The 121896-nt window shown below is 50.2% G+C and overlaps 5 protein-coding genes and 1 non-coding gene across 14 annotated transcripts; 2 read left to right on the top strand and 4 right to left on the bottom strand.

Annotated features, from left to right (window-relative positions):
• Window positions 1-1103: 1103 nt before the first annotated feature.
• On the top strand, window positions 1104-28311 carry C16H1orf167 (chromosome 16 C1orf167 homolog). Of its 4 annotated transcripts, none has more exons than XM_024976558.2 (21): window positions 1104-1274; window positions 5517-5649; window positions 6705-7972; window positions 8176-8219; window positions 8661-8868; window positions 9957-10093; window positions 12669-12784; window positions 13327-13513; window positions 17419-17594; window positions 18072-18258; window positions 19909-20059; window positions 20144-20298; window positions 20990-21198; window positions 22081-22225; window positions 23571-23954; window positions 24494-24770; window positions 26133-26226; window positions 26607-26757; window positions 26978-27113; window positions 27451-27561; window positions 28018-28311. In XM_024976558.2, the coding sequence occupies exons 2-21, from the start codon at window positions 5580-5582 to the stop codon at window positions 28192-28194; spliced, it is 4383 nt and encodes a 1460-aa protein (XP_024832326.2). In that variant the 5' UTR covers window positions 1104-1274; window positions 5517-5579; the 3' UTR covers window positions 28195-28311. The 4 variants fall into 4 exon arrangements, with proteins under 4 accessions (XP_024832326.2, XP_059731691.1, XP_059731693.1 ...); XM_059875708.1 differs by having other exon boundaries at window positions 5498-5649; XM_059875709.1 differs by having other exon boundaries at window positions 1105-1206; window positions 5498-5649.
• A 298-nt stretch (window positions 28312-28609) lies between these two features.
• MTHFR (methylenetetrahydrofolate reductase) lies at window positions 28610-43650 on the bottom strand. 3 transcript variants are annotated; one of them, NM_001011685.2, is made up of 13 exons: window positions 43625-43650; window positions 43117-43278; window positions 40608-40853; window positions 38981-39219; window positions 38053-38163; window positions 34640-34833; window positions 33448-33698; window positions 33039-33173; window positions 32713-32893; window positions 32274-32456; window positions 31077-31178; window positions 30133-30252; window positions 28610-29612 (listed from the first exon to the last, which is right to left on the bottom strand). In NM_001011685.2, exons 3-13 carry the CDS (start codon window positions 40838-40840, stop codon window positions 29394-29396), a joined length of 1968 nt encoding a protein of 655 aa, NP_001011685.2. In that variant the 5' UTR covers window positions 40841-40853; window positions 43117-43278; window positions 43625-43650; the 3' UTR covers window positions 28610-29393. The 3 variants fall into 3 exon arrangements, with proteins under 3 accessions (NP_001011685.2, XP_005216989.1, XP_024831848.1); XM_005216932.5 differs by lacking the exons at window positions 43117-43278; window positions 43625-43650 and adding an exon at window positions 41122-41314; XM_024976080.2 differs by lacking the exons at window positions 33448-33698; window positions 43117-43278; window positions 43625-43650 and adding an exon at window positions 41122-41314 and having other exon boundaries at window positions 32713-32832.
• Window positions 38287-38346, bottom strand: MIR12050 (microRNA mir-12050). Its single transcript, NR_162422.1, has one exon. It is a non-coding gene; the product is annotated as a microRNA mir-12050 (primary transcript).
• Window positions 43651-43977: 327 nt separating the features above from the next.
• CLCN6 (chloride voltage-gated channel 6) lies at window positions 43978-74793 on the top strand. 4 transcript variants are annotated; one of them, NM_001205870.1, is made up of 23 exons: window positions 44010-44096; window positions 44884-44943; window positions 50931-50996; window positions 51675-51740; window positions 54363-54429; window positions 56472-56578; window positions 57600-57726; window positions 58916-58983; window positions 60263-60321; window positions 61167-61299; window positions 62320-62433; window positions 62681-62847; window positions 63386-63512; window positions 65814-65940; window positions 66213-66366; window positions 66707-66866; window positions 66956-67062; window positions 68051-68237; window positions 69177-69334; window positions 69451-69607; window positions 71189-71296; window positions 71440-71565; window positions 74659-74793. In NM_001205870.1, exons 1-23 carry the CDS (start codon window positions 44010-44012, stop codon window positions 74737-74739), a joined length of 2613 nt encoding a protein of 870 aa, NP_001192799.1. In that variant the 3' UTR covers window positions 74740-74793. The 4 variants fall into 4 exon arrangements, 3 of the variants coding, with proteins under 3 accessions (XP_059731380.1, XP_059731381.1, NP_001192799.1); XR_001502066.3 differs by lacking the exons at window positions 71440-71565; window positions 74659-74793 and having other exon boundaries at window positions 43978-44096; window positions 69485-69607; window positions 71189-71278; XM_059875397.1 differs by lacking the exons at window positions 71440-71565; window positions 74659-74793 and having other exon boundaries at window positions 43978-44096; window positions 70970-71220.
• Window positions 74794-80941: 6148 nt separating this feature from the next.
• On the bottom strand, window positions 80942-82022 carry NPPA (natriuretic peptide A). Its single transcript, NM_174124.1, has 3 exons — window positions 81903-82022; window positions 81480-81806; window positions 80942-80953 (listed from the first exon to the last, which is right to left on the bottom strand). Exons 1-3 carry the CDS (start codon window positions 82020-82022, stop codon window positions 80942-80944), a joined length of 459 nt encoding a protein of 152 aa, NP_776549.1.
• A 10341-nt stretch (window positions 82023-92363) lies between these two features.
• Window positions 92364-93751, bottom strand: NPPB (natriuretic peptide B). The gene is made up of 3 exons (NM_001166570.1): window positions 93608-93751; window positions 93087-93333; window positions 92364-92555 (listed from the first exon to the last, which is right to left on the bottom strand). Exons 1-3 carry the CDS (start codon window positions 93731-93733, stop codon window positions 92539-92541), a joined length of 390 nt encoding a protein of 129 aa, NP_001160042.1. The 5' UTR covers window positions 93734-93751; the 3' UTR covers window positions 92364-92538.
• Window positions 93752-121896: the final 28145 nt, after the last annotated feature.

Genomic DNA, 121896 nt, shown 5'->3' with positions numbered 1-121896 from the left:
TGCTGATTTCAGCCATGAAATTAAAAGACGCTTACTCCTTGGAAGGAAAGTTATGACCAACCTAGATAGCATATTCAAAAGCAGAGACATTACTTTGCCAACAAAGGTCCGTCTAGTCAAGGCTATGGTTTTACCAGTGGTCATGTATGGATGTGAGAGTTGGACTGTGAAGAAAGCTGAGTGCCGAAGAATTGATGCTTTTTGAACTGTGGTGCTGGAGAAGACTCTTGAGAGTCCCTTGGATTGCAAGGAGATAACCAGTCCATCCTAAAGGAGATCAGTCCTGGGTGTTCATTGGAAGGACTGATGCTAAAGCTGAAACTCCAATACTTTGGCCACCTCATACGAAGAGTTGACTCATTGGAAAAGACCCTGATGCTGGGAGGGATTGGGGGAAGGAGAAGGGGACGACAGAGGATGAGATGGCTGGATGGCATCACTGACTCGATGGACGTGAGTCTGAGTGAACTCCGGGAGTTGGTGATGGACAGGGAGGCCTAGCGTGCTGCGATTCATGGGGTCGCAAAGAGTCGGACACGACTGAGCGACTGAACTGAACTGAACTGAAAGGCTCTTTGGCATCACCTTGCTAAACAGCTAACTCTCACATCAAACCCGTGAAACAGTCGAGTAAATCTCATCACTCCTCTTTTACAGATGAGGAATGAGCCTGCGGTTCAGAGAAGTTAGAGACTTGCCTAAGGTCAGACAGCAGCGGAATCAATATTGATCACAAGTCTTCTGACTCCCGCTCCGTGCTCTCCGTGTTTACAAAAGAGAAAATGGGAAACAGCAGGGCAGGGCTAGGTGAGGAACAGCACATAGGCAAAGAGGCTTGGCAGGAAGAAAATGCCTGGAAAAAAGTAAGACTGCGCCGAATCTGGGCCGACACACCGCGGAGGGGAGTGGGTAGAGTGGATTCCAGCCAGTTTTGAAGGGATCCAAAGCTTTGTGCAAGAAGTTTGCACAAACCCACCTACCTTGCCAGTACCCTATCGCGGAGGACCGTCCCTTCTAGCGCCCTCGAGCCCGCGCACGCGCAGACACCCGCCGTGGGACTCCTACGCAGGCGCCGCGTGCACCCTCCACAGGCAGCAGCTGAACGCTGGGCAGGCGCGCTCTCTGACGTCTCCCAACACGCATCCCACTTACCTGGGTCGTTAGCCGTCCGGCCTGAGACCCGCCTTCCGTGAAGGTGGACAGAAGGTGAAGGTGGACCAGAGGAAGACAGACACGCGGGAGGGCAGGTCCAGGAAGTCAGGAAAACAGTTCTGGTAGGAAGAGAAGAGATGCTCTGATCACCTTAATCGGCCAAGGACGGAGTGCCTGTGGGGTAGGGGGCAGACAGGGTCGGGTATGAGGAGAAGGTAGATGGGCAGGTGAGTCCAGGCACGGGACCAGGGGAGTTGGAGGTAGGAAAGGATATTGTGGATTGAGCTGTCTCAACTCTCCTTTTAAAAGAGGTAGGGGTCGAGGTGGTCCTGGTTAGAAGTATGCACTGTGGAGTTGGACCCCCCGCATAGCCCTTCTGCAGCTGCTGATCTACTTTAACCTTTGGGCTGGGCAGGCTTTAAACTCACATCGAAAACAAGGAACTACTTCTTAGGGCTGCAGAGCAGATTAAATGACAGGAAGCATCCTAAAGGCTACATGATGCTGAGTACCAGCCAGTCACTCCTTTAACACAATGTACAGGCCCCTGCTATGTGCCAGATACTGTTTATTCTATGTGCTGTGAATACAGCAGGAGAAGAGACAGTGGCTTCAGTCCACTGAAGGGAGAAGAGCAATTTCTTCAGTCTGTTAGGTGGAGAAAAGTCATAGAGAAAAATCAGGCAGGGTGAAAAGAGGGAGTAGGGAGGGTACTGTGGAAAGGGGCGGGGGAGTGGTCAGGGAAGGGCTCCCTGTGAAGTCTGAGCAAGATTTGAAAGAATGAGGGAGGGTAGGAGGGAGGGAGATAGTTCTGAGCAGAAGGGACAGCAAGTGCAAAGGCCCTGAGGTGGGAACATGCACAGCATTTTGGAAGAACATGGAGGAGGCTGATGTGTTCAGAGCAGAGAGAACAAGGGTAGGGAGTGGGGGTTGGGGGAGGTGGGGTAAGCTAAGGGTGGGGAGCAGATAGCGTAGGGCAGGGGTCAGAGAGTAAACATATGCAGCCATAGACAAGCATAACCAAAGAGTGGGATTGTGTTCCATCGTCACTTTGTACATAAAAAACAAGGTCCCTGAGGTAGGGCTTCAAAGCCTTGGTTGAGGACTGAGTAGGTTGGGGAAACTTTGGCAGTCTTTGAGTTGAGTCAGGGCACACTTGGATCTCAGTGTTCACAGGTCACTCTGCCCTCCATGGGAAGGAGGCTCTTGGGTGTGGGGACAAGGGCAGAAGTGGGGAGACAAGTTAGGAGGCAAGAAGAGAGGGTGACTTGACCCAGGGAGGTGAGGATGGAGGCGGGGAGCAGTGGCAGATTCTGAGTGTCTTTGAAAGGTAGGACAGATGGGGTTAGCTGATGGATTGCATGTGAGGTGAGGGAGTAAGGAGTCAGGATGTCCCGATGGAGCCGTCCTTCTGGAAGAAGAGCGGGGTGGGAGTCTGGGTGAGAAATGTCTGAGGCTAAGGTCACCTGGGGTTACGAGCATCAGGGGAGTGGGAGTGGGGGCTGGGATTGAACATGGAGAGGAGGAGGAACCAGCAGAAGAGAATGGAAAACAGGCAGGAGGGAGGGAGGAAAACTGAGAGGGGCAACCTGGAGTCAGGGAGACAGGGACTCTGAGGAGACTGAGTAACAGTGTCCTGCCTTCAGAAAACAGAGGGCTGGGAATTCCCTGGTGGTCTGGTGGCTAGAATTCCACACTTTGACTGGGTTTGATGCTCCTTGGAAGGAAAGCTATGACAAACCTCGACAGCATATTAAAAAGCAGAGACATTACTTTGTCAACAAAGGTCCATATAGTTAAAGCAATGGTTTTTTCAGTAATCATGTAAAGATATGAGAGTTGGGCCATTAAAAAAGTAGAGCACCAAAGAATTGATGCCTTCAAACTGTGGTGTTGGAGAAGATTCTTGAGAGTTCCTTGGACAGCAAGGAGATCCAACCAGTCAATCCTAAAGGAAATCAGTCCTGATATTCATTGGAAGGACTGATGCTGAAGCTGAAACTCCAATACTTTGGCCTCCTGATGTGAAGAACTGACTCATTGGAAAAGACCCTGATGTTGGGAAAGATTGAAGGCAGGAGGAGAAGGGGACAACAGAGGATGAGATGACATCACTGACTTGATAGACATGAGTTTGAGCAAGCTCTGGGAGTTGGTGATGGACAGGGAAGCCTGGCATGCTGCAGTACATGGGGTTGCAAAGAGTCGGACATTACTTAGCGACTAAACAACAGGAAGCTAAGATCCTGCAAGCTGGGGGCTGAGAACCGGCCAGGGGTGTAGCATCCCAGAGGTCACCTAGAGGAAAGGATCTTTGGGGTGAGAGGAGCCTGAGTGCAGTGAGGTCAGCAGAGGTGAAGGTGGGGAAGGAATTGGGATTTGGGGGTGATGAGAAGGGAAGACATGGCCTGGGTCCTTCCTGGAGGCTCAAAAGGAGAATGTTGTTGTTGTTTGGTGTTTTTGTTTTTAAAGATGGAAAAAAATAACCACCGTTTAAGTGCTGATGGGAATGAATCAGTCAAGAAAGGGGAAGTGTTGATGGTGGGGGAAGTGACTTAAGGAGCGGGGACAAGGCCCTGACACACCATAGCCTGTGTCCTGCACCCCAGCTCTGTGTCCTGGTGGGGGTGGGGGGCTGAATCAGCTGTGGGGCTATAGGGATCGAAGGTGCTCTTTCTGAGTCACAGGATGGGACCTCAGAGGCCAGTGGTGGCCCCAGGTGCTGGCTTTGGGCAGGGCAGACAGGATGGCCTCTGGAGCACAGAGGAGGGTCAGGCTGGGGGTGGGACCACACAGGATGGCGGAGGGGCTGGGAGAGACTATGGATACAAAGGTGACAAGTGGGGACACTTAACAGCATTTCTCTTTATACATATATATTTATTTATTTTTGTTTATTTATTGGTTGGCTGCACTGTGTCTTAGTTGCAGCACGCGGGACCTTTAATTGCAGCTTTTGTTGTTGTTCAGCCACCAAGTCATGTCTGTCACTTTGTGACCCCATGGATTGTATCATGCCAGCTTCCTCTGTCCTCCACTATCCCCTGGCGTTTACTCAAAATTCATGTCCATTGAGTCGGTGATGCCACCCAACCATCTCATCCTCTGCTCATCCTCACTCAATCCAACCTTTCATTCTCCTTTGCCTTCAATCTTTCCCAGCATCCAGACCTTCAGGTGGGATCTAGTTCCCTGACCAGGGACAGAACCCAGGCCCCTGCACTGGGGCATGGAGCCTTAGCCTCTGGACTGCTAGGAAGTGCCAGCATTTCTCTTCTGATGTCCCTATTTGATGGATAAAATAGGAACAAGTTCTGCTGTAGGGGGTGAGCAGAGAAGTGGTGGCAGAGGCCTGAGAACAGCAGAGAAAGTGTGAGTTAGCATCGGGGAGGGCTGGGAGGAGGGGACCAGAGTCTGATTCTCCAGCAGCCTTGGGGCCCCGCTTGAGGCTGAGGTGGTACTTTCTGAGCAAGGCCACCAGTGCAGTTGTAGGGTTTCCTTTAGTCACTTTAACCTGTGTTGTCATTTTTCTGAGTGAGTGGCAGAGAGGAGGAGCTGGGAGTGCACAGAGGGGATGGTTAGGACACTGGATGGCTAAGCTGCAGGAGGCAGGAGAGAGACATCTAGGATCAAAGGACAAAGGGTGATGAGAAGAGAGGACCAGGTCTCATGCAAGGTCCAGAGGAGGGAGCTGGAAAGATGGGTGTGGGCTCTGAAACAGAAATTAGGGAGGGGTGCAGTTATTGAGGATGACAGAGTCTGGGGGGACCCTGGGCACCGGTGGCTGAGGTTGGGTGAAGGACAAGATGGTGGGAGGCAAGAAGGTCAAGGACTTGCAGACCAGGAATTAGAGGGCTCGTCCACATGGAGGGTAAAACCACCCAGAACTTAGGTGTGTGTTGGACAAAGTGACAGTGAGCCGAAGCTGACATCTTCAAGAAATAAATTATTAGAACTTCGTTGCTGGCTCGCCTGGAGCTTAGAACCAGAACATTCTAGAGAAGACAGAGGGAGAATGGTTGGGAAGTGGCCACAGGAATCAAAGAGGGGCACTCAATCCTGCCTGGAGTTCTGAAAGAAAGAGCCCCTACCTGACAGGGCTGCTGGGGATGCGCAGTCCACAGGAATCTGTCATCAGTGTTAGAAGGAGTGGGTGCCGGAAGACACGAGAAAATGACAAGGGAAAAGGGTGGTAGGGGGCTGGGGAGAGGAGACCCAAAGGGGCCCTGAACAGGACAGCCAGGCTGGACCTCAGGTCAGCCAGGGATGCTGGTGATGGGTGGGGTTGGGGACCAGGGATGCGCATGGCTGGGTAAGAGCTGGGTACTCTGTCCTTACCCCTCAGAGCCCCTCTAATCAAATAGGACCGCCAGCTGTGGTGTGGAACAAGATCACTGCCCCCTGCCCCCAGCTTTGCCCTGGAGCACATGGAGCTGAGACCTGATGCCAGCTACAAGGAGAATGTGCCCCCCAGGCCGGCAACCTCCCTGAGGCCAGGCAAGAGTTTCAGTGGGTCTGGGTCAGAGGTGGCAAGAGCAGGGCCCCCTTGGGTAGCCGCCCAGAGCCCCTTTTGCAGACAGGCCAGCCCAGGGCCTTGTTAATTCCTGAGATTAGCTGTTTGAGGCCAACTGGACCAGGACAAAGTCTTCCAGCCCAGGCCCCAAGGGAGGATCAGGAAGTCAGGACGTGAGGTGAGAAAGGGGGAAACAGGAGCCCCAGAGCTAGGTCTCTGCAGTGGTGGGCTGGGGAACCCTCCTGCTCAGGTGCCTGGGGATTCCAGAAGGCTACAGAGCTGTGCAGCCAAGAGTGGGAGCAACCCAAGAACTAGTTCAGATTCCAAGTCACACGCCAGTTTCTCTGTGTTCTAGCTGTGTGACCATAGGGCAAGGCACTTAACCTCTCTGAACTTTAGTTCCAGTCTGCAAACTTCCATGGCCCATTCTACCTGCCAGGCCCTCCCAGGCATCTCACCAGCACCCAAGAGGCCAGGTGGAAGGGAGGCGGGCTGGGGAGACTGGTGGCAGTGGAGAGGGGTGGTGGGGGTGGTGGCTGCGTAGGGGAGGGCTCTAAGCCCCATGCCCTTGGTCCCCAGAGCAGCTCCCTTTTCACTTTAATGTGTTGGGTCTTGCTCTCACTCCAGCTGTGAGCCACCCCCTCACCCAGCACCTCTGCTCAAGCTGGACACCAGGGAGTTGTCCTTGATGCTTCTTTCCCCTTCACCCTCTTTTACGCCTTCACCTTCTCAGCAGATCTGATCTGCTTCCTCTCCACCCTACTGCCCCCATCCCAGCCCCATCACCTGTCACCTGGGACACCCCTCAGCCACCTCCCCACTCTCTCCCTGCTTCTTGCTGCCCTCCTCCGAGCCCCTGCCCCATCCCCACGTTGATTCCCTGCATTGATGCCAGGTTGCTGCTCTTGGGGTGCATCCATCGGTCCACCCGGGACAATAGCTGACACAGACCTCTGGACTCTGGGCTCCCTCCCTTGTCCCTCCCGAGCACTGACCACAGAGTCCTCCCCCAGCACATAACTGTCTGTCCTTTCTTTAGAGCCATGGAGACTCCGGAAGAGCCTGGGTGTCAGCCTGGGCAGTAGACACGGCCGGTGGGTGCCCATGGGCCCGGCTGAGAGGGCAGGACCTGCTGCCACACCGTGCCTGGGGACAGCACTGTGCCAGGAACCTTGCCAAGTCCAGAGCAACCTGACCAGCCGCAGCCCCAGCCCCAGCCTGGGCCTCAGCCTGAGGGACACGACCGGCCGGCTGACCAACTCAAGTTTCCGGCAGCAGGTCAACCTGCAGTCCTTGGTTGGGAGACCCCAAGGGACAGCCAAAGACTTTGCGATCCAGCAAAGTAATTTATGCGCCAGGGAGACCCACACAGCTGAGTGTGGACATCTCACCAGTCCCCAACTCTGGTCAGAGCCTCAGGAGAGCTTCTCGCCCCACCTGATGCCCCAGGGAAGCCCCCTACCACGAGGGCCACTGGCTCATCCATCCTCCAATCTGAGGCGGTCCTGGCTGCTGGCCACAGATACCTCTTGCCCAGACATCAAGCTTACTACGGGGCTGGCCCCACTCAAAGGGCCCACATGGTCAGACCCCAGATCCCAGTGTGGCCTGGGGGGCTGGACCTCCAGGCTCGTGGGGGAACCCCTGACCCTGAAAGACCTGGCTGTCCCTGCCCAGATCGCGTCTCAGGCCCCATCCCAAGCTGCCATTCACCAGCTGCTGGTCTGCGTGCAACGCCTGGAGTGCGAGGCAGTGAGGCTCAGGTGCCAGGCATCCCGGGAACCCCCAGGCCCTGTGCGGCAGGAGCTCTGGACCAGAGCTGGCCAGACACTCCCTGTCTGCTCCCGGCCCTGCCAGCCTGTTCTTGATTCCTGGGATGAGAGGAGGAGACACTCCCGAGGCCTCAGGGGAAATTCCGGTTTCCCAGAGACACAGGGGGCCCAGGAGCGTCTCTCAGACTCTCAGGCAAGCAGCAAGCATGCATCACTGAGGACCACTCTGGAGATGCTGCCTGGGGATGCCCTTGACCCTGAGCAGGTGGTCCTTTCTGCCTGCCCCCTAAGGCAAGGAGAGCAGTGCTCCCCAGGGACTACACACGGCTGGGGGCAGAGGGGGGACCCCCTGCTCCCTCCAGGGGCGGCCAGCAGGGAGGCCAGACTCTGCTTTTCAACCTCATCCAGTTCAGCCTGGGGCATCCTCCCTGGGCAGGAAGGAGGGAACAGGGCCCCAAGGGAGCGGATAAGCAGGGAGAAAGAAAGGTCAACTTCCGGGCCGCCAGACATAGCCTCCACGAGGAGTGCCCTGCAGGTAGGGGCCAGAGGAGTCTGGGAGTTAGGGGACTCTGGGTTGGGGGCTGCCCTCCCTCCCAGGAATTCTCACTCCAAGATGGCTGTCACTACCCTGTCACCCTCCCTCGAAAGGGAGGCCTTGGGCAGGCAGGCTTAGCAGGGGGTATCTAGTCCTGCTTGCTTCTCGGCCTGAGAGTGTGTTGTGTTCTTTTATTTTCCAAGAACAAACCCAGAAACACTGTGAACCTGGAGCCTGAGTTAGGCCGGTGAGGATATGTGCTGTGGTGTGGGGACCGAGGCCACGCTCTGGAAACAGCTCCTGTCCCACTTGCCTGCAGATTCGGGCCTGATGGCCATAAGGCCCAGCTGACAGATCCTTGCAGAATTTAAGGGGGAGGGAACCTCCCAGGCCCCTAAGGACAGGAACGTGGGGGCTGCTGCTTCCTGGGATCTGAAACTTGTCAGGCTGCCCTGCACTCTTGGCAGTCAAACAGGGCATTCCCCCGCCTCCAGGAGCCCTTTTTTATGGGATTTCCAAGGCTAGCCCTCTGCAGAGGAAAGTCCTCCCAGTGTCCCGCCAGCCCTCCTGCCTTGGGGTGGAGCATCACCCTCCATGCTGGAAAGGCAATGTGGGTGGTGCTGAGCCTCCAGCTGCTCTCTGGGGCTGGGGGCCAGGCCCACCCCTGGTCAGCTTCGTCTGTCCCCAGCTGGCAGTGGCTGTCCAGATGTTTCAGAGGATGGTGGCGCTGGGCACAGCGGCAGCGGGCAGTGGCGGCGGCCGTGGCGCTGGGCCGGCGGCAGCTGTTACGCAGGGGTCTGCGAGCACTGCGGTGGGGACTGTGGCTCCGGGAGGCCCAGCTGGATGCGGCATGGGAGCGACACACGCAGGCTCTGCTGGCCCGGACCTTCCAGAAGGTTAGGAACCTCCAGATTGGGGCATGAGGAGGTGATGAAACACCTGTGTGTCTGGGGAGGAGGTTCTCTTGGGGAACAGATTGTTCCCCCTGAGTGATTAGCAGGAGAGCGGGCAGGCATCAGCCCAGACAGGTGACTGAACTCTGCTCAAGTTCAAATCCTATTTCCACTACTTTCCTTTCCTCCACATTTTCTCACTGTGTGATCTTGGGGAGGTTACTTGACCTCTCTGTGCCTTAGTCTCTTTAGCTCTGAAATGCACTCACAATAGTACATACCTCTCAAGGTTGTTGTGAGGTTGTGCTGTGCTTATTAGCTCAGTCGTGTCTGACTCTCTGCGATCCCTCGGTCCATGGGAACTCTCCAGGCAAGAATACTGGAGTGGGTTGCTATGCCCTCCTCCAGTGGATCTTCCCATCCCAGGGATGGAACCCAGGCCTCCCGCATTGCAAGTGGATTCTTTACCAGCTGAGCTACCAGGGAAGCCCTGTTGTGAGGTTAAATTAATAAATATAAGGAACTCAGAATCCTGCCTAGCACATAGCAAGCAAATAGCAAACTGCTATTTAAGTGGTTGCTTTTTTTTTTTTTTAAACTAGGGGCTTCCCTGGTGGCTCAGCAGTAAAGAATCTGCCCCTCAATGCAGGAGATGCAGTTTCAGTCCCTGGGTCAGGAAGATCTCTTGGAGAAGGAAATGGCAACCCACTCCAATATTTTTGCCTGGGAAATCCCATGGACAGAGGAACCTGGTGGGCTACAGTCCATGCTGTCAAAAGAGTTGGACGCAACTTAGCGATTAAACAATTTTTTACTAGAGGTTTGCTAGCCAGGACTGGGAGGGCATTTCAGTGTTTGTCCCTCCTTAGGAAAAGTGCTTTGGGAGGGTCTAGCTCCAGGTTTTGTCTCCCAAGGAAAACCCTGCCTCTTGGGCTCCATTTCTCCATCCATCCATCCATCCATTCATTCCCAAAGAGGCAGGGCATCTAATTGGTTAAGACCACAGTGTCTGACTTTGTCTCTGCCCTTCCCGCTCAGAGCACATTTGAGGCATCAGCCAACGTCCCTCTTCCCCTTCTCTCTTGACCTAGTGGAGACACTTGATTCAGCAGCACAAACAAGGGCAGCCTCACGTCCAGGCTGGGCCAAGACCTCTGTCCTCCGGGGGAGACCAGGACCAAGGCCCCTCAGGAAGGAAGCCTGTGGTGGATGGTGCCTGGAGAAGCAGGTAGTCTGGGACACCCCAGGTTGGTCAGTGTGACCTGGACAGTGCTTGTGGCCTTCCCTTCTTGTCCCCTACTTCCCCTCAAATGTGGACAAGGATTTGTGCAAAAGGATGTCCATCGTGGCATTATTTATACCTATGAAAACTTCACTATCCAACATCAAGTGAGAAAATTGTTATTTAACCATGTGATAAACATTTGGCAACTGTTCAATATGACGTTTATCAAGATTTTAAAAATTCCTCCCCATTCTTTTTTTATTTTTTGTTTCCATATCTTTATTGGTGTTTTTTCCTATTATAATAATCATAATAGGAATGCATGCTTGATTTGAAAAAACATTGAAGATAGTTGCAAGTATTTCAGTTAATTCAAAAGTTTCATCTCCCTCCTTATATATCTTATCCTCCTTTCTAGAAGTAGCTTTATGGGTATTTGCATATGGGTATTTTTAATGCTGGGAGAAAAAAAAAAGAGGGTTAAAAAACAGTACCTAATGGGCTTCCCTGGTGGCTCAGTGGTGAAGAACCTACCTGCCAATGCAGGAGACATGGGTTCAATCCCTGATCTGGGAAGATGCCACCTGTTGCAGAGCAACTAAGCCTGTGTGCCACAGGTACTGAGCCTCTTCTCTAGAGCCCAGGGAATCGCAACTACTGAGCCCATATGCCACAACATCGAAGCCTGTGTGCTCTACAGCCCGTGCTCCACAACAAGAGAAGCCACTGCCATGAGAAGCCCGCTCAAATGCAACTAGAGGGTAGTTGCATTTAGTTGCAACTAGAACTTGCCAGAACTAGAAAAGAGCCCATGCAGCAATGAAGACCCAGCACAGCTCCCCCACATCAAAATAGTACCTAAGAAGGAATTCCCCGGCAGTCCAGTGGTTAGGATTCTGTGCTTTAAAAAAAAAAAAAAATTTTTTTTCTATTTATTTTTAATTGGAGGATAATTGCTTTACAATAGTGTGCCAGTTTCTGCCCTACGTCAACATGAATCAGCCATAGGTATACATATGTTTCCTCCCTCTTGAGCCTCCCTCCCCATCCCACCCCTCTAGGTTGTCACAGAGTACCGGGTCTGAGCTCCCTGCATCATATAGCAAACTGAGACATAAGCATTACTGTATGTAAAATAGACAGCCAGTGGGAATTTGCTGCAGGACTCTGTGCTTTCACCGCCAAGGGCCTGGGTTCAGTCCCTGGTTGGGGAGATTCCACAAACTGTGTGGCAACAAAAAGAAAAAATAGTACCCAAATGGGCTTCCCTGATAGTAAAGAATCCACCTGCAATGCAGGAGACCCTGGTTTGATTCCTAGGTTGGGAAGATCTGCTGGAGAAGGGATAGGCTACCCACTCCAGTATTCTTGGGCTTCCCTTGTGGCTCAGCTGGTAAAGAATCCACCTGCAATGCGGGAGACCTGGGTTTGATCGCTGGGTTGGGAAGATTCCCTGGAGAAAGGAAAGGCTACCCACTCCAGTAATTCTGGCCTGGAGAATTCCGTGGACTGTATAGTCCATGGGGTTGCAAAGAATCGGACACAACTGAGTGACTTTCACTTCACTTCAGTACCCAAGATATTGTTTTCTATGAATGAAAAATAGTGCATAGAAAAAAGACCAGAAGGAAAAATATTAAAATGTTGCATAACAGTGTGAATTAGTTAACACCACTGAACTGTTCACTTAAAATGGTTATTGTGTTTTAAATATTTATTTTAAAACAATCGTGTTTAGAATATTTACTTAAAATGGTTAAGATGGTAAATTTTATGTGTATTTTAATTACCACTGTTAAAAATAAGTAAGTAAATCTCATTTTCCCCTGTCCCCCCAAAAAAGGTCAAATGGAAATAGTGGTCATTTCTGGGGCAGTGAGGTTTAAGATGCTTATTTTCAGTTCCTCAGTTTTCTGTTCCAACGATGTATTGTTTTTGTTCTTTTTTTCATTTTTAAGATTTTATTTATTTATTTTGGGCTCTGCTGGGTCTTTGTTGCTGTTTGCAGGCTGTCGCTGGTTGCAGGAAGTGGCGGCTACACTTTGTGTGGCGCTCAGGCCTCTCACTGTGGTGGCTTCTCTTGTGGAGCGCAGGCTCTAGGCTCATGGGCTTTAGTAGCTGCGGCTCTCGGGCTCTAGAGCACAGGTTTAGTAGTCGTGTGCACAGGCTTAGTTGCCCCAAGGCACATGGGAGCTTCCCAGACCAGGGATTGATCCCATGTTCCCTGTTGGCAGGTGGATTCTTAACCACTGGATGGACCATCAGGGAAGTCCCATTCTTATTTTTAAACAATTGTGTTTAAAATATTTATTTAAGTAATATTTATTTTAATGCATGTTTGTTGTAAAAAAATCCAAATAGTATTAAAGAGATTACAGCAAAAGCAGAACCCTCCCCACAAATTACTCACATATCAGGAACAGAATGTACTGTCTGGAATAGAACAGGGGGGTGGCTCAGCGCACCTTCGCTCCTGCCAGCAAATGGTCCTTCAGGACTGGGGTGGATGGGTTGGGACTGGGTGCCCTCCCTAGGCCAGGGAGGGCATCAGTTTCTACCTGGGCAACTTCACTCTCAGTCCAGGGAGTTTGAGAGAGGAGGCGGGAGCCCAGCCGATTCTGTTGCGTTCTGGGCTGAGGCCAGATGGAGGAGAGAGGGGAGTCCCGATCCTGCAGGCTCTGCAACATCTGGCTGGTGAGACGTGGGGTTCTGGGGAAAGGGGGAGATGGATCCAGGCAGGGCAGGGCCCGAGTCCCTACACTGGGCACATGGAGCCAGGCAGGGTAGGCCCAGGCCCCCACACTGGGCAGGGCAGGGGGGTTAAGGGCTCCTCAGTGAGTAAGTGAGTGCTTACTGAGTATCTACCCTGGCAACTTCCCAGACAAGATCTCATTTAAGTTTCATGGTGACCTTGGCAAGGCATTGTGCCCATTTCACTGACGGGGAACTGAGGCACAGGGAAATTAAGTGCCCAGCTCAAGGACACATAGTAGGAGAGGGGCACATCCCGCATTTGTGTGCCATGGAAGATGGACACAGGCCAGACAGAAGCTTGTATGTTAGAACTGGGAAGTCCTTAGACATGACTCACTCATGGGGAAACTGAGGCCCAGAGATGGAGAGTGACTGACTGGTCCCAGGCCACTCAGCCTGGCATCCCAGAATTCAGTGGTCCCTCCTGGCCCTGTTGCTCCCCTCCACTCACTCTCTCTTCCCGCCTTCTTCCCTCCCTTTAGTCTTCCTCCTGTGGTGCCATCAGAAGGAATGGGCCAGGCAGGAGAAGGGGGTCCAGGGAGAGGCCTCCCAGGCCACGCTGAGGACTCAGAGGATGGGGAGGCCCCCCCACACCTGGCGTTCTCCTGCTGCAGGTGCAGCCTGGGTGGCCCCACTGGACCCTCAGCATCGGAGAGCCTGGCTCTGCAGGTAGGGGGAAGAGAGGATGGGGACCACCTTCCCTGAGGCAGAGGGTGGGATGCAGCTGGGAGAGGCCTTTTAAGTCCATTTTTTACAAAATATCTATTTATTTGGTTTCACTGGGTGTTAGTCGAGGCAAGCAGGATCTTTAGTTGCAGCATGTGGGATCTAGTTCACTGATCAGGGATCAAACCCTGGGCCCCAGCACGGGAGTGTGGAGTCTTAACCACTGGACCACCAGGGAAGCCCCTGAAGTCAATTCTTGACTCCTGGTGTTGAGAGACCAATGAAAATAAGAAGTGAATACATCCACCATTTAGTGAGACACTAAGAGCTGCCAGACACCACCCAGGGGCTGGGATTTATTTATGCATGCGTGCGCGGTTGCTAAGTCCTGTCTGATTCTTTGTGACCCCATGAACTACAGTTCATCAGGCTCCTCTGTCCATGGGATTTTCCAGGCAAGTGGAGTGGGTTGCCATTTCCTCCTCCAGGGGATCTTCCTGACTCAGGGATCAAAACACATCTCCTGTGTCTCCTGCATTGGGAGGTGGATTCTTTTTTTTTTAATTGGAGGATAATTACTTTATAATACTGTGATGGTTTTTGCCATACATCAATATGAATCGGCCACAAGTATACATGTGTTCCCCTCATTCTACCCGCCCCGCTCCCTCCTCACCCCATCTCTCCAGGTTGTCCCAGAGCACCAGCTTTGGGTACCCTGCTTCATGCATCAAACTTGCCCTGGTCATCTATTTTATGTATGGCAATGTACATGTTTCAATGCTATCCTCTCAAATCATTCCACCCTTGTCTTCTCCCACTGAGTCCAAAAGTCTGTTCTTTACATCTGTGTCTCCTTTGCTGCCCTGCATGTAGGATCATCAGTACTATCTTTCTAAATTCCATATATATGCATTAATATACAGCATTTGTCTTTCTCTTTCTGACATACTTCATTCTGTATAATAGGCTCCAGGTTCATCCACCTCATTAGAACTGACCCAAATGCATCCCTTTTTATAGCTGAGTAATATTCCATTGTGTATATGTACCATGGATTCTTTACCACTGAGCCACCTGGGAAGCCAGGGATTCAATTATAAGCAGAGCTTAAGGCCCATGGAACCCATGACTCAGTGCAGGGACAGATAGGAAGGAAATTAACAATCACAAAGGATGTGTGTGTGTGTGAATACCACCCAAGTTAAGTGTTGTGAAGGGAACGAACACAGAGCTACATGAAGATTTTTTTCCCTGTTAACTATTTTATTATGGGACATTTTTATCTTACATAAAAGTAGGAAAACAGAATAAACAGCTTCAATGTACCCATCAAGAAAATCACCTCCTGAGAAAACTTGTTTCATCTGTACCCTAGCTACTTCCCCCACAAAAACCCCAGGCATCCTGTCATTTCATATGTAAATACCTCCGCAGCATCTCTAAAACAGAGTCTTTTAAACAACAGAACCACCATACCATGGGCTTCCCAGGTGGTGCTAGTGGTGAAGAACCCTCCTGCCAATGCAGGAGACACAAGAGACACCGGTTCAATCCCTGCGTTGGGAAGATCCCCTGGAGGAGGAAATGGCAACTCACTCCAGTACTCTTGCCTGGAGAATCCCATGGACAGAGGAGCCTGGTGGGCTGCAGTCCATGGGGTCAGACAGGACTGAAGCAACTGAGCACGCGCGTACCACCATACCATGATCACACCTGAAATATGAATAATTCCTTAACACCAAGAAATAGCTGGTCAACAGTAAAATTTCCACTTCTACTATGTGTTGTTATCATTCATTTGAATCGGGATCTAAATAAGGCCCATGTGCTGCCATTGGTTGAGGAATCGTCAAAAGTCTTTTTAGTCTATGGCGTTCCCTCTGAGTTTTTTGTTGTTTTCTTCCTGTCAGTGATCTGTTGAAGAAATCAGGTTGTTTGTCTGATAGTTTCCCACTGTCTGCATTTTGCTGATTGCATCCCCTGATAGAGTTTTCCGTGAGAACTTTTTTTTGGCTGCATGAGTCTTCATTGCTGCGAGGGCTTTCTCTAGTTGTGGTGAGTGGGGGCTACCCTCCAGTTGCAGTGTGCAGGTTTCTCACACCAGTGGCTTCTCTTGTTGCAGAGCACTGACTCTAGAGGTCACAGACTCAGTAGTTGTGTTGCACAGGTTTAGTTGCCTCATGGCATGTGGGATCTTCCCAGACCAGGGATTGAACCCATGTCCCTGGCATAGGCAGGTGGATTCTTAACCACTGGACCACTAGGGAATTTCTCTGTGAGACCGTCTAACAAAGGGAGCTGACCTCGACCGGAGTTCAGCAGAGATGGGAAGGATGCATGGTTGACTGGTAGAGGGAGAGCAGACAAGAGCTTCAGGCAGAGGGAACAATATGTTCAAAGGCCTCTGACAGGGGAACATGGAAAATTCAAAGAAGGACGGTCAAGTTGGAACCCTGTTAGTACAGAGTTGGAGGCCAGGGTGGTCTGAGATGAAGTTGGAAAGGTGTGCAATGGTGTTGGGGGGCAGATCATCAGAGAGGGCCTTGTTGGCAGTGGGGACCAGTTGAAATTTTCATCAGAGCAAGGAGACTACTGCTGGAGGATTTTAGCAAGAGAATAAGATGCCTGCAATGCAGAAGACCCAGGTTCCATACCTCGGTCGGGAAGATTTCTGGAGAAGGGAATGGCTACCCACATCAGTATTCTTGCCTGGGAAATCCCATGAACAGGGGAGCCTGATGGGATATAGTCTATCAGGGTCACAAAGAGTCAGATACAATAGAGCGACTAACACTTGAAAAATATTTCTCTAGATGTTGAGGTCCTTTAATGGACCGGAACCTGGTGGTCCGGAGTCGATCAATAAGAAAGTAAAGGAGAGAGAAAGAGGCTGATATTCCTTGGTTTACACAGAAAGCCAATAAAGCCCCTGGCACAGGGCTTGCTCTGTTCAAGGAGGCCTCAGGCACCCTCTCAATGGGGTGAAGGCGCAGAGCGCCTTCTCGAGAGGGTCTTAGAAGCCTGGGCAGAAAAGTGAACTCAGAGAGCCTCTGAGCTCTTGGAAAAGAGAGAGAGGGAGACAGAGAGAGAAAGCAAGACACGGGGACCAAAGCTCTGATGGAACAAAGGTGTTTTAATCAACATGGTGTGGGCATATATACTGTAGTTATTCTCAGCAAAGATAAAGATTAAAGTTCCAGACTTACAAAACATAGGCGATCCATATTAAAGAGAGAGAGAGTTGTAAATAATCACTTTTACCATATGGTTCACAAGAAGGAAAAGGGTACTTATCACCGTATAGAAAAACTAACGAAGGAAATGCCTGGATTCCTCAGCCCCTGGGACAGGCTTGCCTCTCCTCTTAATTCCTGAATATTCAGGAATTAATAAGGAATAGAGAATTCCTGACAGATCCAAAACAGCACACAGGAAGCCTCCTGTTAAATGCTTCCTGACATCTAGGGACTTCCCTGGGGGTCCAGTGGTTAGGGCTCCACACTTTCACTGCAGGAGGCACAGGTTTGATCCCTGGTCGGGGAACTAAGATCCCACAAGCCTTGAGGCATGGCCAAAAAATAAAAATACAATTTTTTAAAAAAGAAAGAAAAATATTACTCTGGTTATGGTGTAGGCACTGACCAGAGGGGTGGGATGACAGTGGATGTGGGAGGCCAGGTAGGAGGCAGCAAAGAACTGCCAGGCACCCAGAAGTGGTGGTGGTGTGGCCTGAGCAGACGGCATGCCTCACTATCCTTAAAGCAGCCCCATTTTACAGATGAGAAAGCCGAGGCTCAGTGAGGTGAGTGGCTCGCCCAGGGCCTCAGTGGTGTGTCTGGCACATGGCCGGTGGCTGTAGCTGCTGTCACTACGATGAACACCAGCACTTTCTCTTGGCTATCCAGGTGCTTTGGGGCCTGGCAGCGTTTCGTGCAAAGAGGGACCCGGTACCGGGACCACGTGGCCAACCGCCAGGCAGGGACCCTGAGGACGTGCCTGCAGCAGTGGATGCAGATGAAGCAGCTCCGGGCCTCAGATGGGGCGAAGGTGGCCCAGCTGTCCCTTTGTTGGCAGAAGGCAGGTGAGTGAGCGGCTGGCCAAAGGGCTTCCCCTCCCCGCACCCAGCAAACAGCGCCACTTCAGCTCCTTCTGCAGTTGCTCTGGTTGACTTACAGATTCTCGGGATGGGAGGTGATGAGATTGGGAGCTTTCTCAAGGGTGCGGCCTGGCAGACCTGGGAGGGTCCCTGGAGCAGCAGGCCTTGGTGGCCCCCATCCTGGCCGCTGTCATGAGCTCCTCTAGAGAAGAAACCCGTTCCATCCTCCACCTCGAAGGGCTATGTAGCCCCTACTCCTGGGAAGCCCCGAATCTAAGGGGGACGCACAGCCCCCGCACCTCAGACCAAACAGGATCTTTAGGTGTCCCGATGGGGGAGGGTTTGGAGGTAGTGGGAGGGGGCAGTGCCCATGAGGAGAGGGGTCCTCAGGGGCTGAGGCAGTGACCGCCAATGGCTTTAGGAAGAGAGAGGTCACTGATTCCTCTCTTGTCCACTTCTCAGAGAACATGGCTCTCTTCAGCTCAGTCCCTGGAGGGGCCACAGCCCATGGGTTGAGGTTGATGGTTGCGGCCCGGGTGCTGCCTCAGGAGCAAGGCCAGGGCTCCCTGCAAGAAGCCTGCCGGAAGCTGGCCCTCCAGCGGGTGCTGTTGCTCTGGAGGACGCGGCTGTCCCAGCGCCAGCAGGCAAAGTAGGTGACCACAAGCTTGTGACCTGGGATAGGGTCTGGGGGAACCTAGGGTGGGCGTGCGAGCAGTGCTCAGCACATGATGGAGCATTCCATAAGGAACAGGTGGCATCCTGCTCTTTCCTGTGGTCTCAGCCTGGGGCCTGGCACCCTGTGGTGCCCAGCGGGTGTGGAGCTGTGGGAGGTGACCCAGGGACACTGAGACAGTGGCTGAGCAGAGAGCTGGTGGCAGGGGGTGGGGAGGGTGGGCAGGGCGTGCCAGGGGCACAGACATGGAATCCCACCAGGATGGCCGGAACCTGATGGGAGGTTGGTTTAATGCTCAACTCCCTCCTCAGAACCTGAACCCACATCTCACCCATCTCCTAGTTAAGTGGGAAACCATGTCTGTCTCCTCACCAGTGCCTCCCAGTATTTCGCAGGTGCCTGGACTGCCTGTATGCACAGAGTAGATACTCTAAATGAATAAAAGTGAGCCACTTTTCCCTGACCCCAGTTGCCTTACTGGGGCTTCCCTTCAGTGGTTAAGAATCTGCCTGCCAATGCAGGAGATGCAGATTTGATTCCTGGGTTGGGAAGATCCCCTAAAGTAGAAAATGGCAACTCACTCCAGTATTCTTGCCTGGAGAATCCCATGGACAGAGGAACCTGGTGGGCTAGTCCTTGGGGCCGAAAAGAGTCGGACACGACTGAACGACCAATACACAGCACAGTTGCCTTATTACACAGCTGGAGAAACTGAGGCTCAGAGGGGTCAAGCACTGTGCTCTAAATCACACTGAATCTTCAGCAAGAAAGTCCCTATAGTGAGACCTTCTTCATGATGCTTTTATACAAGACAGGATGCTGGGATTCAGGGCCCGGGCTGATGGTTGTGGGTGAGGGGGCTGGTGGAGGTTAGGAGGGGTCAGCTTCACTAGTAGGATGTCAGGAGGAATGAAAATTAGCAGCTGCAGGGTTAAGAATTCTGTCCTTAAAAGCTGTACGCCTGGCATCCATCAGCCCCACACCCACTTGGTCCACTTGGACCCTCAGTCTCTTTTAATGCTGGAACTCCAGGGACACTCAACTCACCGTGATCCTTCAGAATGTAGCCCTCCCTCTGCCAGGCTGTCCTCTGGCATTTGGGTACCAGGGCACAGTCCATATCTCCCTGCGACATGTCTGGGGTTCCCTGTAGCCTGAGACCAGTGCTAGGATCCCAGGTTTGCCACTGTTTGGCATTTGAGGAAATGACCTTTCCTCAAGCCTCCGTTTCCCTACCTTTGGAACCAAGTGAAGGCAGAAATACTGGTGTGGGCTCTTGAGTCTTGGGTCTGGGGGCCTGGGCCTGGCTCCACCCCCCATCAACTGCATGTCCCCCCCCACACCGGGAGTGTGGTGAGAATCAAGCAGGTGATCACAGCAGGTAGAGCTGTGCTCTTGGCCTCAGCTGCTCATAAAGGTCACCCTGGGACTTTGGGAAGCCCAGGCAGCACCCAGACCAGTAAAGCAGAATCTTCAGGGGTGGGGCCCCAGTGGACCCCGGTATCTCTTAGAGTCCCAGGTGGTCCCAGTGTGCAGCCAGTCTGGTGGTGCCCAGCTCTGTGCCTTTCCAGCAGCCCCAGCCACAGGTGACGTGTGACCCTGGCACTCCCCTGCCCCCTCCTGTAGCTCTTTCTTCAAGGGCGTGCAGTGGCGGGCACTGCGGCACATCCTGAGGGGCTGGCGCCTGAGAGCACAGGATCCGGGCAGCACCAGGATTGCCTCGGCCCCAGATCCACCGCCAGGCCACAGCACACACCGGAGAAGCTCCCGGGACAAGGTGAGGGGCAGAGGGTGGGGAGGAGTACGGGGGAGGAGACGATGGCAAGCCAGGGCACCCAGGACTCCACAACTCCTTCCCCAGGCTTCCAGGGCCCCCGCCCTCCTGGAGATGCTCCAGTTGAGCTTTCTGTGGGCAGCGGGTCAGCGACAGCAGGGGCGATGCCTTCTGCTCTGGCGGGCGCGGGCCCAGCAGTCCCGGGACGCAGCGAGGTGGCACCAGAGCACGCTTCAGAGGCGGTAGGGACCCCTCCCAGGGCAGGGGAGCCATGCTGCCCGCCCACCCCGCCCGCCCCCGCCCCCAGCCCTGTGGATTTACTGTTTCCCAGAAATCCTTGCTTTTCCATCTGCGTCTCCTTGGGGTCTGCATCCTAGAGGGCCCCCCTTCACTCCCCAGACTCAGGTACTGCCCTCCTACCCTGCCCTGCTGTGAGACATGAGGGGGAGGGTAGGGATCATGTAAGGGAGAGTATTCATTTCTCCCAGAAATTTCATGGCTGTGGTCATCTCAGCTTTGTCCCACACCAGCTGTGTGATCTCGGGCAAGTTGCTTAACCTCTCTGTGCCTCTATCTCCCCATTTGTATGGGGTTCATACTAGGGCTCTCACTGGTGGGCCTCAGTGAGGTAGGGGCACGCACATCCCCTAGCAAGCCCAGTACCTAGCATTAGTAAGCACTTAGTTCACAGCGCTGTTCATCACAGCAGTTGGCATCGGGCGTCTGGGGTCCCATTGTATCCTGACCACCTGTCAGCATGACCCTCAAGGTAGCGTTGAAGCCCTCCAGCCCCTAGCAACCCCTCCTCCTCCATAATGGAAACAGGAGAAAGGGTCACCCAAGCCCCTCCTTGCTGCTGAGGGGAGGGGAGGGCAGGGCCAGGCTGGCCCAGGGTGGCAGTGACCACCTGAGGGTGGACGCTCCCATTTCCAGCATCCTCCTTGACTGGAGCCACTGGGCAACAGCCCAAGGGGCCCAGAGAGAGCTGGCTGCCCGCTGGGCCTGGGATCGGAGGGGCAGGGCTGCCCTGGGCCTGTGGCGGCAGCGGCTGGTACAGCAGCGGGAGGTGGAGCTGCGGGCCCGGGAACGGGGCCGGAGACTGCAACGACGTGCCCTGGGCCACTGGCACTGCTACTGGCAGAGTGAGTCAGGGGCTGGGACGGGGCACCAGGGGTGAGGGAGGGGCCAAGGTCCGGCAGGGACGTCCAGGATTCAGGTCCTCTAGCACAGACTCCAGTGATGGACTGGGTGACAGATTGGGACCAGGGTGTGGGGGGCGGGGTGTGGTGTGTGTGTGCGGATGCTGTATGCTTGGGTTTACACTCCCCACTCTTCCATTCCCTGACTGTATGGACTTTAAACAAGCTACTTAACCTGAGTCTCAGCTTATTCATCCATAAAATGGGGACAGTGGTACCCACCTGCTAGGGTGGTGGTGAGGATTCTATAAGACAATCCACATGAAGTGCTTGGCTCAGAACCCAGCTCCTTGTGGGTGTTACCATCATCATCACCATCTTCATCTGCATCCTCATCATCCTCACCTGGCCTTTAGGAGTCAGGTGGTCCTCAGAGCCCAGCACAGAAAGCAGGGGTCAGTGGGGCCATTTTAGAGGCTTCTCACTCCTCCAATGTCATATCAGTGGGCTGGCAGGTGGGGACTTGGATGTTCAGAAATTTATGTCCTGTCCACTGGGGACAGCAGCTTCCCTGACCCAATTGTTGCCCAGGGATATTGACCCAGTGTTGCCAGACCTTTGTTTTTACAGAAAAGCTGGAAATCTATATTTTTGTGTAAATTCTCCTGATTCCTAAACATCATCAAGAAACTAAAAAAGAACTCTATGAGTTGGTTGGCTTAGTTACCAGTAGAACACCTGTAATGGGAGAATTTTAACCCAGTTAGCCGTTCCCGCTTGGGTAGAGGGTTGAGGCTGGCGGAGCAGGGGCCCATGGTTCCCCAAGGCCTAGGCTTGAGGCTGGAATGAGCACTCAGAGGCACCTCAGCATCTCTCTGGCCACAGGACAGGCATTCCTGCAAGAGAAGTGCCAGCGGTGGGTGCAGGCCCGCCTCCAGGGCCTGCGGAGGGCCATGTTCTGGGGCTGGCAGCAGGCGGCAGCTCGCCGGAGACCCGTGGTGGCCAGTCCAGAGCAGCTCCTACTGCAGAGGTGGGTGGGCCTGGGGGTGGGAGTGCGAGGGTCATCCCCACCCCAGAAGCAGCAGGGAGAGCGCCTAGGGATGGGAGGCTGGGTGGCCTCTGCAGCTCAAGAGACAGGCCAGGCTGGAGACCTGGCATCCAGGCAACAGGGGCATGAAGGGAGACCCCAGCCTGGAGTCAAAAACCACCAAGCTTCCATTCTCCATGTTGTTCAGGAGATGGGGGATAGTAAGCCCCTAACCCCTCCCAATTCCCTGACAAGCCCTGGGTCTCCACCTCCTGGCTGGGTCAGCCCTTTGGTTTCAAAGCTCACAGCTAAGATGGGGGAACCAATTCCTCAAACAGCCACTGGAACATGTGTTCCAACTCCACATCTTGTTTAATGAATCACAGCACAGGAGAATTCCATAGTCAAAGAAGAGAGTGAAATCTGAAACAGAGATGGTCTAGTGACACACATCTACAGATCATAGATGCATGTGGTTTTTAAAAAAATTATCTTTGGCCACACCCCCACAGCCTGTGGGATCCTAGTTCCCCAACTAGGGATTGAACCCAGGGCCCTTGACAATGAAAGCATGGAGATCTAACCACTGGACCACCAGGGAATTACCTGGGCGCGTGTTTAAAAGCAGAAGGGGACAGATCATGTTTTCTCCCAGGGTTGGTTCTATACAAACTCACAGGCATTCTCAGTGCTCCCACAGGGGCAGTGAACCATTCACTGCAGAGTAGCTGATGTTTTCTTGGCCCCTCTGACCACAGTCCCCTCACTGACCTCCTGCCCTAGAGTTGCCGTGTGAGGGAAGACAGGGTGTAGCTGTTCCCCTGATGTAGGGGACCTGGACCCACACCACCAGGCTCCCACACCGTCCCAGGCAGCCTGCCCTCAGCAGCCAGGGTGCACGCATGCTGAGGCCCCTAAATGAAAGCCAGGACTTTCACCTGTCACACATCAGTCCACATTTCCTTTTTTTCCTTAAAAAAAAAAGAAATTATTGATTTTTTTGTTTTTTTGGCCATGCTGCATAGCATTGCATGTGGGATCTTAGTTCCCTAACCAGGGATTGAACCCAAGCCCCCTGCAGTGGGTGGAAGGCAGAGTCTTAACCACTGGACCTCCAGGGAAGTCTGGTCCAGATGTTCTTAAGGCACCGAGGCTGTGTATACAAAACCGTGTATAACCTGTGATGGTTTGTGGACGAGTTTCAGGTGTAGCTTTGAATACCTGGACTGGACTGCTGCAGTCCATGGGGTTGCAGAGTTGGACACGACTGATCGATTGAACTGAACTTTGAATAAATGAGACTTCTGACTGGGAAGCCACCTAGGCTCCTCCTCTGCCCGTTCTGCAGCCACTTCCAGGCCTGGTGTAGAGTCGTGAAAGCCTCCTGGGCCAAGCATCCAGCCTTCCAAGATGATCTGAGCAGACGGATACCCAGGGCCACGTTTGCCAGTGAGGCCCCAGCGGCCACAGCCCAGCCTTGGGAGCTGCGTGTGGCCCAGGCCTCCTGCTGGAGAAGCCGAGAGCAGAGGTGCCAGGCAGACAGGCAGCTGAGGAGGACCTGGGCCCAGCAGGCCTTCATTGCAAGGCGAGTGGCCCCAGGCCTGTGTCGCACGGCCCGTCGGCAGGCAGGAGAGAGCTCCAGGGCCCAGGCCTTTTGCTGGATGCTGTGGGCACGTGAGTCCTGCCAGCACCAGGTCATTCGAGACCATGCTGTCCCAACTCTGAGCGCCAGGTGGGTGCCCTCGACCTGAGGGCAGTCCCGTACTGTGTGGGGCCAGCTTAGACCTTGAACTTGTTTAGTGTCAGGGTACAGGGTATTTGATGGCTAGTGGTGGGGCTCAGGGGGCTAGGGGTCATGGGATAGGACATCCTGGTCATTGCAGCTAGTCGTGGGGTTAAATGCCAGCTCTGTACTCTCCAGCCACTCCCTCCTTGGGCAAGTCTGACTTTGAAGGTCAAAGGAAGATAACAGGCCTGCCTTGCAGGGTGGTCCCAGGATTACCATGGGCATGCTCTCAGTTCAGCTCAGGCCAGACGCACACCAGGTGCTGAAAATATACAGCAGTGCTTGTGGGGGGATGGGAACAAAGGAGCAGTGGGCAGGCCCGCTTTCTGTCCCCACATGTAATATTCTGCCGCTCTCCATGCCCATTTGAACCTGATTTCAACAGGAGAGGGATGAGGGAGGGGAGCACAGGCATGGGGCTTTGCCTGGACCCGCTGGAAAGTCCCGGCCCGATGACTTCAGTGTGGGCTCCTCCCTCCCCCCAGGGTCCAAGAGACCTGGACCCAGTCAGCGACTCAGGGCCATGTCCAGCGAACTGCAGTCACCCACTTCCAGCAGGCTGGGCCCAGGCGCTTCTTGCGAACCCACTGGGCCCAGTGGCAGACAGCGCTGTTCAGAGTGTGGCTAGAACCACAGGCGGAGGTCCAGAAAGCCAGCAGAGCCCACCCGGCCAGGCCCAGGGCCAGCCTCCGGCGCTGGCCTGGGATGGCCACCAGAGGGCGCCTCCTGGTGCTGATGAACCCTCCAGCCCTGAAGAGCCAGGTGAGGCCGGGCTGGGTCAGGTGGGAGGTCCAAAATGACCCGAGGGCCAGTGGCCTCAGAATCAGCTTGATTCAGCCCAGGTGGCAAGGGTGGCTGGATGCTTCTCCAGGATCCCAGTGGCCTTGTGGACACCACCCCTACTAGTTCTCAGACAGCCTCTGGTCTGGCAGTCAGCCAACTGTGGGACCATCAGCAAATACTTACTGAGCACCTGCCAAGTGCCAGGCCAGTGCAGTCTGCTACAAAGGCACACCCTGGGTGGCAACTGTTAAAGAGCAGACACCTAAACTCCCAAGTCAAGGTGCAGCCTAGGATCAACATAGGTAATCGAGTTCAGTAGAAATGGTGACAAAGAGCTGGGTAGCCTAACAGGAGGGGAGAAGCCACAGTGAGAGCGTCACTCCAGCCACAGTGCCACTGCACAGCAGTCTAGGGACACTTCGTTGCAGGGCACACAGTATTCCTCTAGATGACTGGCAGCATCAAGAATCCTACTCTAGGATGCCAGGAAGCATGCCATAGCCTCTAGGAAGGTTCTAAGAAAAAAGATTCAAGTCATTTAAGTGGAATTGAAAGGGACTAGCTTTGGCTACTTGCAGAATCTGCATTTTCACCTATGCGGGGCTATGGCAACTGCAGATTTTGAAGTCTCTGGGTATTTTCTTTCTAGACCTGTGTTTCAAGACAACTTTATTTTCAGAGTATGTTTATAAACACTTCCATTCCTGTCAGCAAAGGCAGGCAGGGATCCCATCTACTGATGGAGAAACTGAGGCTTGTAGAAACAAAATACAGTAGATGCCAGGAATGGCCAGTGGTACTAGGGTGAATTCCAGGCCCCCTTCTTTCTACCGAATGCACACATGTGCCCAGGCAGGCCTCACTTAACAGGGACAGGCTTTATGCCATCTCTTGGTGGCACAGGCTCCCTTTGAGAACCCCCCGCCCCCACTTGTATAGAGCAGTCACTGGGGGCTCCAGCCCTGGAGTCAAACCACTCTGGAGAGGTGGGGCCTCAAACAAGTAACTTTTAATTTTATGTCACTAACTAGGGAGAGAAATGCCCACCTCACAGGCTGTGCCTGACACAGGAAGGCTCTGAGCAGCAGCTCTTATCAGTCCACTTGCCTTCCAGTCTCCAGCCACATAGGAGGATGTGGGAAGAGGCAGTGGCGTGTACCAAGGGCCACATTACTCTTGGCCCTTTCCTGTCTCCTCTGGAAGCCTCACAGGAGAACCTGAGGCAATGTGAACCGTCCCACTTGTGCACACACAAACAGGAAGTCCCCTGACTGGCTGGGGCAGGACAGAAAAGGAATCCTGCCAGGTCACTGGGGTTCAGGTTTTTCTCTGTTCCTTCAGACCTGCAGCTGCAGGCCATGGGCCATGGGACCCAGCCCAACCCAGCACCGCAGCCCCAGTGGACGGATGCGGGGAGAAGCGTCCTGGGCTCAGAGTAAGGAGACCCTCCCTCTGGGGATAAACGAGGTCTGAAGTGCAGCGGTGAGTCAGTTACCAGCCCTCACAGGCCTGGAAATCAGCATCGAGCTCTCTACGAACCTGTCTTTTCTATTTACTGTCTTCCCTACCCATCTCCTATTCTGGAACATTTCCCAATGTTGGGAAAACAATGACAACTTCTCCCGCCCCACCCGGTTCCTTCTCTTTGGGCCACAGGAGACTTGGGCAGCTGTGGTGGAAGCAGGGACACTGGCTTCATTCGCTCAATACCATTTCTTGTTCACCCTTCTCTTACAGTTCAACCTCCAGAAGCATCGGGGCGGTAAGTCTCCTCCCCTGAGTGATGTGTTAACCTCTTCCAACTCCCCTTTCCAGGTGACAGCCAGCCTCCCCTCTGCCCCACCTCCCAGCTCCAGCTGCAGGGGCCCAGGTGCGCCTGCTGGACCTCGGGCCAGCGCCCTCCCGGGGCAGGAGGGGACTGCAGCTCTGAAACCAGAGACCTCGAGGGCAAGACAAGGCATCTTGGGTAGGAGCAGAGGGTGTGCGTAGAGAGGGAGAGATGAAGATGGGGGACAGGCCGAAGGGTTTGCCTGACCCTGGCCAGACCTGGGCCCCCACCCCTCCCCGGCCAGTGCTCGTCCCACAGGATCCCAGGGGCACAGGCCCAGGCCTGGAGCTCTGCCCTTTATCCTGACCACGAGGAAGTTGTAATGGCCATCAGGACCCACCAAGGCCTCTCCCCTTAGGAGGAAATACCTGCAGTGCTGGCGACTTGAGGCCCGGCTGCGCCGGCTGCAGAGCTCCCAGCAGGCCAGCCTCCAGGCAGCCATGTGGCAGCGCTGGGTAGATGTTCAGGGGGCGGAGAGGCTGGTGCGGACTCTGGTGAGTGGGGGGCCCCTTCCCAACCCCACGCTGATTGCCCATCCCATCCCTTTCCCAGCCCTAACCCCTGGACACGCTGTCTCTCCAAGTTTGGTCTTTGAACCTACCAAGCCTGAAACCTTGGGAACAGGCCCAGGGACCTGCACTGTTACTACATCTCAGATGACATCCCCTTGTCACACCCCCTTTCCCCCGAGCTGGGACTTTTGGCCTGAAGCAGAGGGAATGGCCCCCTCTTCCATCAGGGCTGCAGGTGGGGAGAGGCAGCTGGGGTGCTGGGGGCTGCCAGGGACAGCGGTGGGCCCAGCTCAGGGCCTCCTAGCAACTGTCCCCACAGCTCAGGCAGCGGCACCTGAGATGGGCCTGGCGACTGTGGCGGTGGCGCGTCCTGCGGTTGCAGGTGGCTCAGCGGTTACAGAGTCAGGAGGATGGCCGGGTCCTTTCCCAGGTACCGGCAGGGGCCCCATCTCCAGCAGGCCCTTCCCAACAGGGCCACACCTGAGCATTCCTGAGCTGCACCCTCCCTGGCGGCTGTCCCCAGAGCCTCTCCGTTTTCAAGGACGGATCAATTCTGTTAGGAGAAAACAGCCTGGATTCTTTAATTCAGCTGGTGACCAAGGGCTCCGCCCAGCCCTACAGTCACTGGTTGAGAACAAGGCTTGGCCCGTGACACAGCTGTTGGTCACACCAGCCCGTGATGGCTGTGGGTTGCTGAGCGTCACCCCTTCCTGACATGCAGAGCCTAGCTTCCCTGGTCACAGATCACATGTATCCTGAGCCAGGGCTTTTGGCCTGGGGCAGAGGGAAGGGCCCTCTCTTTCCTCAGGGACAGAAGGATCTGGGCCCAGTACTGACCACACAGACCTGGAAGGGAGCCAAAGAGCACCTCCCTCCCTGATTCCAGGCCTTTAAGAAGTGGCACCAGTGTCTGGCAGCCAGGGCCCTGAGGACCAGAGCCAGCAGCAGCATGAGGCCCTGGAGCAAGGCAGGCCTCAGGAGGCCTGGAAGCAGGCTGGAAACTGCCAGAGCCCCAGCACTGGGTGGACCTGGGGCGGAGAAGGGGGCCCAGCTGCAGCTGTGACTTGTCATGGAAAGGAAAACAGATCGGAGCCCCACCCATCTGCGGAGCGCAGGCTCAGGCCACAGAGAGCCCAGGCCAAGAACTCTGAAGGACAATAAAACACCCTTCTTAACCCCAGCCACTTCTCTGTCTCTCCTAAAGGGTGCCTGCCCCTGCCAGCCAGCCCCTGTGATCCATTTTCTCTGCCATCAGGCTGCTCTGTTGACACTCGCCCCCTTCTCCTGCCCCTGAGATGGTGAAGACTCAAAAGAGGGACTGGGACAGGGACCAGCCTGTGTGCTTGTGTCAAGTCACAGCCCCTGGGCAGCGGGGAGCAGTGCCAGGCAGACAGCTTCCTGGACAGGGTGCTCTGAGGGGAGGAAGCAGCTGGCAGGAGGAGGGGGTTCCGCCTGAAAAATAAGCCAGAAGAAGTCAGTCGAGCTGGACCAACCTCATCTTCACCCTTGATGGTAACAGGCAGGGTATCCTTTCACCCTTCAGGGCCAGGGGAGAAGTGGGAAGGCCAAGGGTACAAGGGTTCAAACACCTTTAACCCTTAAGAGGCAGTTTCTTGAGTCACAGGGATACGTCTTTCAAACAGCAGCACTGTAGAAAGGGGAGAAACCCAGTTGAGCTCTCTGCTAAAAGGAGGCCACAACTATTAGGTTTCAGTCCAAGGTCCGTCCAGGGGCCACCGCCTGACGGGGCAGTTGGCAGGCAGGGCAGTGGCTGCCTCTTCATTCCCAAATGGGTGGCACCCGGCTGCCAATGCCTTGGAGGTGGAAGGGTGAGGCGCTATGACCTTGCCGTGTCTCCTCTGCAGTCCCACAGGGCCTGCTGCAATGTTCACTTTGCCTGTTCTCCTGGCGCCCAGGAGCAAGGTCACTGGCAGTCAGTCCCAGGCTGGCCCCAAGGGGCTCTATTAGCAACAGCCCTTCTCGGGGTGGACGGCGTTCTGTCCATGGGGTCTTTGTGGAAGTGGCTGCTCCCCACCAGAGCACAGACTCTCAGCTGAGCAGGAACACCAGGTTCCCGTGTGGGGCGGACTCAAGTCTAGCCAGAGCCTGGGAACCTCACACCAGTCTAGCTGCCATCATTGTGTCAGAAGGTGGAGGCCAGGGCTGGGGAGAAACGAAGAACAGGGGTCTCCCAAAGAGCCAGGATGGAGATGAGGAAGGCGGGACACAGTGGCCTCAAGCTAAGGTTGTCAGGGTGCAGGGTCACAGCGCCTCTGTCTCCCTCTTGTCTTGGGGGGGCCTGCTGAGAAGCTCAAACGTGTCTTCCACCACCTGCCACAGGCAGTTGTCCAGCGGAAACTCGTTGTCCACCAGGTTGACCAGGAAGTAGTTGTCGTGGATGTACTGGATGATCATGCGGGAGGGGGACTCCTCCTCATACAGCTTGCCCCACTGCTCAATCCACAGCGCGAAGGCCTCATCCTGCGTGTGTGCACATGCAAGCACATAGGCGCACACACACACACACACACACACACACGGAGTCGCAGGCACACACGCACAGAGGGGCACAGGTACGCACAGACACACACGGAGACACGGCAAACATACAGGAAAGCACAGGTACGCATAATCGCACGTACAGAAACACACACACAGAGACACAGGCACACAGAGAGGCACAGGTACGCACAGTCCCAGACAGACAGACAGATACACAGACACAACAGCCAAGTTACCAGAGCTGCCCCTACGTCGGGGCTCCATGCTCAGCACCCCAAGGGCCTCTGCTGCTGCCCAACAGGATGTATTCCAAAAACTCAGCATAGCCCATTGCCAGTACCACCCCCCTCCCCGGGCGAGAGGTAAAACACCGTGAGTCAGAGTCAGGCTGCTGCCAGCCCTGGGGGTGCAGCCTCTAGCCACCTACCCAGGACCTGGCGACACAGCCCGCACAAGGCTCTGTAGGTGGGCAGGGCAGGCCTGCTCCTGGCCCCCTTACCTTCCAGAACATGAAGCTGACCGGGTCCACCACTGTGGGCTGGATGATCTCTCGGCCAGGGAAGATGCCCCAGGTGACCGCGTTGGGTTGCAGCTCAGGGGCGTTGGTGATATTTTCACCCTGGGGGAGGTGGGCAGGAGCAGACTTGGGGTGCAGACAGCTGCAGTCCTCTCACCTGGAGCACGCACCCCTGTTCCCCTCTCCGCCCCCCAGCTCTGCAGCTCTGTGACCAGCCACAAGCCTGAAAGTCAGAAGTCATCCTGGCCTTTTCTGTCCTCCACCCGAAGTGCCAATCAGCTCCTCTTTCAGTGGTTCTGCTCACTTCCTCTCATGTCTCGCCTGGCCAGGCCTCTCTTTGCTACTTAGACCACCAGGCCTGGGGACTCTTGTCTGCCCAGCCCTGTTATCCACACAGCTGTCCACTGGGACCTGCCCCCAATCAAACACAGGGCCAAGGCTACCTCTTGCCTATAAGGGAAACCTCAAATGCCAAGCATGACAATTGAGACCCCTAAAGACCTGGGCCTGGCTAACACTTCAGCCTCCCTCTGACCCCATTCAGCAAAGAGGCCTTGGCACACCCTCGGCCCTTTCTCTGGATTGCCCTTTACTCCTCATCCTTAAAGATTCAGATTACACAGATCCCTCCCATCACCTCCTCTGACCTCTCAAGTTAGACATCCCTCCCGCATCTCCAGCTTCCTCCGCTGAAGTTCACTGTTACAAAGTGCAGCAGCTTGCGCCCATTCATAATTATCCACTGATGGCCTCCTCGCTAGGCTGGGAGCTCTAGGAGTGAGGCCTGGCTCTGTCTGCTAATCTGCTTGGCATGATGCCTGGCCCAGTTGGGCACTCTGTGATTGCTGAATGGCAGAGTAAATGTGGGGCCCTTGGCCCTGGTGCTCTGGCCCTGCCGGGCGCCCTTTGACCCAGGGCTGGCCTACCTTCACATCCACGATGTGGTAATTCACCCGGAGTTCATACTTCTTCAGCACCTGCAAAAGCGCCTCCACCGTTTCTCGGGAAGTGAAGAACTCTAAGTAGGCCTGCGGGAGGGAGACAGGCACTGTCATATAACCTGCAGGCCTCGCTGGACACCTTCCACGGGCGCTGCTGAGCGAGCTCTGTGCTCTGAAACACTGGACGCTTGTCCTGCTGACCGTGCTGGGGAGACACCCATGAGGACACGTGTGGAAGGATACTTAAGGTGTCGGGATGAACAGCGGCCACTGGCTGGAGTTAGCAAATACATGAATGACAGGGAGGGGAGCAGGTATGTGCAGTTTCTTGGTCTCGACGGGTCTGAGGGCCATCTGGCACCCTTCCATCCAGTGGACAAAGTGTCCACGGAGAAACCATTTCAGAAGCTGTACAGGGGGCCCAGTTTGGCAAGAGAGGCCTGACACACCCTATCCCGTTTGCTGGGTGGAGGGCTTCTCCAGCACTACTTGGCCATCAGGAATTAAGCTGGGTTTATTTATTTAAATTTTGGCCACCATATGGCATGTGGGATCTTAGGTCCCAGACCGAGGGATCTAACCCATCCACCTGCATTGGAAGTGTGGAGTCTTATCACTGGACACCAGGGAACTCCAAAGCTGGGTTTATCTAAATTCACTTGCTATAATACTCATAAAACTGCAAAGTGGGGGCTGTTAGCTCCATTTTATAGATGAGGAAACTTAAGTTCAGGGAAGTTAAGGAACTTGTCTGCACTAACTGTACACAGCAGAGCTGGTATACAAACGCAAGTCTGTCTAACCCCTGAGCCTTCAGGCTTTAGTTTAGAATGTAATTTTGACTCTAGCAGCCCCTGGAGAAAGGGATCCACAAGGAACAGTACTAACAGCTCCCAGTTAGGGGACGTTTCCCACGTGCTAAGCACTTTATGTGCTTTTTTGTGTTTCATTCCCAAAACACCTGGCATATCCCCATTTTACAGAAGGGAAAGTTGAGGCTCAGAGCAGCCAAGTGACCATTCTATCCAGGTCTGTCCGACTCCGAGCCTGAGCTCCCTTCCACTTTGATTTACTGCTGCTCAGAATAAAAAGTCCCCGAGAGGAAGGCCGCTCTGTCTTCAGCCCTGGAGAACCCCTGCATGCAGGTCAAGGGGTGGGTAGCCCTATGGGTCCCTGCCACACCTTCTGGAAGACATAGCCCCCACTGGGGCCCCAGCCCACAATGGGGTCAGAGGACGGCTTCCCGTTGATGTTGGGCTGGGAGTTGATGGTGAGGATGCCCCGCCGGTTCACTCTCAGCAGCTCCTCCTTCATCAGGCTGGTCTCGGCTGCCAGGGGCTCATCATTCCAGGGCAGGCAAGTCACCTGAGAAGGGTGAGCCCAGCTGGAACAACAATCCGACCTGGCGCCCTGGGTCCCTCCCTGTTACAGTCCCCATCAGAGACCTAGCCTGTCTCTCCCTCTGTAAGCCCCTTCCAGGCACCCCACATGGGGACCCCCTGACTCACCTCCTCCCTTGGCCGAGGTGCCACATCCAGACACGGTGACAAGACTCAGGGTAGGGCGTGTGGCCCACAGGATGAGGGACAGTACCCGGGGATCCCACCCCAGCCGCACTCACTTTGTAGCCATTCTGGTTGGGCTCTCCCGAGAGGTAGTGGGCAAAGACTTGAAAGACGCTTTCCTCACTGGTCAGCTCCTCCCCCCACATCTTGAGCAGCTCTTCCTTCGGGGACTTGCTCTTTAGGTAGAAGAGGTAGTAGTCCTTCAGCTCCCCAAAGGCCGGAGAGGAGGAATTGCCCCTGGCGGAGGAGGTGCCCTAGGTCAAGTCATACTCCAGACAATGGCCTCCACCTGCCCCGGGGGCGGTGCATTCCTGTGAATTGTCCGAAAGGCTCCTCCACACTCAGACTCCCTCCTCCTTCGGATAAACAGAACCCCACTCACCAGCGGCCATTGGGGAACTCGTCCCACTCCTGCGTACGGTAAATGTAACTCTTTGGTCTCGAGGCCCAGAAGATGGGCCGGACATCCTCCACCCGGCGCTTGGGGTGGGCACTGAGGGCCCAGGGCAGGGGACGCCTGGGTGAGAATGGAGAAGAAAGGGTCAAGGACTGGACAGAGGGAGGGAGGGAGGCAGCACTGAGCCCAGGTTCTTCCATCGAACTCAAACATCAAGCTGGACAGGCAGTTCTGGCTGAGACTGGAGCTCTAAGACACTAGACACCGCACAACCCTCTGTGCCCCATGGCGGCTGGCACAGCTAGGGTGCGCACATTCTGGGACTTCTGACTTCCTGACCCACCCGACTCTCCTCTGTGGCTCCTGGGCCTGAATTCGGGGCCCCTGGCCTCACCTAGGGTCCTCAATCCAAAGCCCCAGGCGCTTCAGCACCTCGATGGTGGCCACCTCGCGGTTGAGGGTGTAGAAGTGGAGGCCTGGAACCAAGCCACTGGCCAGCAGCTCCTGGCACAGGCTCACGGCCTGCTCGATGCCATAGTTGCGGATGGCAGCATCATTGTCTTTGATGGGCTCGATCACATCCTTGATCTGCTGTGGCACCTCCAGTTTGGATAGTTTCACCAGCTGCCGGAGGGAGTGGTAGCCCTGCCCAAGACATGGGGGCGCTGCAGGGGCCATCTCCCAGCCTGTCTCTCACCCCCCATACTCATCCCCCCACCGGGTCTCCTGGCCCCTGTAATGTGACACAGGGTGACCCAGGACAGTCAGGCCATACAGCAAAGCACCCTTGCCTACTTCAGCTTTTTCTACTCTGCAGATGAGAGTAGCTGCCCCCAACATCCCTCGGGCTTCCCTGGTGGCTTAAGTGGTAAAGAATCTGCCTGTAACGAGGGAGATCCAGATTCGATCCCGGGGTTGGGAAGATCCCCTCGAGAAAGGAATGGCAACCCACTCCAGTATTCTTGCCTGGAGAATGCCATGGACAGAGGTGCTGGACGGGCTACAGTTCATGGGGTCACAGAGAGTCAGACATGACTAACACTTTCATACTTCATAGCATCTCAGCCACAGGCCTGAGGCAGCCCTTTGGCCCCTAGATGGATCTATTGATAGCACGGTGGTCATTTAAGCCAGTGGTTCCCAAGCCTCACCAATCACCAGAATCGCCCACCACATTTAAGAAGTAATGGACAGATTCCCAAGCCCCACCTCAGATCTACTGAACCAGAACTTCAAGGCATGAGGTCTGGAAATCTATCCTTTGAAAAAGCTCATTAAATGATACTGGTGACAGTGAAGTTTGGAAACCATTAACCAAAATTTATAACGAGAGTAATAACCCCTTTCAATGACACTTATCAGCAAGCCTCTCCAACAGATACTATTGCTATTTGAGAAGACATCAGGGGTCTGAAGTGGCTAGAAAGATAGCATTTTGCAAAGACTGAGCATCCGTTTAATGAAAATCTAATAAGCATCAGAAAGAACTTGAGCCTGAACTTCACCCCAGAGCCCTGGCTGAGGGGGAAGTGCTAGGATGAGCAGGGACAGTGGTGGGAGTCCATTAGCCCTCCTGGGACCCTCACCTGAATTGGGAAGATGCCGGGGAGGATGGGGCAGGTAATGCCTATCTCGGAGCAAGCCTTCACAAAGCGGAAGAATGTTTCAGCCTCAAAGAATAGCTGGGTGATGATGAAGTCGGCTCCTGCAGCCACCTTCTCCTTCAGGTGCTTCAGATCAGCCTCAAAGCTCTCTCCTTCAGGGTGGCCTTTGGGGTAACCTGCCAACAGGGATACCATAGAAAGAGGCTGGCTCCACCCGCTCAAGGTGAGTGATGAAGAAACCAGAGAGCCGGCAGTGGACAGCTCCGGACCCATACCTTCTAGCCTCTCAGCACGGACAGGCTGAAGTGGTGACCGCTGCACTGCTCAGATGGGCCCCTCGCCCAGAAGGTGACCCTCGGTGAGAGCTGGATTAGAGTCAGCACCGCTCCCAAGAGTGGGGGTGGACTGCCCTCAAATTCCCACACTGTCCTGCTTCATGGTCCATGCAGTCAGGCCAAGCTGACCTGGATTTGGTGGCCACAGAAAAGAGAAAATGCTACATTCACACTGGCTGGGCAGCTTGGGAGGATGGGCTTGACTCTAGGTACCGGATGAAAACGGTGCTTTGAATTTCACATCAAAATCACTCAGTGGTTCCACACAGTACAGTCAGAACCATGTTACACAAGGAAGAAGTTAAGAGAGTGGAGGTTCTGCTTGAAGAAAAGAATGGAGAGAACATGATAATTATTCCTAAATGCCCACAGGTCTGTCACCGGGAAAACAGAGTTCCTTATTCGCTACATCTTGTGCTGCTTCTGATGGCAGAACTAGAATCAGTTTCAGAGAGCTGACTGACAGTGGAAAGAGCAGCCCCACAAAAGAACAAACTCCCAGAGTGTGCAAACGTGGGGGTGGAGGGGGGGCCGGGGTGCGGCTGGCGGGGCGGGGCACAGATGTCCACATCCTGTGATGGCAGGGATGTCTGGGAGGCGGAGCCAGACCTCCCCAAGGCACATCTAGATCCAGGAACAGTATACCTCACCCCACCCCACTTCCCCAGAGGACTAAACTCACTAGTGCCTTTGCCTGCACTGAAAGACTCGAGGACCTAATGAACTACAAGCAGAGCACTGGCTTCTTCAGCCTGAGGCCAGGGCAGGACCCTAAGGAAGTCACAGACCTGAACCCATGCTGTTGGACAGCCAGGCTGCTTTGCTGTGACAAGGCAGTTTCATTCTTAAGAAAGCCCGAGTCATCAAAAATGGATAGAAGAACTACTGTTCCAGGGATAAGGGGGTGGGAAGATTAAACACCAGACTGCTACACTTTCAATAACAAGGCTATTTTTCCAGCAGGAATTTCAGAAACAGAGGTTTTAACAGCCAAAACTCTAGAAAACCTCAACGGCACCCAAGAGATCTAGCCGTTGCTGACGTTTGGGTTTTGCTACGTTCTTATTCTATGGTGGCCAGCTGGGTGCTTCCTAATCCACCCGTCCACTTTCTCATCCACTTCACCATGAGCAAGGCACCAAACCGCTCGGCAACTGTACACTCACAGCTCTGCTGGTTTCTACTTGTGACCATCCAATGCCCACCACATGTGGGCACATTCCCCAATCAACCATCTCGTGGCCCCGTGAGCAAGGACACTTGAATTCCCAATTTCTCATCAGGGCCTCCCACACTCATCCACCTCAACACCCTATTCCTAACACTGAGTGGACCTGTACACTGGGGGCCTGGGGACACAGCCCAAAGCCCTCACAAGAAGTAATTTCCTTGAAGTCACATGGCTTACTTTTTAAAGTTCAGATCACTCCGATGTTCTACTCCATCACATAACTGGGTTCGTTTTAATAAGAGTGATATAATTTTCTCCAAAATATTTGAAAAAATCATCATGCCAAGATGATGCATCAAACGAATCCCTGGACTTCCAGTGTGTCTGGCACATACTGCCTCATCATACTTAAGTCCCTATTCAAGAAGCTTAAGGCCCAGACCCCAAGAGTGAGGGCAAGAGGGAAGGCCATGCCCTTTCTAGCAGGTAAACCTCACCTCCCGGCTGTAGCTAAAGAAACTAGAGTTGAAACTAGAGTTCTCTCTCCTGAGATCTGGATTTATCACTGAGGCCTGAAGGTCCATCTTGGCTACACCCAGGAGCAAGAAGTGGGTCACATGTGTACCATACATATCAGAGACAGGGTAAGTGTACATATCAGATCTACTGGGTGAAGCATGGAGCACTGGAAGGCCGAGATGGGGCTCTGTGGCCCCAGAGAGGATGAGGGAGGGCTGTGGATTCCAGGGCTTAGTGAGGTCTGATGCCATTCCCTGACCTTATTCTGAGATTCCCTGCCCTCGGAACCTTAATATCTCTCTTTTGTTTGAGAAGGAATAGAGCTGGGGAACAGGCTAATAGCAAGAGAAGGCAGAGGAACAAAACTTTACAATTTGAAGGGATACAGGGTGGGGGGAAATCATTGGTTCTGATTCGTGTTCACCTTGAGTAAATAAAACCTCATTTTGAAACTGTTCACACCTCCCTAATACAGTTAAAAATAACGTGGCCCTTTTCCCTTTCACATGAAAACACAACATCCTTTTTTCATCAGGTCAAGAACACATACATATCTTCCTTGGAAGTCTGGGTGGTTAGATTTTGGCCACCAGGAGTTGAAGAAGAAGGGGAGAGGAAGGGGCTCCCAATGGTGGGCACAGGTGTAAGGACAGAAGAGCCCTGGCCATACGACACTGGCTTATGCTACATGAACGGAAAATCAAGTTCAGTTTTGGTACTTTTCATTCCACTGTACTCAGTTGTATAGTACTTCCAAATTCAAAATGAAAAGAAAAGTTGCTCTGTATCAAGACATCTGAGCGACATTACATTTTTAAAAATGGACGGAGGACTTCCCTGGTGGTCCAGTGGTTAAGAATCTGCCTGCCAATGCAGGGGACGCAGGTTCAATCCCTGGTCTGGGAAGATCCCACATGCTGTGGGGCAACTAAGCCCGAGCACCACAGCTACTGAGCCCACGTGCGCTAGAGCCCACGCTCCACCACGGGAGAAGCCACTGCAGTGAGAAGCCCGAGCGCCACAACTAGAGAGTAGGCACCACTCACCGCAACTAGAGAAAGCCCTCGTGTAGCAGTGAAGACCCAGCACAGCCAAAAAGAAATGAATGTTTTTTAAAAATAAAACTGTAAAAAAAAAATTAGGGGACGGTGACACTCCCAGGAGTGTGATGTAGGAGAGGAGGAGGAAACGCAGAAGACGTGGCCTGTCCAAGCCACCTCTGCACTCCATCACTCCATTCCATCACAGCACAGGCCTCCCGCCACGGTGCAGGCAGGCCCCGGGGTGCAGTGAACCTTCCGGGTCCTCACCTGTGCCTCTCCTTCCTTCCTCTCTCAGGCCCCACCCACTGGGATGCCCCAGCCCCTCACCTGCCACACAGACGTCAAAGTAGTCACCAAACTCGTTTCGGATGTGCTTCACCAAGTCCGTAGCATAGTTGAAGCCTCCTTCCTCCTCTTCCCATTGGTCACCTATGGGGTCTGCAGGGTTGGAGGTCACAGTGCTGGGTCTCACCCCACCTCCAGGAACCTCTCTGTTCCTTCTTCCCACGCCCACACCCAGGGCCAACAGAATCTCGAAGGCAGAGCCTTCCTATTGCTGAACTTGGTGTCTGCGCTTTCCACTGTAGCACTTGGTAACAGTAGGAAGGACGACAGCAGCCAAGCCAGCAAACAGTCGCCAGGCACAGATGCAGGCAGTGGCTGGCAGAGAACAGCTGCCGCTCTGCATTCAGCCTGGAGCATCTGAGATCCCCCCCACCTGCTCACACCTAGGTGTGTCCAGGCACCTCGCCCAAGCCCACTGCTCGCTCTCCCACTCCCTGGGAACTCTTGCCTCCTGGGAGAAGCTTCCACTCATCTCAGGTGAGACATGGTCTTTGGGGATAGGGAACATGAGGCCACAAGGACCCACCCAGCAGACTGCCGCTTCCCACACTTGTGTGCCCCAATGACAGCCGGGGCCAGAGGCATAATCAGCTACTCTCACTCCTGGGACACAGGTCAGAGCGGAACTCTGTGACTGGGTCAAAAGCTGGGAGCAGGAAGGGATCGATTCAGTGGTGTACATCACAACAGTGGGTTATCAGGCACCGGCCGCGGTCCTGACTGAATTCCTACTGGGAGGTCAAAAGGTCAAAAAGTGGCTCCATCTGTGTGTCGCCCGTGGTCCTCTTGACCCACACCTACTAATGCTACTGGCAGGGATGGGACCCGGTGACAAGAAAAGAACCATTGCAGGGACAGAAGAGGTCCTCCAGAAAGCAAGACCCCAGAGAGCAGGCCGCTGGCTCCACACCTCCCCTCAGCGCCAGGATGTTCTTCAGGCCCAGCTGCTTGGCTTTGTTCAGGTGGCCCGTGATCTCTTCACGGCTCTGATGGCAGCAGGTCATGTGCAGGATTGTCTCGAGGCCGCAGTAGTTCACGGCAGTGCTGGCAATCACCATGGACGAGGTCTCCTTGTCGGAGCCAGGATCCCCGGCTGGGTGCCAGGTCACGTCTACAAAGAGGGGGCCACCCGCTCCCATCCGGTCAAACCTGTAGGGAATTTCTTTCTGAGGAGGGGCTCCTGGGGGTGCACCACCCGTCACCACCTTCCCATGGGGTCTTGGACTTAGAGAAGCCTCACCTGCAGGTTGGCATCAGACTGACCTGCATTCACATCCTGGCTCTGCTACTCACCAACTGTGCGATCTTGGGAGAATTATTTAAACTCTCTGTGCCTCAGTTTTCTCATTTCTACAATGTGGCAGGGCACAGTGCCTACTTCTTAATAACATTCTGAGGATATCATGACAGATGGCTCCACAACTCAAGAACAGTGCCAGGTACGCAGTGAACAAGCAATCAGTGTGCTGCAATTATGATTACTCTTATTGCGAAGATAACAACAATAAAGCCATTTTCTGTGAGAGCAGCACTTTGGACTTCTCAAAGTGCTTGCACATTTACCATCTTGGGTGAATTAAGACATTTTGATGGATAAGGGTTCAGGGCACTCCTCAGAGTGGCAAGCAAGGCCTTATTCTAGGGAAAAAGAGGGTCAGCAGACACAAGTTTCTTCCATGCTACCTGCCTCCACCACTCCCCAGCCCCCCACCACTGCCCAGTCCTGGCAGCAGCCAAGAGTCCTGCAGAGCACGGCCACATTACCAGGACTAGTATCAAGAGCCACATGGATATGCTGTGTTATAAGCTGTGAAAAAGTGAAAGTGTTAGTCGCTCAGTTGTGTCCAACTCTTTGTGACCCCATGAACTGTAGCCTGCCAGGCTCCTCTGTTCATGGAATTCTCTAAGAATACTTGAGTGGGTAGCCATTCCCTTCTCCAGGGGATCGTCCTGACCCCAGGATCGAACCCGGATCTCCTGCACTGCAGGCAGATTATCTACCATCTGAACCACCAAGGAAGCCCATTATAAGCTGTGGTGCATTTGCACATTTTTGTGCCTTCAAATTTCACAACCATGGGAATGACACATAAGAGCAAGCAATACAAAGCATAAACTTTAAAAAAAGAACTGCTATTCATAAAGCGCTAATGCAATCCAGTTGGCATTTCTCGATTTCAAGGGCATAATCCAAATGCCAAACTTGCTAAAAATGTTCTCCAAGCCACTGTTTTTCAACTTTCTAAACTCTACTCATGATCTAGCCACAAACTCCATCAAAGAATGTTGTCTGGGAGAACGAACATTTTTAACTCCTGGAAGACTGCGAATAAAAATTCCACGTGCCTGGAGAGACTTTTACAGACCCGAAAGTGGCAAGCTGTGTATCAAAGCATCTCTCCGGGCTTGTCTTCTTTCCACCCCTTGGAGCTACCATTTTTCTGCTGGGTCAAAGTGCAGCCCAGCCGCAGGGCACAGTTCACCTATTCACCTTGCCTCCATTCCCAGCCTGTACTCCTTATCTTACACCAACTCACCTGGAGATGAGATTGACAGCACCCTGGGCAGTTCGGGGAGGGAAGAACTCTAGGGAGAACCACTTGTCTCCAGAGTCCATCCTCCGCTTCATCTTCTCCCGGAGTCTCTCGCATCGCTCGGGGTCCAACCCCGGCGTGGAGCACCTTGAACTGTCCTTGGAGCTCTCGCTGCCGCTGCTGCTGCCCTCCCAGCGGGGGCCGGGGCTGCCGTTCCCTCTGGGTTCGTTCACCATGGCCGAGTTCCTGCTGCACGGGGCGAGGGCAGGGGGCGTTAGACGGCGGGGCAGGTGGCTGAGCCCCAACGTGGCAGGGTCAGGTGAGAGATGCAGCGTTTTCACGCAGGAAGAAGGCTGGTGAGGGTCTGGGTGACAAGGCCCCCACCCAGAGACTCCGCAGTAAGGACTGTCTGCGCTGCCTCGCTCCAAGCTTGGCCCTCCACTGCTGCCTGACTCCAGGGACGTCAGCCCGAACCCGGCACATGCTCCTCAGCCCCTGGGTCCTCTGTGACCGCTACCTGATGGAGGGTGGCACTGAGAGCCTTCCGCTGCCAGCCTCCGAAGCTCGCATTCCCAGGGAGGGGCAGCAGTGCCCCACTGGGAAGACCTTGGGTTTTGGGCAGTCCATCTCCGCCAGGGTAAACTTAGACCCCGGACCTCTGAGTTCCTGAGAAACGAGGAACCTTCCCCAGCGGGTGTGCCTGACTGGGCGGAGCCATGACAAAGGAAGAGCTTAAAGCTGTGGCTGGGGCCAGCGCAAGGGGGCGGGCGCAGGATTCCAGGCGAGAGGGAGGGCTGAGGCACTAAGCCGTTGAAGATGGATAGAAGGAGGGGGACATGGGGCTGCAGACCGCAGCGTTTGGGTGGAGATGAGGTCAACAGATGTTCGGGGCGACTGCAGCACTTGCCAAGAAGGAACAGTTCAGCCCTGGAAACATCTCCTGGGACTGGGAACAGTTTGTGTGCACGCAGGATGGAAGGGCTTAGGGCTTGACGAAGCTGCCAGCTTTCTCCCAAGTTTGTGCTTCTCTGACAAGTCCATGTCATGGGTTGCTAAGTCACTTCAGTCGTGTCCAACTCTGTGCGACCCCATAGACGGCAGCCCACCAAGCTCCCCCATCCCTGGGATTCTCCAGGCAAGAATACTGGAGTGGGTTGCTATTTCCTTCTCCAATGCATGAAAGTGAAAAGTGAAAGTGAAGTCGCTCAGTCGTCTCCGACTCTTAGCGACCCCATGGACTGCAGCCTACCAGGCTCCTCTGTCCATGGGATTTGCCAGGCAAGAGTACTGGAGTAGGTTGCCATGGATTGGCTGGGTTCCAAAAGTAGCCAGATCCAAGCTCTGTAAGGGCATAGATTTATGTCCAACTTGGAACAAAGACTGTCCAGTCTGTGCATGCCTTCCAAGCTGTTGTCCTTACACACATCAGTGAAGTCAGTTCAAGAAACTGCACAGCCACCATAGCTGAAGCCCTGAACCATGGCAACCACAGGCAGGCCAGGCTGACAGATGGCACAGGGCCATGGGGCAGTTTGGTGCGGAACATGGGACACACTACTCATATAACGCAAAAGTATCCAGTGTGTGGCAACGCGGAACATTACAGGAACAACCAGGCCAAGATCATGTGTTTCAGGGAATGCCTACTGCCAAGCCCATGTTCTTAACTAGTTTGGGGTCCTAGACTCATGAGAAACTGATGAGATCCAATACTCCTCTACCCTAAAACATACACAAGTGTCCTTGGTACATGCAGGGTCAAGGAGTTGACTCCAGACTATGCTTTCCATCCTGAGGGATGCCCATTTTGATTCTGACCTAAAGCTCTAGTTTCTCTGAAAGGGATGAACACGAAGAGTAAGAAAGGGGAGTGTGTCAAGATCAGCCGAGTCTGGCCTCTCCTCAGAAAGCAAGCGAGTGAGTGCATCGTTAATCATCTGCTGGACCAAAACAGGAGCGGGGGAAGAGGCTGAACTGCCTACAAACTAACTGCTCCTTCATTTGTTCATGAAGACTTCTTAGCTCTGACCAGGCACTAAACTCGTTTCAGCATTTTTTCACTTAATCCATTTTAAGTTAGGACCCCAAAGGACCCTTTTGCAGCTGTGGATTCACATGTTTATCTCCCCTCTTCCCAGTTCCCTGAGACCAGAGCCAAGTATTCTGCCTACGGTATCCCAATGCCTGGCATCCGGTAGTAACAACTGGCACTCACTGGGCACCAACAGGCCAGGCACTGTTACACCGTTCTCAGAACAACCCTCCACCAATGGATGTGCGTGCTCAGTCAGTCAGTGTGTACAACTCTTTTTGACTCCATGTAGCCTGCCAGACTCCCCTGTCCATGGGATTTCCCAGGTAAGAATACTGAATTGGGTTGTCCTTTCCTTCCCTAGGGGATCTTCCGGACCCAGGGATCGCACCGGTGTCTCCTGCCTCTCCAGCACTGGCAGGCGGATCCTTTACCACTCAGCCACCTGGGAAGCCCCTCTGCCATTTGATGAGCACTTACTTAATCGGTGCCAGGCACCCGCAACAGTGGAGAAATACTGGAGTCCACCACTCTTAGAGGGGCCCGGGTGGGCACTTGTGTGCAGCCCGATGCAGTGGGCGTCGGGGACAGCAGTGCCAGCGGCCCTCGGCTCTTCTCAAGGTGTTCAGCCACTCTGGCACGCTGCGAACAGAATCACCGCGTCACTGGGTCACGGGTGGGGGCGGGAACCAAGGCCCAAGTCCGGTCCCAGGGCACTGGGTCACCACCCCACCTCAGGGCCGCTTCAGCCCTTAAGTCCCTCCGTCCAGGTTGGGGGCCGAAACTGATTCTCTGCTCCAGGGTTGGGGGGTCGCAAGGCAGTCAGTGGGGGCTACATTAGTCTCACCGAGGGCGCGCGCGCAGAGGGGGCTGGCCAGCCTCCACCGCTCCCCGCACCGCCCCCCCCCCGCAAGAGCCCGCCCCCCGGTGGGTGGCCCCCAAGGCCCGGGTCTCCCCTGCGGGCGACGTATGCCTCGCCGTCACTCACCCTCTGGTCACTGATGACTCAGAACTAGCGGCCTCCGCAGCGGTGTGGCGGCTAATGAGGCTCCGGCGGAGGGGGCGGGGCTCGGGAGGAGGCGAGGCGCGGGTGTCAGGTTGCTAAGGGAGGCGGGAGCAGAGGACGGAAACCGCCCTCGCGGACGCCCGGAAGCCCCGCCCCCAACATGGCCGCGCCCAGAAGTCTCGTTGGAAGCCGGCCCTCCGCCGTCATGTGACGCGAGCCCTCGCCCCACCCGTCTGCAGCCACTCCCCGTCTCCATCCTCAAGCTCGAGAGGGCCACGTGACACTCCCGGGACCAGTCACGTGAGGCGCGGATCCTGGGTGGGAGGGGGGTTGGCAGAGGGGTCCAGAGTGGCAGTAAAGGAGGAAGATGGCGGGATGCAGGGGGTCCCTGTGCTGCTGCTGCAGGTGGTGTTGCTGCTGCGGTGACCGTGAGACCCGCACCCCGGAGGAGCTGGTAAGGAGCGGGTGGAGTCGGGCTGGGGAGGGGGCGGTTGCTAAGGGACTGCAAGAGGCGTTGCCGGGGGTGGGGCCGGGTCGAGCTAGGCCCGCAGGTGGCCGCGGGTGGGGCCTGGGCTCCTCACGCCGGGCTCTCGAAGCATCTGCACGACTTCACGTGCCCAAGTCTGGGGTCTTTTCTCATAAGCCCTCCCTGGAATCTGAGGGAAGATCTAGGCCAGCTCCAGTCAATCTCATCCATATTAATTTTTTAGTTTCCACCTAAAAGGAGTTTTGAATGAAACGAGCATTTTCAGAATGAGCCCCTTCACTGGACTTTGCATATCATGCCGCTGGCTTAGTTTTTCCAGCGCTCTGTCACTGTATCCTTCACCCTTTCTGGGTCACTGATAATCCAGCTTCCCTCTGCAAAGCACCCTGGGAAAACTTGAGTTGTATCCTCAGAGTTGACAAGTCTCTCCTGATGTAAGACTCCACGTGTTGTCAGAAGGAACCTGAATTCTTTCCCTCTTAAGCTGGCAGGTGACATCTTTGAAGTGTCCTGAAGATGAGTGGTGATTTGAAGAATGTATGGTAGGCGTGAAGAGCTCAGCTGATGACTGTATACCCTCACCACATCACCCCCATCCCAAAATGTTTTTGTTTGTTTGTTTTAGGTGTTCCCATTTGATGATAATGGCTACAGAGGATTTAGAAATTAGTAGCTGGTTTCAGCAAATCCTTCTGTCTCTTTCCACTTTTAAAAACATTGAAAGGGTCTCCCTGCTCTGTATTTGGTTTTCTAGACCATCCTTGGAGAAACACAGGAGGAGGAGGATGAGATCCTTCCAAGGAAAGACTATGAGGTAAGATTCTTAGATGCTGTCTGGGTAACAGAAGAAGTGAATGACCAGCTCACTTCAGACTTAAGCATTGGGATTCCAACCAGAGATGCTCTGTGACCTTCTCTCCCAGGGAGTGAGTAGGTAAGAGATAACTTCTTTGTCAGAATGGGCTGTTTAAGAAGCCCTTTTTTCACCTTAGCTTCAAAGCAGGGTCTGAGTGTGTCTCCAGGCTTTCATCAGTCTATTGCACCTTAACCTGGTTAGAGCATGTGTTTGCCATTAGACTGTTTGCTTTTGTAACTTGTAGAGACCCAGAGTCAAAGCCACTGACAGCATTTGCTTGTAAACATGTGTGAGCCAGGAAGCCTTGCTTTTCTTCTAAGAGAACTGAGTTTTCAGATGATTGTTTCCTGCCCAAGCAGCTTCTCTCGGAATTGTCAGTTCTTGGTTATAGTTCCTGACTTCATGCACGGGACTCAGAGAGAGAGAGTGTGTGTGTGTGTTTTGTGTGGTGGGGAGCAGTAGGGCCAGTGCTGCTGCTGCTGCTAAGTCGCTGCAGTCATGTCCGACTCTGTGCGACCCCATAGACGGCAGCCCACCAGGCTGCCCTGTCCCTGGGATTCTCTAGGCGAGAACACTGGAGTGGGTTGCCATTTCCTTCTCCAGTGCATGAAAGTGAAAAGTGAAAGTGAAGTCGCTCAGTCATGTCTGACTCTTAGCGACCCCATTGACCGCAGCCTACCAGGCTCCTCCATCCATGGGATTTTCCAGGCAAGAGTACTGGAGTGGGGTGCCATTGCCTTCTCCGAAGGCCAGTGCTGCTAGAGTATACCTTTTATTATTTAGTCAGCTTATAGTGACATTTCTGTGACTTTTGAAATGGCAAAAACAAGCCATGGTTGTGATAGAGGATTTTCATATGATTTGCAAAAAGAAGCTAGGGAAAAATCTACAATCCTGTTCATGAAAAGATGACTGTTCATTTTATTAAACGTCCTTTTCCGTGCCTTCTTTTAAATAACAAAGTGAAATTTTACTAAATACACTATTTTAACATGGTTTTCCCTCCCAGTTGATAACAAATTTTTGTTTATCAATAGATACTTTTCTGTAATTCATTTTTAAATGGGGAAATAGTATTTCATTATCTATGAAATAAGATAATGTTTTTTATCTGTCTTTTCTGTGTTATGAATTGCATGGTGGTGACCATCCTTTCTTGTTTATCTTTAATTGCTTTCTTAGAACTAATTCCCAAAGTGAGATTAATCGTGTCTATACTTAATGACTTAAAAAAAAAATAATACCATGTACTTTAAAAATTCAATATTCTAGAGCAGTAACATACCCAGACTAATTTTCTTTCTAATATCTTATGTACTCTTGCTGTAGAATTTAGTGTATCTATTATGATTAGTAGCTTCTCATGGAACTTTTTTTAAGTTCCATGAGAAGCTACAGATCATAAATGTAGACAAATGGGCAGAATAGTACACTGAAAACCCCCTGTACTCGTCACACAGCATCGTTCAGTCGTGCCTGACCGTGTTGCATGTGTGTGCCCATCCGCTTCACCGGTCCCCTATTATCTTGAAGGAAAGTCTATGCATCATATCATTTCACCCATAAATAATTCAGTTCGAGTCTCTAGTGGGTAAGGACACTTTTTTTCCTATCATAAGCCAGTGCCATTTTCACACCTGAGAAATTCACAGTAAGTCCTTGATGTCAAACAACCAGTGTTTGGGTTTTCTAGTTGTCTTATAAATGTCATAAGTACTTTTTCATAGTTTGTTTGAGTTGGGTTCCAAGTAAGGTCCTAACCTTGCACTTGATACATCTTTTAAGTCAAATAGGTTTGAGATGAAGTAGATTCCACCTTCATCTTTGTTTTGTTTTGTTTCATCTTTTTTTTTTCCCCTTGCAATTGACTTAACAAAATAATTTTAAGAGTCTAAAATTTGCCAACTGTACCGCAGTGGCATAATGTGTTACTCTGATGTGAGTGCTTTTAATCAATCAAAAAGCACTATATCCAATGATGTATTGTCTCATATTTCTTCTTAAAAATTTATTTTATTTGGCTGCGCCAGGTCTTAGTTGCAGCAAGCGGGACCTTGAATCTTCGTCAAGGCATGCAAACTCTTAGTTGCAGCATGTGGGATCTAGTTCCCTGACCAGGGATGGAACCTGGGCCCCCTGCTTTGGGAGCATGGAGTCTTAGTCCCTGGACCATCAGGGAAGTCCCATAATTCTTAAATACGTGTTTGCTTGTACACAGTAGAAAGATTTGCAAGAATTAGTATGATAATCCATTTCATGCTGTCACCTCGCCGTCCCTCCTTGAACCTGGTGATATCATTCTAATGGTTACAACTGACACTGTCCCAGCCTTTATCCTCCTCCTGAGATCTCAACACTGCATGTCTGCTCCATTGATCTTCTGTTCCCTTCACTCTTTTTGCTAAATTGCACTCATGTCAGTAATGCATTTCCTCTCACCTGATATGCATATTTGTGTAAATTTTATGGGTTAATGTTCTTCCGTGTGAGTCATTAATATTTCTCAATTAACCATCTTCTTGAGAGCATCTGCTGTAAGAGCAAGTTAGTTAGGCATTGATTCAGAAAAGTCAGCTCAGATTTTATTTATGAGGGATCAACTAGAAAACCCTTCTTGCTGAAGATCTTTATAAAATGTGCTACTTCCTGCCTTAGTGGGCTTCCCTGGTAGCTCAGCTGGTAAAGAATCGCCTGCAATGCGGGAAACCTGGGTTCAATCCCTGGGTTGGGAAGATCCCCTGGAGAAGGGAATGGCTACCCACCCTGGTATTCTTGGCCTAGAGAATTCCACGGATAGAGGAGCCTGGCAGGCTACAGTCCATGGGCTCACAAAGAGTTGGACACAACCAAGTGACTAGCACACACAGTTCCTGCCTTAGTAAAAGTTCATTGTATGTACTTGACTTTTTCTTTAATAAGTTGGGGATCTTACAAGATGTTAGAATCCCCGTTTGACATCCATTCTCATTATAGATGGTTTGAATAATGTCAACTCCCTGTTTGTGGGATGAGACCATTCCCAAGGAGTATTGTTTTTCTGCATGCCACAGAACCTATAGTGCCCTTTTGAGGTAGAAAAAGGCACCCCCTTAGAGCTGAGGACTTAGAATTTCTAACAGGCCTCCCCTCTCTGAGTCATTCCAACGCCGACACCTCTGCTAAAGGCCCATCGAAGGTGCTTTTTGTGTGGGCCGTAAGATGCCTTCCTGAGTGAATTTGGGCTACACCTCAGTCCCCATTTGTGCCCTGTAGCCGAATGCCATGTTTGCTCATAACCATGGACATCAGCCCTGCAGCCTACCTATACAAGTTTTATTTTTAAAGAATTTTATTTTAAAGAAGTTGTTAGTTTCCCAAACCAAAGAGCAACATATACAGCAGAAATAACAGAAAATTAGTCATGACAAAGGAGAAGTAATTATCTGGTTTTAATAATAGATCATATAGTTCATGGGTACATGTTTACCAAATGTCAAATTTTCAAAGCTTAAAAAAAAAAGTTTGGTGTTCTTGTATTACAGTTCTTTCTAAATGCCCCTTTTAATAGCCTTATTGAGCTATAATTCACATTCTATACAATTTACCCATTTAAATTGTACATGCAGTGGTTTTTAGTATATTCACAGAGTTGCACAACTATCATCAAATCAATTTCAGAATATTTTCATCACCCGGAGAGAAAACATGCACCTGTTAGCAGTCACCGCCCACTCTTCTTGCCCCTGACCGTAGGCAAGCACTAATCTACTTTCTGTGGCTATACCTTTGCCTGTTGTGGATGTCTGCAAACCTTCTCAATGTTTATGGAGCCTAAGCATTATTAGAACCATCAAGCAAATAATTGCTAGTGATTTTTATACATATTGGGCATGAAGGATATCATATTTTTCAACATGTTAATTTTTTCCCATTTGTTCCTAGAATGTGATGTCACTTAATTGATTAAAATGTGTGTGTGTGTATACATACACACATATATATGTATATGTGTGTGGACATACAGTTACCCCTTGAACAACATGAGTTTAAAGTGCTCAGGTCCACTTACATGCAAGTTTGTTGTTTTTGTTTTTTCCAATAAATATTGTATTTTCATTTTATAAATCTTTAAGTGTGGGGAAAAATTTGTGTTGCATTAGAGATCACAGTGTGTGGAATCTAAAGAACTAGGGTTGAGTCCTGATTCTATCCACATTATTTCAGCTTGTTGTCCTTGGTTGAGCCATTTATCAAATTCTTCATTTTTGAGGAAGAAATAGCAAAATGTGGATTTTTACCTGTGTGGAAAGTTGCTTCCCCTAACCCCTTTGTTGTTCAAGGGTCTACTGTATGTGTGTGCATATGTGTGTGTGTGTGTGTGTATGTAAACCATATATGTGTATATATATTACCACTAAATACACATATGTTTAATCATTCACTGATGGGTCTAGTTTCCCAGCAGAAATATTGTTTAATGGTTGGTTTTTTTTTTTTTTCCCCTGATTGTTTTTTTTTGTTTTATAATCAGGCAGACAATTTTGTTTTAATATAAAAAAATGTTCACCATATTTGCCAGGAAAATTTTAAGTAATATCCAGATGTGAGTGCCTACTGAAATACCACCTCAGAGTTAACCATTGTGAACGGTTTTCCCAAACGTTTTCTATTGTTTGCTGACATACAAATCTTTGTTTAATCAAAATAGGATGCTATTACACCTTTTAATCTACATCTGCCTTTATTTATTTATTTTGCATCTTGCCTTTTTAACTTAATCTTTGCACATTGGCCACATCTGTCCTTGAAGACCTGTCCAAATTCTTTTAATGGCTACATGAATGTGTGCGTGCTAAGTCTATTCAGTCGTGTCCAACTCTGTGCAACCCTATGGACTGTAGCCTGCCAGACTCCTCTGTCCATGGGATTCTCCAGGCAAGAACACTGAAGTGGGTTGCCATGCCCTCCTGCAGGGGATCTTCCCAACCCGAGTCTCTTACGTCCCCTGTATTGGCAGGCAGGTTCTTTACCACTAGTACCACCTGGGAAGCCCTATGACTACATAGTCTTGCATATTGGGTGGATAAAAGTTGATTTGATCAGTCACCTGCTGCTACTCCAGGACCCTTTTAGAAAAGGAATTTGGACTTTGGGTAGTCACAGAAATGGAATGAACTATCACATGTCACACCTGCGTTTGTTTAGCGGCTGACTCTGAACTCCTGTGTGGGAGTGTGGCCACCAGGCCAGTGTCCCAAGTTTGTTCACTAGCTGATGTGTAGGTAGCAACAGGTTATGGGGAGAGAGCACACAGCAGACTGTTTTCCTTTGGTGCCAGACTGCTACTGCTTGTGCATGATGTAGAAATAAAATCACTTCCTTTGAATTGTTCCTCAGAAATGTCCCTGGCACACCTGCAGATTGTTTGCGAAACTGCTGTGTTCCGTGAAGTTTAAGGAACTGTTTTAGGAGCCAGGCTGGATCTGTGCCTCTTCTAACATAAACTGGAAGTTGTTTTTTTTAAAACAGTCTCCACGTTTGTCTCGTGACTCACCTCTTTTTCACAGATCCTAACTGCAGAAGATACTTAAAATTAGACTTGCTAAATTAATTTGGTTCTGGTTAATGGAAGCATTTGTTCATTAATGGAGTAAGTTGGGTAACACCAGTGAGGGCATGAGGACTTTAGTGTTTGGCAGAAACAGGGCACTTAAAAATATGTAGTTTAAAACTTCCTAAAGCATATTCACCTACAGGGGTGCTGCTGAAACGTCCATGTAAGTGATTTTGATTAAGAAGGACCTGAGGGCGTCCAAGAGTCTGTGTTTCTAACAAGCCCTTCCTGAGTGCTGCTCTGGCCATCAGTGCTTTGAGTGGTGGGAACTGGAAGGTTTATCCTTTCTAGGTTATGGTAATTCTTCTTATCTGCTTATAACTTTTTCTTTACTCACACATCCCTCTTTCAGAGTTTGGATTATGATCGCTGTATCAATGACCCTTATCTGGAAGTTTTGGAGACTATGGATAATAAGGTGAGTTCCTTATTGATCTTTTGGGACCAAGTAGGTTTTATGACAGCCTCTTTTTCTTTTTTTAATTTATTTATTTTAATTGGAGACTAATTACTTTACAATATTGTAGTGGTTTTTGCCATACATTGACATGAATCAGCCATGGGTGTACATGTGTTCCCCATCCTGAACCCCCCTCCCACCTCCCTCCCCATCCCACCCCTGAGCACTCTGTCTCATGCATCGAACCTAGACTGGTGATCTGTTTCACATATGATAATATACATATTTCAATGCTATTCTCTCAACCCTCGCCTTCTCCTGTAGAGTCCAAAAGGCTTTTCTATACATCTGTGTCTCTTTTGGACAGCCTCTTTTTTGTTCTAAATACTTTAGTGATTTCCTTAACCTTTGGACTCTTAACCCTTTTCATGGGATATTTATTAATACCATCTATTAACTAAATTAAATCTATTAATTCCTTAGTCCTTCAACCTGCCAGCCAGCATGTCCACTGTCAGTGCACCTGGCCTGGCCCTTCGCGTTCTTCATTCTTGCATTGTAAAGCTTCCCTACCACACCAGACATCATCTCTGTGCTTGCTGTCCATGTGGAATTTAGTCTGAAACTGGTTGCCTAAGATGTAGTTCCCCGTTGCTGCCATCATAATCCTGAGTCATTCTTTTCCTTTGTGAACAGAAAGGTCGCAAGTATGAGGCAGTCAAGTGGATGATGGTGTTTGCCATTGGAGTCTGCACCGGTCTGGTGAGCAGGCGAGGAGATTGTGGGCCAAGGGGCAGCAGAGGGCAGAGGGCATGTGCCAGTCTGGCAGATAAGTCATTTGTCCTTCTAACAGAGAATGCCTTTTTTCTTTCTTTCTTTTTTAAGTATAATCCTGATACTTTTTTTATACTTTTCAATTTCTGAAATGAAAGTGAGCCATGCAACACTGATGTCCTTTAAAGCACTTGAAGTCTTGCTCAAGACCTGTCCTTTGTTATGTGGTCCCATTAGGTAGATGGCAGAGTAGGGAGAGTGCTTAGTGGATGCTGAAGTCACTGTGCAGGGAGAAAGCAACATGATGAGAACGAAAGTGTGGCTATTATGCTCTTTGCTCGAGCACAGCATGCCAGTAAATAGGACATCGCGGATCTCCATGAACTCATTACGCCATCCCTCTTCCCTGAACACTGCTCATTTTACCTAGAAGGTAGAGCTGGCAGTTGTGGGTAGAGGAATACGCCTGAGTGCACAGGGTTCTGCGTCAGCACATTCACAGATGAATCCCAGACAAGAAGAAATCATGAAATATTGCCAAAGATTGTCATAGCAAAAGTCTGGAACCATAACTGCTGACTCACCGTGCTTCAACCCGGAGCAGAGAAGCTGGAAGAGTTAGTAGACAATCCAAATGATAAATGTCAAATCTGATTTTCTGACAATACATTGTTAGAAAAGGGGATTGTCTTCATCCATACAGACTGCTATAGCAAAAGTACTGTGGACTGAGGGGTTTAAACAACAGGCATTTACTTTTCATAGTTCTGGGGTCTGAAATGTCCAGGCATTTCAGATCAAATGTCTGTTGATCTGGTGTCTGGTGAGGGCCCAATTCGTCATTCACATATGGCCGTCTTTTTGCTGTGTCTTCAGGTGGCAGGAGAGGCAAGGGAGCTCTCTGGGGTCTCTTTTATAAGCACACTAATGCTATTCATGACCTAATTACCTACAGAGGCCCCCCCCCACCTCCTAATTAGAGGAGGTTAGCATTTCAACATATGAATTTGGGAGTGGGCAGGGGAGACCACAAACATTAGCCCGTAACAGTGTATATGTATTCTTAAGCAGTAGCCTGTTCATCACCTTTCTCTAGAATTAACCACAGGTTTCAAACTTAATTCTAGATAACGTACTCATTAAGTGTAAATGCGTATTTAAACATAACATAGCCATAGGAACTGACCACAGGTTTTAATTTCAGATTTTTACTGTAGTAAATTCAGAGATGAAGGAACATCTTACTATTTAAGATTAATAGCATTCAGGAGGCCTCTTTGATAATGTTCTGCCATTGTGGGGAATCGTGGGCTGATTTAATTGTTTTATTTTGCTTTATAGTTTCCTGGTTGCAGATTACCTTGTAATAAGCATAGTCACTAGCCATATAGGTGTTAGTCTTTCTGCAACCGTCGTGTCAAACTCTAGCAACTTTACCGAACACCCTCCTGTTCTGCCTTAAGGCAGGTCTGAAAGCAGACCTGCCTTAATAATGTAGCAACCATCTCCTCTTGCTGCTGGCTCTCTTCTCCTTTGATCTGTCACTGTTTATTGTTTCAATATTTAAAAGCCCCCCAAGCACTGGTTTGTGGGAAGACCAGAGTTAAAGGCACAAAGCCTTTGATCCTGAATTCACATGGTCAGAAGTCTTCCCAGTTCTCTGTTAAGTCCTGAGCATGCCCTTCAGAGAGTGAGCTAGTGGAACAGGAGTGGTTTTCTCTTATTCACCAGGCTAATCATTGGCTATACAATGGTTATAAATCGAAGTCATGATTTATAAAATGGTAATAACAGAGTGCCAAAGAATCAATGCTTTTGAATTGTGGTGTTGGAGAAGACTCTTGAGAGTCCCTTGGAATACAAGGAGATCAAACCAGTCAATCCTAAAGGAAATCAGTCCTGAATATACTTTGGCTGCCTGATGCAAAGAGCCAACTCATTGGAAAAAATCCTGATGCTGGGAAAGATTGAGGGCAGAAGGAGAAGGGGGTGACAGGAGATGAGATGGTTGGATGGCATCATCAATGGACAAGAACTTGAGCAAACTCTGAGAGATAGTGGAGGACAGGAGCCTGGCATGCTGCAGTCAAGGTGGTTGCAAAGAGTCGGACATAACTTAGTGAATGAACAATAACATGTGCAACAGCCATATACTACTCCTGAGTAGGTACTGGCTTTCAAAGTAATATTCTGATACCCTAATGTTTTCTACACTTACCCAGCTAAGGATCACTGAAAGTGTGTTTGGCTTTCTCCTTTTGACCCTACCTTTGGGAAGAGCAGAGCAGGCCCTCACACGCCTCTGTACTATTTCTAAGCACTCTCCGTCTTCCTTGGTCTGAGGTTCTTTTTTTATTCTTATCCCTATGTGTTGTAACTCTCCTTCTGACAACTTAGCTACACCCCTTCTTTTGTCCTCAGAAGGGCTGTGGGACCAGACTCAGGTGGGGCACTCCTTGACTAAGGAAAGGCCTGTTCACACATGGCCTGTTGGTAGCATGGGTGCATGTGACCAAGGAGAACAAGCGGTGGGGGGTGGGGGGCTGTGTTTCCAGGGGAGTGCCTATGACAGTGTGGAAACTCAGGTGACAGCTCTTGTCCTCTTCCCAGGTGGGTCTCTTCGTGGACTTCTTTGCTCGGCTCTTCACGCAGCTCAAGTTTGGTGTGGTGCAGGCATGTATCCTTTACAAGGGTCACAGTGTTCCCCAACATGTGTGGTTGCTCACCCTGCTTTCCCATACAGAAATGAGTTTACAGACGTGATCTTTGAAGAGCTACTTATTGGCCACTTGTGATTAAAGTTTTGCATTATTATCAAAGGACACAGAGGAAGACTTGAATAGAAAGATGCTCATGGTCATGGTAGTAAGACACGAAGCCCAGATACCTGTTTTTTCTTATCAGTCTGTGAACTGATTGTGGTTCCAAGGAAAATCTCACTAGAATTGTTCATGGAACTTGAAAATAATTCTCTTCCTAAATTTGTGTGGAATCATAAAGAGCCCAAAGTATCTGAGACAGCTTTGAACAGCAGATGGGACTGGCCGTCCTAGATGTCAAGATTTACATAATTTAAGATATAGTAATTAACCCAGTGTCATATTGGTACAAGAACACCCAGTTAGACCAGTGGAAAGTAATAGAGAAGCAGAAATGGGCCCACACACATACAGCAATGCAGTGAGTGACAGAGTTGATATTATAAATCAGTGAGAAAGGATAGGTTTGTTAATAAAAGATGCTGGGAGATTGGTTACCCATCTGGAAAAATACAAAATTAGATTCTTACTTTGTACTATACATTAATTCCAGATGGATTAAAGATGTAAATAGGCAAAACAAAACTTGAAGAGACTGTGTAACGTCAAGACCAGGGAGTAATCTCTAAGAACTCCAGAAGGCATGAAGATCAATAAACTTGATGACATCAAAGTAAACATTCTGTTTATACACGCATCAAAAAAAAAAAACTCAGACAATAAAACTCCATAAACAAACTGAAAAACAAGTTTACAGCTTAGGAGAAGTGACTCTCTGTGCATTTAAGAGACAGATAATTAGTATCCATAATAGAGGGAGAACAGCAACTCAATTAAGAAAAAAGCCGAAAACAGCTCAGTAGAAAAACATACAAAGGATGTGAGCAGACAGTTCTCAGAAGAGGAAAATGACCTGTGGAAGAGCGCTTACCTCACCACCAGCAGGGAAGTGAAAGTTAAATACACAGGACGGTGCGCGTCCCTGACTCCTGTGGAAGAGCGCTTACCTCACCACCAGCAGGGAAGTGAAAGTTAAATACACAGGACGGTGTGTGTCCCTGACTCCTGCGTTTGTGTTCTAGGCGTGGCCCTCAGACATGCACAGAGATGTTCATTGCATCTCTGGGATTGCAGAACACTGCTGTCACAGCAAGATGGGAGAGTGGGCCAGTTGTAATTTAGATGGTGTAATTTCACATAGAAGTTAAAATGAACCAGAGCTTTTAGATCAACATGGCTAATTCTCAAAAAGTGTTGAGGGAAAGAGAGCAAGGGTAGAAGGTGCATCAACCGCAACGCCACTGTTTTAATTTCAGAAACACTCAGAACAGTATGGATGCACATGGACGTGTTCCGGGGAGGATGTGCAAGGGTTCACCTTAGGGGTTTCTTCCATGAAAGAGGGAGGGAGACACAAGGGGTTTTGTTGCTGTTTTGAACGGTATCTAGTGTTTGAATTTTCAAAAAGCACCTGGAGCAGATGTGGCTTAACACTGAGATTTGTTAAGGCTCTGAGGGTACAGATGTTTGTACATCTTGTAATGTTTGAAGTATTTCATGATTTTAAAATGGTTCCTAGTGTAGGAGACAAAGGCTTCCCTGGTGGCTCAACGCCTGCCCATGCAAGAGTCGCGGTTTCTATCCCTGGGTTGAGAACATCCCCTGGAGAAAGAAATGGCGACCCACTCCAGTATTCTTGCCTGGGAAATCCCTTGGACAGAGGAGCCCAGCAGGCTACAGTCCATGGGGTCGCGAAAGAGTCAGACATGACTTAATGACTGAAAACACCAATGAGAAGATATCTCAGACAGTTGTGTTTTTGTGAAGTTTATATGTGGAAAACAGGAAGATGTGCAGTAAGCAGCCCCCATGCTTCAGAGGAAGAAAAACTGCTTCATACTTAGTGGTGGCAGAACCGCCCCTACTGGCAGGCTCGTTTTCCTTAACCCCATTTCTGCAGCGGTGGAGGAGTGCAGCCAGAAAGGCTGTCTCGCGCTGTCCCTCCTGGAACTCTTGGGTTTCAACTTGACGTTTGTCTTTTTCGCAAGCCTTCTTGTCCTAATTGAGGTGAGGTGTGATGGGGGTGAGGCAGTGGGGGTCTTCTTGCTCATGAGGTTGTTGGGGAGTCCATTTTTCTCTATCTCCATTTCCGAAATGTCAAGACACTGATTTAGTGTCTTGTAGAAAAAGTGATCTCTCTTTCACTTAGAGAGGTTTTCTGAAAGTGGTTTCAGCCTCTGGGGAGATTAAAGGGGAACAATCTGGACTAGGAGGTTGCCTCTCAACCTTGACAGCACATTAGAAGAAACACCTGGGGAATTGTGAAAACACCTTAGAATAACAAATGCTTTAAACCTTGCTGCTGCTGCTGCTAAGTCGCGTCAGTCGTGTCCGACTCTGTGCGACCCCATAGACGGCAGCCCACCAGGCTTTCCCGTCCCTGGGATTCTCCAAGCAAGAACACTGGAGTGGGTTGCCATTTCCTTCTCCAATGCATGAAAGTGAAAAGTGAAAGTGAAGTCGCTCAGTCATGTCCGACTCTAGCGACCCCATGGACTACAGCCTACCAGGCTCCTCCATCCGTGGATTTTCTAGGCAAAAGTACTGGAGTGGGGTGCCATTGCCTTCTCCGGCTTTAAACCTTAAAGAACTTTAAAAGTGACCAATACCCAGCTTAGACAAATGAGGTAAGAGTCTCCGGAAATGAAGGGCGGCATTTGGCTACCTGATGCGAAGAGCTGACTCATTTGAAAAGACCCTGATGCTGGGAAAGATTGAGGGCAGGAGGAGAAGGGGACAACAGAGGATGAGATGGTTGGATGGCATCACCAACTCGATGGACATGGGTTTGAGTAGACTCCAGGAGTTGGTCATGGACAGGGAGGCCTGGTGTGCTGTGGTTCATGGGGTCACAAAGAGTCGGACATGAACTGAACTGAACTGACTGACTGTTGAAAAGCCTCCCCTCGCAGGAGATGTTAAATCACCAGGAACTTGTTAGAAATGCATCAGGCCTACTGAGTGTGGTGCTGTCCAGGGTGAGCCCAGTGGGTTCTGAGTTTCTGAGTATGCCTGCTCTCCCCCTCAGCCAGTGGCAGCCGGTTCTGGGATCCCCGAGATCAAATGCTATCTGAATGGCGTGAAAGTGCCTGGAATCGTCCGTCTCCGGACCCTGCTCTGCAAAGTCTTTGGAGTGCTGTTCAGTGTGGCTGGAGGTCAGGAGGGTCTTTCTTTCTTCTTTTTTTCTTTTTTAAAAATATTTATTTGGCTATGCGGGTCTTATTTGTGGTGTGCAAGCATCCTCAGTCGTGTCCAACTCTTTCTGACCTCGTGGACTGTAGCCTGCCAGGCTCCTCTGTTCCTGGGATTCTCCAAGCAGGGGTATTGGAGTGGGTTGCCATTTCCTCCTCCAGGGGATCTTCCCAACACAGGGATCAAACCCGCATCTCCTACATTTCCTGTAGGAGGCACCATTTCTTTACTGCACCATCTCAGAAGCCCTGTTATTTGCAGCACACAGGGTCTTTTTAGTTGTAGCATGTGGAATCTACTTCCTTGACCAGGGATCAAGCCCAGGTCCCCTGCATTGGGAGCTTGGAGTCTTAGCCACCGGACCACCAGGGAAGTAACAAAAGCATCTTCCTGACGTTTATCTTTCAAGCCTTCCAGGATTGAAGGCGACAAGAATCATTATGGGTGTACATTAAGCAGATGTGGCCTTGGAAGTTTCTACCCTCAAACAGATCTCTGCACTTTTTGTTGATGAGTTAGTTTTTAAATGTAAACGCTGTTAATAAGTTACCATTCAGAGCTGTCTGACCAGCGCACCATTGAGTTTCAAAGTAGAGCGACTATCTAGTTGGTTTGTGGAGTTGGCTTTTAGCAAAGTCAGCAAGATTTTTGTGCCAGATGGTAAATATTTTAGGCTTTGTGGGCCAAGTGGCAAAAAAGAGCTATTGTGTAGGTGCTTAAACTTACATAACCACTTCAGATGTATCCACTCAAGAACGTAAAAACCATTCTGAGCTCTTGGGCTGTATAAAAATAGGCAGCAAGCCTGTCTTGGCCCACAGGCTACGATTTGCTGACCCCCAATTTGGAATTTCAAGGTTGCTGCCGCTGCTGCTAAGTCGCTTCAGTCGTGTCCAACTCTGTGCGACCCCAGAGACAGCAGCCCACCAGGCTCCCCTGTCCCTGGGATTCTCCAGGCAGGAACACTGGAGTGGGTTGCCATTTCCTTCTCCAAAAATTTCAAGGTTACTTTCTCTTTATTTGATAAGGATTTGACTCACTGTTAGCAAGTCACTTGATCACCTCTGTTTTATAGTTGTAAAGAGAAAGGTCTATGTAACAAAGATTGTTCTGTGCTGATAGATTGTCTTGCCTTTTTCCACCTGTTCCCAGGGCTCTTTGTGGGGAAGGAAGGCCCCATGATCCACAGTGGAGCAGTGGTGGGGGCTGGCCTCCCACAGGTAAGGGTTGATGGGCTATCGGGGGCGGATTGGCCTTCAGAGTGGGCCTCCTGGGCAGGGACGTGTCCGTAGTTAAAATCGGGAGAAAATCCATCAAGAGCACCCTAATGTGGCCTTGGGATCCATTATCAGTTTGGGTTGATGAGAAACTATGAGGTCTATCTCCCAGGAGAGCAGGTAGCTGGTACCTGGAGGTTGTATTGGGGCCCTGCAGGGTCCTGGGAGCAGAAATGGAACAGAGAGAGAGTTCAAACGAAAGTCACCCGGTGCTCCCACAGCCATTGCCAAGCGCCTGCACACAGGGTGGCTTGCAGAGCATCCCGAGAGAGGCTGGAAGCCTTGGCTATGATGGTTTCAGGCACAGGCCGATGCTGATACTGTTGGATGCGGCAAGGGAATAACAGCTGCTGTTCATCAGGTGCCATCTGGGCCAAACTCTCTTGTCCCATCTCCTCTCTTCTTTAAAGCCACTTCAGGGACTTCCCTGGTGAGTCCAGTGGTTAGGACTCTGAGCTTCCACTGCCATGGGCCTGGGTCCCATCCCCGGTCAGGGAACTAAGATCCCACAAGCCATGTGGCCCAACCAGAAAAAAGCCCCCTCGGGTTTAGTTGTCCTCATCAGCATCATTCCTAGATGAGGAGCCGAGGCTCAGGGAGGCCAAGGGGCTCACTCAGGACTCCCATACTCCCCTTCTCACAGGCTGGTCCACAGAGGAAAGTCTCAGTTCCTTGTGAACTGTCACTTGTAGACAGTTTATGTCTCACATTCTAAGGGGAGGGAGTTGCTGCGGTCGCTGTGTTGTCCAGGAGAAGGAGAGAAGACCCTGTCGCCCAGAGCCCATCTTTTGATCTCTCTCGTTACTGCCTCATCTCATCTCCATGCACTGGCCTCTAGGAAGTAAGCCGAGAGGTAGAAGGAGGCCAGGCCGGGGCGGGGCGGTAGTCTGAGATTTTGTCAGGCAGTCACTTGGCTCTTCCCTGGTGACTGCCCCGAGCAGAGCTCACGTCTTCTGTAGCAGCTTTCAGTTCCTCTCCACCCTTTACCCAGCTGTCTCCCCTTTTCCTTTCAGACTTGTTGACTATGTACAAAACGCAGTTTCTGAAGGAATCCGGGGGTAGGAAAGAAGTTCCTCCTCAAAGTCAGCTCTTTTAGCAGGTGCTGTCCTAGACTCTCCTCCTTGTGGCTCCTGCCCAGGAGCGGTCAGGCTGCAGGGACTCCCAGTGCTGTGGCTTCCTGCAGCCTCGGGCCCCTCCCTAACTCTGTTTTCTCCTGTTCTAGTTTCAGAGCATCTCCTTACGAAAGATCCAGTTTAACTTTCCCTATTTTCGAAGTGACAGGTATGGAAAGGTTAGAAATTGGGGTGTTTTTTTTTTTTTTTAAACAAGCTGTTTATTGCCACTGAGACCTTGTACCTGCTCTAACCAGGCTCATAGTCTCCCTGCCTTGGGTGGGCTGCATGCAGAACCCGACCATCAGGAAGTAGGTGGGCTTTGAATTATTTTTCTGAAAATTAGGAGCACAAGGGGCAAGCAGGCATCACAGCTTCTGTTTTGCCATAACCCAGGGCCTAGAAGCATCTCTGGCAACAAAGAACATGGTCCAAGATAAAAAATACAACCAAGAAAGTCCACTGGCATATTATCAAGAATGGAGTTTATTTACTTGGTCCGCCACTTCAGGCTTGGAAGGTCTCTGCACCCTGTGCGATTTGCAGGTGTTACTGACCTGCATGCCTGGCGAGGCCCTTGCAGTCAGGGGCCCACACCCAGGTTGGGGTCCACCTTCTCACCTTCCTGCCAGGTACTGTCACCTGTCCTTCTGCTTGCAGCCACACTTGGCCATTTTCTCTGGTATTGGGCTTTCTGGAAGGAAGGTCTAGGGAGCCGGTGGCTCAGTGGTGACACCGGAAGTCTTCGACCTGCCTTCTGAGAGTTCATGCTTGGAGTTGCTAATGTCAGGGAGCCTCCCGCCTGGCGGGGTTCAAATAGGGGAGAGCACCTGGCTGGTTCGTGAACTGTGTTCAGTGCTGAGTCACTTCAGCAGAAATCGAAGCCCTTTGTGAGCCCTGACTGTTCTTGGGTCTCGAGATAATAGAATGTCGGTGCATAAGGAAGTTAGAAAACTGCCCTTTGCAGCCTGAGGACTGTTTCTGAGATAAACCATCTCTCTCTCCACCCCTTAGAGACAAGCGGGACTTTGTATCAGCAGGGGCAGCTGCCGGAGTTGCTGCGGCTTTTGGGGCCCCCATTGGGGGCACCCTGTTCAGTCTGGAGGAGGGTTCGTCCTTCTGGAACCAAGGGCTCACATGGAGAGTGGTAAGGAGGGCCTTCCCCGAGCTTAACCACCCACCCCCACCCCAGGTTTCATCTGGACAACTCTTACTCGATACATTTACCAGGAGTTTTTTTTCTCCTCTTTCGCTGTTTACCACAGACATACTTTATGTACAGTCATAAATGTCTGAAAATAAAAGGAACAGAAAAGGTAGACCATGTCAGCACTAACCAAAATAAGGCTGCTGTCGGTGGTTCCGTGGTAAAGAATCCACCTGCCAGTGCAGGAGACTTGGATTCAATCCCTGGGTCGGGAAGACCCCTGGAGAAGGAAATGGCAACCCCCTCCAGTACTCTTGCCTGGGAAATCCCATAGACAGGGGAGCCTGATGAGCTGCAGCCCATGGGGTTGCAAGAGAGTCACACAACTGAGCAACTCAACAACAAAAAGTAATTTATTAGTGTTAAAGCAGACTTTGAGACAAGGGGAATTACCAAAGTGAATAAGGGACATACAGCAGTGGTAAAAGGCTCGATTTAATGGATAGTTTCAGGCTAACCTATAGTTTTGATGAGGCCACACTGACTTCCTTTGCTCTAGATGCCTATATCCTCCTATGGACTGTTCTCTACTTCCCATATTAACTCCTGTGGACTGTTCTCTATTTCCCATATTAACATACTTCCCGTCCCCAGTGAGACGTTACCCTCTTATGACGAACTATCTGACTGGAAACGTGAGACCAGCTGTGGTCCTGACCGAGCTCCTGTCTGCTCGCTCAGGGAACACATCTTTCTCTGGTGTTTGCTGTTCCTCTTTTAGCATAGGGTCTGGTGCACCATAGACTTTAAATAGTCCACAAAAGGCTGAATGCAAACTCCTACTAGCCCGATTTCCAGCTTTTCACACTTGAGGTGAACTTACAGCCGTGGTCACCTGAGCCCCATGTCCAGACCTGGAGTTGGAGGTCTCTGTGTGGAGCAGTAGGTTTACGGGACGCATCCAGGAAGAAGAAGGACTTGCGGCTATGAGCTGTTTTTGTTTTTGTCCCTGTTTCCCAGCTCTTCTGCTCCATGTCTGCCACCTTCACCCTCAATTTCTTTCGTTCTGGAATTCAGTTTGGAAGTTGGGGTTCCTTCCAGCTCCCTGGGCTGCTGAACTTCGGCGAGTTTAAGGTATGTTTTGTCCTTGCGCTCAGAATTTCTTTTTTGACCCGTGACAATTGCTCTTAAGTAAAGTATCAGAGAGAAGCTGGCAGAGGTAGGTGCACCTGGGCCCTGTAGTCTTCTGCATGCGTGTGCTCAGTGTGGGCAGGATTCCAGCACCGCTTCGGCTCTCGTCTCTGTCTTCTCTGCTCCTGCCCCTTCCTGTTCTCACAGGCACTCTGGTTTTTCTCTCTCCCTCCCCTGCCCTTTCTCTCAGTGCTCTGACTCTGATAAAAAATGTCATCTCTGGACAGCTATGGACTTGGGTTTCTTCATCGCGATGGGGGTCATTGGGGGCCTCCTGGGAGCCACGTTCAACTGTCTGAACAAGAGGCTTGCAAAGTACCGTATGCGAAACGTGCACCCGAAACCTAAGCTCGTCAGGTACCCTCGCAGTCGCCTCCCCCACCTGCTGTGGCTCCCCGGCCCTGTGTGGACCGGGCCATCTCTCCTGAGGAATAGACCCCACTTCCCACGCCAGCTTCCAGGTCATGTCTAAGACTGAGAACAGAAATGTGTTTATCAGACAGTCCAAGAGACTGCGGCTGAGCTTAACTTATATCAGAGCCACTCTGGCTCCCGGCCTCTCTGGACTTGGCCACGGGACACGTGGCAGAGTCAGTATCGGCCCCGCCAAGGGTTGCGCTGTCATGAGACTCTCACCTGGGACTTAAAGTGGGAAGCCGTTCATTCCTTGGAGAGAGATGATGTGGCCGCAGCAGCCTCGCCACTACCACCTGTACAGATTTGTACATAGAGATTGCTGGAACACAGCAAGCCGCTGATACATTCTGCGCGTGTGCTGACTGCCCAGGGGCAGCTCTGCGTGCTCTGGGGCAGGGAGGGTTGGGGGTAGGCAGTTTCAAGTTCCCAAGACCAGGTAGCTTTGTGACCCATGCTAACAGCTGTGCTTGCCCCCTAGAGTCTTGGAGAGCCTCCTGGTGACCCTGGTGACCACCGTGGTGGTGTTTGTGGCCTCCATGGTGTTGGGAGAATGCCGCCAGGTGACTTCTGCGGCTCAAGTCGGGAATGACTCCATCCCGCTCCAGGTAACCCCCTGTGCACCTGCTGCCCTTGTCCTACGTCCACAGAGACGAAGCATCGAGAATGTACGACGTGCCTCTGTTGAGAGCCAGTAGGTGCATCGGTTCACTGTTCCACACCTGAGTCAGATTGCTGGGTGGGGGATGGGGGTGGGCTGGGGTTCGTAGCTGTCATTTTACCTAAGAGAGGGTGTTCACCAAACTGGCTCTTTTTCACTTTTGTGAACAGTCCTGGTCATCATAGAGGGGACTCCTGTCTCTCCCCCGACCCCCACAGTGAGGTAGGCATTGGAGCTTAGTTTACAATGTGTGTTGGGTCTAAGAGTGAACCCTAGGGTGGAGGCTGGAGGTTCTCTCAGTACATGTCTTAATGGCCCCTGGGGAGCTACTGGAGTCCCTCCGAGCCCCTTTGGGCTTTTGTCTAGAACGGCTGCATCTTCCATGTCCCCAGGAACACTAAATGGCTAGAATATACTCAATCAGAGGTCAGTAAACTATGGTCCATGGACCACATCTAGCCCTTGGCAACTGCTTGTTATTGTGTAGCCCCCGAGCTAAAAATGGTTTTTACAGTTCTAAGAGTTGGGAAAGGAAAGCCAGAAGAACATGCACTAGAGACTATATGTGGCTTGCAAAGCCTAAAATAGTTACTCTCTGGCTTTTCACAGGAAAAATCTGTTGATCCCGGTTGATGGTTATTCCCCAAGACCACCTCCTTTCCAGGCCAATACTTTCCAAAGTGTGTTCTAAGGAGCATTTATACACGATTCAAGAGCAAACAAATGGAAACAGATTCTGTGGTCAAATGAGATAACCAGGCCTAAGTAGGTTTCTTAAACACAGGACTTCTCCGGGCCTTTAAAGTTCCAGTAAGTGTTAGGAATGTTCGGCGTGTTCTTCGTGTGCCAGGTGCTCCACTAAGCACTGCACACCCATGACCTCACTTAGTTTTTACCATGGCCGCTCTGGCTAGTATTGTCCCCACTTGACAGATGAGAAAACTGAGGCAAACTGAGGTCTTGCCCAAGACCAGTCAGCTAGTAATAGGTAGCCTGAGATAGGTGTCATTCCCCTGTTACAGATGAGGAAACGGAAGCTTCACGAAATGGAGTACCTTTCCTGAAGTCATAGGAGGGTGACAGGGTGCATGTTGGGTCTGTCTGATCATGGAGCCTGTTCCCTGCTCGTTGCAGATACACTGATTTCCAGCAAGTGCAGTGATGCTCCTCTATGCGCTTGACCACAGGACTCTTTCCAGAGCGCCTTCAGCACTGGGTTCATCCAGACCTAAGTTGGGGAAACATTGCATTGTTGGTTATTAAGCTGTTTCCTCAGCTTGTCCACCCTCGACAACTGTGCACACACATCCCAGTTGCCTTCTCCTCCATGCCAGGTTCTGCCCATAGGGGGCGCTCCCTGTTTCCTGCAGCAGCCTTCATTGGGCTGTTGCCCAGCCAGGCGCACCTCGTAGAATTATACTAGCCCATGGTCTGCTATCATTACAGTGTCCACGTAAGGGCATCTCTACAGTATCATTGATAGAATGGGATCCAGGAACGATCCGTCTCCTCAGTTAGCTTTGCAGTAACACCCATTAGTTGTTTGCCCAGGGACAGGTATGAGGTTCACCCCCTGTGCTGCTGAACACCAGCAGCCAGAAAACAAACACCGCACTGATGAGTCTAGCAGTGCCAGGCTCTCATCTGCTCACACAAGATGATGAAGGGGGTAAGAGGGCTGGGATGTGAAGAAATCCCGTCTTTTCCCAACTTGGGTTTTGTTCAGCCAGGTGAGGGATAGGCAGCCAGGAGCAAGGTATCTGCAGTAGGCCTCATAGACACAGGTTTCTTCTGCAGCAAACTCGGGGCAGAGGCTTTTTCCACTTGGAACAAAGCTGGGCTTAGGTACACAGTGCCCACTCTCCTCTGCAGCCACCTGACCACTCTGGGCCTCTTGTCAGGCCTCTACCTCGTCCTCCACGGTCCGTGGTCCCTGGGGGCCAGGCTTCCCCCAGTGCCTCTGACAGAAGTAGCACTGAGCCAGACCTACAGTGAATCTTGGGTATAGTTATATTTTTGTTGCAGCTGTGGATGAATAAGGGCCATCATCCTGATTCTTTCTCAAAATCTGAGGAATACAGTATCACAGTTGGCTGCTTTTGGATCTCAATCTACTTTTGCTACCTGTTTTATTATGAGTAAAGCTTGCATGCCAGGTTTGCTGCAACCTCTCTGGAGACGTCCCAGTTGAAATCTCAAGTGCCCTGGTCAGGGACCTGTGTTTGACTTTTTGATTCTTGTTTCTCAGGTCACATCAGAAGATGTGAATTCAAGTATCAAGACCTTTTTTTGTCCCAACGAGACCTACAATGACATGGCCACCCTCTTCTTCAATCCCCAGGAGTCTGCCATCCTTCAGCTTTTCCACCAGGATAGTGAGTCTCAGGGGCTGGGCTTTGGGGCAGGTACAAATGATTATTCACCCGCCCCTTCCGTTTACCCTCAGACACAGCTTGGCTTACCCCTAATTTTGAGCAAGAACAGGGCTTTTTGTTGGTGACATCACCCCAGACAAAGATAGGCTTTCTGCCTCCAGCACTGGAGGTGAACCGGACAGGATGCAGTAGGACCTGGTGGGAGCTGGCTGGTCTGGGAGGCCTTGGTAAGCATCTTGGTGGACTCAGGTCAGTCTGCTCTTGCTTCGCAGGTACATTTAGCCCCGTCACTTTGGCCTTGTTCTTCGTCCTCTATTTCTCACTTGCGTGTTGGACTTACGGCATTTCTGTTCCAAGTGGCCTTTTCGTGCCTTCTCTGCTGTGTGGAGCTGCTTTTGGACGTTTAGTTGCCAATGTCCTCAAAAGGTACTCTGTGCATGTGTGTGTGTGTGTGTGCGCGTGCGCACGTATGCACATGTGTAGGAATCATAGCTTCCCACATGGCTTCCCCGGAGGCTCAACAGTAAAGAATCCACCTGCAGTGCAGGAGACCTGGGTTTGATCCCTGGGTCGGGAAGATTCCCTGGAGAAGGAAATGGCAACCCACTCCAGTATTCTCGCCTGGGAAATCCTGTGGACAGAGGCGCCTGGCGGGCCATAGTCTGTAGGATCTCAATAGTCCGACATGTCTTAGCGACTGAACTACCCTCACCCCACCACACACTGTGTGATTCTGAGCCATGTTCTCGGTCTGTTTCTTCACCAGCTACATTGGATTGGGCCATATCTACTCCGGGACCTTTGCCTTGATTGGTGCTGCGGCTTTCTTGGGTGGGGTCGTCCGCATGACCATCAGTCTCACGGTCATCTTGATTGAGTCTACCAACGAGATCACTTATGGTCTTCCCATTATGATCACCCTGATGGTGAGTGCGCCCCTTCTAGGCCTCGTTCAGGTTCAGGGCCCAGTTCCCCCCACAGCAGCCTATTTTTAAGCCTTTCCTTTGTATTTCAGGTGGCCAAATGGACAGGGGACTTTTTCAATAAAGGCATTTATGACATCCACGTGGGCCTGCGCGGCGTGCCGCTGCTAGAATGGGAGACAGAGGTGGAAATGGACAAGTAAGGCCAGGATTTCTCTTTGTGTCCTAGTTCCAGAATTTATAGAGTCTAGGGCCCAGGAACTTTTGTATCAGGGGGTAGTAGTACAGATTCTTGGGTTGGAAGAAGGTAAGTAACAGTGGCAAGCACGTTTGTCCCCAAGTGTTTGCTGGAGAGTGGAGTGGCCCCGTGGGCTGGAGGCTGGGGTGGGCAGGGTCGCTTCATGGACTGTTCAGCCGCTGTGGCATTCTAGTGAAACAGGAAGTGTTACGATTGAATGTTTAAGGGTCCGATCCTTGTGAGTGACAGCAAGCTTGCCTCATGTGTGCCCAGTGAAGAGTTGTCTATCAGCGGTGACTCCTCTGGGCATAAACACCAGCTTATCCATCAGGCCTCTCATGTCTGGAATCACGTGAGGTGCTTAAAGTCTGTCCCGTAGGAGTCAGCCAGCTTCCAGAAAGGACCAGCCAGTCAGTATTTCCAACGTTGCAGGCTATGTGGTCTCTATCACAGTTATCCAGTTCTACCATTTTAGTGCAGAAGCACCCGTGGACAACATGTAAATGAGCAAGCATGACCAGATTGGACCTGTGGGTGATAGTTGCCATCCCTGGTCTAAAGGGACACCCAAAGATTTTCATTTTAATTCCCGTGTCATTAGCAGTTCAATGGTGATACATGACATGTGCCATGGGGTGCTGAGGAGGGATGGCCAAAACCCTGGGCAAGCGGATGGGGTTCATGGTGAGGGGGCGTTTGTATAGAGATGAGGGTCTTGGCCCACCCATCTGACAAGGCAGGGAAGAGCATATTCCAGGCACAGGGAACAGTGCATATGAAGGGGATGGGAGTACCAAGAAACACGTGTGTTCAAGGATCGGCTGGAGGTGGTTCAGAAGAGGGACCCTGGTGGTCCAGGCAGTACGGAGAGGGAGCATGGCTATGTCACGGCTGCTCCCAGTGCCACGGGCTCCGTCGTGAGGCTGGACCACTTCTCTCCCTCCCGCAGACTGCGAGCCAGCGACATCATGGAGCCCAATCTGACCTACGTCTACCCGCACACCCGCATCCAGTCCCTGGTCAGCATCCTACGCACCACCGTCCACCACGCCTTCCCGGTGGTCACAGAGAACCGGGGCAACGAGAGGGAGTTCATGAAGGGCAACCAGCTCATCAGTAACAACATCAAATTCAAGGTAAAGAAAGTGATCCTGGAGGAGGGGTGGACCATGGACAAGTGGTTCCCTGACACACACACTGACCCCATGCTTGTCGTACCCTGTATACAGGGTGGCCCTGGTTGGCTCTTGAGAAAGTCAGCATTCTTGTCATCATACGCGACAGTGAGTAAGGACTGGACAGGGAGTAAGGACTTCGTTAGGCCATCAGGATGTGTGTGCATTCTCACTCCAGCAAGCCTGTGGATAAGTGGTGGTTTTAATCAGCCTACCAGGCTCCTCAGTCCATGGGATTTTCCAGGCAAGAATACTGGAGTGGGGAGCCGTTCCCTTCTTCAGGGGATCTTCCTGATGGAGGGATCGAACCCGTCTCTCCCACAATGCAGCCAGATTCTTTACCATATGAGCCACCAGGGAAGCCTGGTTTTAATCAGCAGTGGTTAGCATTCAGTGCAGGTTGTCCCAGAGAGGGTTCTGAATTGCCAACAGTGGGCTTTGACCTACTTAAGAAAGACGTTCGTAGGAAGCTGTGGGACAGACAGGGAAGCTGAGGAACCAGGCATGGTGCACCCTGGATGAGCAGGTGGCTGGCGGCTCCTCTGTGGGTACCAGGAGGCATCAGCATTGAGGGAGGGTCCCACTGCCTCACTTGGGCCACGTGCCCACCCTTGGCTTTGGAGGTTGGGGGCACATCAGTTGACAGGCCTGCAGAGATATGACGTGGGAGCACTGCCTTGCTGTCCCCACATCAAAGGAGTCGGGCCGTGGAGCCGGCAGAAACCTTGGGCTCCAGGAGGCTCCTTGAATCACAAGTCTCTGAGCCGCCATGCAGGTTTCTTGCCGTTCTGGTGTGGGCCTGTGCCTTTTGACCCTCAGGGTCACCCACCTCCTCCCCTGAGTGGATGCTAGCCCGCCCTTGAGCAGCAGTCTGTCATCACTGCCCCTTCCCATCCTCAGAAGTCCAGCATCCTCACCCGCGCCGGCGAGCAGCGCCGGCGAAGCCAGTCCATGAAGTCCTACCCATCCAGTGAGCTGCGCAACATGTGCGATGAGCATGTGACCTCTGAGGAGCCAGGCGAGAAGGAGGATCTCCTGCAGCAGATGCTGGAGCGGAGGTGAGGGGGCCCCTCGCCCGGGGCCATCCCTGGGAGTGCGGGCGGGGCTTGGGGCTGTGGACGGGACACGGTCCTGCTGAGGGTGTCCTAGGCAGCGTCTGGTTTTTGTATAACAGATACACCCCCTACCCCAACCTATACCCTGACCAGTCCCCGAGCGAAGACTGGACCATGGAGGAACGCTTCCGCCCGCTGACCTTCCACGGCCTGATCCTGCGCTCGCAGCTCGTCACCCTGCTCGTCCGAGGAGTCTGTTACTCTGAAAGCCAGTCGGTGAGTCTCCCTTCTTGTCCACACCAGGCCTCTGGAAAGCATGAGGGTGCTTGGAACCCAGTCCCCACACCTGCTGTTGAGCAGTGCGTGCAATCCCCGCTGCCCTATGCTGAGCAGGGCTCAGAGTCCCTCCAGGGCCTTGCCCCTTAGTCTCTGCATCTGTTGTTAAGTGTCCTTCTAGCCAGTAGCCTTTTAATATAATTTCTACACTTCAATTTCTGCCATGTATGCACTTTGTTACACGTGTTATCCAAAGAAATGCCTTTGTTCTTGTTCATTTCCCTGTAGTCTTTTCTTTGCTTTGGTTTATGTGTGTTCAAAGTGGTCCATATAGTGACCTGCAACACACTTCACCCCTTCAGATGGAGCCTGAAAAACTCACACAGAGACCTAGTTCCCAAACTAATTTTCCTTTGGGTCTTGCCCGTGGGCAGCCAGCCTGAGGTCACCCATGGTCTGACTAGCCTGCAGAAGAGCAACTCACGTGGGCAGGACAGGAAGGGCCACGGATGGAGTAGCTCAGGCTTGGGGGTATGGCATGTGGGAGGCCCAACCTCACTGGAATGGCCCAAGGGACGAGAGTTGGAGGAATGAAGCAGGCCAGACTATACAGGGCCTCGCCTGCAGACAGAAGCCACCAGTGCTGGCCTGAGGAAGCCCTGGGGGTCAGCGGTGGACAGCAAAGACCGTGGGCCAAGGGGAGGGAAGGGGAAGAAGATTGGGGAGGAGTGGTGACTGGCCTGAGAGCTGATGGTCTCGGTGCCCTGTAACGGTCAGCGGCCTTGAGAGCTGAGGGAAAGTCCAGAAGACTCAGGATGCAGGAATAGTGGTAAAGCTCCCTTGTGACTTTACTGGGCTGACTTTCCTGGGGCTGCTGTTTGCAGTCGCTGCAAACTGGGCAAAATCCCACAGGCGGGCCCCTCAGATGCTTCCAGCAACAGCAGTGTGTCCTTGCTTGGTTTTGAAGGCCCTGGGACAGAACGCCCGGTCGGCCGGGCTGTGCTTCCTCTGAAGGCTCCAGGAGAGGATTCTTGCCTTCCTCATTTGTGGTGGGTGCCCTCGGCCTGCCCTGGCTGGAGGGCCATCAATTGTGTCTGCCTCTTTGTTACCCGGCCCTCCCTCTGTGCCCTCGCCTCTTTTAGCAGGACACCAGTCCCTGGGTTTGGGGCCCACCCTCCTCCACGTGACCTCATTTTACCTTGACTACATCTGTAAAAGCCTCTTTTCCAAGAAGGCTACATTCACAGATTCTAGGCATTAGAATGCAGACGAATCTTTTAGGGGACTCAAGTCGCTACAGCTACAGCTACTATTAGCACTTTTCTCACTGAAACTCTAGAATAGCTCACATCTGTTCTACAGATGAAAGGGACGTTCAGAGAAGTTAGGAGACCCGCCCAGGGGACACAGCTAGGGAATTGGCTGAGAAATGGCTTTGGAGCAGGAGGTCTCACTCCAGAGCACCTGTCCTGGCCCTGCACTGCCCGCCTGGCTCTCAGACATTGAGGGAGGGTCCCCTAAACGTGGCTCCACCAGCGGCCACATCCAGTGCAAAGGACAGTGTCTGGGTTGGGATTGCAGAGTGCCAGCCAGCCACGCCTCTCCTACGCCGAGATGGCTGAGGATTACCCGAGGTACCCCGACATCCACGACCTGGACCTGACCCTGCTGAACCCGCGCATGATTGTGGTGAGCAGGGCTTCCCTGGGGGCCGGGGCTGGGTGAGGAGGCTGAGGGCCCATCCCGCACGGCCTGCTCCTCGTCTGCGTGGCTAGAGTCACATCTTGGGCAGGCAGGACTGGCTGTGGGTCACCATGTTGTCTCCTCTGCAGGACGTCACCCCATACATGAACCCCGCACCCTTCACTGTTTCGCCCAACACCCACGTCTCCCAAGTGTTCAACCTGTTCAGGACGATGGGCCTGCGGCATCTGCCAGTGGTAAATGCGGTGGGCGAGGTGAGTCAGAACCTGTGAGGCTGTGTCTCCTGGAGGGGAGCCTCTAAGCTCAGCGCTATAGGAGGAGCAGCAGAACCCCACAGGGGTGCCCCTCAAACTCAACCTGCTCTGCGCTCCCCCAGCAAAAGTGAGGGGCGGAGGGGTGGGCGGGAGAGAAGCAGCTTCCGAAACCTTCCCCTTTGGCCTCCTGGGTGTTTCCTACATGTGGTCTCCTGTGTGGCTGGCAGGTGGAGCCAGTGTCACACTGGTCTTCCTTTCTGTGGAACAGGAAAGCTTAGGCCTGGAGCTTCCCTGGGGCCTCAGTGGTAAAGGATCCATCGGCCAGTGCAGGCAACGCGAGTTCAATCCCTGAGTGGTACAGATCCCCTGGAGAAGGAAATGGCATCCCACTCCAGTATTCTTGCCTGGAGAATTCCATGGACAGAGGAGCCTGGCAGGCTACAGCCCATGGACTCACAAAAGAGTGGGACACAGCTTAGCAACTAAACAACAAACCTCTCTATATCCTAAAATCTTTCTCTTCTCGTTGGACTTGGTGGTGCCTTCTTATGGGAAGGGGGTCAGTTCCCTACCTGTTACGGGAATTTATAACACTAAATGAGAGAATTTCAGGCAAACTACTCAAGAGAGTGTTAAAAGATAAACTACCTACCTAATTATTATTACAGATTTTTCCATTTTTTTCTTCTTAGAACTTCATTTTTTTTCTTACTACAGCAGTATTTGATTGTAGAAAAGTGTGAAACTATAGATTAAAAAAAAAAAATCTCTATAGAGGCAGCCATGTTAATTTTTTAAAGTATCTCTTGTTTTTTCTTCTGCATCTAGGAGTAAGAGACTTTGTATGTCAAGTTTCAGTGAAAACGTTACCAGTGCCTGTACTGTTTCATATCTTAATTTTTCAATGAATCTATGGGAAATGACTTTCCATGGCAAAAAGTATTCCTTTAGGACATTTTAATGGCTCAAGAGCATTCTGTTGTACAGTTGCCTGGTCACTTACTCAGTTCTCTGTGGTGGGATATTTAGTTAAATTTCACTGTGAAAGTGAAAATGTGAGTGTGTTATTCACTCAGTCGTGTCCAGCTCTTTGTGACCCCATGGACTGTAGCCTGCCAGGCTCCTCTGTCCATGGGATTTCCCAGGCAAGAATACGGGAGTGGATTGCCATTTCCTTCTCCAGGGGATCTTCCCAACCCGGGGCTCACACGCAGGTCTCCTGCCCCGTGTCTCCAGCATTGCAGGCAGATTTTTTTTTTTACAGTCACTGTAATGGTCACCTTTCTGAGGCTTTCAGTCAGTGCCCCCTAGCTGCCTTGCAGGAAATGACGCTTCTCCAAAATGAGGGCTACCCAGCAGAACCCCGATAGCATACATGCCCTTACATGTGTTTAGTGGCTGGAGGTGGAATCGTGTTCCTTGGAACACAGCTGTGCTGACAGTTTTGGGACACCCACCCCAGTGAGACATGAGTCACTGCAGTGACTGTGGAACCCCCTGGTTTTCTGGACTCTCCTGCTCTGCTGAGCTGCTTTTGCTGGTTTAGGGAGGAGGGTGGGTTCCCTACACAAAGCAGTTCTCTGGATACCAGCTGGGTGTCCTCAACTCAGTTCAGTCCTGACACTGTCTACCTGGGGATGGTGTCATGTCCCTTGGGTTAAGGGCTCAGCCCCAAAGACGGTTCACCGTACCCCTCCCCCACCTCGGTTCTCAATCGAAAGTCTAGGTTGTCACCTGTGCTCCTGACTGACTGGCTATAAATAGAAGGTTCCCATGACCCCCTGCTCACAGAATTCAGAGCAACAGTTACTCATATTCTTTCATTAATGTCTTTCTTCATTCAGTCATTTGTTTACTCATTTGTTCATTATTTATTGACTTATCGGCTGTGCTGGGTCTGTTGCTGCACAGGCTTTTCTCTGTTTGTGGTGAGCGGGGGGCTACTCTCTAGTTGTGGTGCGTGGGCTTCTCATTACAGTGGCTTCTCTTGTGCAGAATACAGGCTCTAGGCAGGTGGGATTCAGTGGTTGCAGCTTCTGGGCTCTAAAGCACATGTTCAGTGGTAGTGGTCACAGCCTTAGCTGATCCATGACCTGTGGGATCTTCCCAGACCAGGGGTTGAACCCATGTCTCCTGCACTGCCAGGCAGATTCTTTACCACGGAGCCACCAGGGAAGCACCCCCTCGTATTCTTTTATAATAGATTGTAGTCCATAACCTGGAATGGGCAGATGGAAGAGATACACAGGGCAGGGGATGGGGGAAGGGGAGGCTGAGCTCTGCCTCCTCTCTGGCAGGCTGGGCACCCTGCTGTCACCTCACGGGTTCACCAGCCTGGACGCTCTCCAAACCCTGTGGTTCAGGTTTAATAGAAGCTTCATGTCACAGGTGTGGTTGATTACATCTGTGGCCATTGGCGATGGATTCAGCATTTCCCACCGCCCCCCACCCCCACCCCACCGGGTAGGTAGGGCTGACAGCTCCAATCCCTTAGTCATACACTTAGTTCCCTGGGAAACCAGCCTCCATCCTTAAAGGCTTCCCAGAAGTGACGACATTAGCATAAACTCAGCTGTGGTTGAAAGGGGCTTGTTATGAATAACAAGACACCCTTATTATTCACCACTTAGGAAGTGCTGAGAGTTTTAAGAGCTGTGTGCCAGAAACTAGGCTGATGACCAAATATATTTTTCTTACTATAAATCCAATATCACAGTGACTCAGGTAGTTCTGAATGGTGAAGCCGGCTGGGTGTGGTGGCTGTGAAGCTACAGATGGTGAGCTCTGCTTAAGAAGACATTAGTGTCCAGATTCCAGCTGGCCCAGCTCAAATCTCTGCGACTGAATTTGTCCCATTGGCTTCCAGCTTGCGATCCCGAGCTTTCTCTGTATCTCGTTTCCATCTAGAAATGAGGTGCCCTTCGAAACAAGCGTCCTGATCGTGTTGTCGGGTCTGCCCTGGTCCTTCCGAGACCTGATTCTGGCCCTGCCGCCTGAGACAGGCCGGGCAAGCTCTGTTCACTCAGTCAGTCAGTTGTCTTCCCAGTGGGTTTCACTCTGCAGGTGACTTGGGTCTTTTCTTCCTGGTCCTAGATCGTGGGGGTCATCACACGACACAACCTGACGCACGAGTTTCTGCAGGCCCGGCTGCGGCAGCACTACCAGACCCTCTGACAGCGGGCTCAGGCTCAGCCTCACAGCCGCGTGCCGGCTGCCCTCTCCGGAAGCCGCCTTGGAGGGCAGCAGCTCGGGCTCCGCCACCACGGCTGGCCAGACTGTTCCCGGGCACGGAAGATCCCCAGTCACCCACTCGCTTGGAAAGCCTACAGTCATCGAACACTTTGCCGTCAGAGATCCTGGGGGTGGTATGGGACCATCAGAGCCTGGATTTGTCTCACTGCTCAGCAAGTATCTTCCCGTTTTCTGCTTCCTGCGTTCCTCCATCCAGTGCCGACCTAGGCCCCAGCCCCTGTCCCTGCTAGCACCAGGACCAGAGGAGAGTCAGGCCTTGCCCGCTGGAGGGTGACCCTCAGAGCAGGTGTCCCGCCTCCTCTTTGCCACTTTCCTAGGGAAGCCAGCTGTTGCCTTAAAGCATCATGGGAAGGGCTTTGGCCAAGGCAAACACGGGTTGGGGGAGATATGCCAGTTGCGGAACTCAGTGAATGAGGAATTGGGCCCTGAGAAAACCACCCATGTTTCAGAGAGCACCCCCCCCCCCAACTCATTGAGACTCAAGTTGACACCTTCACTAGTTCATTTTAAGGGAAGTTCTTCTGGGTGTGAGGTGGGGCCCTGTGGTGTGAACCTCCTTGGAACCACCAGCTCCAGAAGCACAAAGCGTTTAAATCCTGCTCGTGGTCCCTGAACTTTATGATAAAGCTGATGACAGGGTCAGATTTCCACCTGTCCCAGCTTTGAGCATTTCGGCTTTCTCTCTAATTTCCTGATTACCCATGGTCTCCTTGTGCTGTCTTTTCACCTCGGTCCTTCTCCTCTCCATCAGATTACTAAACTTCCTCAAGTTCTACCTGCCTTTTCGTGGTGAAGCAGCCACAGCCCAGAGGACCTTGCATCACCCCTAAAAGCAGGGCTCCCTTAGATAAAACTGCTTCACTTGACCCTGGGGAACAGTGCCATTATTCATAAGACGGGAGGGAGTGAATCCTGAACCAGGAATGTGGGCGGGTCCGTGATGTGGCTGAGAAAGCCCGAGTGTGACCGCACAGCAGGTGTTCATTCGAGGAAGAGGGTGTCTGCCCTTCATAAGCATCTCACACTCGCCTGCTGCCAGCCGTCCCCACCCTCCTGAGGGGCTCAGCAGCGGCAACCTCAGGAAGGGTTAATGGGTAGTGGGAGGTGCTTCCTGCCAGCTCACACCCCAAGGTTTTAGCGTCAGACATAGGAAGCCTCCCTCTCTGTTTCTGTGACTCAGTTTCCCTCTCGGCTGTTTGGTCATCTCTGAACAGGCACCCAGAATGAGCATCTGTGTGTCAAGCATTTGCACTTACTTTCCTCTTTGTTCTCTCTACATTCAGCAGCATGTTTTTTTCTTTTTTAAATTGGAAGACAATTGCTTTATAATGTTGTATTGGTCTCTGCTGTATTAACAGCTTGGATCAGTCATAATTATATACATATACACACAGCCCCCTCTCTGGAGCCTCCCTCCCTCCCATCCCTTTAGACAGCCCCACAGCAAATGTGCTTGAAGACTCAAGATGGCATCTGTTTGCATTTAGTTAGTTCCCGTTTTTTTTTTTTCTTTAATCATGGAAGTTGCCAGAGGGCATTAGTGCCAGGCCACAGCAAGGCTTTTCTCTCCCCTGAGCCTCCCAGCTTTGTTGCCAAGACTGCTGTTCAGCCTGGGGATGAGTACCCACCCTGCTTTGCCAGCTCTGGTCTTGTGCTCCACGCACTCTAGGGAACAACACCCGCACCCAAGGGCTGTTTCCACATTGTCCCCAGTGACTAGGGCCCCTCTGTTCTTCCCTTTTTCTCATCTCTTTGATCAACATGACTTTGATATATAAATTTTTTGACTCCCTTGGGTGCACTTGACTTATGAAACACAGATGAACATTCCAGTAAGTAATTGAGGAACTCACCAGGAACAAAAGAGCAAGCCCTCCTAAGTGTGATGGTGTTCAGCCAGCTGCCACTGTTCTCAGGCAGCATCCAGAACTGGAACCTGCTCCCCTCTTGCTGCCTTTCTCCCCTTCCTGAAATTGGCAGGACTGAGGTCCTCCCACCTTCAGGGGGCGGGGTCATACAGCTGTCTGGGAGGCTGCCCTGGGTGAGTGTTGCTGGAATTTATCCTTCCCGCACACCATGTTGTGTTTAAGTCACCTGATATTTTGTTCCCATCGGTGCAGCCCAGAGATAGATGGCAGAATGCAGACACCTCCCTCCCCCTGAACAGATGCATCAGACCCAAACCCAGCCCCTCTGGAATGGCACGTCATTGTCCTCTCCTGGCGTCTGCCCTTTCCAGACAAGCCCAAAGACTAGCACAGCTCCACTTGTAACACAATTAACTGTCAGCCTCATTCCTTTGATTTCTGTTAGTTAGAAACCTGCATTTCAACATCTTGCCTGTTTGCAGCACGGTCACCTCCCAGGGATGTGGCCTCAATAGATTCTCAGGGGCCAAGCTTGGGATTGGCTAGAGGTGGTGTCATGTTCCCCAGCTGAGGTGTCAGGGGAGGGAGCAAGTCCCACCCCACTGTGGGACCTTTGTGCTCTGAGAAATAACTGCTCATGACCACAGAGGATGAGATGTTTAGATAGCATCACCAACTCAGTGGACATGCATCTGAGCAAACTCTGGGAGATAGTGAAGGACAGGAAGCCTGGTGTGCTGCAGTCCATGGCGGTGTAAAGAGTCAGACACGACTCAGCAACTGAGCGATAAAAACAGCTACGTTTCATTAACAGTTCCTGGCTGGGATGGACACTTGCTTGCTTGACCCAGCTGACCATATGACATTTCTCATGCAAAGTCACGCACTGACATGGCCCTCGGGGATGAAAAAGCCTGCAGGAAGGCCAGCAGCACCCTGGCGGCCCCACAGCAGTGATGTGCAGTATTACGCCACAGCTTGTGGACCTTGATCATCTCGTCAGTAGCAGCTTCCTTCTTCTCTTTGCACTGTTTATACAGTAACGTTAGCTAATTCTATGGTGTATATAAATTGTATTTTTTTTTAATTTGTAAAGTTCTATTTTTATTTGAACTCTTGAAACTTGGAGGTTCTCATTGTAACCGTAATGTGTCAGAATAAAACGTCTCCATCCATCTCCATCATCCTTTTGTCTCCACAGTGCCCTTTTTTTAGCGTGGTGAGGACTTGTTTTCCTTTCATTCCTCCCCCCTCTCTAACATGTACAGATTGCAAAGGTAGAGAGGGGTGTGTAGCCTCAGGTCTCCTGTAGCTCTCCCAGCAGGACTCTTCATCCTCAGGGGGCCACTTGGCACCTTAATGTAAGAATCACTTAGTCCTAAAGATCTCAGCAAAAACCACAGCAGTAGCCCTGCTCTGTCCCCGCTTCAGATCAACACTGCCGGGCTTGTTCACAGGTCCTTTCCACCTATAATATCGCCTGTCCTCACAGGCACTCCCTCACAGAACAGCTGGTGAATCCATTCAGTTCCTGCCAGTGCTTCATTTAGGATACAGCCCTGCGGGCAGATTCCCCCAGTGTCCAACCAGAAGAAATGGACCCGGTGCTGGGCCTAAGGACTTTCAGACCTTGGTGCCAGCCTCCATCACTGCCACCTCTCAGGGCTTTTGGGTCACATTGTGTTTTGCCGGAAATGTGATTTCTTGGTCTCTGGGTGATCTGCTTTGAGTTGCTGTCCCCCAGTGGCAGAAACACTGGCTGGGCTTTCCTGGTGGCTCAGATAGTAAAGAATCTGCCAGCGGTGCAGGAGACCTGGGTTCAACCCCTGGGTTGGGATGATCGATCCCTGGAGGATGGCATGGCAGCCCACTCCAGTATTCTTGCCTGGAGAATCCCATGAGCAGAGGAGTCTGGCGGGCTACAATCCATGGGGTCGCAAAGTTGGCCAGGACTGAGCGACTAAGCACAGTGGCAGAAGCAGCCTCAGCCTACTCAGGCCCCTCCATGCATCCTCCCTCAGCTGTCACCCCTTCACCCATCCCTGCTTCAACCTGTCCCTCCCGCAATTCATCACCCCTTCCACCCATTCCCCAGTGTCCTCTAGGTTCCAGGGGCGTCTCATGTATTTGGCACGTTCAGTCAATCCCATCCATGAGAACCTGCTGTGTCACTGTGACACCTTGGCAGTGAGCCCAGCTCCCCCCCTCCTCCCCTGCCAGCAGCCCCTGCTCCCCCAGTGCCAGACCTCAGGAGCCAGACGCTTCCTTTCTCTCCACCCTCCTGGTCCTTGTTAGTCCTCTGTTCTTAGTTTTCCACCCTCTGCATTCAAAATCCACGCAAAGAACATCTCTTTTAGAAGCAGTTACCTTAGAGTTCTTTCCCTACCTCCCTGCCTAACCATCAATTCTCTGCTGGCCTCCCCCTCACTCTACATGGAGCATATTACTACTTTACTTCCTCTTCTCTCAGTTTCTGTACAATCTGACCAACTATATGTAGGGTGCCTGCTGTGCCACATGCTGCAGGGCCTGCTGAAGGGGCATTTACCTCCAGGAGCTTGCAGATCAGGGACACAGACCCAGTTGCATACCCAGGCATGTTGTGGTGACTGGTAATAGTTATAAAATGCTGCCAGTGAAGAGCTTGATCTGTCCTGGGCATGTGGTATCCTGGAAGGCTTCAGGGAAGAAGTAGCATTCTTAATGAGCTTAAGAAATGAGTAAAATGTTTGGGAGAGGTGGGGAGCTCTGGATTAAGGGCATCTACGTGGAAGGAACAGCATGAATAAAGGCATGGGGAAGTGAAGGTGTAGGGGTGTTGGAGGAATGTCATAAAATCTGACACAGCGAGTGTGGTGTCAGGGGTAATGGGTGGGAGGTGGCTCAGAGCCCTGCTCCCTGGTGCAGGTAAACCAGGGCAACACCCATTTCAGAAGCAGATACAAAGAAACTACCTCTTCAGCAGCTCCCACCTCAGTAAAACATGCAAGTCCAAACACCTTGAACATGAATTTGGGAAAACCAGTGGCTAATTTTTAAATTTGGTGCCCCAAAGATGCATGAAGTTGAAGTATGTCAGCACAGCAAACATTCCTTTCTTCATTTTGCTCAGCTTTTAAGCCCAAATATTCTGCCTATTCTTCAAAGAACTGCTGAAGAAGAACGAAAGTGCAATTCACTCAGCTGCCACACTTAACTCTCAAAAGGTGTCAGAGAAGAGTTAGTGTCCTGATTTCATATATGCCCCTCTAAAAAAAGGATAAGTGTAACCAAATAATACTGTGTGTACAAAAGTGTCATACTGAGGACAGTCTACCTTAGATGTGACCAGGAAAAAAACCCAAATGTTTATAAGTTTTCTTTTCAATACCTAAGTGCTCTGAATGTGAGCAAGTCTGAGTAAAGATAAAGGCCCTTTTGGTCTCCTAGGGCTTTTTCAGAATCAGTGGTGAGGCTGCAGTGTGAGTGAGAGCAAGTAGAGAGCTGCAGTTTGAGCCCCTACCCGCCAAACACACACACACTTGGAGGGAGAAATGAAAGGAAGCTGAAGCCCAAAGCCACACACCACCAAGGATGAACATGATGTGAACTACGGATGTTGGATGATTATGATGTGTCAGTGTAGGTTCATCGATGATAACAAGTGTCGCTCTCTGGTGGGGATGTTGGTTATGGAAGAGGATGTGAACGGGGGGTGGGCAGGGGTACGTACGGAGACTCGGTAGCCCTGCTCCCTGGTACAGGTAAACCAGGGCAACACCCATTTCAGAAGCAGATACAAAGAAACTACCTCTTCAGTGGCTCAATTTTGCTGTGAACCTAAAACTGCTCCCCCAAACAAGTTAATTCCTTTAAAAAAAGAATGAAAAAGGAACTGAGAATTCTTCTCTCCAACAAAAGGTAAAATGACAAGGAGTATCAGGCTGAACTCCCTTCCGGAAATGAAAGAAATCACACCAACCCGAGCCTACTGCTTCTGTCCATGGTGCTGAAGTTTATTCATTTTCAAACTGATGTTGGTAACAGGTGATTAAAACTTAACACATGGGTGGGAGAGGTGGAGAAGCCACAGTTAAATCACTTTGTCTACATTTAGCATAAAATGTGAGAAATGTTGACAAGAAGCTGATGCTTGAATAGAATGCTCGTCACAGCTCAACTTGATGGCAACCAGATGCGACAAAGTTGAGTGAGAGACCCCAGGGGATTCTCTTGAAGACTGCCCGGGGCCTGGCCTGCCTTTTCCTCCCTGGCCATTATCTTCGATACTACAAGAGAGCAGAGACATGTTTGGTTTGGTGACCTGACTCCACTGGAAAAGCCAGCTTCATCAGACTGTGCTCCCTTCCCACCAGCCTCCACTCCAGCCTGATGACCCTCTGACTTCTATAAACTGGTAAACAAATTGCCCATTAGGAACTAGTAAAGTCAGTCCTGCTCAATTTCAATCCTTTGGGATCTGATGATTCTGCAAAGGACACAAACTACCAATCAGCAAAGCACAGGTTATTTGGCCCCATGAACAATTTAAGTCCCCAGTGCTCGTGGCAGTAAAGTCTTTTTTTCTTAGCATTCTCTCAGAAAACTGTAGCTGAGGTTGGTATCATTGTCCTGAGACTCAGAGCACACCCTCCTCCCTGCCAAGTTGGGGCAGAAATTTCAAAGGGGTTGCTTCTATGCTGTCCCTTTCCTACTGAAGGCATTCCCTGGCGATGTTCTTTCACAAGGTTTGAACTTCAATGAAGCCACAATTTCCTTCCTCCCCATCCCATTTCCATTCTCAGGTCCTCTTACCCGGAAGCTGTTGCAGCCCAATCCACTCTGGGCTCCAATCCTGTCCATCCTTCCCCCGAAGCAGCTGGACCTCCGCAGGCTCCGAGGGGCAGTGAGCAGTGCCCTCAGCTTGCTCTTCAGGAGGGCAGATCTATCGGAGGATTCCCAGGGGCCCCGCCCGAGGACGCCCCCCTCTCTCTGGGCTGGGTTGACCTCCCCCATCCAGGGAGGCATCTCTGAAAGGGGGCTGAGAGGGGCCCCAGCTTCTTCATTCTGCTCACTTAGTACTTGTGAGGGCACAGCCTCATCTTCTAAAGGCATCTTGTCCTCCAAACGGTCCAGCAAATTCTTTACAAAAGGAAAACAGGGAAAGGGAGAGGTCTCGCTGCCTGGCACAATGTCACAACCCCCTCACCCCAGACCATGCCGCTTCCCTGGCCCTACCTTGAAATCCATCAGGTCTGCATTGGACACAGAGCCATACACGGGATTTGCTCCTGTTTGCCCTGGGAGCTGAAATGCCAGAAAGAGGAGGAAGCTCACGGTGATGGCGGAGGAGCCCATGCTGGCGTCGGTCAAGGAATGGTCGGTCTGGTGCTTGCTGCCTCCTCCCTGTCCTCTTTGGCCTTTTGCTGTTGGCCTTTGTCCGTCTCTGTCTCCCAGCTGCCCTGAGCCTCCTCTTTTTATAGCCCCCTGGCTCTCTGGGAGCTCGTCCGGGAGAGGGACGGAACCCTCCCCATTCTGTCACTTGCAGTGATAAAGCAGCTGAGTGAGGAAGCAGCAGAAGATGCCCTTTTAAAGTTATCAGTCCAGCCTGCTTGTCACAGCCCCTCTGCCTTGAGCAGCCCCGACAACCCCCAGGACCCTCAGCTGCAGGAGCCACATTCTTGTTGATTTGCCTCAAGAGGTTCCCACTTCAAAGGTGTGAGAAGAGCAAAAAAGAGTCCTTGGTTATCTCACAACGATGCCTCCGGCTTCTTTCTCCTCGGCAACGGGACTCATGCGGGGAAGCAGAGGGTGACGGTTGGCGGGCACCCAGCTCCCCTGTTGGTTTGCCGCTCAGCTGTCAGGGCTCCAAATAAGGGCGGGAGGGGAGGATGTGGCAGGCAGCCGGCTGCTCGGCTCAGGACAAATTAGTCCAGATGCTGGCGCTGGCCTCACACCTGACTCATCAGCAGTGGCGAGAGCAGACCTCTCCCTCCGCAGGGCTTCCCCCACCCCTGACTGTCCCTCTCAGTGTCCAGGTGAAGAGAAAGTAGTTTTCTAGAGTCCTAAGTCAGCCGGAACCAAATGGGACCAATGTCCCAAGAACTCCACTCCCCAAAAGAAACACAAGACAAGTTTTGGGAACACGATCATTCCTGTGCAGAGCCTGCCCTCCTTCACTGCATGGTTCCCTCAAAGGTGTGGGGGGAACTTGACTCTAGAAGGATGCTGATATTTTCATTTATGGAAGCTTGCTGCTTCTAGAAACTCACACTCGGATGTGAAGTTTGTAACACCTCGCACCTTCCTAGGAACACTCCCAAGGTGAGGTTGGCTGATGGAGGCAGCTGTGACCCATGCAGTTTCCTTTCAGGTCTTTCATGTCCTTCTCTAAGGCCCAGCAAGCAATGAGCCATCAAGGTCTCTGTTTTCCTGGCCCCCCAAAGAGAAACACCAGGCAGTGAGCCTCTCTATCTGCAATGAATGGCCTCTTTTGGTTGTTGTTGTTGTTCATTTGTTCAGTTGCTAAGTTGTGTCCAACTCTGTGACCCCATGGACTGCAGCATGCCAGGTTTTCCTGTTTTCCACCATTTCCTGGAGTTTGCTCAAACTCTTGTCCATTGAGCCATCTTACCCATCTCTTCAGCGGCTGCCCCCTTCTCCTTTTGCCCTCAATCTTTCCCAGCATCAGGGCCTTTTCCAATGAGTCAGCTCTTCCCATCAGGTGGTTGAAGTATTAGAGCTTCAGTTTCAGCATCAGTCCTTCCAATGAATATTAAAGGTTGACTTCCTTTAGAATTCACTGGTTTGATCTTTGCAGTCCAAGGGACTCTCAAGAGTCTTCTCCAGCACCACAATTGGAAAACATCCATTCTTTGGTGCTCAGCCTTCTTTCTGGTCCAACTCTCACATCCATACATAACCACTGGAGAAAATGTACAGCACTGGCCTCCATTTACTAAGTGCCAGACCCAACGCTATACACTCTTCAATGCAATTTATCCAGCGGGGGAACACTACACTGAAGGGATGAGAACCCTCCATTGCAGCCCAAAGCAGTTAAATTGCATGCATCTTTGTGGCCTTCTTTTCCTCATCTGTGAGCCTTAAAAGAACTGTTACTGTATAAATGCATTTTGAAGTGTGAACTGACTCATTGGAAAAGACCCTGATGTTGCAAAAGATTGAGTCAGGAGGGGAAGGGGACAACAGAGGATGAGATGGTTGGATGGCATCACTGACTCAAAGGACATGAGTTTGAGCAAGCTCCGGGAGTTGGTGATGGACAGGGAAGTCTGGTGTGCTGTAGTCCATGGGTTCACAAAGAGTCAGACACGACTGAGTGACTGAACTGATCAGAAGTGTGAACTGCCATATAACTGCATGATACTCATAATGGTTATCTTTATTGTTTGGTTGGAATATGCGAGACATGGTGCTGAGAGCTTTATGTGGATTCTTCCATTTTCATCACAAGCCCCAGGAGGTGGGTTTTGTCCCCATTCACAGAGGGACAGAACTGAGCCTGAGAGCATCTGTCACTTGCCCAGTGTTACTCAGCAGGATCAGGACATGAACCCCAGATCTGACGCCAAAGCCTGTAATTTCAGCCCACTTCTCAGATACTGCTGCTTCTTAGCACAAAGTTTCCTTAACAATCCCTTTAGTCTCAGTTCCTGATTAAACACTGCCCTAGTCCCAGTCCTTTAGATTGCCTCTGAGCACCTCCTTGCCGTCCCCCTGTCCTGGGCTGTAGCTTTGCATGCTTGGCAAGTCTGTGAGTATGTGGACTGTCTCGGGAAATCAGCATACCCAAGCCCCATTAATTTTGGACACACACAGCAGCAAGTGGTATCTTGCAGTAAACAGCAGTAGTGAGCTGGAATCCAGACCTTAGTTCCCTGACCAAGAATCCTAACCGTTAGACCAGAGAGGCCAGCAGCTAGGGCCTAAATCCCCAGTCCTTGCCTACTGAGATAAGAAGGAATTCTGATGAGGAGGTAGAAGGTAAAGAGAAAAGTAAAATGTTTATTGGAAAGGCAGAGTGCTTGCAGAAAGACGCATGGGCGAACTCTGTGAGAGCTGTCTCCAGAGTCACACCTTTGGAAAGTTTAAATCGTTATAAAGGGCCAGTTTTCTGGGTCTTTGTCTCCCCTCTGGCCAATAGTCTTGTTTTGCCCCTCCTGGCTACTTTGTCTCAAGACCCTCCCCTCCCAACCAAATAGATTTCAACACAAAGACATCTGGGAGGAAAGAAGCAAGACTCATTATGGCCTGGCATCCCCTGACTTTTGACCCCCAGGGAGACTTTCTGCACTTGTGTAGTGTCTCCCTTGCCCCAAGGAGGGGGAATATGTGATTTTTTGACCCTTCACTCAAACAAGGTTTAGCCCTTTTCTGTTCTTGCCATGATTGTTATCTTAAGGTGTGCATAAGAGACGAAGCCTGGCTATTTACCCTGTTTCTATTGTTACTTTCATTTCCGAGGGTAAACAGGAGTGAGAGAGTGCATGCGTGCTCAATCAAGTCCAGAGGGGAAACACTGCACTGAAGGGATGAGAACCCTGCATTGCAGCCCCAAGCAGTCAAATTGCATGCATCTCTGGGGCCTTATTTGTGACCCCATGGCCTGTAGCGCACCAGGCTCCTCTGTCCATGGAATTTTCCAGGCAAGAATATTGGAGTGGGTTGTCATTTCCTTCTCCAGGGGATCTTCCCAACCCGAGGATCAAACCCGTGTCTCCTGCGTCTCCTGCATTGTCAGGTGGATTCTTTTCCCACTGAGCCACCTGGAAAGTGCCTAACCTGGAGCCCACCTATGTCCTGTCTCAGGCAATGTAAACAGGATGCTAGTTGTACAGGTCCAGCCTGAAGCCCCCTTTTTCTTGCCCCATGAAATGTAAACAGGAAGCTAGCTTTGAATGCCTAAACTGGAGCCCATATATCTCCTGCCTTACCGTGACCTATTTACACACCTAACTTGTTTCAATCTACCCTCTAGAACTTCAGGAATTGCAAATGGAATGACAGCTCTGTCCTAGCCAGACCCTCTTCCACCTATGCTTAGTCCTTGGCTGCTCAGATGGAGAGGCTGTTACACAGCAAGAGGACAGGATATCAGGGCAGTACGTGTCCAGAGGACACGAGAGACATCCAGGGTAGCTTTATTCTAAAGGAGAAAGCAAACCTCTTTACTAATTTGGATTGGCCAAACTCAACTTCAAATCCAAAATGAGTGCAATTCTGAGTAGGGAGGCGTCTGGGAGGAAAGAAGCAAGACCCATTATGGCCTGGTATCCCTTGACTTTTGACCTTCAAGGAGACTTTCTGCACATATGTATCTCGGGAGGCCAAGAACCACCATATCCTGACGTATCCTAGAATGAGCTCACAGCTTAATTGCTCGGGTAGCAGGGTTATTATTAGCAGAGGATTCAGTGAGCAGCCACCCTGGGGGAACTGATGCTCCTTGAGTGTGCGTCACACAGGCTGTCTCCTGGAGATGTCCTTTGAGATAGGCTTTTGATGCAGGCAAGACTTCCGGAAGGGCACCATGGTGGATGGCCTCTGCTGTGGCTTAGCCTCTGAGGGCTGATGCTGCTCTTGCATCCAGCGCCTCTTCTGAAGTCTGTCAGTGGCTCAAGGAAAAGTGAAAGTCCCATGCAAGTTTCCAGAAGAAGAATTTAGAACTTTTTTCAGTTTACTTTTATTATTAAAACTTTTCCCCTTCCAGAGTGAATCTGGAGTAGGGGCACAGGTGTCATTTTTTGAGTTTCTTCTTTTGTCTCTGTTTTTGTTTGTGGTTTTTTTTTTTTTTTTTTTTTTGCAGAAGGTGGGTGGCAAGAAAAGAATACTTAGTTTCTGCCCTGAGGACTTTGTACAGAACACCACCTCCTGCACTAACAGAGCCCAGGGAAAACAGAGAGTCCCCAATATACTCATTACCCCAGTGCTATGAAAGCCTTTGATTTGAGCCTGAAATGGAAAATGACTTGACGTACACTTTCTCTTTCTTTCCATGCCCCTGATCCACTTCAGGATATGTGTGTGAAAGAGTTAATATTTAATGGGGTGTTTAGAAGCCAGCCTGTGGGAGTGAAAAGCAAAAGACACAGAAGACCAGATCCACCCCCCACCCCCACCTCTTCCACTAGCTGAAAAATCAAAAGCCTTTATTTCCTTATCACTGGAAAGAAGTCGTCTTAGTCATATGATGGAATGAGGGTTGCAAATGGCTAGGAGAATCCAGAATTGGGGCATCTCATCTCTAGCTGAGTTTGGTTTCATGATCCTCCGGGGAGACGCTGTGGGCCACTTCAGGGAGCCACGAGTCCCCAGAGATGTTACACCTGTGCAGAACTGGTGTGAAAAACCCATCACATTCCTGGCATGACTCTGTCAGACCTAAAGAGCCTAAAGCAGAAGCCCCGGTTGGGAGAAATCGGTAGGACACTGGTCCGTATTTAGGAATGATTGCTTTAGACTTTGAAAATAATGTTCTGTTTCTTTGGTGCAAACTGGAGGTCACTGAAACTGGAATTTGGGGGCAAGTTGCCCAGGGGAAAAGGCCCAAGGCAAGTGTATTTGCTAAAGCTTTTGGGGCTTCTACTTAAGTGAAATAAGAGTGAGGGGAAAAGGGAAGAATTAGTCAACTATGGCTGCGTGACAAATTACCCACCTCTTAGCAACCTTTTGTTTTTCCAGCTGCAATGGCTCTTTGTTGGTGTGCACGGGCTTTCTCTAGTTGCTTCACTCTAGTGAGTGGGGTCTACTCTCTGGTTATGGTATGCTTGTTTCTCATTGCAGTGGCTTCTCTTGTTGCAGAGTATGAGCTCTAAGGTGTGTGGGCTTCAGTAGTTGCAGTGCGAGGGCTCAGTAGTTGTGGCACCACAGGCTTAGTTCCCCTCAGCATGTGGGATCTTAGTTCCCAGACCAGGGACAGAACCTGTGTCCCCTGCATTGGCAGACGGATTCTTAATCAGTGGACCATCAGGGAAGTCCCTACCTAAGCAACTTTAATCAACACATATCTATTATCTAACAGTTTCTGTGGACCAGGGATCTGGCTCTGCTTAACTGGGTACCAACTTTCTCAGAGCTTGCACTGGCTACAGTTAAGATGTTGGCCAGGGCTATGCTCATTTCAAGGCTTGGCTGGGGACCTGTTTTCAAGGTCACTCATGTGTCTTTTGGCAAACCTTGGGTCCTCACTGACTGTTGCCTGGAGATGTCATTTCCTAATGACATGGACTTCTCCATAGAGATGCAGCTGACTTCTTTTAGGTAGAGAGAAAACCGCCATCTTTTTGTAACCTAATCTTGGAAGTGGTATCCCATCATTTTTGTTGTCCTCTGTTCATTAGAAGTGAGTCACTAAGTCCAGCCCATACTCAGAGGGAGGTGATTACCAAGGGCATGAATACTAGGGGATGAGCATCACTGCAGACCATCTCAGAGGCTGCCCACCACAGGTAAGGAAAGAGAAAGAGCAAATACACAGTGATATGTTACCAAGTTGGTCACAGCTTTGAGAAAACAATTTAGCGGTAGGTTGGTTGGTTATTGGTTGGTCAGTGTGTTGGTTGGTTGTTGGTTGGTTGTTCATGGTGCACATCTCCAGAGAATTTCATGGGACCCAGCATCTTGGAACAGTCTGTGAAGAAAGAAAAGGATGAGGGCACTGCATCGGATCCTTTGGGCTGCTGTTACAAAGTACTACAAACTGGGTATCTTAAAACAACAGGACTGTATTGTCTCACAGTTCTGAAGGCTAGAGTCCAAAATCAAGGAGTCAGCAGGGCCATGTTCCCTCTAAAACCTGTAAGGTAGGATCCTTCCTTGTCTCTTGAAGCTTCTGGTAGCTGCCAGCAGCCTTTGGCATTCCTTGGTTACAGATGCATCTCTCTGATCGTCATCTCTTCCTTCTTGGGTTTCTTTCTTTTTTTCTTGTAAGGACACCAGTCAGACTGAATTGGGCTTTGCTGGTGGCTCAGACTATAAAGAATCTGCCTGCAATGCAGGAGACCCAGGTTCCATCCCTGGATCTGGAAGATCCCCTGGAGAAGGCAATGGCAACCCACCCCAGTATCCTTGCCTGGAGAATTCCTTGGACAGAGGAGAATGGTGGATGACAGTCCATGGGGTCACAAAGAGTCAGACGCAACTGAGTAACTAACACTCATTCACTTATACTGAATCAGGAGCCCACCCTACTCCAGGATGACCTCATCTTAATTTCCTCCACAGTGACCTGATTCACCACCCCCACTCTAGCACACCACCCATGGACATATCTGGGTGTATGCCCTCCAAGGAATACATGCCCTCCTTGGGGGCCTCACAGAGAGGAGGAGTCTCCCTCTGGCTAAGGCATGATGGTTCTGCTCTCCCCCCCTGATGCAGGAAGAACCAAGTAGAAAGCCTGGAACAGGGGGGCCAGTTAGGAAGCTGGTGTACCAATATGGGCATGAGTGGTGAGGGAAAGAAGGAGGAATGGACATGGTACCTGCCTGGGTGGTCCAGTCAAAGAAGGGAGTCAAGGAAGATTCCAAGGGCTGAAGTCATCAAGGGTGGGGAGCCCTGGAAGAAGGTTTACTCATTTGGGAGTGTCTTTGTTTGGGTTCTCCTGAGCCTGAGACATGTATTCAAGCAAAGTAGTTTATTTTGGAGACAATCCCAGGAAATATTGGCAGGAGACTGGGGAAGTGACCAGGGAGAGGGGTTTAGTGATCACCATGGGCAGCTGAAACTTAATCCCCATCCCCTGCAGAGAAATCTGGGGACCAGTAAAAGATGCACACTGCCTGTGAACCGAAGGCACTACTTGGTATGGGTTGAGTGCTGCTCCTGGTTCATGTCAATTTCCCAGATTCCTGCCTGCCCCCAGGAAGTGGGCTCTGGCTGCCAGAGAAAGTCCTGGGGCAGGAAAGTGGGATACTTCCAGATGGAAGCAGGGCTGTTGTGCACTGTGAGGGAAACGATTGTGTTTGGCAGTGTCAGAGACACAATACTAGGGGCAAGAGAGTGGGAGCCACTGTCCCAGGGCTGAAATGCTATAGAATGCCCACACAGTTCCATGAGGCCTGGCTCTTCATTCCATGAGAGAGACAGGCCTCTTAGTGGAAATGCACTGATTTCATGAAAAATTCTACAGAGACAAAGATAGACAGCTGAGAACTGCAACATAAACAAGACAAATGGCCAAGTTCATGACTTCGTGCTTAGACCTGGTTCTGTGGAGGTGGGGGGAGATGCATTCTTTTTTGCCACAAATCATTCTCAAGAAGGTCAAAGCTTCCCCAAAAAGGATGGAGAGGGGAGTGTAAAATCAGTGACAAGAGATGAAGAATTCAGGTCCAACTCTGTCCTGACTTCATTCAATAGCTTTAACACTGGAGACCCAGCAGAGCAGGCCCACCCTCTACTGAAGCTCCTTTCAGCAGCAAAGCTGTGGGCTGTGAAGCATGGGTCTGTGTTCACCATGTTTTTCTGGGTAGGTTACAGTGACAAGCATCCATGGAGATATATAATCTAGCAGCTTCTTTGGAGGACAAGGTTGATCATAGGTAAGTCAGGGAGATTAAGGCCATGGCTGTAGCTCCATGGGGATGTGTTTGAAGGGCCAGGGCCACAGGTCAGGGAGGGCTGGTTTTAAAGGGCATCCTTAGACAGTTCATGTGCCATTTCACTGCCCACAAACACCAAACAGGAGGAGCTTGCTGAGATGTCATTCCGCTGGGTACATCAGACCACCAACTCCCCACCCTCCAGAAGTCACATTTGGCTCTTCGGTTTGTTTTACAGTCCTTTTTCCTGGACAGTGGCTTGGGTGAAAAGCCTCAAGTAACAGATGTGTCTGTATCATGCACAGACTCTGTCACCTGAGCCCTATTTATGGAAGAACTGGACTTACCTGGAAGACTTCTGAAGTGCTGGCTAGGTTTGTAAAGTGGGTGTTCTGGGAGGAATCTGTCTTCATCACCTGAGCAGGGGAGAGAAGTTGACAACAGGCACTGGCCCCAGATGTTGAACTGACTGATGCCATTATGAGGGGACCGTCCATCCCACCAGCAAGCCTAATTCACTGGCCTGGGAAGGGATGGATTGGTCAATGATTAGGTGTATGGATGTTGGGCCAGCCTGTGTGGGCTTGAATCCTGGCTCTGCCACTTTACCAACTGAGAGACCCTGAGCAAGATATATTACCTTTTTGTGCCTCAATTTGTAAAATGAACAATAATAAGAGTTCTTCCTGCATAGCTGTTGTGAGGGCTGATATGAGTTCATGGAACTGTGCCTGGACATTATAAGTCCTTTATAAATGTTAATTATGCTAATTACTCATTACCACCCAGGGCCAAAACAATTAGGCAAAGATGACTCACGGGTTTTTTGTTTTGTTTTGAGAATAAATTGGCCCTAAAACCTTATTTTGAAAACTTTAAACTCATTAGATACCTATCACCTCAGATGCAAACTGGGTTAAAATGAGAAATAACACAAAGATCCACTAATTCTGGTTCCCCTTCACTCAAAGAAACATCAGATGAGGACAGCAGGAAAGTCATGAGTGCAGTTAAAGGTCTGGAGCTCAGGGAAAGAGTACAGGCTCCAGATTCACAAGGATCCCTGCTCAAATTCTAGCTCTGGAACTTAGCAGCTGTATGCTTTTATGTAAGATGCTTCCCTTTTTTTGGTCTCAGTTTTCTCGTCCATAAAATGGGGATACTTATAGTCCTGTCCTCCTGCTGAGCTGGTACCATAAAAGGCATTCTTGGCAAAAGAAACTGCATAGGCTGAAAGCAAGAGCAAGTTCCATCACATGACGTGGGATGCCTGGAACCCAAGATGCAGGGGGAGGGGCATCCTGAGAGGAGAGGGAAGTGACCCCCTACCAGGACTCCCAGCTGATTAAGGCAGCACAGTAGGGTTCTGGGGCTTGTCTCTTTTCCTGCCTTAGAATAAAAATCTTTCCTCTCTAGGGCAGAGAGGAAGTAAAAATGTGGGACCCCAAGGGAAGGGCACTCTGAAATGCTGGGCCTCTTTCAGGCACTTCTATGCTTGTGGGCTCAGAAAATGAAAATGCTATTAAACTCAGGGTTTTGAAGTCACCTTTCCAGGATGACATCAGGAATTGAAGGCCTGAACCTGAGGTTGGAGGCAGGAGGGAGAACTCACTCATCAGGAATGCAAATGAGCCAGCATCCCTGTCTCTCTCTCTCTCTCTCTCTGATACACACACACACACACACACACACACACACACACACTGCCCTCGATCTCTGAGCGCTTCTGGAAACAACAAATATACGGAGAGTGCCTTCAGTCACAGAATTCTAGGCAGAAGGAAGGCTATTGTCAAGGGGCAAATACCCTGCCACACACCCTCATGCAGCAGGAATACATCAGGGTCTATTCAGCTCCCACGGAGAAACTGTCAGGCTTTCAAAAGTAGTTTCTGGAAAGTGTCTCAAGTGTCTGAGTGTTTAGAGATATTTCCAAACAAGAAAATCTTTCAAGAAAAGTAGTCCCCCTCCCACCAACTGCTTGATCATCAGCCCTTGAAGCTGTGTCCCCACCCCACCATTAAATGGACACCTTTGGGACTTGCAAGAAAACACAGGGTTTTTTGTTGTTGTTGTTGTTTTTAAATGATGCGTTATTTTTTTAAACACTGAGACAAATGAATTTCAAAAGGAAAAAGCTATAATACTGACTTTATTTCATCATGGAAAATTTGTGTCCAAAGAGAAGAACCATCTTATATAAAACAACCAAATAAATAAATAAATAAAAATAAATAGGAGTTGCTTCCAAGGGGATCAGGGGTTGATGGAGAATCAGATGCAGCCATATCTGCAGCCAGGACCTCTTCTTAGTACCTCCTCAGCACTGTGGGGGGAAAAGAGAGGGTGATGATGACTTTGAGGTGGGAGACAGGCAGGATCTGAGCTTGCCCTCACCCTGTGCCACCCCTGCCACCCCCCTCTTCAGTTCATCTGCATGTTTGGGACTTTGGACTAACCCATCTCCCTGGACCTCCCCTTCCTCCTTGTAAACCGGAGATTACCATCCCCCCTGGTGACCTTCCCCTCTGCCTTCGCAGCTTTAGACAGTTCAGGGGAAACCAGGAGGAAAAATGTTAACTATTCTCTGCTCCAAGGAGGGCCTGTTGAATAGTGACTGAATTACATCCTAAGGTGATTCTGCCCCTTTCAGTCAGAGGCAGGAGGTGGATAGAAGGGGCTCCCAGACATGATAATGAATGTTGTCCAAATTTAATATTCCCAGAAAGGCATGCCTTGGCCCTGAGGACTGCCAGCAAAGAAGAGTGATGTTCTTTGTTCAAAATTTGGTCTCCTGAGACATCGGACCCAGAAGTGGCTCTAATGATGTGCAGTTGGAATGGGGATAGGTGCTCACCGTTGCAGCCCAGGCCGCTGAGGGAGCCGATACGGTCCAGCCTCCGTCCAAAGCAGCCAGAGTCGCGCATCATCTTGGGGCCCCGCAGGGCCCGGAGGATGCTGTGGTGGGGCCCGAGGAACCCCGCGGGGGCTGCCGCCGGGGAATCCCAGGTTTCTTCCAGGCCCTGGCCCTGCTGGAGGGGCTCCACGCGCAGCTGCTCCGCCTGCAGCTCCGAGACCCTGTCCCGTAGACGGTCCAGCAGCTCCTGCAATGCACGGTGGGGGAGCCAGAGCTTCAGAAACCCGCACCTGGGCCCAGCCGCCCTTGACGGCGCCAAAGCGATCCAACCGCGCTGAGTACTGGCTTCCCGCACCCGGTCTCGCCATTTTCTGATTCCCTTTCTGATTCTCATATCACTAATTCCCTAGGGAGGGTGGGGACCTCTTGGGATGTAAGTAGGGGCGTGGATGGGGACCCGTTAATTGCTGCTGTCCGCGCCCTCCTGGCGAACCGGGTTTACGCAGTTCAGCAGCGCTCACCTGTAACCCAGGTAGTTCCGAGACCGGGCCGGGGCCACCCACCGGGTGCGAACGACATCCTAGCAGCGACAGGTGCAAGAAGAGGAGAAGCAGAAGCGCCCGGGACAGCGCCGTCTGGGGGTCCATGTCGCTGGCGGAGCGGATAGAGGTTGCGGCCGCGGCTGCTTCGCTGGGTTGCGCTTCACGTCTCACCTTCTGAAAGAGCCCGGTGGGCGCTCTCCCGGATCCTTGGGCAACAGCGGCCTTTTATTCCTGGTCCTGGGAGCCGGGCCGGCCCTGCCTCTCTGGGTTATCTCTGATTTATCGGCCGCATTCCGGCCCGACCCGCTGAGCTCAGGGCGGGGGAATGCACCTCTCCGCGCCGAGGGGGTGGAGGCTGGGGAGAGCAGGCCTTGTATAGAAATGGACCTGACCGGGAGCTGGAACGCGTGCCCGGGGTGGGGGGCGGGGGGGGGGGCGGTTGGAGGGGTGGGATGCGGGAGTGGGGGCGTAGGCAGGGAGGGGTAGACACCAATAGGTCCTTCGTCTCTCTCTGCTTCCTTTCTTGCGAAACCTCCGGGGGCATTAGCGTGGATTTTTTTCTTTCCTCCCCACCCCCATTCCTGGATTGAGCAGAGAGAACCCCAGCGATCAGAGACTCGACGCAAATGCCGGGCGCACGAGGTGACTCACAAAGAACAGCCCCAGCCAACACCCCATCGCTGCAGCGCGTCTTCCCTCCCCGCCTGGAACTCGGCACCCCGCCTGAAAGCGCGCAAGCCTGCAACTCTGCCCTGCGCCAGACCGCCGGTCCCCCGGGCGCGCTGACCGCTGTCCGTGGTTCTGATCACGTTGAGCCACCAACGCAAGAGTTCTTGCTCTCCTCAACTCCCGTCTTGCCAGAAAAACAAGCACGGGGCAGGGGCCAAGAGACGCCTGAGACCCCCTCCCCGCCCTCTCACGTCCTCCTGCACTAGGATGCTAATTCTCCAGTGTCACCTGATTAAAAGTCTGGGTATGACAAGGAACTTCTGGAATGCTGACCCTTCTTCCGTCCCTTAAAGGGTAGAGCTGATTTGACAGGAATTTTGAGAGGCAAAGCCCAGAGATGAAGTCATTCAGGAATGCCTTCTATCACATCTCCTCCAGGTGCCAACACCTCCTCTCCCCCACCAAGTCAACATAACGGAAAAAGCAGGGATGACTGCAAGATGGTTATCTATTTATGGGACACTATGGGTGTGAAGGAGTGTCTTCTGCAGTGCCTCCTTCAACTGGTTGTCCAGGATCTCATTCCCATTTGCAGATCTGGTCTGCAATTTGCAGGTCTGGGCCTCCTGCCTGTGATAGCAAAAGGGGCTCCGAGGGGAAAATGGCCCTGGGAAGAGAAACAGCAGATTAAATCCCCCTTAAAGTGTGCATGACTGATGTCACCTCCCCTTCCAGATAACTTGTGTTGGCAAGCATCGGGATGAGGGAGAAGGGTTGTTCAGGAAAGGAACGGTGTTGTGACAAAAATGGAGAAAGGGGCAGAAGCTGGGACCACTAAGCAAATCTTGCCTGAAAAACAGCACCTCCCAGGTATTGAGTGAGAAAATTGTTATTATTGTTCTTCACTTTTGTGGATAAGGAAACTGAGCTCAGAAAAGTTAATGTACTTTTTTTCTTTTATTTTTTACAGCAAAATTGATTTTTTTACTTTAATCAAGGTACAATTGATTTACTTAGTTTCAGGTGTATAACATAGGGATTCAATATTTTTATAGATTATACTCCATTTAAAGTTATAAAATATTAGCTATATTCCAATAGCATATATTGCATCCTTGTATCATATCATTTTATACCTAGCAGTATACCTCTTCATACCCTACTCCTGTTTTGCACCTCCCCCATCCCGCTCCCTAATGGCAGCCACTAGTTTGTTCCCTGTACCTCTGGATCTATTTCTATTTTGCTATATCATTCATTTGTTTTATTTTTTTAGATTCTACATAGAAATAAAAACATAGTATTTGTCTTTCATGGCTGTACCAGTTTACATTCCCACTGACAGTGCATCAAGGTTCCCTTTTCGCCACATTGTCGCCAACATTTTTTCTTTGTGGTCTTTTTGATGATAGCCATTCTGACAGGTGTGAGGTGATATCTTATTCTGGTTTTGGTTTGCATTTCTCCACTAGTGATGTTGAGCATCTTTTCATGTGCCTCTTGGCCATCTGTATGCCTTCTTTGGGAAAACATCAAATCAGGTCTTCTCACCATTTTTCCATCAGATTTTAAAAATATTGACTTGTATGAGCTGTTTGTTTGTTTGGGATAGGAACCTCTTATCAGACACATCATTTGCAAATGTTTCCTCCCATTCAATATCGTGAATCATGAAGTCGCTCAGTCGTGTCCAACTCTTTGTGACCCCATGGACTGTAGCCCACCAGGCTCCTCCATCCATGGAATTTTTAGGTTGTCTTAATCTATTTTCTTAGATCACACAACTGACAAGTGCTAAAACCTGGATTCTAACCTAGGTAGTCTGATTTTTAGACCTGAAGCTCTTAATCACTGCCAGGGTGATTGTAGGTGTTTCTACTAAAGAAAAATTAGATTACCCTATGGTCATTTCTGAAGTTACAGAAAGCTGTGCAGTGAAGTATGTGTAAATCTGGTCCCTGACACAAGGGGAAGGAGGTCAAGCAAAGGCAAGTTCAGCATTTTACAGATAAAGATGGGGGAGAGTTAAGGACTGTGTAAAGATGTCAGTCCTGGAAATATTCTGGGAGCTGGAACAGTGTGTGCATGTGTGTGTATGTGTGTGTGTGTGTGCGCACATGCACACCAAAGGAAGAATATCCAAAAGTTAAATGGTGGAGAGAGACAACAAAAGGCAGCCAAGAGCAGAGCTGGGACTTAAGACTGGGGCTGCTGAGGGTGTAGAGAATCCCTAGAGCTGGAAGTCATGAGACTAAGGGTTGGGAGCAAGACAGAGTCCATCAACCAATACCTTTCAAGAACTGATTCTGTATCTAGCCTGAGCCTTGCTTTGCTCTTCTGCAAAATGGGCATATGCTCCCTCCTTTCACGGACTAAAAGGGAGAAAAAAGTGTCTTTGAAAGTCAATAGCAGTGTGAAAAGAGCCAAAGAATTCAGAAGACATATAAGAGTTCATCTTTGCTTCAAAGGAGATTCTGTCTCAATGGGGAGACAGAGCCATTCCAGGGGAAAATGAGTGCTGAGCACTCTGACTGAACCCCTATCTTCTTCCAGGGGAGGGGACTGTGGGAGAAGACTTTAGGGCAGACACAAGACTGAATACACACTCCAGGGACTTCTGTCCAGGGAAGGACAACTCTTACAGCAGATCATCTCCATCAACATTTATTGAATGCCTACTCTGTGCCATGCACTTTTCTACTTCTGTTTAATGGAGCTATGTCATAGCACTACCACCCAAGGATTAAATGAGATGGATATGTGGTAAGCTGAATAAGAGCCTCCCTAAGATGTATATATCCAAATTCTCAAATCCCTATGCCTTTGAGGAGCATACAGTGTAGGGAGAGAAACAGACAGTCACAGGCCCCCAGGGTAAGGTGGTGACTGATCCAACAATGAGACCTGGGTGCTCTGGGAACGTGGCAGGAACACTCAGTTGAGGAGACAGCTTCCTGGAGAAGGTGATTCTTGGCTAATGCTTGAAGAATAAGAATGGGTCAGCCATGAGAGAGGAGATGAGGAGGGTTCCAGGGAGAACTAGGGGGCTGGTTAAGTGTTCAACTACCTCTCCTAGCATCTTAGTTCATTCAGTCTGCTGTATGAACTAGGAATACCATAGATTGGGTGGATTAAACAACAGAAATTTATATCTCTTAGTTCTGGAGACTGGGAAATACAAGAATCAAGGTGCAGGCAGATTCAGTGTCTGGCGAGAGCTCATAAGTTGTCTTCATTGAAATCCCACAGGACAGAAGGGGTGGAGATATATGGGTTTCTTTTAAAGATTTTTTGATGTGGACCATTTTTAAAGTCTTTACTGAGTTTGTTACAATATTGCTTTTTCTTTAAGTTTCATTTTTTGACAATGAGGCATTTGGGATCCTAGATCCCAGATCAGGAATCGAACCCACACACCCTGCATTGAAAGGCAAAGTCCCAACCACTGGGCCACCAGGAACGTCCCAGCAGGGTCTTTTTTATAGATCCCATTCATGAGGGCTCCACCTTCATGTCTTAATCACCTCCTCAAACCCTACCTCCTAACACCATCACATTGGGGGTTAAGTTTCAACATGAACTTCAGTTCAGTTCAGTTCAGTCGCTCAGTCGTGTCCGACTCTTTGTGACCCCATGAACTGCAGCACGCCAGGCCTCCTTGTCCATCACCAACTCCTGGAGTTAATTCAAACTCATGTGCATCGAGTTGGTGATGCCATCCAGCCATCTTATCCTCTGTTGTCCCCTTCTCCTCCTGCCCCCAATCCCTCCCAGCATCAGAGTCTTTTCCAATGAGTCAACTCTTAAATGAGGTGGCCAAAGTATTGGAGTTTTAGCTTTAACATCATTCATTCCAGAGAACACCCAGCACTGATCTCCTTTGGAATGGACTGGTTGGATCTCCTTGCAATCCAAGGGACTCTCAAGAGTCTTCTCCAACACCACAGTTCAAAAGCATCAATTCTTCAGCGCTCAGCTTTCTTGACAGTCCAACTCTCACATCCATGCATGATTACTGGAAAAACCATAGCCTTGACTAGACAGACCTTTGTTGGTGAAGTAATGTCTCTGCTTTGGAGGGATACAAACATTCAGTCTATAGCACCTAGGCTCTTGGCAGAAGGAAAAAGATGCAAGAAAGAAAGGTTTGGGATAGCTGATCCCATCAGGGAGTGTGGCTTGGCTGTATCATGCTGAGTTACTTCCCTACAGCTTCTCTTCACACCCTACTTCTAGCACAGCCCTGGGCAGCTATGGGGCAGCATAAGAGCACTGGGCACCCAGGGACAGGGGAAGGTGGGGCAAGGAGCACTGCCCCAGGAGTCAGCAGCTGGCGAGCCTCTGCCTACTGCTATCTCACTGAATAGCATTATGCAAGTCCTTTCTATGGGCTGGGATTCTGTTTCCCCTTGTGCAGAAAGATGAAATTAGACAAAAACGTTATTATAGTCAACTACCCCTACCTAGTTCTTGGTTAGGTCTACTTGCCAACTCCCAGCCCCCGGCAAAACCTCCATCCTCTATGACCCTTAGACTTTCTCCAAAAGCCAGAAACCACCCACAGAGAGACTGTCAGATCCTTCACAGCAGTGGCAGCCCTGTGTGTGTGTGTGTGTGTGTGTGTGTGTGTGTGTGTGTGCATGTATGCTGAAGGTGCTTTAGAAATCAATCTGAGTGTGTAGATTGTCTCTGCTCTTGGAGTGAACTTCTAGACTTATGGTTAGCAGAGGAAGGTCTGAGTTTGGTAGCCTGGAAAAAAATAGCTATTAACTCTTCCTACTCCATGTCTAGCTTCCCAGGTGGTGCAGTGGTAAAGAATCTGCCTGCCAATTCAGTAGACAAAAGAGACATAGGTTTGATCCCTGGGTCAGGAAGATCCCCCGGAGAAAGAAATGGCAACCCACTCCAGTATTCTTACCTGGAGAATCTCACAGACAGAGGAACCTGGCTGGCTGCAGTCCATGCAGTCACAAAAGAGTCAGACACAACCGAGCATGCATCCCAAGTCCAGCTTCAACAACAATATTCAAAGCATCTGACTATGGTTGCCTGTGTGTCGCAGGGTAAGTCTCTCTCTCTCCCCTTTTCTCCCTGTCTCTCCTTTATTCCCCTCTTTCTCATTGTTATAACCTCAAAAGGAAAAAAAATTCTGAAAGGGTCACCTTATCCCTCCCCTCACCTCCAAAAAGGGTTGTATTCATTCTTTGTCCCCATAGCTGACATTCTAGTGACATCACTGGGGCCCCTGGACTCAGCAAATCTTGAAGTCAATTTACTTTCAACCAATAAATATACCCCTCCTTTGCCTAGACCAATTTAAGTTAAATTTCTATCACTTCTGTCTCAAAAATTCCTAACTGACATAGTCCCCAAAAGAAACGGCAAATCTTTTTCTTAGAAGTGTATCTGGAGAACAAGCTATCTCAGCCCTGGGTAACAGCCCAAGGTCTAGAGCCTGTGCAGACTAAAGTACTGAGCACTGTCCAATTTAACCCCCTCCTCTTGTAATGTGAGTTAATCCCCATGGTCAGACAGAAAGCAGAAAACACATTCAATAACTTTCCAAAAGGCTGGAAAGTCTGAGCTGTCTCAGCAGGTGGGAGGGATACAGAAGGAAGGATGAGAGAATCCACCCCAGAATCCACACCTCACAGGAGTTCTGTCCTGGCACACTGGGGAGAGATGGAGGAATTAGAAAGTCCAAAGACTGCCTTCAAGTTGCCTACAGTCTTAACAGGCAGACAGACTTCCCCCTTCAGCAGGTTGAGGAGGGGTCCTTAAGAAGCAGGACTGAGGACATACATGTTGACCCCCACCGACCAGCTGGACATTTGTGCATCTTGTGATGCTGAGCCAGAGACATCATGGGGAAGAGGTCCCTCTGCCTCCTGAGGCGGTTCCCTCCCAAGGTTGTCTTGGTCCAGGAATCTCACCTCCTTCCCACAGGAAACAAGACAAAGGATTATCTTAGCTCAGAGCCGGGAGCCTGGAAGCGGGTGTGACAACCGTTCTCTGGCCCTGCTAATCCAGGAGGGACATGGAGTCTGCACTTAGTATTTTCTGCTTTCTGTCTGACCACGGGGATCAACTCACATTACAAGAGGAGAAAATTAAATTGGACAGTGCTCAGCAATTTTGTCTGCAAAGGTTCTAGACCTAGGGCTGTTACCAAGGGCTGAGATACCTTGTTCTTAAGATACATTTCTAAGAAAAGGTATGCAGTTTCTTTTGGGAACTGCATCAGTTAGGAATCTTTGAGAGAGAAGTGATAGAAATTTAACTTAAATTGGTCTAGGGGATGCAGCTCTTAACCTATGAGGGTGGTGGCAGGGCATTGGCTTCACCCAGCCTGTCTGGTTTGAAGGCTCAAGGTCACCAATTAAAGGACTGGTTTTGGCTTCAGGGGAAAAAGCCATATTGGGGAGCCCCTGGAGAGATGCTCCATGGCCCAAGCAGCTGACCTCACTGGGTCAGGAGCTGACCCTGGACAAGCTTGTGCCCTGTCTTTAGGTGGGAGAGGCTGTTCCCAGACCTGGGACTCCCTAATTAAACAAATGTCTCCTCCTATCTAGACTGGCTGGGATAGAGAGCATTAATGAGCTGAGGAAATGTCAACCCACTCCAGTACTCTTGCCTGGAAAATCCCATGGACAGAGGAGCCTGGTACGTTACAGTCCACGGGGTCACAAAGAGTTGGACACGACTGAGCAACTTCTTTTTTTCACTTTTTTAAATGAACTGAGGCCAGGAGCTCACTCCTCCAGGACTCTTTCAGGAAGGGAATTCCTGGGGGGCACAGCTCAGCCCAGTAAACTGGGGTGTCTTTACCCTAAAATATTAGTCCCGTGTTGTCTGACACTCAAACTTATCTGGACATCCTATATTATTCTGTGTTGAATCTGGCAACAGGACATGCGGAGAGGAGAGTGGGCTTGGGGGCTGCTCTCTTACCCAGGTTCTTCTGTCTGCAGGTAGTAGATGTGGGAATCAGGACAAAGGGGAGTTCTCCAATTTTCATTAGCATCCCCATCCGGTTCCACCTCACTGTGCCTGGATATCCACCGCCGGCCTTCACTGTGAGGGTCTCCAGCTGTCTGTCCTCAAGAGCGCTGACATCCTGGGTCTGACCACCTCACCGCTAGTCTGGGGCGAGACAGTGCAGCCCTTGACTGAGAGGATGGAGAGGATTCTGCTGCACGATAGCACTGACCTGCAGCCCAGGGGGCTAACTACAGGACTGGACCTCTGCAGGTGCAGCAGGCCAGCATGCCTCCCCCTCATCGCCATCATCAATCAATCGGCAGGGTCCTTGCACCCCACCCCTCCTCCAGTATCAGGAGAAAGAGCACAGGCTCACAACACGACACCCCTCTTCCCACCCCCCACCGTCAGCCCTGCCTGGTCACTGAGCTTCCAGCTCTGTGGAAGCCACATCCCCTTGGGGCCTCAGTCTCCTCATCCAACCTTCGGAGGTGGGGCAGAGGGATGGACAAGATTCCAGCACCCTTGGTGCCAAGAGCTGTGCCACCTCAGGAAAGTCACAGACTTCTCTGTGCTGCTGTTTTTCCATCCACGAAATAGGAACATGTGGTCTTGTGTGAGGATTAAGGGGCTTCCATGGCGGTTCAGTGGTTAAAAAATACACCTGTAATGCAGGAGATACAGGAGACACAGGTTCCATCCCTGAATCGGGAAGATCCCCTGGAGGAGGAAATGACAACACACGCCAGTATTCTTGCCTGGAGAATCCCATGAACAAAGGAGCCTGGCAGGCTACAGTCCATGGGGTCAAAATGAGTCAGACACGACTGAAGGGACTGAGTACCCATGTGTGCACGTGAGGATAAAAGGAGAATGCCAAGCAGATACAATCTTTCAGAAACCTTGGCTGCTGTGTTGGCTGTTTTCCAATCCCTGTGCTCTGCGTTTCCCCATAGTGCCATCTTAGACAATGGTTTTTGGAACTTCCATCCTGTCCTTGCAGGAAAGACCATGGAATCTTTCCCTAGAGATCTTTCATGTTATGACTCAACATTTTAAAACATTTATCAAACTAACTGTGTTTGGCTTATGTTAGGCTCTTGGTCTTGAGTGGTCCTTTTGCAAGTGAGCATTCTCTAAAATTCCCATAGTCAAACAGCTTAGTTTCTTCTTGGAACTTGGTGCCCTTTCTGCTCGGCATCAGATCAAGGTAGAGTCTGCTTTTCCTGCACATTTAGTTCATCGTTACCTTTTTTCTTGGGACAGAGTTCCACTCCCACTCGGCAGAGAAAGCATTTTAGGTAAGAGTAGAATAAAGAACAGAATGGAATTTAACTTCATCCTTCCTTTAAAATCCAGTCCACAGGTCACAGGGGCTTCCTTTGTTGGCTCAGATAGTAAAGAATCCACCAGCAACGCAGGGGATCTGGATTTGATCCCTGAGTTGGGAAGATCCCCTGGAGAAGGGAATGGCTACCCACTCCAGTTTTCTTGCCTGGAAAATCCCATCAACAGAGGAGCCTGGAGGGCTATAGTCCATGGGGTTGCAGAGTTGGACATGATTGAGTGACTAACACACACACACACACACACACACACACACACATCAGGTCAGGTCAGTCCCAAAGAACCAGGAGCTGTTGCTGCTGCCACTGCAGGGAAACTCTAAGCACCCCCTCCCTCCAGCTCTCTTCCTCTTCCTCCTCCTCCTCCTCCTTTCCCCAGTGCATCTCCACTCTTGCCCTGGAAAATGCAGCCACTGGTCCCTCTCCTCATTTTACAGATGGGAAAACAGAGGCCCAGAAAGACAAAAGTCCCTGTCCAGGGTCACACAGGAAGGCAGTGATTCAACTGATTCAATCATGAGATGGACATGAGGCCAGTATCCGCCCTGCAGGGAGGCTATGGAAACCCATGGACCAGTCCATACAAAGGACACATCATCCCAGGTGACACCCACACTCTCGGTGTCATGAAGGCTTTCTAGGGCCAGTTGCTTTTTATTTTGAACTAATTTCCAACCTATAAGGAAGTTCTGAGAATAACTGAGAGAAGTTCCATATACCCCTTACTCGGATAAAACCATTCTTTAATGTTTTGCCACATTTGTTTCGTTGCTCTCGGATCAGGTAAAATAGGACAACTAACACACAGGCAACTGAAGAAGAAAAGTAGACAAGTTAGACTTCATCAAAATTTTAAAATTTTATGCATCAAAGACACTATCAAGAACATGAAGACAGCCCATATTTGAAAATAATTGTGGATCATATATTTAAATGTCCAGAATATATTTTAAAAACTCTTAAAACACAGCAACAAAAACACTAATAACCCATTTTTCAAACGGGCAAAGGATTTGAATAGATATTTCTGCAAAGAAGATGTACAAATGGCCAATAAACACATGAAAAGTTGCTCAGTGTCATTAGCCATTAAGAAAATGCAAATCAAATCCACAGTGAGATATCACTTTACACACTAAGATGCCTCTAATTTTTTTTAAAAAAAGGAAGATAGTAAGAGTTGACAAGGATGTGCAGAAATTAGAACTCTCATATGTGGCTAGTGGGAATGGAAAATGATGCAGCTCTTTAAGAAAGCACTTTGGTGGTTCCTCAAAAAGTTTAATAAAGAGTTATCATGTGATAAATGCTATACTGTTTAATATAGAGTTACCACATGAGAAACTCTATACCATTTAATATAGACTTACCACGTGAGAAACCCTATACCTTTTTTTTGGTCAAAAGGTGAAGAGAGCTAAACAGCAGGTATGTAAGGGTGTTTTGGCTAACACAGTCTCTGCCCCAGAGTCATTCCCTAGCCTTGGTCTTGTCTCCCAAATTCCAGCCAGACAAATGGAATCAGAATCTAAACGAACACCAGAGTATCACCCAGATTTCAAGTTCCCTTAAGAAAGAGGCTGATTAAGAGGAATGGAGAGGATCAGAGAAGTTAAATTCAACTAACAGCTATATACCATCTAATATAGAATTGCCATGTGATAAATGCTACACTGTTTAGTATAGAATTACCACATGATAAACTCTATACCATTTAATATAGAGATACCATATGATAAACTTTATACCACTCAATATAGAGTTATCATGTGACCCAGTAAATCTACTCCAATCAATATACTCTGGAAAAATGAAAATAATGTCCACACAAAAACTTGTATACAAATGTTTATATTAGAGCAGCTTTATTTATCATAACTAAAAAGTGGAAGCAATTCACATGTCCATCAACTGATGAATGGATAAACAAACATAGCCTAGCCATACAATGGGATATTGTTTGGCCGTAAAAGAATAATGATGATTCTTGCTACAATATAAATGAACCTTGAAAATAATCACACTAAATGAAAGAAGCAGAAACAAAGACCATATATTATGTGATTCGGTTTCTATGAAATGTTCAGAATAGACAAATCCATGGAGACAGGGAGGAGATTAGTGGTTGCCAGAGACTGGAAGGAGAAGGGCAATGGGGACTAGCTGCTAATGGGTACAGGGTTTCTTTTCAGGATGTTGAAAATGTTCTGGAACTAGTCGTGACGGCTGCACATCTTTGTGAATATTCTCAATGTGTGATTAAAAGATGGGATGTGAATTATATCAGTAAAAACATGTGAAATTGTCCTTAATTTTCTGTATTCTGAAACAATGCAACAGTGGGGTTATCTTGACCCTAAAGCTGAGGTAGGATTTCCCCCATGAAATCATATGGGACTGGGTTTTTTCTGTTGTTTTTTGTTTGTTTGTTTTTGGTGTTTTGGTCTTTTTGCAGGAGTAGTTTTCTGCCTCTTCTATGGAAATAGGTTTATTTGTAAGTTCATTTTACCTCAGTCACAACTGATTTTGGAAAACCACATTCCTTAATAATTTATCTATTTCATCTAGGTTTTCATATTAATGTGTATTGGAATGTACAAAGTAGTGTCTTTTGACATTTAAACTTTCTCTCTGTTGATAGGTACTATTCTTCCCATCATACCCTCAAAATTGTTGTGGTTTTTGCTCTGCAAATAAATATATTAAATGCTCACCATCAACCTTTTAACCTACATTTCCCCAATTGCCTCTTGGTTGGATCCAGCTCATCATCTAGTTTTGTTGTTGTTTAGTCACTAAGTCATGTCTGACTCTTTGCAACCCCATGGACTAAGCCCTCCAGGCTCCTCTGTCCACGGGATTTCCCAGGCAAGAAGACTGGAATGGGTTGCCATTCCCTTCTCCAAGGGATTTTCCTAACCCAGGGATCAGACCCGCATCTCCTGCAGTGCCTGCCTGCATCTGCAGGCATATTCTTTACTACTGAGCCACCAAGGAAGCCCCCAGGACAGAGTACATCAAAAACATGATTACAGGCACATTCCAGGCTGACTGTGCTATCCTGACTATTGCTGCTGGTGTTGGTGAATTTAAAGCAAGCATTTCCAAGAATGGGCAGATCCATGGGCATGCCCTTCTAGCTTACACTCTGTGTGTGAAAGAGCTAATCATTGGAGGTAACAAATGGATTCCACTGTGCCACCCTACAGCCAGGAGATTTCTCTGAAAGGATGCCTGTGAACTATATTCTTTGAGATCTTCAACCTTTGATACTTGAAGGACAATTTAACTAGATAGAAAGTTTTTACTTCACACTTTATTTCCTTGGCGCTTCCCTGGTAGCTCAAATGGTAAAGCATCTACCTACAATGCAGGAGACCCAGGTTCAATCCCTTGGTCAGGAAGATCCCCTGGAGGAGGGAATGGCAACCCACTCCAGTATTCTTGCCTAGAGAATTTCATAGACAGAGGAACCTGGCGGGCTATAGTCCACGGGGTCTCAAAGAGTCAGGCACGACTGAGCAACTAACACTGACACACTTATTTCCTTAGTCTCTTGAAAATGTTGCTCTGTCTGTTGTTGTCTTGCTTTGTATGTTGCTCTTGGGATGTCTGATCATAGCCTAATTTATTATCCGCATAAAATAATTTGGTATATTCTTTTAGCCTGGGTGACCTGATCATATTTTCTAATAATGTTTATCAGTGTATATCTTGGAGTGGATAGCCTCAGGTCAATTTCTCAGTTTTCTGGGAATTTGTGTATATATTTTTTAAGTCTTTGTATTTTATATTGGAGTATTGCCAATTAACAATGTTGTGATAGTTTCAGGTGGACAGCAAAGGGACTCAGCCACACATGTACATGTGTCCATTCTTCTCCAAACTCTGTTCCCATCCAGGTTGCTATATAACATTGAGCAGAGTTCCCTGTGCTATACAGTAGGATCTTGTTGGTTATTCACTTCAAACACAGCAGTATGTACATGTCCATCCCAAACTCCTCAACTATCCCTTCCCCGCATCTTTCTCCCCAGCAACCATAAATTCGCCCTCTAAGTCTGTGAGTCTGTTTCTGTTTTGTAAATAAATTCATTTGTATCATTTCTTTTTAGATTCCACATATAAGGGATGATGTTTCTCCTTCACTGTCTGACTTACTTCACTCAGCATGACAGTCTCAAGTCCATCCATCTTGCTGCAAATGGCATTATTTCATTCTTTTTAATGGCTGAGTAGTAATCCATTGTGTGTATGTGCCACTTTATCCATTTCTCTGTTGATGGACATTTAGGCTGCTTCCATGTCTTGGCTGTTATAAACAGTGCTTGTGTACAGGACTTAGTATTCCATGTCTACTCTTTCATAAATAGCCCCTTTTATTAAACCTCCTTGAATTATTCTAAGTCTGCTGCTTTCTGCTTCCACCCTCACCAATACCTTTCATCATCATTGTCATCACCATCACGTAATGTTTTTGACCTTGGGTGTTTATTCCTCCTGGTTATGGCTGCTGTGTCTGCTCTTCAGACAAGTCCCATGGTTTGTCCAGGTTCTGTCTGGTTGAGATGAGCCCTCTGTGTGAGGGAGAGGAAGGCACCCCAGGCCTGAAAATGAAACAGAAGAAGGCAGAACAGTCACAAGGCCCTGCTGCCAGGGACTTATCTTAAGGCAGCCCTCTGGCCTGTCACCTGCTCTCAGCCACCATCTCCCACTAGGGTTTTAGGATCTGAAGGTGGGAGGGCGACAGGTAACACCCATGTGTTGTACCGAGCTCTCCTCCCTGGCCTGGCAGGCTCTGGCCAGTGTCCCCCAGGAAACCACACCCTCTTCCTGATTGGATGGGGCCGGAGGGGGCTTGGAGGCTCTAGATGGCCGTGGGTCAGGAGTGACTGGCCAGTCTCCAGTTCTGCCCAGGACAGAACAACCTCAGCAGCCCGCTTCCTGCCAGGGGCAGGGAGGGCAGGCCAGGCCATTCAGACATGAGGAGCCATGTGATCTCTTTTTATAGCACCTACATTTGAACTGGGCCAGGTTCTAACTCATTCATTCAATAAACATTCATGGAATGCTTACTCTCGTCAAGGTGTCCAGGGTACAGCAGTGAACAAAACAGACAAAGCCTTATATTTGGGAAGCTTATGTTCTAATAGAAGGAGATAGACCCATAAAATGAAGTAACTAAAATATATAGTATACTGTGTGTGTGCTCAGTTGCTCAGTCATATCCAACTCCTGTGACCCCATGGACTACAGAGCCCGCCAGGCTCCTCTATCTGTGGGTGTCTCCCAGCAAGAACACTGGAGTGAGTTGCCATTTCCTCCTCTGGGAGATCTTGCTGACCCAGGGGTCAAACCCACGTCTCCTGCATTGGCAGGTAGAATCTTTACCACTATCACCACCTGGGAAGCCCCATTTTATATATTAGAAAGTGATCATTCTAAGGAGGAAAATAAAGCAGAGAAGAGGGAGGGCTGTGTTAGGGGCTGTTGAGTTGTTGGCAGGAAGCTCAGGAAGACCTCACCAGGGAGGTGATATTGGAGCAAAGATTTGAAGGAGGTGAGGAGGTTGCCTCAATGGTTTTAGGAGAAGAGGGAGCCAGGCAACACTACAGTGAGTTGCAACATTCAAGAATGGCAAAGAGGTCAGCATTAGGGAGTGAGTGAGACGAGAGAGAGAGGAAACGGGATCAGAGAGGTGGTGAGGGCTGAACAGAGCAGAGCCTTCCCGTTCAGACTTGGGCTAACTTTACTCCAAGTAAGATGGGGCCATCAGGGTTTAAGGCCAAAGATGGATATGATCTGACTCATGACCTAACACTCAGTGTGTCCATGTCTGGTCTGAAGAGCTGGCCCCAAGGACTCTTCTGTTTCTTCTCCATCCTCCTCAGAGTTCTGGGTCTCAGCCCCATTTCTCAGCTTCTAAGTTTTAACCAATTCCAGGGGGGCACAGTTTCTTCTTTTGGTATCTCCCTCCTTGACACCTAGTTTTAACCAGTTCCGGGGGGCACAGCTTCTTCATTCAGTGTCCCCCTCCTTGACACCTAGACTTCTCAAGATATTTCAGGTTTTCATGGCTAATTAACAATTTTAGGGGCTTCCCTGGAAGTCCAGTGGTTAAGACTCCACACTTCCACTGCAGGGGCCAATGGGTTTGATCCCTGGTAGGACTTCCCTGGTGGCTCAGACGGTAAAGTGTCTGCTTACAATGCAGGAGACCCAGGTTCAGTCCCTGGGTTGGGAAGATCTTCTGGAGAAGGAAATGGCAACCCACTCCAGTATTCTTGCCTGGAAAATCCCATGGATGAAAGAGCCCGGTAGGCTACAGTCCACGGGGTCGAAAAGAATCAGACATGACTGAGTGACTTCACTTCACTCACTTCACTGGGGAACTAAGATTCAAATGACACATGGCCAAAAATAAATAAATAATGAACAGTTTTTTAAAGGTTTACACATAGAAAAAAAAGCAAATAAAAATAAAAAATAAGAGCAAACAAGTAACTTTATGTTAAATGCTGCTGCTGCTAAGTCACTTCAGTCGTGTCTGACTCTGTGCAACCCCATAGACGGCAGCCCACCAGGCTCCTCCGTCTCTGGGATTCTTCAGGCAAGAACACTGGAGTGGGTTGCCATTTCCTTCTCCAATGCATGAAAGTGAAAAGTGAAAGTGAAGTCACTCAGTCGTGTCTGACCCTCAGCGACCCCATGGACTGCAGCCTACCAGGCTCCTCGGTCCATGGGATTTTCCAGGCAAGAGTACTGGAGTGGGGTGCCATCGCCTTCTCCTATGTTAAATGGTCTCTGTTAAAATAATCAACATGCTATCGCCAGTCCAGGTTCGATGCACGGTACTGGATGCTTGGGGCTGGTGTACTGGGACGACCCAGAGGGAGGGTAGGGGAGGGAGGAAGGAGGAGGGTTCAGGATGGGGAACGCGGGTATACCTGTGGCAGATTCATTTTGATATTTGGCAAAACTAATACAATATTGTAAAGTTTAAAAATAAAATAAAAATTAAAAAAAAAAACAACATGGTTCCTGTCTTCAGCTGGCCCTTGGCTGTACCCTCAGTGGCAGACCTTCCCCTGTGAATGAAACCCAGTCTCTAGTTCTGAGGATGACCTTAAGGTGATAAAAGGGAGATTTCCCCCATATTCACTGCAGATGAGTTTCCCAGTACTGCCAAAGCATAGTACCACAAATTCCTTAGCTTGAAACAACAGAAATTGGTTCTCTCATCATTCTTGGAAGCCAGAAGTCCAAAATCAAGGTGTTGGCTGGGTCTTGCTCCTTCTATAGTTTCTAGGGGAGGATTGTTTCTGGCCTCTTGCAGCTTCTGGTGGCTTCAGATGTTCATTAGTGACGTGTGGCAGCATCCCTCCAATCCCTGCTACTGTCTTCACATCACCTTCTCTTCTCTGAGTCTCAGATCTCCTTCTCGCTCTCTCTTTTTTTTAAATTATTTATTTTGGGTGCTCCCAGTCTTAGTTGTTGCATGCAGGATCTTCAATCTTTGTTGTGGTTTGTGGGATCTAGTTTCCTGATTAGGGATTAAACCCAGGCCTCTTTCACTAGGATCACAGAGTCTTAGCCACCACCAGAGAAGTCCCTGTTGGTATTTTTAAAACAACTTTATTGAGATATAATTCACATACCATACAATTCATCCATTGAAAGTCTATCATTCATGCTAAAGAAATCTGCAGCTGGTGGTGAACTGAAGGTGATTAAAACAATTTTAAAAATCTAATTAAATTTTTAAAAGTGTATTGTTCAATAGCTTTTAGTACACTGCAGATATATGCAACCATCATCATAGACATCTTAGAACATTTTCATCACCTTATCATGCCATTACCCCCACCACCACCCCTATCATCACCTCCAGCCCTAAGCAACCACTAATCTTCTTTCTACCTTTATATTTGCCTATATTGGATAGTTCATATAAATGTATTTTGTGTTAGGCTTCTTTCACCTAGCATAATATTTTCAAGATTTATCCATGCTGTAGATTTATGTATCAGTATTTCACTCCTTTTCATAGTCAAATAGTATTCCATCCTGTGGACATATCACATTTTGTTTGTTCAGTCATCCACAGATGATTGGGTTACTTCCACCTTTAGGTGATTATGAATAATACTGCCATGAACCTCCATGTACAAGTTTTTATGTGGACATATGTCTTCATCTCTCTCAGTTATATACCTAAGAGTGAAATTGGTGAGCTATTATAGAAAAACTATGTTCAGTCATTTGAGGAATTCATATATATAATTATGTATAATATTCATTTCATATATAATTTTAATATACTTCTCTATGTTGCTAAAGCCACCAGGGCTTCCCTAGTGACTCAGATGGTAAAGAATCCGCCTGCAATGAGGGAAACCTGGGTTCAATCCCTGGGTCCGGAAGATCCCAGAGAAGGCAATGGCAACCCACTCCAGTATTCTTGCCTGGAGAATTCCGTGGACAGAGGAGCCTGATGGACTACAGTTCATAGCGTCACAAAGAGTTGAACACAACTGAGCAACTAAGCCCAACATGTTGCTAAAGAGCTGTCATATTTATCCTTTTAAATGGCTATTTTATAGCTCACTGAATTTAATATTCTTAATATAATTAACTGTTCTAATCTGATAGTGCCTAGATTTTTCTTATTAGTTTAATTAGTGCTACTATGAAAGTCTTTAACTATGTAGACTTTTAGATCAGTTTTCCTCAGCCTCAGCCCTATAGTCAATTTGGGGTCAGATAATCTTCTGTAGGGGTCAGGGGGCTGTCCTGTGTATTGCAGGGTAGTTGACAGCATTCTGGGTCTCTAGCCCCTTACCCAAATTGTATCAAAAGTACCAAAAGTATCTCCAGACATTGCAAAAATGCACCTGACTGAGAGCCATGGTCTTAGATATTTACTCAAGATAAACTCCCAAGGGGACTTCCCTGATGGTCCAGTGGTTAGGACTCTGCTCTTTCACTGCGGGGGTGCGGGTACAATCCCTGGTAGGTGAATGAAGATCCCACATGCTGTGTGGTGTGGCCAAAAACATTAAATATATAAAATAACAAATGCCCAAGAATGAGATTCACTGATAGAGGCTACGAGTCTGTTCGTGGGTCTCAATGCCAGCCAGTGGCCAACCCTCCAGGGATGGCAGCAGTTCACAGCCTCATCACAAGGGTCAGGAGAAGGGGATGAAGGATCCTCGTGGACACCTATGAAAGAGCAGATCTCACCAAGAGTGGCTGCCCACTGCTGCTCACACACTTGCAGGGGGCGCCTTTCACAGAGCAGCCCCTGGGACGTGTCCTAGACCGATGTCATTCATTCGGAGTACAATGCATGATGTGAACGCAGAGCCTCTAGCTCACAGTCAAGAAGAAGCACACGGTGACTTAGATCCTGAAGGTTCTCTGCAAACAGAGCAGAAGAGGGCGGGAAGGAGCAGAGAACAGAGAGAGGGCACAGGAGAGGGGAGGGAGCCAGCCCTGCCTGGAGGGCAACACTCATGAATGGTGGAGTGGGGGACACACGTGAGGACGGGCTCATGAATGGCCAGCCCGGAACGTCCACATGAGGGATATTAATAGAGCCATTCCGGGAGAGGACACCCTGTGCTGGGCAGGGTCAGACACAGGACCAGGCCCGGGTGTACGGGAAGCAGGCCCCGTGAGAGCCCTACCACAGGAAGTGGGGGAGGCGCTGGCAGGGCTCTGATGTCACCCTGGTTGGCTCTTTCCACCCAGAACCTCAGAATGCAAACTTATTTGGAAATAGGATCTTCACCAATGTCATTAGCTAAGATAAGATCATACTGGAACAGGAAGGGCCTTGAATCCAACATGACTGGTGTCCTCATAAGAAGAGGAGACAGGGACTTCCCTGGTGGTCCAGCACTTAAGAATCTGCCTTTCAGTGCAGGGGACTTGGGTTCAATCCCTAGTCAGGGAACTAAGATTCTGCATGCTTCAGGACTTACATGCACAGGAACTATTGAGCCCGTGCACTCTGGAGCCCATAGAGAGAAGTCTGTGCACCACAACGAAGATCCTGCCTGCCATAACTAAGACCCAATTTAGCCAAAAATAAATACATAAATAAATGAAGAGGAGACACACAGATACAGACAGACATGTAAGGAGAAAGCCATATAAAATCCGAGTCAGAGATTAGAACCACATGTCTACAAGCCAAGGAACACCAAGGAATTCGTGAAACCACCAGAACTGGAAGATGCAAGGAAGGATCCTTACCTTGAGCCTTAGAAGAGAGCATGGCTCTGCCAATACCTTGGTCTCTGACTTCCAGCTTTTAGAACTGCGACAGCATGAATCTCTCTTGTTTTAAGCCACCCAGTTTGTGGTGCTTTGTTGCAGCAGCCTCAAGAAAGGACAGGGACATCTAGTATTTGCAAAGGATCTTTGATCTGATATCCTTTTGTTTATGCCTTAGGTCTCTGGGGGACTTAGCCTTCATGGGGCAACACAGTACAGAAAGGCAGAGTTTGGGGTCCAGGAGTCAGCCTGTTGGCATTCAGATTTCAGTCCCGCCTCTCACTAGTATGACAGATTGAACCGTCAAAGAGGGCTGCAGGATCTCCCACACTCCATGCTCTTTCTACAATGGGGACTTGACTCTCCTCCCATTGAAAAGGGGGTCCGTGTTCCCTCCTCTTGAATCTGGACAGGCTTGTGAATAAGGCAGAATAAGCCCTGTGACTTCTCTGGCTGGGTCATAAAAGGTGGAGGAGCTTCTGTTTTGCTTGCCCAGCGGAACACTTGTACTGAAGTCCTGAGCTGCCGTGTAAAGAGTCCAACAGCCTTGAGACTGCCATGCTGTAAGGAAGCCCAAGCTAACCCACCCGTCCTGAGGCCTCATGGAGAAGGATGTTCCCCACCTATAACTGCTCTGCCACCATCTGACTTCTGGGACAATCTGACTTCTGGGACAAAAGACCTTGAACTAGCCCTTCTCATATTCCTGACCCACAGAAATTGTAAGAGAGAAGAAAACACTTTTTAAGCCCCCAAGTTTCAGGGTGATTTGTCATGCAGAATTGATAACCAGATGCTAGCTGTATTTCAGGGAAAGCCACTGCAGCCTCTCTTTGCTTATTGATAATAGTACCTGACTCATGAGGCAGTGGAACGATTAAATGAAATATGTAGGCTGCTTATCACAGGGCCTGGCACAAAGTTAAGTACTCAATACAAATTATCAATTGTGCCCATTATTATTATGATTACTATATATAACTGCTTTATACACAGTTACTATATATACTTTCCACCAAGAAACCAGTTGTGCAGAGAAAGACAAACATCACATGATACATGTAGAGCCTTTTTTAAAATGGTACAAATAGAACAGTCTTATGGACTCTGTGGGAGAGGGAGAGGGTGGGAAGATTTGGGAGAATGGCATTGAAACATGTAAAATATCATGTATGAAACAAGATGCCAGTCCAGGTTCGATGCATGATACTGGATGCTTGGGGCTAGTGCACTGGAACGACCCAGAGGGATGGTATGGGGAGGGAGGAGGGAGGAGGGTTCAGGATGGGGAACACATGTATACCTGTGGTGGATTCATTTTGATATTTGGCAAAACTAATACAATTATGTAAAGTTTAAAAATAAAATAAAATTTAAAAATAAATGAATAAATAAAATGGTACAAATGAAGCTGTTTACAAAACAGAAATAAATTCACAGATGTAGAAAACAAACTTAAGGTTACCAGGGTATAAGGGGGACTGAGGTGAAGTGAAAGTCGCTCAGTCATGTCCGACTCTTTTTCTCCATGGACTGCACTGGGGTGTAGTCAAACCGAAGTCTCCTGCATTGCAAGTGACTCTTTACCAGCTGAACCACAAGGGAAGATAAATTGGGAGACTGAGACTGACAAATACATACTACTATATATAAAATAGGGATTCTCAGGTGGTGCTAGTGGTAAAGAACCTGCCTGCCAATGCAGAGGATGTAAGAGATGAAAGTTCGATCTCTGAGTTGGGAAGATCTCCTGGAGAAGGGAATAGCAACCCACTCCCGTATTCTTGCCTGGTGAATCCCATGGATAGAGGAACCTGGTGGGCTACAGTCCATATGGTTGCAAAAAGTCAGACACAACTGAAATGACTTAGCATGCATGTACACACATATATAAAATAGATAACTAGTAAGAACCTACTGTAGAGCACAGGGAACTCTATTCAATACTTGTGATGATCTATATGGGAAAAGAATCTAAAAAAAGAGTAGATATATGTATATGTATAACTGATTCACTTTGTTGTACAGCAGAAACTAACATAACATTGTAAATCACTATACTCCAATAAAAATTAATTAATAAAAAGTCAGTTGTATCTATTCTGGGGAGCAGGAACCGATCTTTCAGCTCCAGTTAAGCCTTCAGACATTGCAGCCCCTGTTGATATCCTGGTGGTGACCACACAAGAGATGGGCCGGAACCACCCAGATTCCTGATCCACAGAACCTGTGGGATTATAAATGTTTGTTTTTCAAGTCATTGCATGCATGCTTAGTTGCTTCAGTCATGTCCGATTTCTTTGTGACCCTATGGACTCTAGCCCACCAGGATCCTCTGTTAGGGTTCATTTGTTATGCAGCAGTAGATAACTAATACAGGTAGGTATTGTTCTATTTTATAGATGAGGAAAGTATGGCATTCATTCACCCCTCCAACAACTACATATTGAGTGTCTACTATATGCCAAGCACTGTCTAACCTCTGGGACCTAACAGACAACAAGGAATACAGAGCTCCCCTCCTCACCTAGCATAGGACACATGCAGGTTAAGTAATGTGGTCTCAAGTCACAGTGAAATGACACAACCAGGATTCAGCTTCAATCTACCTGCCTCTAATTCTGTGACCCCAACACCCAGGGCTTTCCTCACCCCACAAATTAATTTCTTGGGGGCTGATGACCTCATCTCCCACTGCCCACCCCCCTGGAGTAGTCTAGAGAGAGACATCCTGGTGGAGGTGCAGATCTATGCGGGGTGCAACTGGTGAAGAGGGCAGGTGGTGTGCCCTCCCTTGCCCCCTACTCTCAGAGATCTGCTGGGTGCTGGCAAGTCAGGCACTTAGGCCCCAGAAGAAACTCTGGGAAGGGGAGGAGAGTGGCAAGAATGTCCCCAGGGTGGAGCACTCAGGGAATAAAACCAACCAATAACTATAATGTCCCTTCTCGGCAATCAACTTACTAGGATCATTTTTTTACATGGGGGCAAGGTAGTTTTTGGATAGGCTCCCACACCTTTTAAAGATCATTTAAAATACTCATTGTTCATGGCCAACAAGAGATGACGCCTGCTCTCAGGGTCCACCCATCTGTTTCAATCTCTCTGGCTCAGAGGTGAGGCTCATAATCTTTTCTTCTAGAACAACACAGTCCCCACCTCTTCACCCCATCACCAGCATCTGAACTAAATCTCAGTTCTTCAGAGGTGTCTGCTTGTGTGTGAGAGTGGGGTAGGACCCACACCTGTCTGGGTGAGTTTAAGTTTCACTGGACTCCTGATCTGCTGTGTGTGAGGACTGCCATGCTCTCAGGAAGCCCAAACTAGCCTGATACCAGTCAGGGTTCTTGACCTTCCCCAATCAATAGAAATTGATAAGAAGCCAGACAAGAAATGCAGGCAAGGCTTTACTGGTTTTTGCTGCAGGAGGGGGAAGCAAAAACAGGTAACAGTTTCCCTTGCTCAGTTCCCAAAGTGAGGAGAGCTGGTTCCTTATATAGGGTAAGGTAGGGGTACATTTAAAGACCTTCTTGACCAGGGTGAAAGAGGAGAGTGAAAAAAGCTGGCTTGAAAATCAACATTCAGAAAACTAAGATCATGGCATCCGGTCCCATGACTTCATGGCAAATAGAAGAGGAAAAAGTAGAAGCAGTGAGGTTTTATTTTCTCAGGCTCTAAAATCACTGCAGACGGTGATTATGGCCATTAAATTAAAAGACGCTTGCTCCTTAGAAGGAAAGCTATGACAAACCTAGAAAGTGAAAGTGAAGGTGTTAGTCCCTCAGTCGTGTCCAACTCTTTGCAATCCCATGGGCTATAGCCCACCAGGCTCCTCTGTCCATGGGATTCTCCAGGCAAGAATACTGGAGTGGGTAGCCATTTCCTTCTCCAGGGGATCTTCCCAACCCAGAGATCGAACCCAGGTCTTCTTCATTGCAGGAGATTCTTTAGGACAAACATAGACAGCGTATTAAAAAGCAGAGACATCACTTCACCCACAAAGGTTGCTATAATCAAAGCTCTGATTTTTCCCAGTAGTCATGTTCTAATGTGAGAGTTGGACCATAAAGAATGCTGGGCACTGAAGAATTGGTACTTTTGAATTGCGGTACTGGAGAAGATTTTCGAGAGTCCCTTGGACTGCAAGGAGATCAAACCAGTCAATCCTAAAGGAAATCCATCCTAAATATTCATTGGCAGGACTGATGCTGAAGCTGAAGCTCCAATACTTTGGCCACCTGATGTGAAAAGCCAGCTCACTGGAAAAGAACCTGATGCTGGGAAAGATTAAAGGCAAAAGGAGAAGGGAGGGGCAGAGGATGAGATGGTTAGATAGCATCACTGACTCAATGCACATGAATGAGAGCAAACTCCAGGAGACAGTGGTAGACAGAGGAGCCTGGCATGCTGTGGTCCACAGGCTCACAAAAAGCTGGATACGACTTAACAGCTGAACAACAACGACAGGGATGTGTCTAAGGGTGGGGCTGGAGGGGTGGCTTAGGTGGTTTGCCTACCTCCTTGGTGATGTGTGCAGGGGGCATGCACAGCACCCTGCTTTTGCTCCCAACACCCTATTTTTGCTTCCAGCTCTTCAGAAGTAGCAGTTGAAATTTTTTTTGTTCATTTTGTATCTTGTTGTCCATAACTTGCCCCCAACTGCTTGGCCACACAGTTATTTTTAGTCCCTTACAATTTGTTTGTATTTTGTTGCTCCAGGAGACATTTGTCCAGGTGCAACCACTGCAGCAAAGGGTCCCAGGTCCCAGCCTGTCTCAAGCCCACCTGGAAAAGCCCTGAGCCCACCTGAAGAGAGAGAAATGCTTAGCCCCTGTTGCTAAGACAGCTCAGCTGCTGTCGGCCTTAAAAACAACAAACAAGAATGAAGTAGACTTTTAAAAATCATCCATTTTCCACCCTCTTGTTTAAACAGAGAAAAAACTGAGGCCCAGAGAGGAGAAGCCAGGGTCCAGGACACAGAGCCAGTTTCCTGCCTCTGTTCCCTGCTTACCTCCTGTGCTCAGACACACACACCGGGAGCCTTGAGAGCCCCGTGAACTAGTTAACATTGACTGAGCACATCCTGGGGCCCTGTGACTATGGGAAGCATCTCACTTATGGGAAGAGAAAGTGAGCAGAGCCCGGCTCTGCAGGGCAGGTGAAGGGTGGGAGGAGTTCGGATTTCATTCCTAGTATATCATCTTCCCCGCCCCTTCCCTCGTTCATTTCCTCACATCTCTCTCTAATGGGCCCCAATTATACCCCACCCGTTTTTAAATAATTCAACTTGTTTCAGTAAAGAGCCATCAGCTTTGATGTTGTACACACATTTTTAAGTCTGTGAAGGCAAGAAAAGTGAGGAACAAAGCAAGCCTCTCTGATCATCTCTTTCTTTTCCTCCTTCTCCTGCCCATCCTCTCCTCTACTGTCCCAGCAGAGTATACCTCCCACCCTGCAGCGGGAAGCCAGGGTTCTGAGCAGAAGCTGTGCTCCACCACCGGCCAGGCTCCTGGCTGTCAGCACCCATGGCCAGCGGGATTGTTGCAAACTCTGTCACTCTAACGGCTGATAAAGACCCACAAACCACTCGCCTGCAGCCTGGGCTCCTGGTCCTGATAAGTTGGGCCTGTCAGCACTGCGTCCACACCTTCTCCTGGCTCAGCCTCCCGAGGCCCATCCCTGCTCTGGGCTTCCTGTTGCCTGTTTACAGCCAAGCCCTGGCCACCGTGCCTAGGCCAGGCCACAATCACCTTGAGATGACCCTAGGGAGCCAGGCTTGCAGCAATAGATTGGGAAGGACAATTTGCTCTGGATATGGAGGGGGTCCAACTGTGATGGACACTTTCTGCCCCGAGTACTGTTCAGGCCCCTATTTCCAGACTGGGCCATGCGGGATTCTGACTGTCTAAGGCAGTTCAGCACCCTCCTAGCCCTTCCTAGGGCAGCCAGCTAGACCAAGGCTATGATCTTAACCCCGGGAAGACTTAACCACAGCTTCCCTGGTGGCTCAGCTGGTAAAGAATCCACCTGCAATGCAGAAGAACTGGGTTCGATTCCTGGGTTGGGATTATCCCCTGGAGAAGGGAACAGCTACCCACTCCAGCATTCTGGCCTGGAGAATTCCACGGACCGTATAGTCCATGAGGCTGAGTCCAAGAGTTGGACATGACTGAGTGACTTTCACACACACTCAAGGCGGTACTGGTAGTCGTAACTACGGAAGGGGCACCATCTGCTTCGAGTGGGCAGAGGCCAGGGATGCTGCAAAGCACAGGACAGCCCTATGACAAAGGATTATCTGGCCCCAGGCTTCCCTGGTGGCTCAGTGGTAAAGAATCCACCCTGTGATGCAGGAGACATGGGTTTGATTCCTGATCCGGGAAGATCCCACATGCTGCGAAGCAACTAAGCCCATGTGCCACAACTATTAAGCCTGCGCTCTAGAGCCTGGGAGCTGCAACTACTGAGCCCATGTGCCACATCTACTGAAGTCCAGATGCCTAGAGCCTTTGTTCAGCAGCAAGAGAAGCCACCACAATGAGAAACCATCACATTGCAATTAGAGAGTAGCCCCTGCTCGCTGCAACTAGAGAAAAGCCTGAGCAGCAAGAAAGACCTAGCACAGCCAAAAAAAGAGAATTACCTGGCCCCAAATGCCAACAGTGTCGGGACTGAGAAACCCTGAGCTGGACACCATAGGGGGCAAAGCCTGGAAGTGGGGTCTGCAAATGCCTCACCCAGAGATGCAGAAGCCAAGCCCAGGCACTGTCTGGGAGCCAGGCAGAGCCCTATCCTCATGTACCAAATGATTTGGGACAAGTTAGACTAAGGCAGCATCTTCCCAAGACTGGCCCCACCAGGTCCTGTCGTTCCCTCAGCCATCATATTCAGGTACATCCTGACCTTGCAGCCTCTTATCTGAGCTCATCCTAGGAAGGACATAGGAAATAATAGCAGCTGTTTTCCTGAGCTCCAACTATGACTGGGCACTGGGCCAGGAATTTTACTTCCTCTAATGTTTCTACAAGGGGCTTCCCTGGTGGCTCAACTGGTAAAGAATCTACCTGCAATGCAGGAGAACTGGGTCCGATCCCTGGGTCAGGAAGATCCCCTGAAGAAGGAAATGACTACCCACTCCAGTTTCTACACAGCAACTCCAGGAGGGAGGGGTTATTGCCAACCCCTTATAACAGACAAGGAAACTGAGGCTCAGAGCTGTTACCTGATTTACCCGAGGTCACTATTATGGCCATATTGAAGCCCCAAACCCTAGTGCTTGAGAGTTACCTTATTTGGAGGTAAGGTCTCTGTGGGTGCATGCTAGTCACTTCAGTCATGTCTGACTCTTTGCTACCCCCATGGACTGTAGCCCGCCAGAATCCTCTGTCCATGGGATTCTCCAGGCAAGAATACTAGAGGGGGTTGCCATTTCCTCCTCCAGGGGATCTTCCCGACCCAGAGATCAGACATGAGTGTCTTATGTCTCCTGCATTGGCAGGTGGGTTCTCTACCACTAGCCCCACCTGGGGAAACCCAGAGTCTCTGTAGAGGTGAACAGATGTAAATAAGGTCTTTGGGGTAGATCCTGACCCCATAAGATTGACCTCCTCATAGAAGGGGGAAATTTGGACAGAAATGCGCACACACACAGACCTAAAGGCAGAGATCGGGGTGATGCACCTACAAGTCGAGGAATGCTAAGATTGCCAGGAAACCACCACCAGCCAGGGCGACACAAGATTCCCTCACAAGCTGCTGACACTGTGATCTTGGGCTTCTGGCCTCCAAGACTGTGAGACAAGAAACTTCTGTTGCTTCAGCTACCCAGTTTGTGGTGTTTTGTACAATAGCCCTCAGGGGACTAATACAGTCGCACAGGTGCTAGGGGTGGGCCCCTGGTGGAGCTCTGAACTGTCCAACTAAAGGCAGCCTCTGACCACGTTTCTATTATTCCTTCTGGGCCAGGTGCCCTAGCACCCAGCAGGTCCTTTAAAGCAAGACTTTGGCTGACAAAGGTCCATCTAGTCAAGGCTATGGTTTTTCCAATGGTCATGCATGGGTGTGAAAGTTGCACCATAAAGAAGACTGCATGCCAAAGATTTGATGCTTTTGAACTGTGGTGCTGGAGAAGACTCTTGAGAGTCCCTTAAGACCCTCCTTGGGGTCTTGTCCCTCCTTGGGACAAGGAGATCAAACCAGTCAATCCTAAAGGAAATCAATATTCCCTGAATATTCATTGGAAGGACTGATGCTCCACCTACTTATTGGAAAAGACCCTGATGCTGGGAAAGATTGAAGGAAAAACAAGAAGGGGGCGACAGAGGATGAAATAGTTAAGTAGCATCACTGACTCAATGGACATGAATTTGAACAAACTCCAGAAGATAGTGGAGGACAGAGGAGCCTGGAGTGCTACAGTCATGGAGTTGCAAACAGTTGGACATGACTTAGCGACTGAATAACAACAACAAATTCTGATTATTACTGTGGTATGATTCTGTCTTATGGTCCCAGGAAGATGGAGGGTCAGGCTATTGACAATGATTAGATATCATCTCTGGGCCCCCGTGCCCTGTTTCCCAGAACCCCAACATGCTTCTCAGAGGTGGGAACAAGAGGACATTGGAGATTCACCATCGGGGTGCTGGGGCCCGCCCGGCAGACTTTCCTTCACACGGTTCCCTGAGGAAGTCACGTGGTTGATCACACGCAGAGCATCAAGTGCTATCAGCAGCTCTGCCACGTTCCAGGGATTCTTCAGCCCCGTGTGGGACCCAGGGGAGTGTGCAGTCTGATGAGAGCCTGGGCTGCCATCACACAGGATGGCTTTGCACCCCACCCACCTCCCGTGCAGAATAACCTACCCCCATGTGGGCACATCATTCTCAAATCCTACATCCCAGCAAATGCCCTTGCCAGGCCCAGGGCTGCTCCCTCCAGAAACTGCTGCCAGATGGAGCATGTTTGCCTCCTAGTAGGAGGGCAGGGCAG

This window comes from Bos taurus, chromosome 16, assembly GCF_002263795.3.
Source record: "Bos taurus isolate L1 Dominette 01449 registration number 42190680 breed Hereford chromosome 16, ARS-UCD2.0, whole genome shotgun sequence".
Classification (NCBI taxonomy): Eukaryota; Metazoa; Chordata; class Mammalia; order Artiodactyla; family Bovidae; genus Bos; species Bos taurus.
Note: the sequence above shows the minus strand (reverse complement) of the source record. Positions and strands in the feature narration are given on the sequence as shown.

What these genes read in the sequence shown, in the direction of transcription:
- CLCN6 (NM_001205870.1), top strand. Translation starts at nt 44,010, where the DNA reads ATGGCGGGATGCAGGGGGTCCCTGTGCTGCTGCTGCAGGTGGTGTTGC. An exon ending in TTGGAGTCTGCACCGGTCTG is followed by an intron (nt 51,741 to 54,362) that starts GTGAGCAGGCGA and finishes TCCTCTTCCCAG; the next exon opens with GTGGGTCTCTTCGTGGACTT. An exon ending in TGAACCCGCGCATGATTGTG is followed by an intron (nt 71,297 to 71,439) that starts GTGAGCAGGGCT and finishes TCTCCTCTGCAG; the next exon opens with GACGTCACCCCATACATGAA.
- NPPA (NM_174124.1), bottom strand. Translation starts at nt 82,022, where the DNA reads ATGGGCTCCTCCGCCATCACCGTGAGCTTCCTCCTCTTTCTGGCATTT. An exon ending in CAGACCTGATGGATTTCAAG is followed by an intron (nt 81,807 to 81,902) that starts GTAGGGCCAGGG and finishes CCTTTTGTAAAG; the next exon opens with AATTTGCTGGACCGTTTGGA.
- NPPB (NM_001166570.1), bottom strand. Translation starts at nt 93,733, where the DNA reads ATGGACCCCCAGACGGCGCTGTCCCGGGCGCTTCTGCTTCTCCTCTTC. An exon ending in CGGAACTACCTGGGTTACAG is followed by an intron (nt 93,334 to 93,607) that starts GTGAGCGCTGCT and finishes CGTGCATTGCAG; the next exon opens with GAGCTGCTGGACCGTCTACG.
- C16H1orf167 (XM_024976558.2), top strand. Translation starts at nt 5,580, where the DNA reads ATGGAGCTGAGACCTGATGCCAGCTACAAGGAGAATGTGCCCCCCAGG. An exon ending in GGCTCTGCAACATCTGGCTG is followed by an intron (nt 12,785 to 13,326) that starts GTGAGACGTGGG and finishes CCCTCCCTTTAG; the next exon opens with TCTTCCTCCTGTGGTGCCAT. An exon ending in AGAGGCTGGTGCGGACTCTG is followed by an intron (nt 27,114 to 27,450) that starts GTGAGTGGGGGG and finishes CTGTCCCCACAG; the next exon opens with CTCAGGCAGCGGCACCTGAG.
- MTHFR (XM_005216932.5), bottom strand. Translation starts at nt 41,231, where the DNA reads ATGGACTGCCCAAAACCCAAGGTCTTCCCAGTGGGGCACTGCTGCCCC. An exon ending in CCGGCATCTTCCCAATTCAG is followed by an intron (nt 33,699 to 34,639) that starts GTGAGGGTCCCA and finishes TGTCTTGGGCAG; the next exon opens with GGCTACCACTCCCTCCGGCA. An exon ending in GAGTTCCCCAATGGCCGCTG is followed by an intron (nt 32,894 to 33,038) that starts GTGAGTGGGGTT and finishes CTCCTCCGCCAG; the next exon opens with GGGCAATTCCTCCTCTCCGG.